The 144179-nt window shown below is 35.0% G+C and overlaps 3 protein-coding genes and 1 pseudogene across 5 annotated transcripts; all 4 read left to right on the plus strand.

The window, feature by feature from the left end:
• The first annotated feature begins 12625 nt into the window (after positions 1-12625).
• On the plus strand, positions 12626-13507 carry LOC132903503 (uncharacterized; annotated as a pseudogene).
• A 32605-nt stretch (positions 13508-46112) lies between these two features.
• Positions 46113-110126, plus strand: LOC106140743 (irregular chiasm C-roughest protein). Of its 3 annotated transcripts, none has more exons than XM_060952071.1 (20): positions 46113-46383; positions 87311-87587; positions 89884-90034; positions 94977-95057; positions 95159-95313; positions 96418-96509; positions 97397-97505; positions 98206-98388; positions 101516-101618; positions 102726-102859; positions 103511-103634; positions 103959-104104; positions 104469-104625; positions 105008-105237; positions 105962-106117; positions 106237-106337; positions 107074-107225; positions 107933-108034; positions 108317-108409; positions 108777-110126. In XM_060952071.1, the coding sequence occupies exons 2-20, from the start codon at positions 87387-87389 to the stop codon at positions 108812-108814; spliced, it is 2508 nt and encodes an 835-aa protein (XP_060808054.1). In that variant the 5' UTR covers positions 46113-46383; positions 87311-87386; the 3' UTR covers positions 108815-110126. The 3 variants fall into 3 exon arrangements, with proteins under 3 accessions (XP_060808054.1, XP_060808056.1, XP_060808055.1); XM_060952073.1 differs by having other exon boundaries at positions 103514-103634; XM_060952072.1 differs by lacking the exon at positions 46113-46383 and adding an exon at positions 79511-79644.
• LOC106140450 (uncharacterized) lies at positions 61068-62237 on the plus strand. The gene has a single exon (XM_013342046.2). It carries the CDS (start codon positions 61068-61070, stop codon positions 62235-62237), a length of 1170 nt encoding a protein of 389 aa, XP_013197500.2.
• LOC106140753 (uncharacterized) lies at positions 70039-74852 on the plus strand. Its single transcript, XM_013342388.2, has 2 exons — positions 70039-71430; positions 74747-74852. Exon 1 carries the CDS (start codon positions 70462-70464, stop codon positions 71356-71358), a length of 897 nt encoding a protein of 298 aa, XP_013197842.1. The 5' UTR covers positions 70039-70461; the 3' UTR covers positions 71359-71430; positions 74747-74852.
• Positions 110127-144179: the final 34053 nt, after the last annotated feature.

The following is a 144179-nucleotide window of genomic DNA, read 5'->3' on the forward strand; positions in this document are numbered from 1 at the left end:
CTTGAATGAAGAGAGTTATGAATGTGGATGAAGCGAAAGAAGTATGCAGGGATTTCGGGAAATGAGGTAATGTAGTCTCAGCTCTCCGGAAAAGACGCATTATTAATGTACCTAGAGAGGGAAAACAAAAAGAAATAAATGTGAGAATAACTTTGGCGTGCGTTCTTTCTCAACCCATACACGCAATGTCATAATTTTGTATGGAATAATTCCATACTAACCACCGGATAGGCTAAACACGAAGCCATCATTTCATACGTTTTTTTGGGCCCCTGTTTTCGATCTTTGTGATTTAGACAATATAGATTACATAGTGTGGAGAAGGCTTTTCGGTAAATTTGTGAATTTTGCTATTACGACAGCACCGATTACCTCTTCTTCTCTTAAGTAAGAGGTGTTTGTCGGTAGAGATTGTGGAGTGATTGTGTTTTTTTTTAAATTGTGGCATTTATAATAAGGATCGGGCTTTTGTTACATACTAATATTATGAATGCGAAAGACTACCTGCCACACTGTCACGACTGGACCGATTTTGATAAAAAAATGAATAATCATTAATTATCTGTGATAAAGATTACCTTTTTTCTATTTTTTTTAATAAGAACGGGATAACGGTAATTTACGTTTAACGCGGCGAGCAAGGGCAGAAACTATGTTATACATAAAGTATCTCATTCCACACTATCTTAGCTGGTTAGCGCAGCATCTTACGGAGATTCGGCATCCGGTGATTATCCAGATAACTGGCCTAAAAACCAACAGTCACTCCCAGTCACTCTCAGAAGCCTGCTAATTGAAAACTCTTGGGGTCCCCCAGGGTAATAATCAAAACGAAATTCCCAGTTTAGATCATAGAAATTGGAATAATATTATTTTAATACTTGCGTATATATCTTATCTATGTCCTCGTATAAGATTAGCTTTCGTAAAAGAATTTCCAGAAAAAAGTAAAAGTATTTGTCTGTATCTGTGCCAAATAGCATCACATTAGGTCTAGTAGTTTTTGATTTTATTCATTCTCTTAAAAATATTAGTACGAACAGAGCCAATAGCCTCGAAAAAAATTAGAATTTAGATCCAGATAATTACAGGTTACAGCTAGCCCATCGTCTAAAAGAAGAATCTCAAGTCTATGAAGCTTTTTGATAACCAGTTTTTTCAATTTCTGGGCTAATAAATTCATTAATTCATTGAGGTACAGCGGTGGCAACGGCGAAGTGGCGCTTTTCTCAAGCGCCATTTCGCCTTTGGGAAATTTGTCATAAATCATTTTATCCGTGCCGTGTGGTTCCCGGCACCAGTAAGAGAAAGAATGGGCCCACTCCATCTCGTTCCCATGGATGTCGTAAAAGGCGACTAAGGGATAGGCTTATGAACTCGGGATTCTTCTTTTGGGCGATGGGTTAGCAACCTGTCACTATTCGAATCTCAATTCCACCATAAAGCCAAACAGCTGAACGAGGCCTATCAGTCTTTTCAAGACTGTTGGCTCTGTCTACCCCGCAAGGGATATAGACGTGATTATATGTATGTTTGTATCATTTTATCAAAAACAAAGGGCAATAATTAGATATAAAGGTACCTATTATTTAAATCCAAGATTTCGACGGTACCTTAATTTTTAAATGCGACTCAAACTTGACGTAATATTGACTTCAAGTAAAGATACAATTGATTACCTGTAGCACGTATTGATTTTTATCCGACTACTTCATAAAAGGCGGGTTGTGTTGTTCAATCTTAAATTTGTTAAAAAGAAGAAGCCGTTGGCACTAGTTCTCGCGATTGTCGTAAAAAGCGACTAAAAGATTGAGCTTATATTAGTCTAAGGCAAGCTTTCATACTAATCTAACGAAGAATATACCAATTGTTTTTTCCCTCTCGCAGATCGCAAAAGTCGATTAAGGGCAAAGCTAATCTTCTACTTTGACGATTGGCTGCGGCAACCTGTGTATCTCTAAATCTCAATTCTTCCTTTTTTTTCTTTTACCTTCTTTCTTATTCTTCATCTTTTACATGTATATCGTAAAAGGCGTCTAAGGGAATCAGCACGTTTGGAAGCAAAGAACATATTGTGCAGGTGGTAAAAGTCTATCAAGGGAAAGGCTAATAAACTTGTGATTCTTTTTCAGGCGCAGGGCTAGCAAGCTTCTACTACCTGAATTTCAATTCCATCATCTGAACTTGCTTTCAGGCCCTTTGAGACTGATGGCCCATCATCCAGACTTGGCTACCCGGTAAGTAATTAATACGTTATTATATGTATTTCCGTCTACCCCGCAAGGGATATAGACGTGATTATATGTATATATATGTAGGTATGTATCTTACGTAATTTTTAGAATTAACATGAGCCACGCGCAAAAGCTAATTATAGGTAACTTTCTTTTTAACTTTCAGTAACATGGCTTGTTATAATACTTTCACCAATTGCTTTGTTTTAAATCAAAAAAACATTTAAAGTTTCATCGAAATCCGTTCATTAAAAACTAGTTATCGTCATTTGAATGAACTCAAGGCATGAGTTTACTTGCAAATAAGTTTACGCGGAAAAAATCGAAATTTACGAAGTCGCGGGCATCAGCTAGTTTATAAAAATACAATGATCCGTGGTCACCGAGTAACTCGTTTTATAACTGTATAATCTATAATTATTATACCTAGCTTGTTATATTGTAATGCTAAATCTAACAAATCCGATTAACATCGATTGAAACTGTTCCAGTGTTTTCACTCCTATTCGATTGATCGAATTAATCGTTTAATTCGATAGTTTCAATCGCTACCCATCGGATACTGGCTGGCGCACCGTTTTGTCATTTAAAATAGGTCAGATTATTCGATTAGTCGATTATCGTATTTAAACGATGCTCGTGACCATTGAGATGAGATTTTTCATTGTGATCGGCGTAAAAACAAGACCATTGAATTGAAATTTTCGGGGCAATACTGATAAAACATTTATTTATAATTTATTGAAAACTTTATTGAGTTCAATTGGTGGACTTAATGCTAATAGCATTCTCTACAAGTTTGCCTTTAGAAAATAGCAATAAATAAATAATCAGATGTCAATTTATGAGTGAGAAAAAAATACACAAATGTTTTATTCATCGACATACATAAAAAAGAATATAGATAAACATAAGTACATGTTGAAATCCTGCCTCGGTCATGTTCTAATAACTCTTCTTTCTGAGTTACGTACATTAGTTTGAGTGCCAACCGATGCTCTTGACGGTGAAGGAAAATCATCGTGAGGAAACCTGCACATTCAGGCAAATGGGTGTGTAACCATGATCGGGTTAGGTTCCTTTGCAAAGGTTGTGTAGGTCAGACGGAAGTCGCTTCGAGTAAAAAGCTGACCTACCCAATCCAGGATTAAGGTCAAAGGCACACGCCGCTCTCCTCTCCAGAGTACAACCGGGACTTAAGCCAGGAGGAAGAAGGTGAGGTAGTAACCGGGACTAATGCTATGAGCAAGAGAGGAATTTAGGACGGACTTTATATTATACTACCGCCCGCGACTTTGTCTGCATGGAAACCCTATCAATCCCGCGGGAACTCTGGGTAAAAAGTAGCCTATGTTTTATTCTGGGTCTTCAGCTACCCACATACCAAATTTCATCGTAATCGGTTCAGTAGTTTTTGCGTGAAAATGTAACAAACATCCATACTGACATCTCAGGATTTTTGCATTTATAATATTAAGTAGGGTAGGTACTTATATTGAATCATGGCGTACGGCTGCTGTAAAAATTTAACACTCAAATCACGTACGCTCCGTATCTGTCAAAACTATCGATAGCTATTTATTTGTCTTTATTTATCCACGGCGGTCCCAGTTTTATCCCTTATCACTAAATTGAATTGGTCTGGGACACAAAGGGATGGACGGTGAAAAAGTTAGGGATGCCTATTTCGAGGGACGCATAGTTTTCAATGGTTTTGAGTGGGTGTCTGAGGAAAACATGTTTGGGAAAGAAATATAGTTTAGTTTTAGGTGGTGGTGTAGGGTTCTAAAGTGCCGTGTCGTTTCCGAAACTTTAGAATAGGAGCTCTTTCCGATGGATGCCGTAAAAGGCGACTAAGGAAACGACTAATAAACTTGGGATTGTTTGTTATATAACTCTTTATTGCACGTAAAAAGAAATATAACTAATATAAAACAGTCATCATTATTTAGAAAAATATGTATGTACAATGGCGGACTTATCCCAATCGAGATCTCTTCCAGATAATCAAAATAAAAAGGAAAATCCAGAATGAAACTGGCAGGCCAGACGGAGTCTTTTTTAAGGGTAGCAACATGTCACGATTTCAATCTCAATTATATCATTAAGCCTTACAGCTGAACGTGACCTTTTAGTCTTTTTGCTGCTGTAGGCTCTGTCCTCTAAAGTCTACCCAGTATAACGTGATATTAAGTCTTGAGTACCTCCTCCTCTTTCAACATTAACATCATTTAACACGTAGGTTAAAAAGGTGTCAGCCCTATAGGGCCGGTTATCTTGCGCATGATTAAACTCTCAAGAAAGTCTCGCGGAAAATATAGGGAAAGCTCCCACTTTTCTTTCTTTGTGCTACTTTTTTTTCCTATAATTACCGTGAGTACGGTGGGCAGAGAAATGTATGACAGAAAATTGTTACCTTTATTTATTTATTAAGTAATTTATGTACACAGAAAACATCGAGACTGATAATCACAAGAAAAAAATTACAAAGGTTCTGCTTATTTCGAAAGAAATCTCTTCCAGCAGACCCGAGATAGGAGACATGATGAAGGCGTTTACTCCTATCACACAACTAAGTGCCGTGTGGTTCCCGGCACCAATACAAAAAAGAATAGGGCCACTCCATCTCTTTCCCATGAATGTTGTAAAAGGCGACTAAGGGGTAGGATTACAAACTTGGGATTCTTTTTTAGGCGATGGGCTAACAACCTGTCACTATTTGAATCTCAATTCTATCATTACGCCAAACAGCTGAACGTGGCCTTTCAGTCTTATTGAGTTCTGGCTTTGTCTACCCCTCAATGGATTAAGACGTAACTATATGTCTGTGCTATTTATTGCCCAGAAATATAAGAAATTAGGTTAAATATTACTGCTGTCGACTATACATTCATGGCCGACCAAGATAGGCAAATGGGTTTAACAATAGCGTCCATTTGCATGTAGCTCAACAATTATTCGGTCGTTAAGTCTCTTCTCTTTATTTTACCTTTTACTATAGATATTACTGATTTTAAACTTTTGTGATGCAGTTTACTATTTATAAATTACCCAGGTATTAAACCAACAGTCTTGAAATTACTTGCTAGCCCATCGCCTATAAGAAGAATCCCAAGTTTACAAGCCTATCTCTCATAAATAAATAGTTTTGCATAAAAATAATGATGAATGTGGATGAAGCCACTAAGGGATACCTTAGTCGCTTTTTATAACATCCATGGGAAAGAGATTGAGTGGTCCTATTCACGGCACAGACCTCAGAAATCATCTCCAATATCGATAGTTATTATCGCTATCGATAGTATCGCCAGTATAGTTCGGTATCAATAGTATTGATGGTCACTGAGCTATCGATAATGACGATAGTTCTATTGATACTATTACTTTTACTCAACAATCGATAGCCTATCGATATTGGAATATCGATTGGCAACACTATTAAATATGTTAAAAAAAAACAAGCATTAAGTAGTATGTTTGTATCAAATTAATGATAACAAACAAACTGTTGATATTTTCCTAAATTTAAAGTGAAACGAAACTCGAATCGGGCAAATTTTGTTGATGAATAATTTCCTTGTTCACTTTATAAAAGTTGAAATTTCCTTTACAGAGAACAACGATGACTTTTCCCCGCAGATTTGCAAAAAGGGTCTTTAAAATATGACAATAATATAACAGGAACGTGGCTTCAAGTTTACATTCATCCATCTCTTTCAGTTCTTCAGGAATATGAGACAGCATCAAAAAGCTTCCCTTAGGGTTTGACCTTAGATAATGGAATCAAGAAGATTCATTTTCTTCAGAGCCAGGTTATGTGACTAAATTTTGATGCTTGACCATAGGAATAGGTCCCTTTATTTTTGTCCCTTTGAGAATTTAGTAAGGTATTAGTTAAAATATTTAATTCCAAAGTATTTTTTGGTAGCACAACTTTTTGGCCACGATTTTTATTTTTAACTCGGTGTGTGTGAAGGTAGAGCAAGAGCAAGAGCTGAAATTCTGAAAATCTCTTTTACCACATCCAACATTGGGCTAAGTGATCGTCTTTTTACCGTTTACCGTAAAGTAAGTAAAGTCATCTGGCAATAACGAAGAAATGTTGCCGAAACATGTCCATTACTTGCTGGTACCTACGTCGTTAGTCGATTGTCAAGTCTATTTGATTATACTGAAGTTGTAATGACTTTAAAATTGGTACCATGAACCCAGGCTTTACTTATGACCATGAGCCAGGATTGGGTAAGACAGATTTTAGACACCCATCTGATATCCGCAACCTTTGCAGGGAAACTTCAGAATATTGTAAATCAAATATGATCACGCTTTATTTATATATCCCACAGCAGTCTACTGTTTACATATAACATCAATATCAACTCAACAGTTACTTCTGCGTGCGGTCCTACGCAAAACCGTGTCTCCTCCATTCCCTGATCCGCGTCAAACCATAAAGTTTCTCCCAAACTCTAAACAAGCGTCAAAAAGCCCAATTACACCCAGTCCTCCAATTAAACAGTTGGAAAGTTGACGGGTCATAAAATTCCCTTCCTGAGTTTCAACCCTTTTGGTGCAAAAATATCTGTTTGTTTTTATGTGCCGTTGGTTTCTAAACGAAATTCACACCAATTCTGAGATTTGACAAGCTTTTGCCCGCAGTTTCGCACACGTAAAACTGAAAAAAGTAGCCCAAAATTACGGCAAAATCGGTCCAAGTAGTATAGCAAGAGAAATGCAACAGACGATTAGAATTATCCGATATTTATTATTCCTTAAATTTCTATTTTCTGTTGCTGTGGGAATTTTCAGAACAAAAGAAGCATATGACTTATCTTTGAAATTAATAATATTCATCAAATTACATCAGAATCGGCTTAGCTTAGCCGTCAAAGGGTAATATGAAAATAAAGTACATATGAAAATATATTAAAAATAAGAATCTAAAGTCATGTGTGTAAGGTCAATGTTACACTGAATTTTACAGTTTATTTATTTTCGGCTCCTGAGGGTAACCTTTGGTCAGCCATTGTCAATAGATTATCCCTTAGCTCTTTAGGGTTGAAAAGGTTAATTATTAAAATATTAGCTACTGAAAGAGCTTATATTTTAATTATTTACCCTTTAAATTTTAACCTTTAACTTTTAAAAATTCATGATTTTAAGAGAGAATAGAAATAGTAAATAGTTAAGTAGAATATTTAGTTAATAGGTACAATTAAAAGAATTTATTTATAACTGTAATAACAATACGCAAAATTTACTTACCCCTTACTGTTTTTTCTTAAAAATATGCTCAAACATAAACGAGGTTTTCTTTAAACTTTTGCGTTGCAATAAAATATTGACTAAATTATATAAAAGAAGAAAGTGAATGACTGACTGACATATCAACGCACAGTCCTTACAAGTCAAGAGACTTGAAATTTGGCGTGTAGCATTTTTATGTGGTCTAGGGGAACACTTAGAGAGGATTTCCCACAATTCCAGCAAATCTGTAGGTAAAATAAAACGTATGCATTTGAGAAAACTATAACACCTCTCCTTTTCGACAGAGGTCAAAAATGAAGCAAATATAATTCAGTTTACTTCCCATAAAGCGTGATGAAAACCTGTTTAAACTGTGGTCTAACTATTTTAACGCCCGAATAAACATTGCTTTAATTGATTTCTGAACAAAAACATTGTCATGCTCATTTCCTCTTGAAATGGAAACATACGAGGATGAATTCGGGGAAAAAAATGCTCGTTTTTTTTTCTAGTAACTTGCCAGTCTCTGGAAATACATACAAAATATATCAAGTTAAATAAATCATAAAATTTTAAAGTTGTGTTTTGATCATGATTGTTTCAATTCGGAATAAGAAGTGATAAAAACAAGAGAAAACTCTACTTTTGTCAACTAGCCTTTAAACGCTACACCTATATATGCAAAAATTCCATGCCGATCGGTTCAGTAATTTTGTTGTGAAAAATATAGAAACAAATACACTTTGACATTTATTATAAGTATAAATAAATCAGATACATTTGATTAGGTAGTTAGACTTGTGATATTAAATGAATGGGAGAGAGAGAGGGAGAGTGTATTAATATTATTAAACGAATCATGCTCTTCTCCAGGGAATTGAGGATGTAACCATGACAGTAGTAGAGAAAAAAGAGTAATAGAAGGAAGAAAAGTACACTTTTATCTTGAAATAATTAAATCCGTGTAGGTATCACACTGATAATTTTTTAATATTAATAGGCGTTATTGTTGCAAATTCACATTTGTATGTTTACACAATGCCGTTAAACAGACATGGCAGTAACATCGCACTTTTTTTAAGTAATGATTTCATGAATTAAGTCACAATTTCATAGAAATTAAAACATTGTCACTTATGTAATAGAGACTATATTTTAAAGTGAGAATCATTGATTTTTTTTGTTAGTTTTCGGATCTCAAAGTGTTAATCCGCATCTTAATTAGGTGTTTTCTTTTTTTATGTAAATGTTTTACATGATTTTGTACTAGTATTTAAAAGATGAACGGATAGACTTACACGCAATCCACCCCTCGCAGTACGGCACGCGCGACGCCGTCTTAATCGCGCAAAAAATATCGCTGTTTCACTTTTTATCACGACGCGAAATGGGACATAGTTTTTCGTGCTATGAAAACGGTTTCGCGGGATACATGGTCAAAGGCGTACCCCGGGCTCCTCTCCAGGGGAAAGGTTAACGGAAACTTACTACTGGGAGAAAATAATGACTCATTATTCTCTTCTGCTTCGGATTCTAGATCTGCCAAGACCACAGGAGTTAGATGGTCAATTAACCTCTCAGATTATGTAACATCCATCTTTTTTACATGCATATAATTACCACTTTTATGAATAATTAAAAAAAATAGCAGTTATATAAGTAGTAAAGGACATGTTGAGCTGTATGGCTTATATTATAGTTAACTTTACTGTAAATATTTTGATTTAAGTTTGTGTTGAGAAAAATAAAGAAATTTTAATTTGATTTGATTTGATGGCTCGATGTTGGATTTGGAATTCTAGTAGGGACATAGCCAATCCTCTTAAAAAAGGAATCCTATTTTTTAGTCTTTCCCTTGATTGACGGCGCCCACTAAGTTCTTTCTTCTCTACCAGGCAAGCGTGGACCGTCTTTTACTTCCCGTAAATTTCTCCGAAACTATTACAATTTAAAAGTCAAACTGAAGGGTCAGGCAAGTCACCTAGAGGGTCATTTTCCCTTAATACTGAAGTGCTAAAAATAAACAGGCAGTTTGTACTAACTGTTGTACACTTGAGGCCCAAAATAAGGGCAGAATTATAAATATTAGAAACGAATTTTACTTTTTACTATTTAGATTCTCAAATATATCATTAAGTCATACAGCTAAATAGCCTTTCAGTCTTTTCAAGACTGTTAGCTCTGTCGACCCCGGAAAGGATATAGATATGATTACATTTATATATGTAACATAACATAATAATCAAGTCTATATCTTCTGCGGGGTAGACAGAGCCAACAGTCATCAAAAAACTGAAAGGCCACGTTCAGCTGCTTAGCTTAATTATAGAATTGAGATCCAAATAATGTCAGGTTGCTAGCCCATCGCCTAAAAGAGGAATCCCAAGTATGTCATCTTATCCCTTAGTCGCCTTTTTGCGACATCCATGGGAAAGTGATGAAGTGGTCCTATTCTCTTTTCTACTATTGCCGGGAACCACACGGCACGGCATGTATGTATAAAAAAGAATATTGTCATTCAACAAGAGAATTTGCCCGCAAGTGTACAACAGCGCATAGTGTTATTGTTATAGGGTTCACTATTGTAGGTAATAAAACTGTATGACATCCACGTTTGACCTGATGTCTTTGTAGATTCACTGTTATGGTCCTGACTTCTAAGAATATGTCGCAACTATGGTCCTGATATAGCTGCGAGATATTTTAATTTGAATCCTAATTCATCACTTCTCGTGCTAATGCTTAATGATGGAATCGAGATTCGAATTGTAAAAGTTTGAAGCCCATCGCCTACAAGAAGAATCCCAAGTTTATAACCCTTACCCTTAGTCGCCTTTTACGACATTAGTAAGTTAGATATCAAGTGGTCCTATCCAAAAGTGTCGGGAACCACACGGCACTATCATTATCACTCTGAATTACATTGTTACTAGAGGCCGCCCGCGACTTTGTCCGCGTGGTATCATTTCCGCGGGGACTCCGGGATAAAAAGTAGCCTATATGTTATTCTGGGTCTTCAGCTACCTACAAACCAAATTTCATCGTAATCGGTTCAGTAGTTTTTGCGTGAAAGAGCAACAAACATCCATACTGACATACCGACATACTCACAAACTTTCGTATTTATAATATTAGTAGGATTATTATGTGTGGTATGTCATATTTGCTCCTATTCTTGAAAGACTCCCGTAGAAGTGACAACAGATGTACTAATGGAACTTCAGTACTGATAGCGGTCGTTCAACGGTCAATGACCCTATAGGTTTTTGTCAGTACACAATTATTAATTAATTAACTAGCTTTTATACCCGCAGCTTCGCGCGAATTTAGCGCCACCCATTAAAGAATTTTGCAAATCAAAATATAGGTTTTACCGTTATGAAGTGTCCTATATGAAATCATGCCTTCTTCCTAGAGAGGTAGACAGAGACTACAGCCTTCCATTTGCCACGATCCCGGCAACTGCTTCATGCAACCTGACCCTTAGTCGCCTATTGCGACACCCATGTGAAGAAAATCTCTAGTCTATATATTCCAAATTCCAAGGTGATAGCTACAACTAGAAAAATAAACATAACATATTATCACGTCTATATCCCTTGCGGGGTGTACAGAGCCAGCAGTTTTCGAAGCACTGAAAAACCATGTTCATCTGTTTGGCTTTATGATAGAATTGAGATCCAAATAGTGACAGGTTCTAGCCCATCGCCCAAAAAAAGATTCCCAAGTTTATAAGCATATTCCTTAGTCGCCTTTTCCGACATCCATGGTAAAGAGATGGAATGGTACTATTCTTTTTTGTATTGGTGCCGGGAACTACACGGCAATTAAATAATTGAAAAGATAAAGTAAAATCGGAATTTCAACAAAGAGCTTTGACAAACATAATATGGTGTTAGAAGATACTTGATCCACGTAGAATTGTGTTAAATGGAAGTGAATTCGTTTTAAAACAAATTGGAAATTTTGGGATGGCAAATAAAAAGTCGATATAAAAATTTATGTATTTATTTATTTAACGTTACACAGAGTTAACCTTGAGTTAAGAGAGTAAAAATAAATTTAAAAATAAATCATTACAAAATTTATCACTTCATAATTTAAATCGAGTCGCAAAGTCATAAGTGTTAAGTTTTAGGCACAGTTAATTCAGTTAAGAATAATTCTCTCTCACGAAATGTTCTTGTGGTTCTCTGAAAGAGATTTACATACATATGTACATATATAAATCACGCCTCTTTCCCGGAGGGGTAGGCAGAGTCTGCATCTTTCCATTTGCCAGGATCCCTGCACATTTAAATGGAAGAGATTTGTTTTAAAAAATTAAAGAGTTACCATTGACTTAGTTTCATATACTGAAATAACAGAGGAATGCCTCAAATAAATATATATTAATTTTACCAGATGATCTGTTTAGATTTGTACAAGAATATCCCATATCCCATTCCAGACAAAGAAGCCATCACCGTAGCTAAAACTCTTTTTACCTTCTGTCAACACTTTGGCCGTCCAAAACGCTTGCATTCAAATTTGGGCACAGTCAACAGTGTTACAAAACAGCTCATGAAATTTTATGCCTTCTTCACTAAGAAGTTGCACTCAGTCAATTGCAATATAACAGTGTCATAAAATAGTAGTGTATACCTAAGTGCTCACTAATATAACTCTAAGTAAGTGCTGTTTAAGTCAAAGTGTAATTCTTGAATATATTTATAGTGATAAACATTCAGTGTCTATTCATTGCAAGCACTTTCCCACACACCAAACCATCGCCAAACCGCTCAGGCCATTACAAATTGGTGTCAGAAGTGGGATTGCTTCGAAAATAGTTCTGCTGAATAATCTTCGAGTGCCGGTATCCAAAGTGATCCTGCGAGCTTCATACCAATCACTACGCGTAAAGAAGATTTCCATTCAAGACACTATGATTACAGTCAGCTGTGTAAAGGTGTTATTCACGTGAGTACTTTGCCTTCTGTTAAAAACCCCGTAAAAAGAATCCTGTACACGGAATATTGCCAGCAAAAGAAAAACCAAAATTGCCAAAATAAAGTGAAATGAAAAAGTGTTCAATCTAGCCAAAAAATAGTGTTCAATCCTACAAAATACTTAATAAGAACTATAAAATATATTAAGCTGTAACCATGTCACATTCCGAAAGCGTATCTACTTCGAAAAATAGCTGTTATATTTCTTTGGAAATGGCAGAAAGAATGTTAACCAAATTTGATGGCAATAAGGCGCGTATACACGAATTTCTTGCCAACTGTGACACTGTTAATAATTTCATTAATCCAAATTTAAAAGGAGTTCTTTTAAAAATAATAATAACTTAAATTACCGATAACGCCCGGTCCATGATTAGAAATAGAGAATTTTTAATTTTCGAAGATCTAAAATCTTATTTATTAGACACTTATACGGAAAAACGAACTATAGGACAATGGCAGCTCGAATTGAGTAGTTGTAGACAAGAGCATAATGAAAATGTCCTAGGTTATGAAAATAAAGTCGAATTGTTATATAAAATAAATAAACTTTTTAGATTCGACCAACCAAACAATTGAAGCCCGTAAAGCATGTATCGAATTGCTCAAATCACAAGTGTATTCATCACAGGTCCTAATAAAGATTTAAACTTAATACTTAAAGCCTTACAACCCAAAACTTTAGAGGACGCCATTTCCATGGCAGTCTTAGAAGAACAACAATTAAAAAGCAAAGCCGAAATAGCTAAGTTCCAAAATTAAAACATTTCTAATACGAAATATTGCTACCGATGTAACAAACCTGTTCATACCGTTATTAATTGTAAAATTAGAAGTTTCTCTGGACCACCAAACCAAAAAATTTGCAATTATTGCAAAAAGAAAGGTCATATCAAATATGAATGTTATCATCTAAAGAATAAAAATAAATTAAAAAAAAACAAACCAACGTATATAATCAAAGCAACTCAAGCACGTGTTATAAAACTAAAAATCAAGCAAAGGAAGCAGGTTCGTCTCAACAAAAAAACGAATTAACTCCAATGGTGTGACCCAACCAGAGGGAAGCTAGAACGGAAAGTGTAATTTCGATAAATATTGAATGAAGTAGAAATTAATCATGGGATTGTTCCACGTCTAGAGATAACTCCGGGAGTACTCTTATGTCCGAGTTTAATCAATGTTAAAGATAACAAGGGCATTACGACCGTGTGAAATTCTAATGATTGCGATGTAACTTTCCCTATCCCTAATATAAAATTAGAAGACACAAACATTGATCTATCTAATGAAACTATCCTACAATTAAAAGCTCATAAAGGTAGTATTTTTAAAAATGAAAATTATGGTAGCGAAAGGCTCGAAAAACTTGAAAAATCTTTAAGAGTGAATCATTTAAATAAAGAGTAAAAAGAATCATTGATTCAATTATGTAAGGAATATAACCAATTATTTTATTTGGAAGGCGATATATTGAGCTGTACTGATGTAGTGTTGCATAAAATTCATACAAAGTCTGAAGCTCCTATTAATACGAAAAGTTATAGGTATCCAGAAGCTTTAAAGGGGGGAGAAGATAAACAAATAAATAAAATGGTTAAAGAAGACGTTATCAAACCATCAAATAGTCCATGGAATTCACCTATTTGGGTAGTACCCAAAAAGGTAGATGCGTCAGGACAAAAGAAATGGAGAGTAGTTGTTGATTATAGGAAATTAAATGTGGTCAGCATTGGTGACTCTTATCCTTTGCCTCAAATAAACAAAATATTAGATCAACTAAGTCATTCAAAATAATTCACGACTTTAAATTTGGCTTCAGGTTTCCATCAAATCAAAATGCATCCTAGAGATTCTCCAAAAACAGCATTCACTGTCCCTCAGGGTCATTATGAATATAATCGAATACCATTTGGTTATAAAAATGCACTAGCAACATTCCAACGTTTGAAGAATACAGTTCTAACTGGATTACAAGGAAATCGTTGCTTTGTTTATCTCGATGACGTAGTTATTCATTCAAACAGTCTTGAAAGTCATAATAGATAATTAAAAGTAGTGTTTGAAAGACTTAACCAAAATAATTTAAAATTACAGCCTGATAAATGTGAATTCCTTAAACGAGAGGTTATGTACCTAGGTCACTTAATAACTGAAAATGGAGTAAAACCAGATCCAAATAAAATTACAGCAGTTGAAAAATTTCGAATACCAAGAAATAATAAAGAAATAAAAGGATTCTTAGGACTAGCTGGATATTATAGGAGATTTATACCTAATCTTAGTAGTTTATCACAACCACTAACTAAATTATTAAAAAAGGATGTTCCATTTAACTGGACAAGCCTACAACAACACTAATTTGAAACTTTAAAGAAAAAACTTCGCGAATCACCAATCCTAATTTATCCAGATTTTAATCAAACTTTCAATTTAACTACAGACGCTAGTAATTACGCAATAGGAGGAGTATTATGTCAAGGACCAATTGGAAACGATTTGCCTATAGCATATGCTAGTAGGACAGAAGCAAGCATAGAAGATAAGATAGAATTTATACCTATAAATAAAGAAGATTGGCGAAACTGGACCGCATTTATTTACAAAAGCGTGCGCGAACGAAAATGTATTAAATAAAAAGAGTTTAATTCGTATTATTTATTACCACAAAATCGTGATTTAAAAAGTAGGGATTATTAAGATAAATTAGTTCATAATTTTATTAAAACCAATTAAAACAAAACGTATTGAAGTGCAAAAATCATGCACAACTAAACGTTTTTTCTTTTCAATAATGTATGCTCCAATCAGCGTAAAGCAATAATTGTCATGTCATTACATACATTCACGTCAAACGTCAAATCGCTATTCAAATCTACTTTCGTGACTTTCTGTGATCGTTCATGCTCGAGTTTTATTAGTGGTTTTTAAATTATTTGACGATTTAACGCGTGTTTTTGGACTTCAACGACTCTTGATTTAATATTAACATTTAGCATTGCCTTCTGGATTTCGATTTGCAAGTGATTGGTTTAGTAATTTATGTAAAATGCCACTTAGATGTTGTTAACAACACTTAAATAATAACCTCACTTGTTACATTCAAGTGTAAATATTTTTGAAATCCCAACTTTAATATAATTAACACCATTAACTTTTTTGTTTGTCTAGATTAGTTCTATAAGTATCAATAGATTTCTTTCGTGAACGGGACTCCTAAGTCCAGGTCTGAAATTGTATAGAAGTTCGCCATTCTTCTTTAATTTAAATCTTGACGATTTCAATGTCGCAAGTCATAAAGTCGATAAAATAAATGAAATCCTAGATGAAATGGAAAACAATAATGTTTTTCACAAAGTTGTTAATAATGCTAACTTTATATATATATATATATATATATATATATATATATATATATATTTCTATCATTGTTAAAAATTGTAGCTATTTACGTAATCTACAAAATAGAAAAATATCTGAAACAAAGAAATTTCTTTTGTACTCGTTGTAATAGAGTATTGGCTATCGAAGACTCTCGATCATGTTGTGATAGGATAACAAATTGTATCATATTTAATATAAATCGCAATAACGACATTGCTAATGAAAGTTGTGATATTGAACTAAGTGACATTCAAATTCCAGAAGCAGAATGCTCTACACCTTTAAGACGATCAGCTAGAATTGCTCTAATAAAATCTAAATTAGGAAAATAAATATACATTTTGCATTATATTCTGTTAAAAATAAAATAAGACAAATGTATTAATTTTAAGAAATTGTGTGAGTTTATGTAAGTTTATTGTGTGAATAATTTTTCAAATTATTCCCATTTTAAGGGGGGAGGTGTAAGGGATTCATGGTATTTCCTAAGTCCATTGTTGCGGACGTGATTTGTTCATTGATCTATCAACTAATTAGTGTATCTCATATTTGTATATCTCATTGAGTAATAGTGTTTATTCACTAATGAATATTTGTACCTTAAAATGAAAGATATCTTATGAATTGTTTATATCCTGATAGTTGGAAAACATGTATAACTAAATGTAATGATCCCACGAATATTAGATAATGACTAGAATATAATGTCACCCCTCAGAAGTCAGTTGTATAAAATCAGTTGTATTAAGCAGTTGCATACAGTCAATTGTAATATAACAGTGTCATAAAATAGTAGTGTATATAACTCCAAGTAAATACTGTTTAAGTCAAAGTGTAATTCTTGAATATATTTATAGTGATAAACATTAAGTGTCTATTCATTGCAAGCACTTCCCCACACACCAAACCATCGCCAACTCGGGCCATTACATAACTATAGTAGACTTCCATTGTGCCAAAAATATTTGTTTATTCTTGAACAACTATATCCACGTTTTAAAAACCGAGGAATAGTACTCAAGGAAATGATTGGTATTTCAAAGGTTAATTACCATACCAAACGTTATGTTATAGATGGTGTACGAACAGTATTCAAAATATAATTCGGTTCATTAAATGCAAAATATGGTAAGACTTATGATAATGCCATATATAAATTTGATAAAAATGAACACGAATTAATAAAACTTTTAAAATCGCAATCTCAAGTAGTTAAAACTTCTATTATTGATCTTAATAATACTTCAACCAACTTTTAGAAAAACGAAGATATATTTAATAAAAATTTGGAAACTTTAACTGATTATACTAAAAATACCAGTAATCAGATTTTTAATAAAGAAATGAAAGAAGAATTATATCAACACAATGTCTTTCATGATCTCAGTAAACACCGCGGTAAAAAGCGAAATTTCAATGATCATACATGCTATTTTATTTGCTAGGGACAATAATCTTCATCCAATAATAGTTACACTAGAATAATATATTTATGAACTAAAAAAAATTCGTGGTTAATATCCACCACCAAAAACCCATACTTAATATCCACTAGACTAGAAAGTTGATAACGCAGCCAACCAAATTACTATAAAAAGTTAACATTGTTTCGTACGATATAAATGAAAAAATGTATTTGTATTTAAAACACCATTAATTATCCAACAGTCATATGATATGTTTAACCTTGTCTCTATCCATTTTGAACTTAAAAAACCTACATATTTGTTATGCCATCCGAAATATATTTATTAATCTCACAGAATAAAATACATACACAACGTTAGACAATAATTAAGATTCACTAATGTTGAAAAAAAAATTAAGCATTAATTAATTCTTAGCTGTAGAAGCTCAAAAATAACGATTATCAATTGTTATTTCAAAACCAATATTTCAATTGGTAATCTTTGACTTTTCGAATAAAAAATTACACAACACTGATCTGAATCTAAACACATGCATTCAATATTTGTATAATAAAAGCAATATATATTTAATGGTCAAAAACAATCTCTTCCATATTTCTATGTCTCTAAGTTAAATAACCCTTATCAAAGACTTGATGCGGGTAACGTGGCCAAGCGTGAACTTGCCACAGATTTATAAAGTTATTCCCCCCTTATTTATCTGTCCGTTTATTTCGCTTAGGGTTGCAACGATTTATCCAAAATCCGATACTATCGATAATATTTATAGCTACATAGATATTTCCAAAATCTCGATATGATAATATCGATATCATTTGCAGAAATAATATTGTCGATAAGTTTACAAGGGAGGTTCATAAAATTTTTGGTAATTTCCAGATCAATTTCGAATATCGATACAAACGGTCGATTTTATTAAAAACTGATATTTTCATTTAATTGATAAAATTATCAATATATTTATCGATATTGCAACCACTCCCTAGCTCGGATGTGTACCTTTGAATCGCGGGGTTTGGAGGGATAATGATTTGTTATGATTTTATTAACGACCGGTTTGGTTGTTATTTAGTCAGGATTATCAGTGGAACCAATTCAGTCCAAAATGTCATTTGGAATCGGTAGGTGTTTTGTCTTAAGTTCATCCAATTTAAATTGATTTAAAGTTACGAGTCAAAATAGTAAAAAATTGGGGCTTTCTTATTTTGGATATTTTTAGCAAGAAAAAATTAAAATATTTTGATTTTTTACCAAATCAAACATCCACTTTTCCCCTAAAACTTTGATTTGTACGTATAATATAAATAAATAAATATAAATATATACGGGACAAATTACACTGATTGAGTTAGCCTCGAAGTAAGTTCGAAACTTGTGTTACGAGATACTAACTCAACGATACTATATTTTATAATAAATACTTATATAGATAAACATCCAAGACCCAGGCCAATCAGAAAAAGTTCTTTTCTCATCATGCCCTGACCGGGATTCGAACCCGGGACCTCCGGTGTCACAGACAAGCGTACTACCGCTGAGCCACAGAGGCCGTCGGATATAACGGATTGTAAGTTATTTGTTGTGCTAATCTGATACACACGATGACACATGAATCAATAGACCAATGACATCACAGATTCAATCTGGATTAACGTTACTCCATTATATAATATCAGGTATTATAGGTAATAATGTTAATTCATCGTCGTCACATTAATTTAGAGTACTGACATAGGGAGATACTTATAATTTTGGTCAAGAAATTAATACTCGACAGCGGGAAATAAATATATTATAAGTAAAGAAACAAAAAGGTTACACACGTTACCTAAAATGCCAAGTTTCGTAAATCTTTTTTTAGCCATTTCCTATTAAAAGCTAAAAGGCTGAAACAATAGAGATAGGAAAAACAATACTATTAAGACGCTACACTTAGTATACACTTGGAATGGAAATATTGGTTGGATTATTTGTATAAAATTGAAGAATAATTTGTGAAAAAGATATAAAAATCTTGAAACAACAGGAAATATTTAAAAACATATTTTTGACTATCATTGCAAAGCAACACTCATCGGAAAAAAGTAAATATTTCATATAAAGGCAGAGCCGGAAGAAACAATTACAATAAAACACAAAATAACTATTTCACTAGAAAAACTCTCGATTACACTTAAAAAACTGTATCCAGAGAAAGAACGAGAAAATAGGCTTAGTTTTAAGTAATTTATTCGACGTCAGCCAATGTTGTTAAACCAAAAGATATGAAAATTATTTAGTGATGTTTGAAATGCCCCATAATATTGAATAATGTATAAAAAATCAAGCGTCAATCCAATCAATATTTGAGTAACGCAACACACAAATGAACAAAGCAAAACCATTTGTACATTTCCCTGCTTCTTTAATCCAAGACCTGTACGGCTAATTGACATTATGTGTGCAGTTCATACACCATATGACTTCAGGTATTATTGACAAGCTGAGGAGTGAGTAATCTGGATAGATTGAGTGTATTGTGCTATAGAGCAGGGTAAATGAGACATTGAAACTTGCATTTATTTTTGATGATCAAAATAAACGTATCAACAAACAAACAAATGCATAAATTTGCAGAGAAAAAAGATGAATAGAGGATGCTCTACTTAACTCCACCGACAAGAGTCAGCTCTTAAATTTAAGACGAAGATTTGAGGATATCAAGCAGTAATGCTACTTTATGATGGTGATACGTGAGGATTAGATTAAGATAACTGTAATACAGTTAATCATTTTTAAAATATTGAAATGTAATAGAAAAAAGAAAACTATTATCACTAAAAATACAATCGACTCCAGGTATACCTAAGCTAAGGTCTCGAGATAAAATCCAATAACAGCAACTCCAAAAATTAAATTTTGATTTAATTTTAAAATTACTTTCTTAGACTATACGTCCATTTCAAAGCTCGCTATAGTTCAGTTAGAGAGAGAAATCTAGGATTTTGAGCCCCAGCGCAGCCTGAATCAAACTAAATGAATATGAATGATTCAGGGGCTGAATTGTACCCAAATTACTAGAAATCTCAATTTCCCTAATCTAATATCTATAACGGAGAATTATTTCTCAATTATTTATTTTGATACTATTATAAAAAAAACCAAATCGTAAGGAAAAATTTCGGGATCCAATAATAAAAATAGTAGCTACTATAGCATATGGTAAAGAAGAATTCACTGTCGATTAATCTCAACTTGAACTTTAACTATAACATATAAAGGATTAAATATAATAAGCGAAAAATCTAATATGGAACAAGTCAAACATAAGCCGAAAGGCTTGAAGATGCAACAATTAGTTCCCTGTGCATTTCTGCAGCAAAATGAGACGAAGATAGACAGGGCAACACTTTTTATAGGTTCATTTTTTGGTCACAAATGAACCTAAAAAAAGTAAAACAAAAAAGATTCCAACAAAAATTTTCAAAAAAAAAAAATTTAGTTTTATTTTGAATTTTTTTGTTGGAATCTTTTTTGTGTAATTTTTTTAGTTTAATATATTTTAATTAATTTTTTACTTTAATATATTTTAAAAATTACTTGTAGATAAACATTTGTACAAAATCAAAAATGTTTACTTACAAGTAACTTCATGTAGATATGTAGATTTGCCAATCGACAATTTTGGTAATTAACGAAATTGCTGTGAAAAACGAAACCAGATATCTATTCGATCAAGATAAATACATGCAATTACTTTTTCTAGAAAAAATAAATCCCTACAATGTGTAATTTTTATTGAACTCCAAGATTCAATAAAAATCACACACTCAGTTTTATGCCAAAATATACTACTAACAAATAGGTCATACAACGTTAACGAATAGTTTGTGGCGACATCACTAATGTCACACACAAACTGTCAATCATAGCGAAGCAATTGTCGCGTTCATCCAATAGCAGCGAAGAATCTGAATCGCGCAAACAAAGATTTCATTCTGACTCAAAATCGTCGGAGCCGCGGTTCCCCAGGCATAACATCTAGTTAAGTTTTGTCATAAAAAATTCAAAGTATTGCAATTCAAGGATTTAAAATTTTTGTTGGGGTATTTTGATATTTTGTGAAAAAAATAAATTACACTTGACACAACCTCGTTAAGCTCAACGAAAACAATGTTGAAAACTCAAGAACTCCATTAAAACTCCAATCCGGTGTTTTAACATCAACCAAATACAAGATGGTCAAAAATTTTACAAATCCCAAAGCGATAAACAAAAATAGGCTATATGCAATCTTAAAATAAGTCACAAGACACAAAGGCAGAAGGGTACAAGTTTCTTACCACCACAAAACAGCATTTGAAAGAAAAAGATGGTCTTTTTTATATTTATGAAAAAAAATAAATTTGGTAGTTTATCAGAAAGAATTGAACCAATTGACACATATAGATTTACCATCAAAACTAAGGCACGCTTTAAAATATCATGATCGTTTAATACCAGATGACATGGCGAAACCTGATGATTTTGTAATAAAATTACAAAAAAATACAAACTATACTATTTCAGCTCACATTTTGATATGATGCAATAACTATACTTTTACCAGACTTAAAAGCCTGACATTGCTCACTGAATCACTAGTCACTTTACATTTATTATAGCAAAATTACACTGGTTTAAAGAAACACTTACTTTTACAAAATTACACTGATAAACTTTTGCAAATTACAACAGTTTTATACGTATCTTAAAATTTCTATTGATTGTGGACTGTTTAGTCGAATGACCGTTATTGACTGCGTTTTCCTTTAGAACAGACTGCTACTTATCGACGCGTAAATCACAAACAATATCTAAATGATATTTACTATCATTAACTTGCTAATGGTTGTGTTTCCATTCGTTACTATCATTGAGAATAGTAAACAAAATCATTACTTAATTATATACACAAAGTAATGATAAAACATCGTTACTTAATTTGCACACAAACAAAATGTTATCTTACCAAAAAGGTTTTCACTCTAAACATACAAACTAATATCTGCCAGTTTGTAAATAACGAAGAAATATTTTTAAAACGCCATTACTGTTTTAATTTTTCATTATATATAATAATTTTTATCCCAATTTCTTTGCCTTGAAGTGTAATCTATAAACAAGCCGTTGTTCTATCGGGCCATCAATTAATTAATAAGGGATTTGTTATAATTAGTCACTTGGATTAATTCGGTTTATTGAGTTTGATGGGAAAGAAATCAGAAGTCAGAAATGACCTGTTTAGGATTCGGGTTAATGGCGTAAAACGGAACCCTTATTACGTGTTATGTCTGTCTGTCTGCTCGTCCGTCTACTTTATTTCGGAACGAGAACGAGAACGAGATAAAATCCTCTTATAAAAATACAATCCCCATATAAATTCCAATTAAAATAAAAATAAAATATTATTATTATGGGACATTTTAAAAATCACTTAATAATATCTTCGGTTTCACAACATTGGTTTACGTCGAATCAATTACTTAAAACCAAGTTTACTGCCGCTTCCAAAGCGTCAGCGTAGAAGAAGCGATAACAAACTGCACTGCAGCATTATCTTCAATAACGTCATCTTTACAATTATTCACCAAACCTAGGATTAAAAAGGAAACTGGACGAGAGAATACAATTGATTGATTTAGTTGAAATTTAAATTATTATTATTGTATCAATTTTTTTCCATCAATACTTTACGTATGGGGTGTTTAAAAATGGCATTAGGGTGTCTAAAATTATTGTGAAACAAAGGCTAGTTTATCATAAAATATAATAGTATCATTGGGCATAATCTCATAACACAAGTTTCTGACTTACTTTGAGACTAAATTATTATGGGTAATTTATCGCGTACTTATATGTATATATACGGCACCAATACAAAAAAGAATAGGACCACTCCATCTCTTTCCCATGGATGTCGTAAAAGGCGACTAAGGGATAGGCTTACAAACTTGGGATTCTTTTTTAAGAGATGGGCTAGCAACCTGTCACTAGTTATTAGTTAGTCACTAGAACGTGGTCATTCAGTCTTTTCAAGACTTTTGGCTCTGTCTACCCCGCAAGGGATATAGACGTGACCATATGTATGTATGTATGTATGTATGTATGTGTGTATATATCAAGAAGACAGATTCAAGCAACGTTCAGCTGTTTGGTTATAATAATAAATTTGACATTAAAATTGTGGCAGGTTGCTAGCCCGTCGCGTCGACTTAAATAAAATATTATGTATAATTATTTTTTATATATTCCAAAATCAATAATTTATTTAGAAAATGGACATTATTTTGCGTCATTTAACATTTTATTAAGTTAAATTTAAGTTATCTATACTAATGTTATAAAGCTGAAGATTTTGTTTGTTTGAACGATCTAATCTCAGGTACTACTCTGGTTCTAATTGAAAAATTCTTTTTGCATTGAATATACAAATGAATATAGAAAATTATTTATCCTTGAGGGCTTCAATGATGCCCAAAATAAATATTCCACGCGGACGAAGTCGCTGGCACAGCTATTATGTAATATTTTCATATTTTAAAGCCACGGGGCGCAGCCAGCTATATTATATAACTTATTTCCTTATTAGAAATAAACTGAGCGCCTGTGTATTGTGATATTATGGCCGTAATTAGCAGGAGCAAGTTGCAGACTTTGGGAATTATTGCTCCCTTAGCGAGAAACCTATGCAGTATACGGTGCTAAGGGCGCATTCACATGTTAAAATTATCCGATTTTTTCCTAAATCTTCTTTAGGAGCTTCGTCCACGTGATTTAGCGTCATCTTTAAAAAGCGACGAATATAAAGCTATTTGAAAAAAGTGAATTAGCATCACCTTCAGAAAGCATCGAATTTAATGCCATCTACAAAAAGCGACGAATTTAGCGCCACCTACTAAATTACAGGTTTTTCGCACATTCCACGGAAACTTTAGTTTTATACCTGGACGAAAGGTACCCTATGTCCTTCTTCTTCTTCTTCAGACTCTTAATTGAATATATATGATATTTCAAGAAAATTAATTCAGCATATAATTCGTGAAGGAGTAACAAACAAACAAATTAACTCACTGTCGCCTAGTCTGTGATATTAGTTGACAAGTTCTAAATATACTTTTTTTACCTGGAAGTTAGTTTGAAGGTAGTCGTGTGTTAAAACTTAGAGTCGATATATGAAAAAGTATGCTTATATCATGAAAAGCAAATACATAAATAGTGATAAAGAACAAAATGATGTCGATCCGATAAAATTATATAGGTACGACTTAAGTCGGTATTTATCTATTTTTTGTCAACTTTTGTCATTCAGATTATCTGGGCTCTGTCCAACCCACAGGGGATATAGACTTGCTATATCTCTTGCAGGGTAAACAGAGCCAGCAGTCTTGAGAGACTAACAGGCCACGTTCAGCTGTTAGGCTTGATGTTAGAATTGAGATTCAAATAGTGACAGGTTGCTAGCCCCATCGCCCATAAGAAGAATACCAAGTTTACAAGCCTATCCCTTAGTCGCTTTAACAACATCCGTAAGAAAGAGATGGAGTGGGCATTTTTTTATTGGGTACCGGGAACTATACGGCACTTTTGTTAACTTATCTAATGGTAAATGTTTTTTCTATGCACTTACAAAATTTTGTTGAACTTTATAAAGCTGTGTGAGCGCACCCTAAGAGCCCGGTAGCTCGACACTTTACCCCACCTGCAGCTAATTAAAGTGCATCCAACCTGCTGGATTATACTCTATAGGAGAAATCTGTTTATAATGGCTTTGAAGCCAAAAATTATAGTTAACTAGAGGCCGCCCGCGACTTCGTCCGCATGGAAACCCTATCAATCCCGCGGGAACTCTGGGATAAAAAGTAGCCTATGTGTTATTCTGGGTCTTCAGCTACCTACATACCAAATTTCATGGTAATCGGTTCAGTAGTTTTTGCGTGAAAGAGTAACAAACATCCATACATCCATACAAACTTTCGCCTTTATAATAGTAGTAGGATAGGACTAGCTGTCCCGGTAAACTCTCATCTCATGAATAAGCATGTAACATCTTCGTCTTCAGCGTCATTTACCATCGGGTGAGATGGAAAACAAATACATACATACATACATATGGTCACGTCTATGTCCCTTGCGGGGTAGACAGAGCCAACAGTCTTGAAAAGACTGAATGACCACGTTCAGCTATTCGGCTTAATGATAGAATTGAGATTCAAATAGTGACAGGTTGCTAGCCCATCGCCTAAAAAAGAATCCAAAGTTTGTAAGCCTATCCCTTAGTCGCCTTTTACGGCATCCATGGGAAAGATATGGAGTGGTCCGATTATTTTTTTGTATTGGTGCCGGGAACCACACGGCACTGGAAAACAAATGCCTCATCCAATATTGAATAAGAATAAACAAATACTTTAAAAAGTCACTTTGGAATCTAAGGATAAGGAGTAAAGTCTTACACATCGTATGTAACGATCCGATCCGCCATTATTCGTCGCAGATTCCAGCAATTTGAAATTTAAATTGGGACGTTTGGCAAATGGATGGATAGCTGATACTCACTCCGCCACTTGGGGTAATGTGCTAGAAGAATTTGGAAACGCCTGGCATAATGATTGTAAGGCATAAAAGTTACTGAAATATCATTCAAATATCAAGTTTATGCCATAAAAGTAGTCCATTATGACACTTAAGATTAGGACCACTCCATATCTTGTGCCGTGTTGATTCAGCACCAATAAAAAAAAGAAAAAGTAAAAGGAGACTAAAGGATATGCCTATTAACTTGGGATTCTTCTTTTAGGCGATGTGCTAGCAACCTGTCACTATTTGAATTTCAATTTGATCATTAAACCAAACAGCTGAGCGTGACCTAATAGTCTTTTCAAGATTGTTGGCTCTGTCTACTCCGCAAGGTATATAGACGTTATTATTTGTATGTATGCATGTAAGTGTAAGGGATACCATACAGCTGAACGTGGTCTTTCAGTTTTTTCAGGCCTGCTGGCTCTGTCTACTATGTAAGGAATACCGACATAATCATAAGTATATAAGTAAACCTAAATAGTGTCAACATCCTTAACCCTTCGTAACCTAACCCTTGACTTATGTAACAAGTCTGCAAGGGGTCTGGGTTTAATCTAAGATACATTTGTATGGTTTCGAAAATACCTAGGCTAAGATTAGTCTTTACTGCTTTAGGGCGAAGCTTTATATTATACTAGCGACCCGCCCCGGCTTTGCACGACGGGTGCAAAATTATAAATGTTATTATACATAAAAACCTTCCTCTTGAATCACTCTACCTGTTACAAAAAACCGCATCAAAATCCGTTGCGTAATTTTAAAGATTTAAGCATACAAACAAACAGACTAAAATAGCGACTTTGTTTTATACTATGTAGTGATAATACTAACTTTTACCCGCAATTTACGCTACGAGTTTAGCGCCACCTACAATAAGCAATGAATTAAACGCCATCTACAAAAAGTGACAAAATTAACACTACCTACAAAAAGCAACTAATTAAACGCCACCTACAAATAGCGACAAATTTAGCGCCACCTACAAAAGAATACAGTATCGTTTTTACCGGAATAAAAGGTACCTTATGTCCAGACTCTGTAGGTGATAATTTCGAGAACGAACAAATAAAATCACTTTCGAATTTATAATATTAGTTGCGGTTTGGATTTACAGGCAAAATGCACTGACACGAAAGTCGTTCGAGACTTGTGGTGAAGAATGTCAAGATACGACATCTCTTTCACACATACATATCACATTTTTATCATTCACAAACTTTAAGAATAAATATTTCATTAGTCTTAATTTTACAATTAAAAATAACAATAGTTATGTCTTATACATTGAATAATGGTATAAATTACCTACAAGCCTACAACTCACCCTTTAGAGTTTGAAGTGTAAAGGTGCCGAGAACACTTGCTGAGAACATTACCACGCTGAATGGCCAATAGCTATTGGCCATTCTTTGCACCAAAAACAAGGCAGAGTGGGAGTGTCAAGTTTTTTTCAGGCAGAAACAATAAGCATAAGAAATTGCAAGATATGTTTAGCTGGATAGCTTAAAAAGGAATGATTATGGTTCAAAGATAGCGATAGTTTGTTAGCCCGTCGCGTAAATAAAGAAGCCTTTTTATGAAAGTGACTCCACCATGTTTTTTTTCTTTGTGTTCCCAGACCATCATGGAAGCATATTATACCTATGTGTAACAAATACAAAACCATTAACTTTCAATCAGTAAAAGTTAATTTTTCATCATGACCTGACCGTAGTTCAAACGTAGAGCCTTGTGACTGATAAATAAGCACATTACTTATCTAACTGTGAAATCTTTTATTTGTGAAGTAATGTCAAACTTTGGTACCCATCTTTTCCTTCGCGAGTTAAACTGCACCCATCAAAATCTATATTTTGATCACGATCCAAACGCGAGCTAGCTAGAAATATTTCAGTACATTTTAAAGCGGTAGACATTTTCCTCAGAACATTTCCTATGGACATATTTTTCGGAACGATGACGTCGCAAAAATGTATTTTAAATGTTCGACTCTTTATTATTGTAATTTCTCCTGGATTTATCCCGGTTGAGTCCTGGGGAAGGGTCATGGACCGCCTATGATTACGATCCTATATTGGTTTCGACGGCCTTTGTGGCGCAGCGGTAGTACGCTTGTCTGTGACGCCGGAGGTCCCGGGTTCGAATCTTGGCCAGGGCATGATGAGAAAAGAACTTTTTCTGATTGGCCCGGGTCTTGGATGTTTATCTATAATAAGTATTTATTATAAAATATAGTATCGTTGAGTTAGTATCTCGTGACACAAGTCTCGAACTTACCGAAAGCGAGGCTAACTCAATCTGTGTAATTTGTCCCGTATATATTTATTTATTATTATTATATGTATAGATTATTTATTTTTTATGCGAAACGACTCACGTCTGACCTCCGCAATCTTTGCACATACCATACTCAAATACGATCATCGTTATACAAATCCAGTTGTATGAATGTGCAGGTTTCCTCACTTGAGTATAGTTCCCCTGTAAACTTGTTTTATTTTTGGTGTCATATATTCTTTCCCATAAAAACTAGAAGTCCTGTTCACACCTACGCTTTTGAGTTAAAAACAGACGTTTTCAACTTCATCCACACGGTCGCTTTGTACCAAACCTTAAGGCTATGTTTAGAGTAATGTCTTTAATAAATGTATTTTTATTTTGCTTCACATTTCTTTTATAAACAAGCCTAAATTTCAAAAATATTTTCCAGTATTTAGTGATATACTTCAATTTAATATTAGACTATAAACAAGAAACTTAAATGCTACTTGAAAATTTCAAGACCCAGCGGTTGGTGTTGTGTTCGGTAGATGACTGGTTAAATTGTTCTTTCAAAAATAACTCATTGTAAGCTATCCGAAGTTAGAATCCCAACCCGGGCCATATCCTAACTACTTTTCACAGAGTTACGGACTTACATTAGTTTGAATGCTAACCGGTGCTGATAATTGAGGGACGTATCGCTAGAAAACCTGCATATTCAGACAACTGAACGCGTAACTATTATCAGAGATAGGTATGATCATTTTGAGAGGAGCCTAATGGACTTTCCTGTCTTCAGCACAATTCTTCACAATACTTCTATAACTGACGTCGTCCAAGAATAAGGTAGTTTGACACTCTGGCAAGAACCGAGAGAGACTATAGAGGAGTGACTTTGGGGCAGATCGGTGGCAAATAGAAGGGAGGCCTTTGGACCAGTATAGACTAACAAAAGATTTCTATAAATATAACAAAATTTGTGAAGTGACGAAACCGCTTATCGCTCCGCCATGTAATGTATCCTATGTCTTAAATTTGGAACAGAAGCGATTTCACAAAGTTAATGTTTGAAGTTAAGGAAGCATAGTTCAGACATTTTGTCAACCATAATTTTAGTGGAAGGTGTATGAGGTACCATACTAGAAGATATATATATATGTATGTAGTTAATTTACAACGACTAAGTGTGAATGAGTACTTAACAATAAAGGTATCCTGAGTTTCCCGGCTGTCGTAAAAGACAACTGAGGGAATAGGCACATTCATCTATTGCAGCTTTTGCCATGATCATATATAAGTTATAGTCATCAGCAAAGGTAGTGAAGGTCTGACGGATATCGATACGCGTGAAAACCTGACTTTAATCCAGTCATGATCAAAATGAGAATGTAACGAAACAAACAAAAAAAAAGAAGAAGTGACAATAATTAATGTATGAAAATAAGTGTAGCTGAGAAAAATATAAACATAGTGAATAAATTACATTGTAATATTTCTTTCAGGATGATCTAACAACCTGTCACTATCTGAATCTCAATTCCATCGCTAAGCTGGTCTTTCATTGAATGCTGTATTTAAAATAAAATAAAAATATTGGTTTTACTCATTAATGCCTGGCATGGCACACACGAGGCCGTATTTATCGCTCCAAAATAAATAAATAAATATATACAGGATAAATTACACATATTTAATTAGCCTCGAAGTAAGTTGGAGACTTGTGTTACGAGATACTAACTCAACGATACTATATTTTATAATAAATACTTATATAGATAAACATCCAAGACCCAGGCCAATCAGAAAAAGTTCGTTTCCCATCATGCGCTGGCCGGGTGTCGCAGACAAGCGTACTACCGCTGCGTCACAGAGGCCGTCAAAAACTATCGCTGTTTCGCTTTTTACTTTGCTGTGAAGCGGGACAGCGATAGGTTTCCGCGTGTATCAATATGTCCCACCATACAGAGTGGAATTTCCTTAGTTTTTCTACTTCAGGAGCGTTTTATGTTAGAGGTTCCTGATATCAGACTCGAAATAATGCTGATCCTATTTTTTAAAGGAGATAAAATCGAAGTACCGATAGCAAAATTATATTGAAAGTTAAAAGTTATTTTCTAAGAAGTTCCGTTCTAGTGATTTGGTTATGGATCTCTAAAAAATAGATTATTAACTTCTACGTCCCTAAAACGACCTAAATACACTCGGTACCAGGTACTTCATGTCTTCATTTAATAGATATAGTTAAGACAAGTTCAATTTTTATTGTAAGTTCTGTCATTAAGTCAAACACCTGAACGTGGATTGGACGTGAACCACACTGAATCACTCATTTCAAGACTGTTGGCTCTTTCTATCCCGCAAGGGATTTAGACGTGATTACATGTATGTATGTAAAATTTAATTTTATATTATGACTACTACAATACGCCCGGCTCCGCCCGCGTGTAATGGAAAATTCCGTGAGTTTTCCGTTCCCGTGGAATTTTCGGGAAATTCTATATATTTTTCCACAAAAACAATAGTTTTTACCGGGACGACAGTACTTTTTTTCCTTCTCCTTCTTAATTATAATTCTCTCTCTTAATTATAATTACGTTTTCAAGAAGATTGGTTCAGTATGACTTGTGGTTCCCGGCACCAATACAAAAAAGAATAGGACCACTCCATCTCTTTCCCATGGTCGTAAAAGGCGACTAAGGGATAGGCTTACAAACTTGGGATTCTTTTTTAGGCGACTGTCACTATTTGAATCTCAATTCTATCATTAAGCCAAATAGCTGAACGTGGCCATTCAGTTTTTTTAAGACTGTTGGCTCTGTCTACCCCGCAAGAGATATAGACGTGACCATATGTATGTATGAGGTTCAGTATTATATCCCATGTTACTTAAAGGGGTCAGTAGATAACGCGTTAAGAGCCAACAAACAAACAGACTTACTTTCACATTTCTATTATTAAGTATTTGGGATTGGAATATAGAAAAGGAAGACGATAGCAAAAAAAAAGATTGTGTTGTGTGCATAAATGTCATTCCAATTAATAATGACACAAGTTTTATAACTTTTTTGCGAACCTTATTCCGGTATGAGCCACCTTTAATATGCTAATGGGAAAAAATAAATTCAGCATAGGCATTTTATGGAGAACGAAGAATAAATTCAATTTACTACGCCGCCCTCGTCGCAAGGTTATAATCTGGGATATATAAGTAGTTCATTGATACACACATGTACATATACACGTTTTTATCCCTTGCGAGGTAGACGGAGCCAACAGTCTTGAAAGGATTGATAGGCCACGTTCAGCAGCTATTTGGCTAAATAAATAGAATTGAGATTCATATAGTGACGGGTTGCTAGAGCGTTGCCAATTAGAAGAATCCCAAGTTTATAAGCCTAAATACATACATACATAAAATCACGCCTCTTTCCCGGAGGGGTAGGCAGAGACTACCTCTTTCCACTTGCCACGATCTCTGAAAAGCCTAAATATAAGTGATATTTCAAGAAGAATAATTCAGTAGATAAGACGTGAAGATATACCTGGCAAACAAACAAATAAACTTACCTACTTCCGCATTTAAAATATTAGTTGGGATTAAAATATTAGTACATAGACGAGATACGATAGAAAAAGAAATACGACCACTCCATATCTTTCCAATAGATATCGTAAAAGGCGACTAAGAGTTAGGCTTATAAACTTGAGATTCCGCTTGTGGCTTGTGATAGGCTACCTGTCAGTATTTGAATCTCAGTTCCATAATGAAGCTATGTAGCCAAGCGTGGCCTTTCAGTCTTTTCGAGACTGTTGGTTCTGTCTACCCTGCCCTACCCTGTGTATTTCTAACAGTAAATTTTCTTCTCGGCTTAACCCCGAGTAGGTAAGTTCACAGTGTATCCTGCATAAGTGGAACCACTAATAACTTATTATACATCGCATTAAACTAGTTGGGAGCTCTTTGTCTAAACAGAGCACAGAATTTCGACGTAATCGGTTAACGCAAACTAACTCGTGATAGTTAGCAAAAGCAGGTTTACGACTTGACACTACTTTACCTAACTTTAGTATAGTGTGGTTGTAGACTTGCTACTTTTAAGTTGGACGGAAAATTTATTGTAACTTTATAAGTGCTTTGTAATACAAAACATATTTAATACTTATCTATTTGTAACAATAAATGTGAATTTAATAATTCTTATCATTTTCATACTAGGAATCTATCTATTATATAAAAAATATGTTCAAAGTTATCGCGTCACAAGCATTTAAAAATAAAACATCTTAATTAACTCAAAAAAATGACTTTATTTTTATCTTGTCTAACAAATAAAGCTGGTGGCGATTAAAAGTGTGGCGACTAAAAGTCGCCCGTCTGCCGCCACGGAACTCCTTCTTGCCGATTCACGTCAGCATAATTTCCGCAAGGGAATAGCGGATGCCGCGGGAACGATTTTTCATATGACATATTTATGCTGTTAGTCTAATGTTTCCTTTGTCGTAATTTTATTGTCATGCGTGCGTGGAGGTATGCCGCATTCTGCGTAGGAATGTGTGTAAATCTGAATTATACGCTGTGTCTAAGTCATATGTAAATGTAAGTGTAAAGCTGTGTAATATATTTCTTTTGGTGCCTTTTTAGGTGACAAAAAGACTATTTTTAAACTTGTTACCTAAACGAGGCTAAAAAGGTCCTTCTGTTTTTATTTTTGAACTATTAACTAAATTAATATCTTCGTACTCATTAATGATATTACTTTTCTTTTTCAATTTTATTGTTTGACGTCAGTTTAGAGAAAAACATATGTTTCATTCGACTAGGACATAACAACAGAAATATTAACAAAATTAATTCCATGCGTACGAAGCTAGTTCGAACATGTTTTTACTCTTCCTCATTCGACTAATTAAACGTAGGCACTTTAAGTTTTACCTCCACAAATTTAACTCGTTCATAAAATTTAATGGACAAGTTGATATAAAGCATAGACACAGGCGCAAGCGTCTATAAAATAAATCAGAAAATCTTTTTGTCCTGTAAGTCTTGTTAACACCTCACCGACACGCGGTTTTTATCACCGAGCATACATTTATTCATGTAAGTGAGGAATAGAGTAAGCATTTATGTTTTGCATTCTAGATAAACATTCTCTGCTGACATGCTTGGGGCTAAACTTTGCTAAATCAAAATCTAGCTAAACTTGTGACGAGACACAAATTGCTATTTGTTTATTACATTATACTTACTTATTTCAATGCAGCGTTGGTTACGCGAAAGCAAAAAGCTTCGTGTGATTTATATAAAAGCTTGGAGTGGTTTATATAAAAAAACGTATGGTAGGGAAAAGTTCTTGTTTGTTTTTTTAGCGCACTGGCAGCTTATAAAAAAAGTTAATTTTTAAGAGATGAGAGTCAATTGCTTTTTTTCTCACATTACCTACAAAAAAGTTAACGACAGGTTAGAATTAACGTTTAATTTATGTTAATTTCAATGTTTTATGTTTTATTGTACAATACATTAACTTTACAAATTTTAGTGAGTGTTTAATAAACCAGTACTAATTGTATTATGTAATGCTGTTGTTACTGTGATTGTAATAAAAAGCTTTCAATGAAATGAATGAACTTTGGAAATATCTGTATCAAGTCCATAGCAGCTTTTAATATGAGTATAATTTTGTATTTTGTTACATAGCTTAAATGATTAGAATTCTTTTTTTTTAAACTTTTCGACAAATACGCGCTCTAGAGCCAAACTTACCTACCCTTTAACAATAGTAGTTTCCCATACTTTTAAAGTAAATAAAAACCTTAGGCGAGCTTAAGTTGGAAGTTTATTTTAGTAAAAACTTAATAACTTCGCTTGCTGAATGCGAAATATAACATGATTTAATGGATTCTCAGAGTTATATATATATACAGGAATCATTATTTTAAAAGTATTATTAATATTTAAAATGTAGAATAAAATTAAAAGTTAAATACCTCATTTAGTGACTTTTGTTTGTTTATAAAATAATATATATACATATAAATTACATAAGTATACTATAATAATTTATTATTATTTGTAATGATATAAATAAAATACTACATATATAGTATTTTATTTATATCATTACAAACTAAACTAAATTAAACTAAATACTATTAAACCCAATCTAAAAAAAAGTAATAAATAAAATACAGCTGCACATGGTTTTCCATTTAGTTTTTTCCAAACTGTTGGCCCTGTTTACCCCGCAAGGGATATAGACTTGACTATTATGTATGTCTGTATGTATGAATTAATAAATAATATTGATTTCATGTCACAATGTGTGCAGTGTGGTTCCCGGCACCAATAAGAAAATGAATAGGACCACACCTCTTTCCCATAGATGTCGTAAAAGGCGACTAAGGAATTGGCTTATTAACTTGGGATTCTTCTTTAAGGCAATGGGCTAGCAACTGTCACTATTTGAATCTCAATTCCATCATCGAGCTAAAAAGCAGAACGTGGCCTATCAGTCTTTTCAACACTGTAAGCTCTGTCTACCCCGCAAGGGATATAGACGTGACTATATGTATGTATGTCACAATTCGATCAGAAGAAGTTCGATTAGAAAAGTTTTAAAATTAGTGTAGAAATAATGCTTACAGAAGATGATACACTAAAACGGTAACTAAGTATACACATTTTTGCTCAATATTTTAAATATGGGAACCGGTATATATAACTTTGCTGACCAAAGGCACTTGAATTTAATTCGGCTTGCAGGAAAGTATCCTAGTGCATGTGGTATTCAGTTATCTAATTCGGAAGCATCGATATAGACCGACCGAGTATTGGGTGTAGGGTGACCATGGCGTTTCGTTACGAGGGAATTTAATTTAACATCTCTCAAAAGGCAGTGTTTGTAACAAACGTAAAACGAAAAATCCCACTCATTTCCGTTCCCTTGGGAATTCCAGAAATTTAATGTCTTTGAAAATTCTTCGAGGAATTGCGTACAGATTTTGTATATTAGTTTTAATACAAACCGATGCTCTTACGGCCAGGCAAAACATCTCGCGGGAATCTGCACATTCAGACAACTGGATGTTTAACCATGATCTATCCAATACGGGTTAGGTTAATCTGCAAAGGTTGCGGAAGTCAGATGGGAGTTGCTTCGTGTAAAAATCTGACTCACCCAATCTAGTAACCTTGGTCAAAGACATACTCCAGGCTTCTCTTCAGAGTGGTGAGGATGCAACCGGGTCTAAACCCAGATGGGAAAAGATAATTGTCGCAAAAAACTGATGGTCATACAAATTAAATTTTAAAACCCGTAAAATTTTACGATCATGGTCACCCTATGCATTAGTAGAGGCGCACTAAAGCAAGTGGCGGGATTGCAACCGACGGGTTAACGCATTTACCGCTCTAGGGATGGGCCGAATTGGGTATTTTATCGATAATATCCACCAACCTGTGAATTTGTATTCAGCATTGCGGTTTAATAAAAAGTATCGATTATGCCGTGTGGTTGCCGGTACCAATGCAAAAGAGAATAGGACCACTCCATCTCTTTCCCATGGATGTGGTAAAAGGCGACTAAGGGATAGGTTTACAAACTTGGGATTCTTCTTTAAGGCGATGAGCTAGCAACCTGTCACTATTTGAATATCAATTCTATCATTAAGCCTAAAAGCTGAACGTGGCCATTCAGTCTTTTCAAGACTGGTGGTTCGTCTACCCCGCGAGGGATATAGACGTGACCATATGTATGTATGTAAAAAAGATCTGTTCTAAGAAAAAAAGGCCATTCGAATATAAATCTTGTTTCCCATTGACCCCCAACACTACAGAAGATTTACGGCTTGTTCCGGCACCCTTTGCCCGTATTAAAGAGATAAGGATCTTAGTCTATCTGCTTAGCACTAAACAGTATCTAATTAATTGGTTACTAATGAGATTTGATTACAAATCCCAACTAATATAATAAGTGCGAAGGTGAGTTTGTTTGTTTGGTGTCTCTTGACGCTTTATCTACTGAACAAATCTTCTTCAAAGGCGTTTATATAGGTACATATACTAGCTGTTGCCCGCGACTTCGTCCGCGTAACCCTCACTAAAAATGACGAAGTTTCATACAAACTTGCAACCCCTATTTCACCCCCTTAGGAATAGAATTTCCAAAAATCCTTTCTTAGTGGATCCCTCCTAATTAAAGTCTACCTTCCTGCCAAATTTCATCTTTATTGGCTCAGTAGATTTCGAGATTTCGTGATTCCTAAGTGAGTGTTTTTCGCTTTTATATATATAGATTTAAGAATATATGTACCGTGTGGTTCCCGGCACCATTAGAAAAAGAATAGGAACACTCCATCTCTTTCTCATGGGCATCGTAAAAGGCGACTAAGGGATTGGCTTATAAATTGGGATTCTTCATTTAGGCAACGGGCTAGCAACCTGTCACTAAATGAATCTCAATTCTATCATTAACCCAAACAGCTGAACGTGACCTATCAGTCTTTTCAAGACTTCTGGCTCTGTCTACCCTGCATGAGATATATTCGTGACTGTATGAATGTATGTATATTATCCTCACCTTACTGAGGAAGAGCCTGGGTTCGCATTTACGGTCATGATCTTGAAAAACTCAACAAATTTAGGTACGAAGGCAATCAAATGAAATTTGGTAAAGAAAAGGTTTAAACTTCAGGAATAACGTTAGCTTTTTTCTTTTATTTCTGGTAATTCCCACAAGAGTGAAAAACAGTGTCGTATGGTTCCCGGCACCAATACAAAAAAGAATAGGACCACTCCATTTCTTTCCCATGGATGTCGTAAAAGGTGACTAAGGGATAGGCTTACATACTTCTGATTCTTTTTTTAGGCGATGGGCTAGCAACCTGTCACTATTTGGATCTCAATTCCATCATTAAGCCGAGAAGCTGAATGTGGCCATTCAATCTTTTCGGGACTATTGGCTCCGTCTACCCCGTAAAGGATATAGACGTGACTTTATGTATGTATGTATGTGAAACACAGGGCAAGAGCTAGTTAATCAAGCATAATATCCACTATGATCCACTACATGTGACATGAAAGTAATTAAGAAAATTAACTTTTTCCTGTTATAACTTGCATTATTATTAAACATTGCTCCCGTCTGAATATCAACCTTACGACTTGCGCATTAAGTGTAAAATTTATTGATATACGAACATGCTTAATACCTTCAACTTACAGCCATGTTTCTCATTAATGATGGATTACTTGAAAGTATTGTGTGATAACAATAAAAGCACTATTAATAAAGTTAAGTGAAAATGTATGAGATGCATTATATGTACATACATAATATGATAACGTCTACACTCGTAACTACTCTGCGGGGTGGTCAGGGCCAACATTCTTGAAGAGACTGAAAGGGGTGATAGCTTGCTAGCTCATTTGGAAACATCCCAAGTTTATGAGCCTTCCCCCTTAGTCGCCTTTTACGACATCTATGCGAAAGATATGGGTCATTTTCTAAAGTGCCGGTAACCATACGGATTCTTCCTTTAGGCGACAGGCTAGTAACCTGTCACTATTTGAATCTCAAGTCTATCATAAAGCTAAGCAGCCGAACATGGCCTATTAGTCTTTTTAAGACTATCGGCTCTGTCTTCCCCGCAAGGGATATAGACGTGATTATATGTATCTATGTATGTAAGTAGTATAATTAAATTCCAAGCATTTTATATCTAACATAAGGCTCTTCTTTTATGCGATGTTATGTATGACATACATACATACATGTAATCACGTTTTTATCTCTCACAGAGCTATAGTTCCGAAGAGACTGAAAGGCCAAGTTAAGCTAAGGTTGCTAGCCCATCGCCTAAAAGAAGAATTTCGAGTATATAAGCCCTCATATAATCATCTAAATAAATCTTTAGTTTATAGTTTAATTTATAGAGAAACACAGTCTATATTTACATTATAGAATTTTGCAATTTTTCCCTTGCTTTCCTTTTACCAACTGCACAGAAGAGAGGCGCCCATTATGTTATTCTTCCTACCAAGCAAGTATGTAAATGTACTTACTTTGGTTAATTTTTAATTGCTTGTAAACGCTTAGATACCGCAATTTAATTAACTTCTTCTGAACGGCGTTAAATCCACGTGTTTCCTAATACAGATTCCCTTTGACCCGTGCTCTCATACAAAATAAACAATGTTAGTGCTTTGTGAAAATAACGAACGATACTCTGTATAACATGCAAGTATGTTGGGAACTAATGGCAGATTTACACTTGCGATTTTTTGTTTACAGAAAACATGTCGTGTACCACGTTCTTGGTAAGTTTTATTTGTTTGTTTGTTTATAAATACTTTATTGTACATATCAAATGTTTAGTAGTAGGTACATAAAAATACATTTAAATAAACGATGTACATCGATGTACATGATACAGTACAAGGGCGGACTTATCCCTGTGAGGATTTATGATTATTATTATTAGGATTTATTTTTGTTACATTTTTATTTATCTATACTAATATCAGTCTGGAGAGTATGCAACTGGGATTAAGAAGTCAGGAGGAAGGACTTGCCGTGTGGATCCAGGTTGCCGTGTGGTTCCCGGCATCAATAAAAAAAAGAATAGGACCACTCCATCTGTATCTCATGGATGTCATAAAAGGCGATTAAGAGATAGGCTTATAAACTTGGTATTCTTCATTTAGGCGATGGGCTAGCAAATTGTCACTATTTGAATCTCAATTCTATCATAACGCCAAACAGCTTCACGTGGCCTATCAGTCTCTTCAACACTTTTGACTCTGTCTACCCTGCTAGGAATATAGACGTGATAACATGTATGTATTGTACCCGAAGGAATTATGCAGAGAACGTGGCAAGTGGAAAGAGGTAGTCTCTGCTTACCCCTCCGGGAAAGAGGCGTGATTTTATGTATGTATGTATTGACAAGAAGTCTTGCGATTTTTACATGCGACAAATTTTAATCGCACCACGTAAAGCTAGCTTTGCCCGCTGATAGCCATGACGCCGTGGGAAGCGGCGCCTGCCCCTGACGTTAGTAATTACCTCCTTTCTTTTTATATATATATACAGTGTTTTAGCTGTAAGAATAGGTATCAATATAGTAGGTTTAACGAAGTGGTTTAGTAAAAGAGTTAGGTGAAACGTTTTTTAGTTTATTTATTTTGTCTCTTATTTTTGTACTAGCTGTGCCCGCGACTTCATTTGCTCCAGAGAACTAAGTAAGTTAAAGATCAGTCTTTTTAAGACTGTTGGCTCTGTCTACCTCGCAAGGGATATAGACGTGACCATATGTATGTATACACTAAGTACACGAAACCGCCGAGCTAGCATGAAGAAAGTTATGAATGTGGATGTAGCGAAGGAAGTATGCAGAGATCGTGGCAAGTGGAAAGAGGTAGTCTCTGCCTACCCCTCCGGGAAAGAGGCGTGATTTTATGTATGTATGTATGTATACACTATTGTGCTTTTCAGAGAAAAAGTGATGTAACCGAAATTAAGGAGTAAAAAGAAAATCCTAATATGTATTACAAAAATAAAATTAATACATGCGTGATAAATCACACAAATTGAGCTAGCCTCGAAGTAAGTTGAGACATGTGTTACGAGATTCTAACTTAACGATAGGTACTATATTTTATAATAAATTCTTTTATAAATAAACATCCAAACCCCTGACCAATCAGAGAAAGTTCTTGTCTCATCATACCCTGATTGGCATTCGAACCCGGGATCTCCGATGTCACAGACAAGCGTATTACCGCTGCGCCACAGAGGCCGTCAAAACTGAAATTATTAATCGGAATATATCTTTAAAATAATGTTTCTGCGTTGTATTTTTCATTTTGTAACATAGAGTAAGATATCATGCTGATAAAGCTTTATTAAGGCGTCTAGTTAAAAAACATGACTATTGCATAAAAATAATCACTATTTCAAGAGATATCCATGTCAATTTATATCTCTTTAAATGTAATAATGATTATTTTTGCAATAGTCATACGTATCACCGCTAGAATTATAAATAGTTCCTAAAAAAGTTTTTACCCTAAGTACATTTCGTTGTAAGGATTAATCTGACTTTATGAAGGAATTAAATCAGTACCCAAAAGTTTGCATGACTTCACATTATAGAATGGTAGTTTTTGGTAGTTTCGGGTCAAACTTCCTCTGTCTGTTAAGTGTGAACTACTAAACTTTAAAATTGAGTTTTGTTAATTTGCTATGTGATTGACCCTTCACTAAAGGGTCTTTCGTGCAAATGATCCGATTCAACTATTTTTGTAAGGTTCCGCACTTAACAAGTTTAATACATAACTTTTGTAAAAAGAGAACCGCCTCCAATCGATATCCTCAATTTTTTAAAGTCGGTTAAATTTTTTAAACATTCTCCTAAGTCGGTTCTCGAATCGGTTCAGCGAAACGCGAGATAATTGCGGACAAACAAATATACATACATTTCCATACAAACATACATACAGGTCAAACTGAGACCCACCTCTTTTATAAGGCGGCTAATAATCCGTATAGGATAGCTTCCATGCTAGTGTAGTAGCAGAAATGGACTGACAATGAGGTACAAAAAAAAGTAATTAACTTAAAAACTCAGTCCAATATGAAGTCGGTCAAAAATTTCGAAAATTGTGATTCGTATCTGGGCTAATTGTAAATAACAATGAAAAGACATACCTAAAATAAGGTTTTATTAAAATTGTTCCGAGAACGCACCAACATCTGGCAGGCTCAGTATGAGGTATGAGCCGTTCTTGGCTGCTGAAACTAAGGGTCTTAATCCACTTGAGAAAGGCTGACAAATGTTTTCAAAACTTTTTTGAGATTTTTTTTTTTTTTTTACCCTTTGAAGTGTTACATTGATGTCAATAAAGCTTTCGTTATTTTATGATTCCATTTTCGTTGCACCCAATTTGTAAATCACAATGGTCTTTAAATATTTCGCAGAGTATTTTGTACCTATTATATGTAGCTATATGGGTAACAGAAGTACGAATAAGGTGGTACCTTGCCACGGTATTTTTTACGGTGCCAAATTTAATTAACATGACTTTTCGATTCCCGCCAAAAAGTTTTACGCAGAGAGGTTATTTTTAATTTAAAAATAGAATCAAATCAACAAACACCTTTAACCCAACCGGCCAGTCAGGAATGTACTTGGGCCTTCGTGTTTTTGCACCTGTCATCTGCGGGACCAGTCTCAGCGGATGTTTCGAACGTTCACCCATGGCGACAAGGACGGAGATATAAGTGTGTCTGGAGAGCGAGACGGATATATGTTGGAAGTTGAAGAGGAAAGATGACGGGCGTAGCGTCGCGTGGCGCGAGAAAGGGATGGAGGGTTAAGATGTGATAGGATCCTGCACTGCTTGTTTTGTTAGGGGTTTTTTGCTTGATGGAAGAACCATTGAGTGGGTGGTTTTATATTTTCAATTGTTGATTTAATTATGTTGTGAAATTTGACAATGGTCACGACGTTGAATGTAACTTAAACCTAAATGCAATATATCATAATAAGTTTATAAATTCGATGAATCACTATCATTCTTCGGGTTGCATCCTCACCTCTTTAGAAAGTGATCATAGATTGACGACAGGTTTTACAAGAAGCTACTCTTGTCTGATCACCTCTGACTTTACAGGAGAACCATACCCATATCGTGTCATGGTGACACTTTTGAAAAAAGAGTAATTGGTATTTACATGTTCGCAGTAGAATTTTAACCAGTGTGTCTACTTGTATCAATTTATTCAATTTTGCTTATTATAAGTAAGTAACTAGATACTCAGCGGGAAATTCTAGAAAAAATATATGTCACTCCAGAAGGTTTAATCTATATCTGTGTCAAAATTCGTGAAATTAAGTCTTGCGAATGTGGATTTAAGGGAGCAAAACAAAACCTGTATTAGCATTTTCTACGGAACCTTAGTCAATATCTCACGGCACACTGCTTGGCGGGTTTTTATTTAATAATCCAGTTATATTGAGGTACAATTCGACCAGAAATGGTGGTAATTTGGTTGCTTCCACTGGTTATTTTGTATGACGATACTTTATTTTTCAGATATGAGTACGATCATACTCACATCTGATTTATCAGTTCGCTATTTTTCGAAGGCTTACTAGTAAGTACGAGTCGTATGTTTATTTAATAGCTCATCTTGTGTGGTATAAAGACTCAATTAAATTTACAAATATGTACATACATATATAATACATACATAAAATCACGCCTCTTTCCCGGAGAGGGGAGGGGTAGGCAGAGACTACCTCTTTCCACATAATAATACATATAATAACGACTTTATTCCTTACGGGATAGAAAGAGTAAGTTTTGAGAAGATTAAAAGGACACGTTTAGCTGTATATTTTAATAGCTGTATGGGTTAATCTATCGCCAAAAATAATGTTAAGCATACATACATAAATTCACGCCTTTTTTCCGGACGCCACTTGCCACGATCTCTGCATACTTCTTTCGCTTCATCCACATTTATAACTCTCTTCATGCAAGCACGGCGGTTTAGGGTTCACTTGACCTGACCCTTTACCAGGACATCCTTAAGAATGTAAAGGTTATAAATAATAGCAAATAAATAATTTAAAGTACGTACAATATTATTTCACGTTTGATTTGTGGATAGCGGCTTTTGACCCCGCGAAGATTGTCAAATTCAATCAGGAAAAGGCCAAAAGTAGACGATGAGTAAGCCATCTGTCACTTCTTCCTCCCGGCTTAAGTTCAAGTTGCATCCTCACCACTCTGGAGAGGAGTCTGGGGTATGCTTTTGACCATATATCCTGGATTGGTAGAGTCAGATTTTTACACGAAGCGACTCCCGTCTGACCTCCGCAACTTTTGCAATGGATCCCAACTCGTAAGTATTGGATCGATCATGGTTACGTATCCAGTTGCCTGAAATGCAGGTTTCCCTTTAATAAATACGTATAGGAGCAATTTTAATGTAGCTTACATATATTATTCGATATTCCCATGAGAGCGAAGCTATAGACTGTATCTAGTCTGCATATAAAAAAACACTGTGATAATTTGAAATCCATAAAACGAAGTTCCCAAGGAACTGGAATATGATAATTATAATTTAACGCGAGAAAAATCTAGTACAGAATAAAAATAAAGTTTACTTCGTTACAAGTTAAAAAAAAAACAAATTTTTATTCAATTAAATTGAATATCACATAATAATTAATTGTCATATCTTTTGGTCTCACAGCATTACTTGACCACGAATAAATTATTTAAAACTTAGTGCCGCTGCGAAAGCATTAATGCAGAAGCTGTAGAATAGAATAGAATAGAATAGATTTATTTTCAAAATTGGATACAAGGTATCACTTATTGACGTCACATCACTTAAATCTAATTATAACTGCCACCGCTTCCAAAGCGCATGTGTAGAAGAAGCGGCGGAACAAACTACACTGCAGCATTTTCATCGGACGTCAATGTAACAAACTGCACTGCATCATTTTCTCGAATAATCAATTCTAACTTTCAACAAAAACTAACCTTGTCAAAAATCTACTGTAACAAAGATCTATACAATTTTTTCGTTTCTAAAAACTACCACAAAACAATACATTCAACTCTGTCTTATCTAAAAATATACCCGTCTCTATCTTATTATCTATTCGTCTTTTTTCCCAGCATCCCATTTTGTAACACCTGTTGTGGTTTTCACGGGAAATTAGTCTTTATTGTTATAATCAAAATGGTCAAAATTGTTTGAATTTTTCTTATATCAACTGGTTTATAGCATTGAAATATCTGAGGACCGACTACGTTTAAAGGCTAATTAATTTGTGAAGAAAAAAAATAGATAATTGGACTAGATGTTGGATTTAGAGACTAACAAGTATGCAGTTTTAATGTAAGTAATGTATGTAAGTACATAGTCAAGACGATCATTTTTCATGAGCCAATATATCTAAGGTTCTAGGTCGATAATTTTTTATCACAGAAGTATTTTTTTAAATGCTTGGATCGAATATCTGTTCCCTTTGACAGCAATTAATATGCAGTTGACGGCAAAAACTAAATGTTCACGAAACGCCAAGTGTGACTCTCGAAAATACGGTCAAGTGTGAGTTCTGTTTGACGCGAATTTTTTTGAGTAAGTTAAATATTATAAGTGGATAACTTTGCACATAATAATTATGGGTGTAAATGTATTTTTTTTATTGGGAATTTGAGTGTTTATGACCTCGATCATCCTGATGGTAAGCAAGATGGAGTCTAAAGTGACACAAGCTCAATAATGCTTATTCACTGTTACTGGGGAACTGAATAATTAATAAATGAGACAATGCTGTGATGTTATAACTAACTGAAGTACCAAAGCAGTAACAATTATAAAAGTATAACAAAGTAAGCACAACAATACGTAAGTAAGTATAACTAATAGTTAGCACACCAAAAATATTTCTATAAAATTATGTACTACTAAAATATTACAAACAAACAAATAAACAAAAATTCTTCTCATCACCAAGAATTGCTCATTTCCAAAGTATATCCATACTGACAATAAAAAAAATTACTGTATTCCAGAATGAGACCACTCCAGTCGTATTCTAGAAAACAGTTTTTTTTTTAAACCAAGTAGTACCTATGCAGTGTGAAATATAACAAAGATAATGAGATCCTTAAACTGTTAAGATAAAAATACCATTAATCTTTTTTTTTTGCTATTCCAATCTCAAGTGGTTTCACATTTTGCGTCTAAAAATTATGCACGTTTGGAGGGGCGCACAGAGAAAAAAACATATTGGGGTGGGCTTTACTTTATGTGTATTTCGTTTAATTTTTATTATTTCTCGTTTTACTTAAATTAAAGATTGTTATATTAGTATCATATTTTGCAAAGTATCTTATATAGACAGAGCCAGCAGTCTTGAAAGACTGATAGGCCACGTTCAGCTGTTAGGCTTAATGATAGAATTGAGATCCAAATAATGACAGGTTGCTAGCCTATCGCCTTAAAGAATAATATCAAGTTTATTAGCCTATCCCTTGTCGCCTTTACGACATCGACTCAAGAGATGGAGTTGTCCTATTCTTTTTTATATTGGTGATTGAGTAGTTCTAAATCTTAGGTATTATGTGTGCTGTGTAGTTCTAGTTCTAGTTATAATATTACAAATTAGAAAAAATATCTCATTTTTAATTCGGAAAATTATTTTTTTGCTTTGTTTTTTTTTTTTAAAATTAAGACAAAACAAAATAATTATAATTGATTTAAGTTAAATTTTTCATGCAAGTTCGTCGTCGGTACTAACCCTGACCTGGCAACCAGATTATCCCCGATTAGTTCCAAGATAAACGACTTACGATGCTCTTTATCCCCATTTTATGATGGCGAATAGGTCACACACATACTCACTTTTGCATTTATTTATAATATAAGTTGATTGAAAAAAAAAACAAATGCATTTCCAACGCTATAAAAATAAACATTGTTTCATCTCTTCAAAACCATATTCCCGCTAATATTACCACAGACAATGTCCCACAGCCTATTTAGCCAACGAGCACTCATAAAAGGCTTTCATCAAAATGCAGTGAGTGAATGCATGCGCGACATTTACGCACACAAACTCTATACTCTATGCATCAAGGTAACAGTTCGGTCGAAACGTAGTCGGCGCTCGGACGCTTGGCTGTCGATTTCTGAACGTTCGCGCGTCAAAATTCGAACGCCGAATTCGAATTTTTGAAATAATATACTTTTTTGTGAATTGAACGGTGATGTTTTGTGAGGTGTAAGGCCGGGACTCCACCAAAGCGGAGACGAGACGAGCGGAGAGGAGATGTTTTTTAAACAACCAATAGAATTGAGTTATTGACACGTCTCCTCTCCGCTCAGCTTCAGTGGAGATCGCTGTGCGGAGATGTGTAGTATTTGTATGTCGCGATGGAAGCGGAGATGTGAGCTGTGCGCGGACGACGCGCAGTGGAGACGAGAGATGTGCGTACTGAGCACTCAACGCCCCGCACCCGAGCTGAAAAACATGTCTTCTCGCACAGCACACAGCACACCGCACACATCTCCGCTTTGGTGGAGTCCCGCGAGCTGAAAAACATCTCTTCTCGCACAGCACACAGCACACCGCACACATCTCTGCTTTGGTGGAGTCCCGGCCTAATTGTTTCGTATTTTGGATTTGAATGTGAAATGAGTTTGTGAGGTGAGTTCTTCATGTTTTTTTTTGTAGTTACATTTTAATTATTTTGTTTAAAACATACTTGGTAGGTAACTAGGTACATTAAATTGTTGTTTTATTAATAGTTTGTGTCAAAAAATGTAATTTTATAATTATGGAATTATTCTATCATTATATTACTGATATTTTGTTTTTTATTTCATTTATCATAATCTTTTTTATATTTTCAAAGTACTAAGTTATACACTACATACATAGATATACACATTTTACGAAGCCTTTTCGCAATTATTTACAAATTAAATATTTTAAGCATGTACTCAAATATCACGTAGTTTGATTTTATTTTTACTTTAAGAAGAAATTGGCAAGTTTTCGCTAGCATTATTAAATTCTAAGTACTAGTTTCGTATACATGAACAGAAAACATTATTACTGCGGTACTCTTATGAATAATAACGCGTGCATTTTGTACATTTTCACCTAAGCTTGGTTCGTGGAAATTCCACAAGATGGCGCTAGTATTCAGTTTTTAACTTTCAAACAGCACCTCTTACGATCTAAGCTCGTGAAAATTAGTATTTGTTTGAGTTTCGTCATATATTTTTCATTTCCTCTAATTGAAAAACTGTTCTAAGTAGGTACTACCTTTTATAATTTTATTTTAACATCACTTCTGTGGAATAATTTCAATTATACCTAACACTAAGTCGTAAAAATAAACATTCTAAGTTTCAATTCCTTATTTTAAGTTTTCAGCATAATACAAACATACAGTCAAGGCTTTATATTCCTTGCCGGATAGACAGAGTCTTTGAAAGACTGAAATGTATCGTTTAGCAAAATAGTTAGAAGAATATCAATAAACATAATATCAATTTATCTTTAGGTAGGTATGATTTGAACTTTGATATTCTTATTACTATTTTGCTGAACTTTGCCTTTCAGTCTCCTTAGCCCTAATGGGGTAGAAGGAGCCGAGACAAGGTCCAAATGCCACGTTTATCTACTTGGCCTTATGTCATAATTAAATGAAAATTCTAAGAACAGTGTCAGAGTGTCAGGTTCAGATCAGAACTTCAAAGAAAAGAATCTCAAGTTTATTACACAAAATCATGCCTCATTCTCAGAAGAGTGGGCAGAGATAATATCCTTTCACTTGTCACGATCCCTGCATACTTCTTTTGCCTCATCCACGTTCATTACCTAACGTTCATGCAATCTCGACAGTTTAGGGTTAATATGTTATCATAAGTCATTTATCTTTTTTATGCAAAACCTAGAAATTAGTAGACAATTCCAAACACTTCTAATTAAATCCCACTCGAACACTTCGTATTAAAATAAATACTCATTGCATCAAAGCCACAACAAACTTTCAATAAAAAAGACATTATAAGGTAGTCGTATCAAAAAAGAAAACGATCAAGTTGCCGGCAGGTCCAAGATGTGTACGCCATTACCATCTTACACATACTGTTTTTCATCTAATACGCTATTCGATTTTCAACTTTATTAGCATGTTTTAAGAGTGGCGCGTCTAGTTTGACAGGTCGTGCAATATGTTTGTACAATTTTTTGTGGACCAACAGGTTTTGATCTTAGGGATTATAATTGGAGCAGGTGTTCAATGGGTGTTGTTTTTAGTGGAATCGGTTTATTTTTGGGATGCATCGGCTCGGGAGACGGTGGTGATAGGATCTTTTCGAATAACCGTGGGATTCTGGGTACAGTTAGTATGCTCAATGATTTCTTGCGAATAACGGTAGAGTTATAGCTCTTAATATCAAAATTTTTAATTAAATTATTGAATCGCAAAACTGTAATACGCTTCGACCAATACGATTCGTGTGTTGCATGAAATTATGACTGAATAGAGATTTAATAAATTAATTAGCATAAATTCAGACTGTACATATGTAAATTTGATAAGTGTTTAATCATCTTTTCTTTATTCTTTTATGGTTTTATTATTAAATAAAATAAATTTATTTAAAGGTTTATTAATAAAAAAATAAAAAAACGATACAGAAGTAAAGATAAAATAAGTTTATTTTTATTTTATAATAGAAAACAATATCTAGAGCATTATTACTCGGGACTTCATACGGACCAGCTTTTCTGTCAATCACTGGCAAACACTGGAAAAATGAAACTTTTTATTTGTAAAAATTTCTGCATAGATATGTAGGTATACTTGTGTAGGAAAAAAACACGACTCAAACATAAGTACTTAAAAAAACTAGATCCTATTCATAATTAATTTTATTACTTTTATAAAAATATAATCTTCAAAAATTTTATTACCGTTTATGCACAAATAACTTCCAATTATCCATAACCACCTTAATTTATTTGCATAATAGTCGAAACAAAAGAATTTATGTTACGTTATTAATTCACACATCCTTGAGATAAAACCTGTGTGAGGACTTGAAACTACTTATTTGGCAAACAAAGATACTATGACCATCATTACTTGATCCACAGATTTTTAGATCGACTTTAAATATCTGTATTGTAAGTAGCTCAGGTTAATCTGGTGGATGTAAGAGTTTATGTTTTGTTACGTTATTTAAGGTTATAGTCCATTTGTATTTTTAAAATAAAAAAGAAATCTTGATGTAAAGTCAAGTTTTAGAAAAATAATAAGACCTGATTAAACATGTCTTAAGTTCGATCAAAAATCTATCAACATCTAGATATTTATTAATTTATTTTTGCTGCCTTTAAGAAGAAATTACGCTATAATGAGATGAGAAAAAAACTGTAATTACCTATTAGTATTGTAAAAAAAATCTTATTTGAAGAACAGGTGGTGAATTCATTATTTTCCAATGAAATGACTTTATTATAATTTATGTTTTTATATCAATATTTAAAACATGTCTTGTCTTACAGGAGGAAATGAAAAAATGTTTTCTTTTCGCAAAAAAAATATATGAAAGAGACTTTGCTTCCAAATTTGAATCTGGTTTTCACCAATGGAACATCGCCTTTAGTAACCTTGTGTGGCAATAAAATTCGCGTGGGTGTAAGCTATTGAAAATAAATTAAAATAATAATAACCTTTAACACAAGTGAATAAGATACGAAACGATTTAACACACTTCTTTCTTTTACGAAAAAAAAACACGCAATGATGTTTAAAAAAAGAGTTCTACATTTGTGATTTATGTTTATTATATGAACTGTTTATATAATTTGTAATCATATAATCTGATTGGTTCATTAAACAGGCTAATCTTATCATAATTTCCATTTTATTGATCGCAATATTGATTTATTTTACACTTTAGAAATTTCAATTCTGTCATTAAAAACCAATCATATAATGTGGCCTTAGAGTTTTGTGATTATTGTCTATGTCTGCTTCATAAGGGAAAAGACGTGACATAATTATGTGTTTTGAATAGAACAGCTGTTAACGAACCTTTATTGGTGTCCAAATTAATTTTTGAAAGTCTTTTCTTCAATAAAGCGGGTTGGTTTCAGTTTAGATAGTAAATGTAATATTCATACATATCACCTCTATATCCCTTGCGGGGTAGACAGAGGTCGTGAAAAGACTGATAGACTACGTTAAGCTGTTTGGCTTAATGATAGAATTGAGATTTTGATGAATTGGGAAATGAGAATTGAGAGAAAGAATTATCTTTCCCATGGATCCGAAATTATTTTTCGATTGGTGCCGGGAACCACACGGAAAAAAGTCACATATTTGAATTTATATTTGATTGTCATATCAATCATGATACATTAAAGCATTTCTTTTACTTCTATAAAAGTATTCGAATCCTATATGCTTTTAAAACACTGAAAACTCCGTCAAAATTGTTACGATTTCTTCAGACAACATTTTTTAATAATATCTAAAATACACAGGTGTAAAATTTTACCTGTAAAAGAATAAAATATTCCATGCAATCAGATTAAAATTTGAACACCAATACGATAATATTTTCATTATTAAACTCATGAAAAAAAAACCGCAGTGAACAAAACGGAAAATTTAATTAAACATCGCAATACACCTTCGTTACAAAAACAAACGAAAACAACAAACAAAATTGAATAAGAATAATTTCGAAAATGGAACGCCGCGTATGAAAGCGAATAAAAATAATTTGAAAAAAAAAAAGAAACAAAATGGAACATTTTTCGCGAAAACTAAAAACGCATACTGTTTTAACTGCGAAATTGTTAGCGTGGATGGAACTTCATTAAAATGAAAGCTTTTAAAAACATATGTTTGTTGGATCGATATTGTTAGTTTTTGTTTGTGTTTGTAATAAAATTTTACATAAGTGGACCTTGTATTTACATAGCATATGTACTGTTGGAGAGTAAAAGTTTAAGCTGATCAGTTTTAAGCATCTTAGAATAGGATTCTTACCCCCGGCGTTAGTCCCAGTTACATCCTTATTTTTCTGAAGAGGATTTGCTGTGACCAAAAGCTTGGATTGGGTAAGTTAGGTTTTTACACGAAGTGACTTCCATCTTACCTCCGGAACCTTTTTCTGGAACCTTATTCATATTAGATCATGGTTTTACATCCAGTTGCCTGAGTGTGCAGTTTACCTCAATATCTTTAACCGTAGGAGCATTGGTTAGCCATCAAACTAATGTACATAACTTAGAAAAGGGTCATTGGTACTGAGGTGGGATTTGAACCAAAACAAGGACATAGTAAAGAACTATAGTAATTAAAATGCAGACCATCAATTAGTGAAATGAGTGTGGCAATAAAGTCATCCGTTTATTAAAATTTTGGCCGGACATTCCTCTGTTAATGGCGGGTTAATTGACTGACTCAGGACCAGAGGACACCATTATAATTGCAGCAATTTTGAGATATTTCATTATAAAAACTTCTAGAATATTTTTTGTAGATCATTTTTAAAAGAAACATTGAAAAGATTCCATCGTTATACGGATAATTTTTTTTTTGAAAAAAAAAATGTATTGTACAATTTTTAATTAATTTTTTTTATATACTTATTAACGAGCAATATTTGTATGTACCTATATGTAATCGAAAAAGGCTCTAACGATTACGTTAAAATTTGAAATACGTATAGGTGCATATTATTTACTGTTTCATATTGTTTCAATAAATTTGTTTTATAATTTCGGATGAAACTTCCTATATAAGTTAATTAAATGCATATTTGCTATTATTCATGAATAAAATTTAATAAATTTACATCATCATTATAATGATTCATTGTTCAGATTTGCTGTTTGCCCGATAAGCAGAATCCCTACATCTTATATTTACATAATTTGTGTACATACATATAATCACGTCCATATCCTTTGCGGGGTAGACAGAGCCAACAGTCTCGATAAGATTGAAAAGGCTACGTTCAGCTGTATGACTTAATGACGGAATTTGAATATAAATTGTGACAGGTTGCTAGCCTAGCCGACAAGAATAATTCCAAGTTTATTAGCCTTTACCTTATTTGCCTTGTATAAGATCCATGGGAAAATATGGAGTAATCCTTCTATACAAAATGCTTGGAGCCACACGGCAAGACTTTTGAAATACCTATGTACCTTCAGGCTTCTGCCTTTGAATTTAGACTTTATTTTAAACTAGTTGTGCCCGCGACTTCGTCCGCGAGGAATAGTTATTTTGGCTATCATTGAAGCCAATCCGATCAAGAATGAATAAGTTACCATGTTTTTTTTTCACATTTTCCATTATTTCTTCGCTTGTAATAGTTGCAGCGTAATGTTCTATAGCCTCAAGCCTTCCTCGATAAATGGTCTATTCAACACAAAAATAATTTCTCAATTCGAACCAGTAGTTCCTGAGATTAGTTCAAATAAACAAACAAACTTTTCAGCTTTATAATATTAGATTAGACATTAACAATAACAATAGTTTTTTATAGGTAGGTTAGGTATAGATAGGTTTTATTCGCAATGTTAGTGAATTTTCTCTAGCCTGCTGGTTCTTTTGCTATTAGATACAAAATGGACCAGTCCCTGAAGCATGGCATGCGCGATGCCGTTTTTATCGCGCGAAAAACTATCGCTGTTTCGCTTTTTATTACGTGAAACGGGACACCAACGGCTGGAGGTCAGACTTCTGTAATTGGTTACGATATATATAGACATTCAAGACACAAGCCAATCAGAAAACGTTCTTTTTCTAAAGTGACCTACCAGGGAAATCTGGCACTTTTAGTTCAGAAAATACTCCTTCTTTTAACGAGGTCAAATGGGAGTCGCTAAGTGGAAATCTCAAGATCGTGTTTTTAGGCGCCCGTGCGCCGCTCTACATACCTATGCCTAAGTCCACCACGTAAACCTTAAAAAAGCCTAGACGGGGATGGTCAAGCAAGGAAGGTAGCGGTCAGGTCAAGAGTACCTTAAGCCGATGATCTTGCATGAAGTTATTAAAGTGGATGAAGCGAAAGAAGTTTGCAGTGATCGTGGTAAGTGCCTTGCCTTTCGGAAATGAGGCACAATTGTATTTATTTAAACGGCAGATTTGATTAAAATTATCCGAAAACATGATCTCTTTTGTCGATAACGGATAAAAAACATCGTTCACGGATCAAAAAACAGATTATTCGCATCGGAGGATTTGTTATCCGCTCCTACAATTTAATTTATATCCAACCACTTCCCTACGCCGTTTACGATTTATTAATTAAAGCTCTTTGCACAATTCTGTGGCGACATCTCTACGCCACTCGTCAACAACATCAAATCGCACAACAACTGTCAATCATCTCGAAGAAATCGACGCGCTCAGCCAATAGCAGCGAAGAATCTAAGACGCGATTTCAGAGATTTCACGGATTGGAGCGATATATACAACCTCCGACACAACATCGTCAGAGCCGCGGTTCCCCAGGCACAACACCTAGCCTGGCGGAAGATCTTCCCTTTGGTGGCGGTCGAGCCGAATCATCGCTCCCGCTACATTGGTGACCCCGACGTGATTGGAAGCAACCTTCTCCATCATCATCAACTCCAATCCTCAGCATCACTCCTCACTCTGCAAGCAGTCTCACAGCAAGCCAGCAACTGGGTATCGCAGCAGGTCCATCGCAGCCAACGCAACGAGCTTCCTGGTCCTGTCTCCACCCGCACTCACTCTCATCGACTTCGGCGACCGACGCGTCTACGCAGCCCACGTCTGGATCTCATCGGCGGCGTCTCTTCTCCAGCGTGGCAGCTCTGCATGACTCCTACCGACGCCGACAGTCGACTTCGCTCTCTACTGTCTCGACTCACCGCAGACTACGAGCAACGCAACGGCTCACTCCTGACTCACTAGGACCTCGAGCAACTTCCGACTCACTGGAAGACAACTGGCACTTGCAAGCTACTGAAGCACAGATTGCACAGCAAGATCAAGACTTCAGACCTCCGGTCTTGGGGGGGAGTACTGTGGCGACATCTCTACGCCACTCGTCAACAACATCAAATCGCACAACAACTGTCAATCATCTCGAAGAAATCGACGCGCTCAGCCAATAGCAGCGAAGAATCTAAGACGCGATTTCAGAGATTTCACGGATTGGAGCGATATATACAACCTCCGACACAACATCGTCGGAGCCGCGGTTCCCCAGGCACAACACCTAGCCTGGCGGAAGATCTTCCCTTTGGTGGCGGTCGAGCCGAATCATCGCTCCCGCTACAATTCTAAAGAAATTTTACAAAATGAGATCAATCGAGGAAAAAGGTTCGCTCAGATTTAAACAGTTCTTTTTTAAGGCAAAGATAGTTCTTATTTTTACTGGAAATAATACCAGTTACATCCTCAGCTGTTGGAGTGGAGAACGGGGTGCGTGTTTGACCTGCCTCCTGGATTGGGTGAGTCAGGTTTTTAAATGAAGCGACTCCCGTCTGATCTTTTTTCTTTGCGAGGGAATCCCATATTGGATCATGGTAAAAGCTGCTTTAGATAAATGTGCAATAGGCACATTCATCGCCTTACGACGTCTGGGAACCACACGGCACGTGAGTCAATCAATTAGCATGTTCTTATCAAAACTGGTTGTTCGCCGCGAATTTAAAACTTCGTGAACACTTACAGTTTTTACAAAATTGTGAATATCTTTAAAACTACTTAACCGATACTGTTGCATCCCCAATCAGAAATCTATTAACATACGTTTACATTTAAAATTTCATCAAAATCTAATCAAAGGTTCGAAAGATATCGCGATGCAAACATACATAAATACAAAAATGTATTTTTACTCTTATTGGTAGTGTTACAATAATTATCTCGTTCCAGTTTTTCGGCAATAAGTAATTCTTCATTAAATCTAAGCTTGTCGAATAAAAACGAACAAACCGTAAGACTAGAAACACAATCGGCCGCCGATTAGCGACACCATGAAGTTTATCGAGTGAATCGATTAGAGCCCGTGGGAAAGAATCGGTAATCTGGCGATTAATCGATCAAGTTTGCAGCACGATAGTGCAATTATCGCTATTAGGTGCGGCGGTTACAGAGGCGTGCCGTGACATCCCAATACATATGTACATTCAATCACGCCTTTATAGTAATAGCTGAACGTGGCCATTCAGTCTTTTCAAGCCTGTTGGCTCTGTCTACCCCGCAAGGGACATAGACGTGACATATCTTGAGTGGTAGATAGAGCTAATAGTCTTGATAAGACTAAAATGCCACGTTCAGCTGTGTGGCTGTGGTGGAGTTTGAAATGATGACAGGATAGCCCATCGCATCCATTCATCCCAAGTATATAATCCCTTAATCGACTCTTACAATCTGTACTAAAAGAGAAGCAGCTGGGACACACTATAGTATATCACAATCTCAATAACGGGATTTTTTATATACACAGAAAAAATATAGAAATGATAAACACAAGACACAATAGCAAATAGGTTCTGCTTATTTCTAAATAAAAACTTAAGTTTTAAACTGAAACAAAATAAATTAAAAAAAAAATAACGTAGCTTCTTACGACACCTTATTTTACATACCTATTATGATATCTAGTTTAGAAGTTACGAGGGAACAGTTGAACATCCATACCCATATTACCCATACAGGTCGAAATCATAACCCTTCTTTTTGCTTAGCCGTATTCGGGAAAAAATCATCCACCTGACCCTTTGCCAGGACGTCCTTAATTTGATCAAGATACGTTCGTCTAGTCTAGGCCTTCCCACTCCGACCTTTCCCTCCACACTCACCTCGCTCGCTTCTATTTTTACCTCAACGTAATACCAAACAAAATCAATTCGCGAAGACTTATAAAGTTATTATTGAAAAAACAAAACTTGAAAACTTGTTCATAACGACGCCAAACCAAATAACGGCTGCATTCGTAAGGCCTCATTTCTTGCTTAATAAGATATGACATTGCAGTGTAAGGCTTCTCATGTAAGGGAACGGTTTGTTTACTCGACTTACCGAAAAGGAGGTTAATGTTGCTTAACTTATTTATTTTGTACATATTTGGCTAATGTTCAGTTTAAATGCTTAAATATGAATTACATAATTTTATTTGTTACCACGTTTCTCCGAAACCTTTGCAGAATCTAATCATAGTTATATACCCATTTGCCTAGATGAGTTCTCACCTCTAGCCTAAATAGTAAAAATAAAGTAACCTCTTTAGGATATTTATGACATAACAAAATCTGAACCTTCGTATAAAATTTGAGCAGATAAATCTGAATACTCGATATAAAAAAAAAACACGTCAAAACCCTACGCCAATCACGGTGAATCGCTTATTTTTCCGTAGAGGCTTGTTAGCCGCAAATTTTATGTTGTTGTAAAAACAAAATGGCGGAGGCAACATTTGTAATGCAATTTGCATAGATACGCGTGGCACACGGGCTTCAAGAAAAACACGGTGCTGGCGACACACGGGAGGGTTTTGTGTCAAGCATGTAATTGTATAAATTGATTTTTTTTTTTAATTTGGAAATTAACCAGATTAAAATCGAACTTTTATAAGAAAGTCCATTTAATTCTAGTAGGTCGGTATCAAACTTGATATTATTTTAAATCTAATATGTTTATTTTAGTGAAATTAAATTAGGTTTCCCTTTAATATATTATAATTTTTTGACCAGCCGCCGTTTTAGTCTACTGCTATTCTGTTTTTCTATAGAATAGGTTAGTAATTATGCAGTAATTAGCTTCTTTTCACTACCAGAATCTGAGTTCTATTATTAAACCATTCATCTTAACATGCCTTTCAGTTCAAGACTTTTCAGACTGTTAGGCCCTATTTACCTCGATAAGCTGGGATAAGTATTTAGTAATTACACGAATGATCTTACAAGTTTGGTGTTATTTAGTGTCGTATGTTTACAAAGCAGTGGCACGACATGTTATTTGCTACTCCTATTCTTGTACGACGTGTAAAATGCAACACGTCTTATAGATATCTAAGGAATAGCTTTTCATACGAACTTTCTAGAAATTTCACACAATTTGTTGAGGAAAAAACATGCTCGTTAGAATCTGAACAGTTTCCACGCGTGTTTTCTTGTTATAATAAGTTTTGCTTTTGATATTATTTTTTTAAAGAAGGTAATTTACTGAAAGTAATATTTTGGAATGAAAAGAAAAATTGATGTGAAAGAGTTTGTATATCGAGGATCAAAGTTTACAGCAGATGGAAAGTGTGATAGTGATATTTAAAAAATAAGAGGGTGCAAGCGAAGAAGATGGGGAATGGAGCGTTTCATGGCTTTGTGAGCAGTCAGAGGGTGTCCAATAAAGCTTGCCAAAAATACATACATACAATCACGGTTTTATCCCTTACCGGTTAGACAAAGCTAACAATCTCGAAACGACTGGACGTATAGCTACAGTTGAACTGAGCTATACATATCTAAATGATGGAATTGTGATTCAAATTGTAACACGTTACTAGCATATTGCTAATAAAAAAATATCTTTAGTTTGTAAAAAATATAAAGTATTCTTTTTCTAAACGATTCCTTTTCATCTTTTGTAGCACAGAGCCCTTAAAACCGCATATCCAAAATAAACTTCATTATTATACTTCTTTGGTTAAGAAGGAATGTGGTCTCAATATTATTTCAAACCAGCTGAATGTCCAGTTACTAATGACTTACTCGATACTTTTCCCAAAGAAAAATAGTGGATAATAAGCAGTTATAAACGCAAACTATTGATTATATTACTTCACGCAAATTATATGCCAGTAATACTATGTAGCATCGTGCCCAGTTTACACTGACTTAGTGACTGGATGTTTAGTAGTGATAGTTTAGTAAGAAGTTCATTTTACAATTTTTTTATTTTTCATTTCCCTTGAAAATACCTTTCTGGAGAGAAGCCCCAGTGCCTTGATCCAGGTTTAGGTCAGGTTTTTACACGAAGCGACTCCCATCTGACCTTTGCAGGGGAACCTTACCCGAATTGAATCATTGTTGCACATCCAGTTGCCTGCACGTGCCTCGAGCACGTTATCTTACCAAATTATTCCATACATACATACATACATAAAATCACGCCTCTTTCCCGGAGGGGTATGCAGAGACTACATCTATCCACTTGCCACGATCTCTGCATACTTCCTTCGCTTCATCCACATTCATAACTCTCTTCATGCAAGCTCGGCGGTTTCGGGTACTTTTGACCTGACCCTTTACCAGGACGTCCTTAATTTGACCAAGATGCGTTCGTCTAGGTCTTCCCACTTCGACATTTCCCTCCACACTCTCCTTGTATATCTGCTTAGACAACCTGCTTTCTTTCATCCTCTCCACATGACCAAACCATCTTAACAACCCTTTTCTATTCCTGTAACTACATCTTCTTGCACATCACAACATTCCCTTATCACGCTGTTCCTTATCCGGTCACTCAATTTCACACCCATCATACTCCTTCCAAATTATTACGATTATTGTTAGACAAAATGATAAATTTACGTAACTTACAAGTACAGCGGTAGTATTTGAAGCAATACATCACGCTTTTATACCGACTCTTACTGAACAACCTTGAATATAATTTGAAATAAATTAATTTCTATATATGGCTGCCTCAGTATAATAATTATCAATTATGTTTAATCTTCCTGTCATTTCAATGGAGGTCGACTGGGCATATTTCGTGCAAACGTAATTGGCATTCGCGAAATATTGATTTGGAAATGAGAAATATTGTAAAGTATAATTTTATGCCGTGTGGTTCCCAGCTCCAATAAAAACAAGAATAGGACCACTCCATCTCGTTCCCGTGGACGTCGTAAAAGACAAGTAAGGGATATGCTTGTAAACTTGGGATTATTCTTTTAGGCGATGGGCTAGCTCCCTGTCACTATTTGATTTTATTGAATCTCAATTCTATCATTTATTCAAACAGCTGAACGTGGCTTATCAATCTTTTCAAGACTGTGCTCTGTCTATCTCGCAAGTGATATGGACGTGTTTATTTGTATGTATTATTTTATACTGATTTTAGAAATAGGGAAAGGCAGAAAAAGAGATGGATGGATAGCGTAAAGGAATGTATGGGAAGAAAAGGAGTGACAAGTGAGACGACGAGTGGCAGAAACAATTGTGAAAAAAAGACACTGACATTCTCTTACTATTCCGACCCCACGTAAAGAGTAGTCTCGTTTTACACATATAACCAAAAGTATAAAAATAACAGATGCACATATTTTTCATAATAGATTTGAGTGCGCTTGACCTCAATCTGCTTGATGGTAAGCAAGATGAGACTTAATGTGGGCACGCAAGCTCAGATAGTGCTTATTCACTCTTGCATTGAAAATCCCCAAGTTGTATTAATCGGGTAAGAGAGATGCAGAAAGGGAATTCCAAATCACAACGTCATTACATACACAAGTCACGGCTTTATTCCTTACTGGGTGAACAGAGCCAATAGTCTCGTAAAACATAGCTTATTGTCAAGATTTGAAGGTTACGTTTAGGTATCTAGATGTCTTGATGATGAAATTTAAATTCAAAGAATAATGGAATAGTTGCCATAGGGCGACTAAATCAAGACCTTGGATCCATTGCACAGTGGTCCAGTGATAATTGCCTTTTGTTGAATCCCCATAAAACTAAATACATAGTTTTTGGTAGTAAATATCAACTGAATTGTCTTAATCTTTCAGCTACTGTCACCTTATCTGGTGAGGTTGTAGAGCGTGTGTCTGAGGTTAGAAACTTGGGATTGATAATGGATTCCAATCTGTGTTTTGAGTCACACATTGCAAAGTCTGTAAGAGATTGCTTTTATAGGTTAAGGGTCCTTTATAAGGCTAGACCTTTTCTGAGTGAGTCCCTTAGAATCCAGCTAGTGGAGGCCCTTGTTTTGTCCAAACTGAATTATGCTGATGTGGTTGTTGGGCCAAGGTTATGTGGTAAAACAAAACGGCTTCTTCAGAGGATCCAGAATGCTTGTGCTAGATATTGTTTTAATATTCCTTTGAGAGCTCATGTAACACCTTTTTTAAACCGGAACTCGATGTTAAAAATGAAACACCGCCGGAAGTTGCACCTTGCTTGTCTCTTGTTTGGCATTTTGAATCACAAAGCCCCCTCCTATCTGTATGACAAATTGGAATGGGTGAGAAAAAATAAGAGATGTGGTGCCAGGAGCTGTGCGATCCAACTTGCAACACCCCAGCATCGCTCTGTTGCATTTAGAGGCAGCTTTAGATATGCAGCATCCAAGTGTTGGAACAATATTCCTCCACCAATTCGAAACCTGAAAACCATAAATAGTTTTAAGACTAACCTAAAAAAATTCCTCATTGAGCACCAGCTTAGTGAGGAGATGCTTAGGCAGGACACTAGTGTAATATAAAGTAATTATTAATGTATGTGCTTTTCTCGTAACTTACCTCTTTGTATCTCTCGCTTCGTTGGCTGTGGAGGCACATCTTGTTTTTCACTGGTGTTTATGTTGTTGGGGGGGTTAGGTACGCATGCTTCGATCGGTCGAGGTCACACTGTTTCACATTGCATGAAATTTTTGTTAGTTGTACTTTCTTTCTTTGAATTTTTGTTACTAAGTTTACATTTAATTATTGTTTTCCCATGAATGGACAACGGATACCTGCGTGTTTGTTTGCAAGGAAAGTGTTGTGTTCATTTGCTCACAGAATGCAGATAATAGATTGGTGATGCGTACGAGTGAGTGAAATGTACGCGGCGAATGTACGCGGCGAAGCGATTCGAGGTGACGCGTTTGTACTACGCTGTGTAAATAAATTAAGATAATCATTATAAACTTAAAAGTATTCGGTGCAAAGTGTATACGAAATAGAGCTTATTAAAAGACCTGTTTACTGGTGCAAGTAGTTACTGTGTATATACTAATATTCGTGTTCAGTGACGAAAACAGTTTAAAGCGAAGGATTGATTTCTACTAACCCACCATCATTACATTATATCGACCACTGTACTTAGATCCATTGCGCCGGCACATTGCGCATTCGCTGGAGCGATTAAAGCCGCAACTTTATGAGTGTGAGCGAGACGCAACAAAGCATACGTTCACATATAAATTGGTTAACTGCATATTGTCGGTGGTAAACAAAAATTGACTTTGGATTGGATATAGGTGTTTTTTTGGATATAAACAATATCAATTTGTTATTATGGATTGCACAGCATGTCTACAACCTGTAGCAAAAGACAGGCAACTTATATGTACAATATGCAAGCGGTTCTATCATTATGCTTGTTTAAATATGAGTAGCAACTTTTATCGTCTAAACAAAGAAGAGTTTTCCGTCTCATGGCAGTGCCCGTCCTGTAATAATGTTACTTCACGGCGACACAAAGGAGACGAAACACCTGTACGATTACTCCACGAGACTAACATGTCATGTGATGGGTCTGCCCTGGATGAGAGCATAACCTCGCTGAGCACATCTATGTTACAATCTGATCCTATAATGAACAAATTGCCATCATCATCAACGTCTTTCTCTCTGGACCAACTGGCGGCACTGCTGGACAGCAAACTTAACGGCTATAACACTCAGATATTGGCAAAGTTAGAACAAAACAAAGCTGAGATTTTGAGTCTTGTCAAAATGGAACTTCACAATTCAATCGAGATGGTGAAATCTGAATTCACTGCAACTACTGATTTTTTGTCTGACCAAATTAATCACTTGAATGGTAGCATCGATGAGATCGCCAAGAAGGTAAAAAATCTTGAACAGGAGAATGTAAGCCTAGTTTCTCAACTAGGCAAGATTGGGAATAAGTTGGGAACCATACCCGAAGTAAATGATACTATTACAAAATTGCGGAACGAGTTAAATGAACGTGAGCGTGAATTTTTATTGAACGACGTCGAGTTAACATGCATACCCGAGTTTCAGGGAGAATCTTGTGTGCATATTGTAGTAACTGTTGCCTCTAAATTGGGAATTGATATCACTGAAAAGGATATCGTAGTAGCAGCAAGAGTGGGGTCGCGCGGACAGCCTCAGGATAAGAAGCAGTCGTATGCGGGAGATAGCGTGGGGGGTGACGTGCGGCCGCGGCCCGTGGTGGTGCGATTTACCCGTCGCGCTATCCGTGATGAACTGCTGCGGCAGTCTCGCGTGCGTAGAAATGCAAGTACGAGTGATCTCGGCCTTCCTCATCATACACCAAGAAGGTTCTATATTAATGAGAGACTGACCAAACTCAACAGAATCATATTTGCCAAAACACTTCAGGCATCCCGTGGTGCTAAGCCCGATAGTTGGAAATTTGTTTGGACAAAGGGAGGAAAGGTGTTTGCTAGGCGCACGGCTTCTTCATCTGTATATAAAATAATCAGCCTCAGTGATATAGTAAGAGTTTTCGGCCTTGCCTCAGCTGTCTCTGATGCCAACGATAATTCAAGCCAGCGATTGTTATGAATTTACCGGTTTATATTGCAAGGGATAGATCTGGTTTTCCCTGTTATAGTTATTATGCTATTTAGTATTGTGTCAAGTGCTTGCTCACATATACATGTACTGTGGGGATGTAGATATAATCACCGGTACTTTTTTTATCTGTTTCTCGCTTTTAAGGTGCTATTATGCAACTATACATCTATACTATATTTTTCTTTCGTGTATTTCTCATATACTTTAATTAGTGCTTTGTTTACATTAAATGTACGGCGGATGTATAAAATTAACAATTTGTATTTTTCAAATGTATTTTTCACGAGAATGATGGTGACTACTTGTAAACATTTATACGCCTTGTTGAAACATAGAAACATATATTTTATTGCTTTTGATATATTTATTATATATAAGGTTTGTATAACTTGGCTATCCTTACATACACTGTTTAAACTATGCGAAGGTTATTTTTATATTTCCTACTCAGTTTCTTCATATGGGAAGCCTAGTGCTCGGTCCTTTTTTACTCGTATATTATATACTATAAGTGCTTGCGATTATTATATGTACGATGGACTTGGTATTTGGTTGACCAGGTGGCTACTGTTTAAACGTAAAATTAAACTCTTTTGCATTCCCCATTTAGTAGTTATTGCACAAAAGATTGTATACAGTGCTCAGTTATTTGAATTAGAAATGTGTATGTGTAAAGCTAATAGCTTCTATATTGTTTATGTTAAGATGAGAAGGAATTGCTTTAGACTCAAAAGTACATTGGTTTTGAATGTGCAATGTGTATGTGTTTTGCGGCGCACTGAAGGGGCACTGATGGGGCACGTTTTTCGGTTTATTTATACAAAAAATGCTTTACCTCAAAGTGGCTTTTATATACATATATATTTCATTGAGTTACATCTCTTACACACATTATATTTTTTTGTAAATAACTTTGACAATCATCTGTTTTGTTTTGAAACTGAGATTCATATTTATAGAACCCCACACACATATGAGAAAATGTTTGTCTCTTTTAAGATATTGACTTTTAAAAGTGATATCACTTATACGTTATTTTTAATTATCTCACTCATAATTCACGCGTCTTATACTAAATAAATATGCAAACAAAAATGATTAAATCAAAAAACATGAAAATTAGTCTCTTTAACAAAGGGTCGCTAGGGTCGAGACATGATGAGTTTTTAATGGCAGTGGCTCGCGTTTCTCCAGATATTCTGGCAATAAATGAAACCTGGCTTTCTGATGAGGGGGATAGGCGTGCCCCAACGGTTCCAGGTTACAGACTCCGACATATACCTAGGCCGCCAAATCACCAACGTAGTCGTGGTGGAGGAGTAGGATTTTACATAAGGAAGGGGCTAGAGGCACGCACCTGTCCACAGCCCACATCGGCCTCACATATTGATCAGATGTGGATATCTCTTAAGGTAAATTCCGTTCGTTTGCTCATTGGCACTGCGTATCGGCCTCCATGGCTTAACCCGGGAACCTTTTTTGATGCTATAACCGAATCGCTTGCGTCATTTTATGACTATGATAAGGTTTACCTTGTAGGTGACTTTAATGTTGACTTAATTGAAAAAGACCCATACAAGTACCCACAGCTTGAACAGTTTTTGAAATGTTTTAATCTCACGAACTTCGTTAACCAACCCACCCATTTTACTTCCCATAGTGAGACAATTATTGATCTGATCTGTTCGAATAGTGTAGTTTGCGACTTAAATGTTGATCATATACCCCAGCTTGGAGCTCATGCTTTTATTACAGCTCATTTAAACATAAGAAGACCTAGATTGCCTCTGAAGAAGGTCAGTAGCAGGAAATTAAAAAAAATATGTTTGAGTGGTTTTGACAGTGATATTTTAGATTTGAACCTATATGAAATAAATGATTTGGATGACGTTAATGACTTAATCTCTGTTTTCACCAATCGAGTAATGGCATTGTTTGATCGTCATGCGCCGATCACCTCATCTGTTGTACGACCTAAAAACACTCCGTGGATTACAAGTAATATTCGTTACCAAATGAAACTGCGCGATGAGGCTCACAGGAGATACAAAATTTCAGGACTGGAGGAGGATCATAGGCATTATAAAGATTTAAAGAAAATGGTACACGTGTGTCTTTTCACTGAGCGTAAAGCTTATTTTGATCAATATATTAATAATAATATTAAGAATCCCAAATTGCTTTGGAAAAATATTAAAAATTCAGTTCTGCCTGATTCAAATAATGCTTGCGATCTTCCTCAACATCTTTTGGAACCCGAAAAAATCAATGCTCACTTTTTGAATGTCCCTGGGCTAAATTCTATTTCTATATCAGATTTGTCATACTTTGAATGTCATCGTAAGTTTTCCTGTGAGTTTCGCCTAGAGCCGGTGACTGATGAAGTTGTTGCCAATATCATATTAAGTATTAAGTCGAACGCGCAGGGTAGTGATGGTCTCAGTAGGGACATGATACTTTTAACAATGCCGTATACATTGTCAATAATCACTCAAATTATTAATAAGTCTATCACATCCTGTACATTTCCTGATAAATGGAAAATAGCCATTGTGTGTCCAATACCAAAAGTAGACAGTCCCCAGGACTTTAAGGACTTACGTCCTGTCAGCCTCCTTCCATATGTATCTAAGATAATGGAAAAAATAGTATACCTACAGTTATACAAATATTGTGAGGCTTGTGGCCTTCTTCCAGACAAACAATCGGGTTTCAGAAAGGGTCGCAGCACAGCGACAGCATTGATCGATGTTGTTGATAATATTCTTTACAGTCAGGATAGGGGCGAGGCCTCTCTTCTCGTTCTGTTGGACTACTCGCGTGCCTTTGATTGCATAAATATTCCCCTTCTTCTTTCGAAGATGTCTTACTATGGGTTCCATCCATCAACAATAAAATGGTTCAACTCTTACCTCAGTGGCCGGTCGCAGCGGATCCAAATACGAGCCTCCAATGGTGAGGTACTTAAATCGAAGAATAGTCCTGTTAGCAGAGGTGTACCACAGGGCTCTATTTTGGGGCCGCTGTTGTTTATTATATATACTGCGGATATAATTGACGTTATTAAAATTTGCAAATACCAATTGTATGCTGACGATTTGCAGATTTACGTATCTTTTGGAGACAAAGACTTTGATAGTGCCATTGCCGATCTTAATGCGGATCTTGACAGAATCGCTGCTTGGTCTGAAAGGAATTGCTTAGTTCTAAATCCAACCAAAACAAAATTTATGATTTTTGGATCTAAAAGTCAAATAGCTAAAACTAAATCGAGAAGATTATGCGTTAAAATCAGGGACACCAGTGTTGATATGGTAGAAGAGGCTAGAAATTTGGGAGTACTGATGGACGGCAGACTTAGGTTTGAGGATTATGTGGCGGGGGTGGTGAAGAGTTGTTTTTATAGACTGAAAGTCTTATACCGTATTAGAGATTTCATATGCGTAGATTTACGTATCTCTCTGTGTGAGGCACTGGTTTTATCTAAGCTTAATTATTGCATTACTGTATACGGACCTTGTCTCTTAGCTAAATCACAGAAACTTATACAGCGGGTACAAAATGCCTGTGCACGATATTGCTTTAAAATTCCACCTCGCACAAGTGTTAGTCCGTTCATTTACTCCTCAAATCTCTTAAAAATGCGAGATCGACAGAAACTGTACATGGCAACCCTTATGTTTGGTGTGATCAACAAGAAGTCGCCTATGTATTTGTATGACAAAATAAAATTGAGATATCCGAGAGGATCGGAGGGGTTGAGAACATGTGTCCCTCCTCTCGTCGTGCCTCGACACAGAACAGCTGCGTTCTGTTGTAGTTTTAGGTATAATGCCACTAAAATATGGAATAATATCCCCCCTCCTATTCGAAATTTAAAATCACTCTTTTCATTTAAACTTAAATTTAAGGAATTTATTCTGTCAAATGCAATTGGAATGGCAAACGTTTGACCCAATCACAAAGTTAAATATACAAATATATACACAAACATTACTCGCATGTTTTCCTAGTGTGGCTACAGTCATTAATTATTGAACCATTTGATTGTTAAAGTGACGTGCGTGCGCTTTTTTAACACTTAAGTAATAAGCAACAGTAAATGAAAATATTTATTACATTCGCACTTATTTATTTCTTTTTTGCTGAGCCATTAACAAACTTTACTGGACACTCGCCCTATAACTAGTAGGTACATTTATCTCCTCTTCGTGTGGCTTCGCTGAGCTCATCTAAGGTTCTGGCAGAATCATCAGCGTCGCGGTGCCTACACCTGCGACATTATGCTGAGTCAGGACCTTTTCACTGTCCATCATTGTTTGTGGTACATTCATGCACATTGCACATTCACATTGTTTATTACTGTTAATTATGTATGTGTCCAACTAATGTATTGTGATGGTGAATAAAGCTTTTATCTATCTATCTATCTATCTATCTATGCAGGATCGAGTTGACAGTGACTTTGACAGTTGTGTTATTGTTTTAATTTTATTTTTATTTGTTATTTTTTTTCTTCCTTTTTATTTAGTTATTAATGTTAATTATGTATTTATGTACGGGAAAAATATATATATACATATATATGAATAAATATGGGTGCAGTGATGCAGGAGCAATATAAAAATATATAGGTATTGTTCTTGTATTATTTGTATGTTGAACATATATATGTATATATATTTCTTTTCTTTTTTTTTTTTGTTTGTTTTTTGTTTTGTTTTCATTGTACGTATGTCCGTGATGCCTACCCGGGCACCCCCGGAAGATCAGCGCTAGCCGTGTAGCATATTGTTTACGGCCAGCATTATGCTGAGGGGGTACCCTTTCGGGAGCACTATACTACATGTTTGTTTTTGTACATATTCTTGTTTCCTTTGTTTGTTATGGTGTTCTTTGAATAAATTCTTTTTACTTTTACTTTACTTTACTTTTAATAGTTACAGCCCAAGCTTATGAAATTGTAATACGAAAAGTATTCAGCCCCGTAATATGGCACGCGCGATGCCGTTTTTATCGCGCGAAAACTATCGCTTTCCCGTTTCACGTCATAAATGATCGCTGTGTACTATAAAAACAGCGTCGCGCTTGCAATGCTACGGACGTAGCAATACCAACTGCTTAAAATATATACAATAAAAGCGCTTAAAGATCGGAGTAATTTATTATTATTCGGATATCTACAGGTAAGACCGCTGTTAGTAGGCAGATAAATCTGATTCTTTACCATAATTTTCCTGTTATTTTTTTATGTTCCAAGTATATCTTCTTCTCTAAAGAAGAGTCCGGGGTCCGCCTATGACCGTACTCCATACTAAAAGTACAATTATTAATTCTGTGATTGTACTTCTCAAAAAACTCGTTTTATTATCGCCTGTGCGTATTCCGCTCGCAAACATATGGTAACGATAAAAGGTGGTATTATTGAAGTCAACGACTTACAGAAAACCAACGAGGCGAGTATGACAGTCGTTCGACTTCCAATTTTGTGAGTTTAGTTTACTTATTCTATGAAAGAGGTAGTCTCTGCCTACCCCACCGGGAAAGAGGCGTGATTTTATGTATGTATGTATTCTACGAAACGGAGTAAAACATATATTTTTTGTTTTGTTTTTTATAAATAATAATACCTGCAATAATATATATATTATTCCCTAGAATGTATATGTATAACATTTAATAAGAGACTCGGTTATCAATTTGATTAATAATTTTAGACATATATCTCTTCCATTTAATATTATATTAATGTATCTATTTATGTATACAAATCACGTTTTTATCCCATACGAGGTATATAAAGCCAATAGTTATAAGAATCTTTAGTTTTAACAGAGCTTAATAATAGAATAAAGATCCTAAAATAGTGACAGATTGCTAACCCTTTCCAAAAATCTAAATTGTGATATGAAAAAAAAAAACAACTCATTTCTTTATATTCATAATTTTGAATACGATCGATATAAAAGCTCGTTTTTAGTGAGTCACTTGCATCGAGATAGTTCTCCTCACAGCACAGAGCGTTACCGGCGGCGTCTTTGCTCTGTGTACTCAATACTAGTTGGACAAGTCACTGCTTATTACTGTTAATAAGCAAACGAAAGGAACACGTCAATAAACTTTTGAGTACATTTCGTATCATCCGCTGTACGGTATTTTCTTTGTTGAAATATGTCCTCAATAAAGATATTGTTATTATTGTTATTTTAAAAATTAACAGTCTTATAAACTAGGCCTTTCTTCTTATACGTAAGGAATTAGGTAGATTATTTTAATGATTTTTGGAAGATTTCTATTTATGTTCAAGTATTTATTTTTTGGTTGTGGTTTTTTGTGCCGTAAGGTTTCCGGCACCACGCATTATTTATTATTACGTATAAAAGAAATAGGATCACTCCATCTTTTTCCCATGGATGTCGTAAAAGGCGACTAAGGGATAGGCTTATAATCTTGAGATTCTTTTTTAGGCGATGGGCTAGCAAACTGTCACAATCTCAATTCTATCATTAAGCCAAACAGTTGAATGTGACCTATCAGACTTTTCAAGACTTTTGGCTCTGTCTACCCCGTAAGAGGTGCAGACGTGACTTTATGTATGTATGATTTTTGGATACAGCACAGTTTTAGAAATACCTCCCCCCCAAATAATTAAGTAGGGATTATAATACTTGCATAGCTAAGTTACTCGTAGGGCAAGTCATGTTATAACCTCAAAATAAACGGAACTGGCTACATCCGGTGACATCCGTCATCAGGACATCCGAGTGTCTGTCTGTCTGTAATGACCCCCGTTCCGGTGTTTATTATTAGATCGAGTTTCGGAGATGGTAACGATCGGAATTCTAGATGCTGTGAGATCCTTTTATGATTAAATTCAAATTTTAACAAATATGAATTTAAATTTTTTGTTTATGTCCACGACTTCGTCCGCGTGACTGATCATAGCTCTCTAAAAAGTGTTCCAGTTTTCCAAGTATTTAAAGAATATATATTGCGAAACTACTTATTCCAGAGATAATCGTGTACAAACAAATAGAAAAGAAATAGATTATTATGTTTCTCCTCCTGGATTTCACGGGTCTATACACCCCGGATTTTTGAGAGGCTTGCGTGGGGATATAAATCCAACACGTAGAGGCCCTTTGGAGAAGTTGATGTTATGTTGTTCTCCTGCCAAAACCCGTTCCCGGGCATATCAATAGATGATATGTCCATGAACAGGTCTCGGCAGGAGGTGGAGCTACAAATTAAGGAAAAGGATGATGGGTTATGGAGTTGACGTTTGGATGGACCTAAACTGGGCTATTGCTGGAGAACACCTGCCATAATCATGAATACGTGACTACTATGTGGCAGGTGGTGACTCGCCACTCACTAAATGGGCCCCTCAAATCAGTCACCATGATTGGCAACAAAGGGGCAACATCGGCGTGGGTGGCTAAGGATGTCGAGAGGTGAGACTGCGGGGCGTGAAATCGTGGTGATTATTATTACTATCGCGATTTAGACTCTTCGCTGCTATTGACTGAGCGCGTCATTTTCTTCGCTATGGTTTGACAGTTGTGTGATTTTCTGTTGTGACGTATGGCGTATAGATGTTTCCACAAGGCGATGGGCTAGCAACCTATTTGAATCTCAATTCTATCATCAGAAGAGCGCCACCCAGTCTTCTCGAGACTGTTGTCTTCGTCTACCCCGCAAGGAGTATAGACGTGACTATATGTATGTACCTAGCAACCTGTCACTACAATCATGAATCTCCTCCTCTCTCTCCTCTTTCGTCCAAGATCGTGTGCTGAGCAGACGTGTTACTCGTTAATTTCCCAATAATTGAACTTGATTTATACTAAACTCGCGTTTAAATCAACGTGTACAAGTGCGAAAATACAAATAGCAATATTTATTGCACCTGCGACGTTCTACGGCAAGTTTCGTGGCACGGCAAGTTGAAGCGAGCGCGGGGACTGCATCTTCACCTCCGCGAAAGGGTCAAATATATTATTCTTCTCACTCCGTTGTGTGCATACGCTACGACCGCAGCTACGACTAGTGCCGAGTGATACCGAATGATTCCGGCTGACGCATGAGCTTGAAGCTACGACCCAATACCTACTACGAGTCTACGACAGGGGCGCCTTTGTACTGCTACGAGAACGCTTAGCTACTTGTTACCGTTATTTTGTTTTGCTTTGACTAATAGCAGACTTAAAGTATGCCTAATTTAATGCGCTCTCCGCCACTAAATAAGTCAGTAAGTTTTTCGGAAACGGACATGGATAAGGTGGGCCAGTTTTCTGGATCTTTGGAGGATGTTATTAACATTACGCAACGAGATAACAAACGGCGCCGGATTACGGACGAGTGCATGGATAGCACCTCAACAGATTTACGGACTATAGTTAGAGAAGAGTTATGTAATATAATGAAACCCCTTCAACAAGAAATAAAAGAAATTAAAGATTTTAATAAACAAATTCAAAATTCTATGGATTTTCTGGTGGAGCAAAATAAGGAATATCAGACGAAGATAAATGAGCTTGAAGTGCAATCTAAGAAAAATAGAGATTATATTAACATCCTGGAAAGCAAACTCGAAGATATTCTTATAGCGAGTCGTAAAACAAACTTTGAAATAAAAAATGTTCCAAAGATGAACCCTGAGACTAAACAGGACCTCATAGAAAATGTCACAAACTTGTTCAAGACTGTGGACTGCTCATTACGAAATTGTGACATTAAGGACATTTATCGAGTGAGAGGAAATCATCCTGAAAAGAAGAATACTCCAATTATTGTGGAGACTAACTCTGCTATTTTAAAAGCGGAATTCCTAAAGAAGGTAAAATTTTTTAACATGAAACATCAAAATAAATTATGTGCCAAACACATGGGCTACAAAACGCAGGAGGATACTCCAATATTCGTATCAGAACACCTCACAGCAAAAGGAACACGTCTCCATTTCCTAGCCCGTGACCTCGCTAAGTCGAAGAGTTACAAATTTTGTTGGACGGCTTATGGAAAAGTATTCGTTAGAAAAGATGAAAATTCTCCAATAATAAATATTAGGACTGAAGAGCAAGTCCAAGGCTTATTCCAAGATAAATGACTATTTTTGCAGCTTAACGTGTGTATGAATAACGATGAACTATATGTACGTCTATGGTTAAACTTAATGAAGGTAATATTTTTTATCTCAATGTTCTTAACAAATTTGAAAAGACAATTATCACTCACAAAATTCAAAGTCACTCAACAACTACTTAAATATCCATACTTGATTTATAACAATAATAAATTAAAGCAATTTTGCTATTCATTTGTAATACATGCATGTTTACTATTTAATATTAAAAATGTCTATGTGTACACTGCCTTACTTTTGCCTAGTCTGTTGTTGTTAATTGCTAACTCTAGGGGTAACATACATATCACTTATGATAATTTCAGTCTCTTATTCTCACTTATATGGAAAACTTTTATTAGATATCAAAATAAGCTGATACAATCATATAATAATAATTCATTTATAAAAAAAATTCATTTTATTACATACCATCAACACGGCTTTTGGACTATATATGCATATGTATATAACGGTTATATACATATATATATAACAGTTGTATACTTAAAATATACAATTCAAATATATATTTAATTTATTATAACGGATCTGTGCACTTTTTGAACTTTCGGATTTTTTCACATTTGGTGAAAGTATACACCTTCTGTCATTTGTCTAAACAGCCCTTATGTAACTATTTCTTAAATACATATTTACGTTTAAAACCGATTGAACATCTAAGTATGCAAATAATGATAGTAAAATCGTACAAACCACAAAACTCAGTAATTATTAAAATGAAATGCATTTACTGTATATGTCACATCGGCCTTATTTTGACGTGCAGCCTAACTTATTATCATAATGGATGAACGATTGGTAACGTTAAATGACATAGACAATATGGAGATAGCCACTTCCACTATTTGTAGCCCTAGTGAATTTAATTCAACTATTAAAGTAGACAAAAGGGACCTTACTGTAATAACGCAAAATATAAGAAGTATTGATCACAACTTTGACGATTTTACCCTTACTTTGGCTACTTTAAAGACTGATATAGATGTTGTTATATTGACAGAATGTAGATTAAATGATAATAAAAACATACCTCAAATGATAGGCTATTGCATGTATCATAGTACTCGTCACTTAAACCAAAATGATGGTGTTGTTCTCTATATTAAAAATACACTTAGGCACGAAGTGAAGGAAATCATACTTACCCATGCTTCCTGTATTCAAGTCGATGTACTGGGCACTGTCATTTTAGGTATATATAGGTCTCCATCACAACAAAATGCCGAACCGTTCATAAATTCCCTAGAGTCCCATCTAATATCTTTAAATTCTAGAAATAATATAGTTGTCGCGGGTGACTTAAACATAAACATTAAGTTTAAAACTAAAGAAGAATCTCATGAACGCAAAAACAGAATACTATACCAGAATATGTTATCTAACTATGGGATACTTGCAGGACATACTTTTAAAACGAATGATAAAAATTGCATAGATCATATAATGCTCAAATTAAATAAAGTAAAACATACCGCACGTATAGTTATTTTAGAAACTAGTATAACAGACCATAAAACTGTTTTTCTCTCCATCTCCTCAGTACCGCGTTGTTCACAGGTGAATAAATCTAGAACCAAAACTGATTTCGGAAGTGCCGTAGTTGCGTTGGAAAAAAGCAATGTTAATGACTTACTGTTCTGTGATGACCCCACAATAATAATAGAGAAGTTAACTAAATGTATAAAAAATTGCTTGGATCAAAATTCTGTTACCACTAATATACCTAAATCTAAAAGAATAATAAAACCCTGGATCACCCCAGGAATATTGCGTTGTATAAAAAATCGGAACAAATTACAGAAAGAATGTAAAAATAATCCTGGGAATGAAGTTACTAAAGTCATTTATAAAAGATATAGGAACTATTGTAATAATCTGATTAAAAAATTAAAACGAAATTATGAAAAAGAACTTTTATCAAAATCTTTAAATAATAATAAACAACTTTGGAAAAATATTAGAAGCATTACTTATACTAACAAAAATAATAGTCAAAACTCTGAATTGTTGCATATTAAACCCTCAAATCAGGAATCTGTTAACTATATAAATAAAGTGTTTGCAAATGTTGGTAAACAATTAGCTACGCAGATTCAGACAAGTTCTGAAGCTGAACTTAATACAATGTTACATAATATTCCACAACAACCTAATACATTTGTGCTACTGCCAACGGATTGTGATGAAGTGAGCGGTGTACTGATGGGTCTCAAATCGGACAGTGCTCCTGGATGGGACAACATATCCACAAAATTCCTGAAACTAGGTAAAAATGTAATTGTTCCGATTCTGACTCACCTAGTAAATCTTTGTTTTTTGAAGGGAATATTTCCGTTGCCACTAAAAAAATCCATTATCACACCTATACATAAGAGAGGTAATAGAAACGATGTCAGCAACTATCGGCCAATATCTATTCTACCAGCTATATCGAAAGTTTTGGAAAAATTAATTAACATTAGATTAATAAATTTTCTTGACAAATACCAAATACTTTCGTCAAAACAATTTGGCTTCCGACGAGGAAAATCGGCGGAAGATGCAGTAATTGAGCTGACAACTCTGGTTGCACGTAATTTAGATCTAGGCGTCAAATGCTCTGCTGTATTCCTGGACCTGAAAAGTGCTTTCGACACCGTTTCTATCCCCATTCTTATACGGAAGTTAGAACGAATAGGTATCAGAGATGTGGCACTCGCTCTGTTTAAAGACTATCTGAGTAACAGACAGCAAACGGTTAAAATTGAAAACTGTGTGAGTGAGGTAGAAAATGTTACATATGGTGTTCCTCAAGGGAGTGTACTGGGTCCCACCCTGTTTCTTTTGTATATAAATGATCTCTGTGAAATGAATATTCCAAATGCGAAAATCTTTTCATATGCGGACGATACTGCCATTGTCTTCAGTGGCACTACATGGGATAGTACACGTACACACATTGAGACAGGGCTAGCCCAGGTAGCACGCTGGCTCAAAAGTAATTTGCTCACTCTTAACACTGCAAAAACTAATTACATCTGTTTTGGTATTGACTCACGAAATCAACCTAATCAAGGTTACCGTATAAAAATCCATTCTTGTAACCAAAATACTGATCTTCCTGACTGCTGCTGTCCTATCATCGACAGAGTAGATAAGGTTAAGTACTTGGGTGTACTGGTTGATCAAAGATTATCATGGTACCCGCATGTAGATCACGTAATAAATAGAGTGAGAAAGTTGTCCTGGATATTTAAATCATTACGTTATGTGGTACCCAGAGGTTTAGACGTACAGTGCTCATCCAAAAACCTTCTGAACAATATTTATATATCACTTGTGCAGTGCATTCTTATTTATTGTATTTCAGTTTGGGGAAATGCTGCAAAGACTCATTTTATAGGATTAGAAAGAGCACAGAGATTCCTGATCAAAATTATGTATTTTAAGAAAAAGCGATATTCAACTGAACTCTTATACAATGAGTGTAATCTGCTTACGGTTAGACAGTTGTATATTTTGCATTGTGTACTGTATAAGCATAAAACTACAGAATATGATCCTAAAGTTGAAACAAGAAGAAGGAGATACATAGTAGCTAAAATACCACAAACTAGAACATATTTTGCACGAAGACAATTCTATGTAATATCAGCCCAATTATATAACAAAATTAACAGAGTAAATAATATATATAGAAAATTGTATAAGGAATGTAAGTTTGTGATTACTGGATGGCTTAAAACGAAAAGTTATGAACAGACTGAGGCTTTACTATAGTATAAGGATAAATGTATATTAACATAAATATAAAATATAGTTTACCTTAGTATACGAATCTAACACTTTTTCAAATGCACATTATATATTTATTTAATTACCTTACTCGTACTTTACAAGGTTAATTTGCTTTTATGAAAGAGCGGAGTCTCCTGGCACAGGCTTGCACGCTTAAAAGGAGACTCCAATCATATTTCTTGTGTCATGTGCTTTAAGAAATAAACGATTTTGTATTTTTTTTTGTATTTTTTTTTTTTTCCTAACTATTGGCTTAGTCTACCCCTTAAGGAAAATAATAGCGTACATTATAGATATATCTATACTAATATTATAAAGCTGAAAAGTTTGTTTGTTTGAACGCGCTAATCTCAGAAACTACTGGTTCGAATTGTAAAATTCTTTTTGTGTTCAATAAACGATTTATCGAGGAAGGCTTTTGGCTATATATCACGCTGCAACTATCAGGAGCGAAGAAATAATGGAAAATGTGAAAAAAAAAAACGGGGATGATGATGCCCAAAATAACTATTTCACGCGGACGAAGTCGCGGGCACAGCGAGTGTATTATGTTTTACTCTAAAAGATAATATTTAATATGCTTTAATTAAATATAATAACAAAAAAATGGTCGGAAACCATAAACAAACGTTATCAATGAAATCTGAACCAACACATTACGGGTATAATTCCGTATCAATGAACAGATATAAACGATTCGACAGCCGACAAATTCGGCTCCAATGTAGTTAATTTGTTGAATTTTAAAAGGTTGTTTTATTTAGTTATAGTAACGGGACTTAGTGGTCGAGCGGTTAGGGTGTGAGACAGGAAAAAGCGTGAGGCAAATGGTTTGATTTCAAACCCTATGGTGTGAAACAAAGGTTTGAATCCTACCAAGTTTAAATTACGATAACTACACAACATATAATCACCTCTATAGACAGAGCCAACATAACTACATACGTATAATCACGTCGTTATCCCTTGCGGGGTAGACAGAGCCAACAGTCTTGAGAAGACCGATAGGCCACAAGCTCAATGATATAATTGAGATTCAAAAAGTGACAGGTTGCTAGCCCATCACCTTAAAGAAGAATCCCAATTTATAAGCCTACCCCTGACTCGCCTTTTACGATATTCATAGGAAAGATATAGAGTGGTCGTATTCAAAATTGCTAAAAACCACACGATTATGGCAACACTAAAAATTTTAAACTTTAAACAACTTAGAAAAACATTTAACAAAGTACAAAAACAACTTAATACAATATAACAATAACCGCTTTTACTTGATGCACAAGACTCGCTTGTGTCTATTTTTACCTACAGCAGACTGTACCTAACAAACTGTGAATAGCTCAAACGTTCTCTATAAATATGCAAGTAGGAGTTTCGACTGTCGCTAAAAGCATTTGCTTAATTGTGGCAGATTTGTCTGGTTCGTGGTGTACCACGGAAGACGAAAACTAGGAGACGGCGTATCTATACTAATATTATAAAGCTGAAGAGTTTGTTTGTTTGTTTGAACGCGCTAATCTCAGGAACTACTAGTTCGAATTGAAAAATTGTGTTGAATAGTCCACTTATTGAGGAAGGCTTTGGGCTATTTAACATCACGCTTCATCCTTGAGGGCTTCAATGATGCCCAAAATACCTATTCCACGCGGACAAAGTCGCGGGCACAGCTAGTGTTAACATAAAATGCATGTAAAAAGCTGCTTCCTTCGAAATAACCTAAAAAATTGCTCATAGACAGTCAACATACATAAATACAAATAGTCACGTATATATCCCTTGCAGGGTAGATATGCTGAATAGTTCAACTATTCAGCTGGATGATAGAATTGAGATTCAGATAGTGACTGTTGTAAGCCCATTGCCTTAAAGAAGAATCCCAAGTTTATAAGCCTGTAGACAGTCAACAATTTTGAAGACTGGTGTGAATTCAGTCCTGATGGTAATATGAGGTCAAATTTCCCATGAAAAATATGCCATTTTTCTCATGATGTTTTTCACTCTACGGTCATTAATATTAAAAATAAAAATCAGGAAAGAGTCATTGATACATGGCCACTGATCACAGTAAGATTATCAGAAATATATTAATCAAATTAATACAGCCTTAAAATAATTGGAAGTCGGCAAAAGATAATAGTGTAATAATGTCAATATGATATCTTATCTTTCAAGTGTGGTATTTCTTAAGACTACTGTTGATTTTTTAATCAAGTAGTCTAATGGTGTGACCAGAGTGGTTGAAAGAGCGTGAGCGGTTTTTAAAGCGGACGTGGGCGGCGTATTTTGGCATAAATTGGTGCAGTAATTGAACTAGCCCTTGTTTACAAACATTCATAAAATAAAGCTTCTTTCCCAGAGGGGTAGGTAGAGACTACATCTTTCCACTTGCCAAGATCCTGGCGCTTAATCCAAGTTCATAACTCTTTTCATGTCATCTCGTCGGTGTCGGTTACTCTTGACCTGACTTTTTACCAGGACGTCCCTGATCAAGGTATGATTATATTTTTTATAAAGAAGTTTTTTATGTGGATGCAACAAAACAGGTACATAATTCGTGACAAAACTAAACCTCTGTCTACCTATTTGCCCCCGGGAAAGTACCTAGTATTGTGTTCAGGATGGTGAATTCGAATCAATTCAAAAGCGTTTTACAACATAACCTCAGCCTTATTCGTCTTTAAAAAAAACTGGCATAAATTATAACCAGTTCAAGACCAATTAGTTTTAATTACTTTGACGGTGTTGTCGTATTATCGGAACCGAATCTTGGACTATCAGTTTACATGACTCACTTATCCTATGGAGATATTGATTTCTTTTGACGCTTCGATATTTTCGGCTGTACTGTCTGCATGTTTCTACCATCTTAGCCCTTTTATTCCCGTTTGTATTTTAACGCCTTGAAAAAAGGTGGTTCTCGATATGACCTGTATGTTTTTCCGCGAAATGCGGTTTTCTGAAAAGTGTTTGCATGGAGAATCCTAGATTACTTACATTTAGTCACGTTTACGTCCCTTGCGGGGTAGACAGAGCCAACAGTCTTTAAAAGACTGAAAGATCACGTTAAGCTGTATGGCTTTAATGGAATCGAAATTCTATTAGTGACGGTTGCTACCCGATTGCCTACAAGAAGAATACCAAGTTTATTGGAAGAATATTAACACGAAATAACATACCCAAGCCGTAAAACAGTTTAGTTAGTCTAATTTCATCTATGAAAACTGTTGAGATCGTAAACAAATAGCCTAACTGAATTACACGGATTGCAAAAAAACACACAAACAAAATGTTTATCCGTGTCTACAACAAATTTAAACCGACAGATGATTTTCCGCTTTATAATTTCCACCTCAAAGCACATTTTCCTACGCACTTCAGCTGTTGTTCCGATTTCGCAGTTAAGTTGTTTGCAATAGGGTGTAATTTTGTCTGTGGTGTAAGGTAATTCCTTCTTTTTGCCTCTCCGTGGACAAATTTAGCGGGAGATGTCGAAAAGGGGTAAAAAGTAAGAACCAGACGGTTTTTTTTAGATTGAGACTTGAATGTGACTACAGACTATGTCATGTCGAAGAAGGTTGATAAGTTATTTATTTATTTAAACTTCATTGCACAACATACAAATGTATAACACAATTGGTGGACTTAATGCTCGAAGCATTCATACGAGTAGTAATAGGTTGCCAGGTCCTTAAGAAGTATCTCAAGTCTTTAATCAACTTCTACAATTTACGCGAGAAGAAAAACATAAAAGAACACACATCTATCTATTTAAATATATAAAAGAAGAAAGTGAATCAGTGACTGAAATATCACGCACAGCCCAGACCGCTGGGTCTGGAGATTTAAATTTAGCGTGTAGGTTCCTTATGTGGCCTAGGGGTGCTAGTGCTAAGAGGGCTGCAGAGTAGTTGGTTCCGCCGCTTATTCTACACATGCGCTTTGGTAGTGGTAGTAGTTATAATTAGATTTGAGTGATGTGACGTCAAAAACTGATACCTTGTATCCAATTTTGAAAATATCAATATTTTTTATTCATGTAATAAGCATAACTTCTCTTGAGGGGTAGAAAAGCCAATAAGTATTGCACGTACTTGACAAGTTTTATCGGTCAAATTATAATTGAATTAGATAGATAATTATTATGACAACCCTTTAATAGTACTTAGATATTATGACTCATGGACCATGAGAACTCAAGTCCATATGGTTAGAATTTGTATCCGAAGTTCTTTGAACCATAGTACCGGATGCCACCACGTGTATTATTCTGACTACCATTTTCAAGGGGGCGTATTCTAAAAATAAGAACGAATTCTGAAACGCACCAGTACGCGTCCATCACGCAACGCGCCCGCCGCGATTTCAAATTTCGAAACCCGAATTTTCTTTTGTTCGAAAATGTGCCAGTGTACTAACGAAGTTTTTTGAAATATCCAACCTTCTGGATTTCTCACTGGCCAGTATACAACGGTGAGTTTTTCGCTCGATAAAGTTCGAATGCAACCAAACTTTTCCGAAGTTTTTATTGTTTTTACGAGTAGAAAACAACTTGCTTTTTAAACTTGAAGGTTTTTTTTTAAAACTCCGTACTAATTTCGCAATGAGGTAATGTTTTTTTTTCACAATGTTTGATTATCAGCAACAAATGGATATAGGTATGTAACATAGATCTCAATCTCTTTTTAGCTTGAAATTTAGTTCATGAGTTTAGGCATTCATCTGTCAACAGAACTAAAAGTATTGCTTCACCATTAACAAGCCATTATGACTCATATCGTCCAATATTATGAAATACTTTCGTCTGGCAAAAATCCCTCAAATTTGGATAACCACGTGGTCAAAACTAAAAATTCAATACGAATATGATTTAATGTACATAACCTATTTCTCATTTAATGTTTAGTTTCAAAAGTTGCTATTTATATATTTGTTTTTTCAAAGTATGATATTGCATGACATTTGCTTATAAAATTTTCTTTGTTAATAAATGTAGCTGTAGAGTAACACCTTATAATTTTTCATAGAAGGAAAATAACGATCAACTGATCATGTCCAATTTTAAGAATAAATTAACATGTTCCGACGTGTCGACATGAAACGTCTCGATTTTGAAGAATTTCAGGAAAACACGTGATTACAAAGTCATGTCATGTGTATTTGTGTGATAATTCAAATCTCTTTTGTGTTCTGAAAATTCTTCAACTTCTTTTCAATTGTATCTATGTATGTATATAAATAAATCTCAACTAATATTATAAATGCAAAGAATGTTTGTTTGTTTTCTCTTCACGCGTTATCTACTAAACTAATCTTGTTAAAATGCCTATATATAATTAGGAGTCTGGAGAAGGACATAGGGTACTTTTCATGCCGGTTAAAATTATGATACCCATGGAATGCGAAATCTTGTATTCTTTTGTAAGTGGCGCTAAATTCGCGCATGTTGGTGGCGCTAAATTCTCGCATGTAGGTAGGTGGTGCTTAATCGGCGAGGGTGTAACTGCGGGTAAAAGCTAGAAGGAGGACAAATCACACAGATTGAGGTAGTTCCAAAATATATCCTCGACCTAATGTAATATCGACATAGGGTAATACATTACGTATACATTATACATTACGTATACATTACGTATGTATGTCTGTCTTCCCGGACAGACATACATACGTAATGTATGTCTGTCCGGGAAGAGAAGCAGCTATGACACATTACTTCTTCACTGTCATATTAACATGGAAGCTGTTGATATGTATGTACATATCAACAGCTTCCATGTTAAGTGATTATATGTATGTACATATAATCACTGAAAGTCTACGTTCAGCTGTCAGGCTTGATGATGGAATTGAAATTAAAAAAGTGACAGCTTGCTCCCATCGCCTGCAAGAAGAATCCCAATTTTTAGCCAATTAGTCGCCCTTTATGACATCCATGAAAAGAGATATAGTGGTCACATTTTAAAGTTCCGGAAACCATACGGCAAAGCTGTCGATTCAATCTGTAAATTATCTTAAACTTTAGCTTTGTAAATCAAGTTACAATCTCGTTTTTACGGAACCGTAAATAGAGGGAAGCAATCAGCACAGCAGGAGTTAAATATTCAACACTAGCCCGCGTTCAGGTGTTTTACTACTTTTGTTTCAATCTAGTCTATATTCGTACGAGTATACAGCATCTAGAGTACAGATAGATAGATACTGCCCAAAAGAAGTGTAAAGGGCGAACAATTGAAGCGAGTAAAATATTTCTTAGTATGATGTTGTGTGCCACTCTAAGCAAAGATCTCTTTTTCTTTCATATTCTTGGACTCTTACCAGAAGTAAAATGTCTGAGAGATGATGACCTGATTCATGAATGATTTTCCTGTACAATTAGGGGTCATAATAATTTTCTTAGGAGGATCAAGGTGTCCGCCTATTATCAAGATTCAGATAATCCAGAACTTTCGTCTGACATTCCTCACTCTAAAGATCTTCTATGATATACACAGGAAGGATTTTTAAATTTGAATCATGGTAAAACCGTAGTCAAATAGCAAAAACGGGACCCTTACAATTGGTCCTTTTATATGTCACAGCCATTTTATTCGGAGACTATGGTTACTAAAAGCTTATTTAGAAGGTATGTTTAACTTTGCATGTTATCAGTTGCCCCCTCTGCCACTCTTCTTCGGAGCCTAAAGGCTGATCGTTGTCATTAAAATATCAACCAAAAAAATCAAATCAAAAAAATTATGTAATTATCTGGGTTGAATACAGTTGTATCATGAGGCATATCTATTCCAATTTTAATTTGCACAACGATCGTTGAACTCCGATATTTGTTCCTCTGAAGTGCTGTGTACTTTTAGCTCTATCTTTGTACTGCAGATTTATTTATTACATACAACAGCGCCTACCTGATGGAAAGCGTTAACCAGGTCTTATGGAAAGAGTGTAGTGTATACAATGATAATTATTAAATTAGGAAAGGGCCGTAAGACTTCCCCAATTACCGGTCTTCACCATAATATCGGTCCATCTTGACGGCCTCTGTGGCTCAGCGGTAGTACGCTTGTCTGTGACACCGGAGGTCCCGGGTTCGAATCCCGGCCAGGGCATGATGAAAAAAGAACTTTTTCTGATTGTCCTGGGTCTGGATGTTTATCTATATAAGTACATATTTATTATACATACATACATACATACATATAGTCACGTCTATATCCCTTGCGGGGTAGACAGAGCCAATAGTCTTGAAAAGACTGAATGGCCACGTTCAGCTATTTGGCTTAATGATAGAATTGAGATTCAAATAGTGACAGGTTGCTAGCCCATCGCCTAAAAAGAATCCCAAGTTTGTAAGCCTATTCCTTAGTCGCCTTTTACGACATCCATGGGAAAGAGATGGAGTGGTCCTATTCTTTTTTGTATTGGTGCTGGGAACCACACGGCACTATAAAATATAGTATCGTTGAGTTGGTATCTCGTAACACAAGTTTCGAACTTACTTCGAGGCTAACTCAATCTGTCTAATTTGTCCCGTATATATTTATATTTATTTATATTTATAGTGTGGTTCCCGGCACCAATAAAAAAAAAAAAAGAATAGGACCACTCCATCTCTTTCCCATGGATGTCGTAAAAGGCGACTAAGTGATAGGCTTACAAACAAGGGATTCTTTTTTAGGCGACAGGCTAGCAACCTGTCACTATTTGAATCTCAATTCTATCATTAAGCCAAATAGCTGAACGTGGCCTTTCAGTCTTTTCAAGACTGTTGGCTCTGTCTACCCCGTAAGGGATATAGACGTGATGATATGTATGTATGTATGTATGTATTATATTTATCATGCGGGATGCCGTCCTGTGCTGCGCTTTCCAGTACGTGGTTTTCACCTGAGAAATTTCTTCTTTTTTTTTTCTTTCAGATCGTCCCAGAATAAATATCTGTATTGCATAATAGGACCACTACATCTCATTTCCCGCGGTTGTCGTAAGAGGCGACAAAGGGATAAGCTTTTAAACTTGGGATTCTTATTTTAGGCAATGGGCTAGCATTTGAATCTCAATTCTATCATAAAGCCGAACAACTGAACGTGGTCAGTCTCTTCAGGACTGTTGGCCCTGTCTATCCCGCAAAGGATATAGACGTGACTATATGTATGTATGTATAAGAGTTGAAAGAACCTTACTTAATCCAACCCCCGTAGAATGACACGCGCGACACTGTCTTTATCGCGCGAAAAACTTACGCTGGTGCGCTTTTTATTATCACGCGAAACGGGATTGTTATAATTTTGCGCGCGATGCCATGCTACGGAGACAGGATGATGGCCCAAGACTCACCCAACAGGGTGAGTCACAATTCTTTTTTAACTTGAAGTTGGCCGCCTATACGTTTGCGTTAAAGTTTTTTTTTTTGCACTTTTCGCTCGACATTTGGAGATTTCGACTTCGGTCATATCATACATATATTCAGATAATCACGTCTATATCCCTTACGGGGTAGACAGAGCCAACAGTCTTTGACCTGTTCTAGCAAAACTTGTGCTATTTTGTCATTGCCGTTTAGTAACCGAAGATCACTTAAACTGTACTTCCTTGGAGGTCAGGATCCCTATCCCTCACTGCTGCTTAGCGAGGGGTGAAAATTAAAAATAGAACATTATCACGTGGCGCCATAGTTGTTTTAAAAGCATTTGTTGAAAATCAATAGGATTTGCCTATAAATAACAATCTTAATTGGGAACTTTGAAAGGGGAGGACTTATTGGTCGTATCTTGGGCAAATTGGGAACATATTGACAAAAGGACAGGTCAAAAGTGCCTGATGACCGACGAGTTTCAAAGATTAGTTATTAAAGAAGAAGTGAAATGCAGTGATAATAGAAAAAAATATCAAATCGGGGACGTCCTAGCTAAAGATAGGTTTAGACTATGCCGAAACCGACAATATAGTGATTTTATGTATGTGTACATACATACATATCATCAGGCCTGCCTTTCATTAAATAAATAAATATATACGGGACAAATTCACGGATTGAGTTAGCCTTGAAGTAAGCTCGATACTTGTGTTACGAGATACTGACTCAACGATACTATATTTTATATAAATAATACTTATACATAGATGTACATCCAAGACCCAGGACAATCAGAGAAAGTTAGTTTCTCAACATACCCATGCCGGGATTCAAACCCGGGACCTCCGGTGTCACTACCGGTGCGCCACAGAGCCCGTCAAATGGATTTTGATCTTAATTTTATCTGAACCTAGGACTCCTCTCCAGAAAGTTGAGGATGCAATTGGGACTCAAGCCAAAAGGATGATGACGAGAGTGTAAAATCATAAAATATTTGATGGAAAACTTTTTCGTAAGTGGCTATGAAAATAATTGCGTAGAAAATTCATCGGTGACTGGACTAGCAATAACATAGTATTATTTTATGCGTATGAGTAAGCTTGTATACGAACGATCATGACTGTTCGGCCGGCTAAAAATATTAATGAATTCTAGACCTGATTCAAGAAGTTATATATGTATAATATTTTTTTGTAATTTTTATTTCAAATATTTTTTATTAATTATTAATTTTGGAATAAATATGTACCAACCAAACTCACTCTAACTATTAACGTATGTGTTCTTCTAATTATAACTAAATTATGCCACAGATTACCCCCAAAATCTGTGAATTAGGCTAAAAGACTACTAAAGTACCTACTTGTTATTCAAAATATCGCAAGAATTGGTTAAGTACACTATGTGCACTGTGATATCATTCAGGATAACAGAGAAGGCCATAATGATATATATCTATATAAATATATATATATATATATAAATACCGTGTGGTTACCGGCACCAATAGAAAAAAGAAAAGGCAACCCTGAGCGCAGCTAGTAAAAAGATAAAGGCATAAGCATAACATGGTTCATTATTAAACCATAATAAACAAACCACAACCTAATAAACTTCGTGGGAATCCTGTCACCAGACCAAAGTAATTAAGCAAAGTACATATTATTAAGAAAGAAGGCGTTAAAATAATATTTGTATGGCCATATGGCGTAATATCAGTAAAGGGCACAAACATAAAAATCATAGATGTGGCATGACATAAAAATCGATGTCTAAAGAGAAATTTGTCTAAAAAAAAGAAAGACATCGACCTGTTTGTTGACGAGTGGTTTATTTTCCGACATATTTGGACTACCATTATAAATGTGAAAAATGATTACTATTTCTAAAGACAAAGCATATTTTAAACCCAACCGGAGCCTTGAGCGAAAGTTAGTTTCATAATTTTCAAAAAGTATTATTACGTTGTAGAAATTTTTACAAGTAGACTTAAATATGTATTATACGACCTTAAAGAAAATATTGAATAACAAAATGAATAATTGTAAAACTCTACCGTTACTGAATGTAACGTGCAGCTATAATTAAATAATTAATAATGATAGACTAATAAAAATTAGTTTGAAGAATTTCCTTGCTAAGTGTAGAACATAACGTCATGAAATTCCAACGATTTTTTCTTGTAGATATATATCTTGTCTATCTATCTATTCTTGTATCGGCGGACATGCATGATCTTTTCAATAATCTATATCATAGTTTCGATATTACATCACAATAAATATGTCACATCTAGCGTTTATATTTCCGCAACGAACTGATACCCAAACACACATGGCCGGGGTGTGTGTTATTGTCACAGACTAAAAAAGTTTATTTTTTCTGTATTTTTTTTTTTGCGTGAGCTTTGAATTCTGTTTGTTTGAACAAACGGCTATATCGTATCCTGTTTGGAAACAATGTTATGATTAAACAAGTTTTTGCGAAAGTTGGCTTTGTACTATACCTCTAAAAAAAAGACTGTTTCCTCTAGCGGTTTTGAGAATCGATCCCTTTTGTTTTAGCAAAAGGATATGGTCTATTTTTGTGTTTATGAATTTCATCCCGTATGTACGGTGAGGGGAAGATTGGCATTGGTATATACGTATAGTGTTGGATATTTTTACTTTAGTATAGCATGCATAACAGCCTTCAATAGTCATAGTTCATTTGTTGCCATATTTTTTATTAGCAACGCATAAAGATATATTTAAAAAAAAGTCTTTATCGAAATTATTGTTTTTTTAAACGAGAATTCTTGTTAATTTGCGTAACATTTGGTTTCATTTTTGGGAAAGCCAAATGTGATGCCAAATTTCAAGACCCAGCGGCTGTGCAATGATTGGTTAGTCAATTAGTTAACGACAGTGTTGTCTTTTAATTCTAATACTTATAAAATTAAAAGTCAACGACTATATGTCAGGTGAAATCTGCATCCGAGTCTATATAATTTATAAGGCAGGCTAAAATTATAACTTAAATGCTTATGAAATTATCTTTATTATCCTTTTTTTTCTCCACTCCGATCAATCTTCATTATACTAAAATACGGCATTTAAACCGTAAAACTATGTCAGATTCAAAGAAATCTGTATGTTATTAGTCTAGTTACTCTAATGAGATTATTTTTCTAATACCAAATGTAAAATTAACATTTTGTGTTCATGATAATCCAATCAATTTAATAACCCCAGGCGCCACGTTGGAGATATTTCAATAGTATATGAATAAAATAACATTTAGTCTATGCTAATCGCATATGTATGCAAATTATGATACCTTTGGTCTAAAACAGGACAAAGTGTATCATAAGAACAGCAGGGAACAATTTGCCATAAATAAGGATTTATTGTTTTTAAAATAGGATTTTTTGTATTACCGTTTTTGGTTGCCATTTTAGGGTCATTCAACTGAGTGAGAAGTGGCTTGAATTAATGTTTTATAGCACATTTTCCCTCGTTGTCAGATGTTCATATCCTTTACTCGTCTTCTATGATGTCGAGGTGATTTAAGAAATGTGTGGATTGGACTTTACTTCGACAAAAAGGAAACCAAATGGTTGAAATATGAAGTGAAAGTTTACATCCTCACTGTACCAATAATTTTAATTATTTTAATTGGTATACACTATGATATACAAAAACTATTTCAAAAATTGAAAGCAAAATTATAAAAACAAAATCCAAATATTGTTGGTAAACCGCAATTACTTTGATGAAAACCGTTTTTTTAATTTCTTTTCTTCTTTTTCAGATAATGACACATTTATGAAGAGCGACCTGGCCACATCAAGTCTCCATTCCACCAATATGCACCAAAATTATAAAATATGGCGTCGAAATTCAAAATCTTTTTTGAAAAAGGAACGCCGTTTATAAGTCTGCGAATGCGTAGGGGTGCGTTAGAAAATAGAACAGTGAGATTTAGAAAATGTGCGACGGACGCGTTGGTTTTATTCTTGGCGGCCATCTTGGTTACCGGTTGCTATGGTGAAGAGAAACAGAGATTTGCTATGGAGCCTACTGATCAGGTATTATAAAATTTCATAAATTTAATATTTATTTTACATTTCTTATGTGTTTTCAGGTAGTGTTAACTTTTCCTAATGTACATACATATAATCACGTCTATTTCCCTTGCGGGGTAGACAGAGCCAACAGACTTGAAAATACTGATAGGCCGCGATTAGCTGTTTGGCTTATACTGATAGAATTGAGATTCATATAAAGTGCCAGGTTGCAAGCCCGTCGCCTAAAAGAAGAATCCCAAGTTTATAAGCTTGTGCTTTAGTTTTTTTTCTAATGTTCTGAATCATAAAATGAAAGAAAGTACTAAATGATAGACAAAACTCACAAGAAGATTCCCAAGTTTATCATCCGCCTTTTAAGACAACTATGATGGAAAACGTGGAACGAGGAAAAATATGGAGTAGTCCTATTCTGAAGTGCCGGGAACCACACGGCACTTTTTTTATTTCATGTTTATATTAATAAGAAATACCTAATTATTTTACTAAGCAGACGAGATTACGACAGTAGAAAATGATAAGTTGATTTTTTAACTTTATAAATTATTTTTATAATGCTCATTAAATGTACTGAATAATTAATACTTATTGCGATAAACGATCTTTCTTACGGCTTATGAGCATATAATTTTTTTTCGATTCTGTAATTATCGTGAAAGGAAAAGATTTTAAACTTTTGTGTAACGACTTCGTTGAAAATGTAGACTTATTTTTGTTAGGCTAATGTATAACTCTCCTAGAATTCATTAAATATAAGTGTCCCTTTTTAGTTATGTCAATAGGTATACTTCACTATAGTGCCTACTTACAGGGTTCTAGATCTTTAATAGCTTTCTCATGGAAACCGTTAGAAAGATCTTTAAAAAAAAAACATTTTTTTCTTCGAAAAAAAAAAACGATAAATTTAAGGTAACAATAAAACATTGAAAGCAAGAAATCAATTATGTTTAGATTATCATCGGCGACACCGTTTAAAATTAATACCTTCTACTATGAATATTTATAGCGAAATCAGGATATCTTAAGATCACCTCATTTACGAGTTGACACAAAAAAAGGTTAGTTTGTCGTTCGGTTTGTTGTAATGACTTCGTTTTGGTGCAAGTTACAAGAAATAAGCGGAATCTTATATATAAAATTCTCGTGTCACAATGTTCGTTCCCGTACTCCTCCGAAACGGCTTGACCGATTCTCAAGAAATTTTGTGAGTGAAAATTGAGTAGATCTGAGAATCGGCCAACATCTATTTATTATATCCCTTAGTAATAAGGGTTCTCCACCCATAACATTTTTCTTTGTGGCCAGTATTAATAGTTTTTTTTTCATTTATATTATCTTAATTCTTCATAACACAAGTGTCGAGCTAACGTTGAGACCTCAATCTGCGTAATGCGTATATATTTATACTAGCTGTCCCGGCAAACGTTGTTTTGCCATATAAATGTTATGTAATTTTCTATGTAATTCCTAGTTAATGTTAAGGGTGGACAACCCTTAACACTTAGGGGTATGAAAAAGAAAAATAGATGTTAGCCGATTCTAAGACCTACTGAATATGCATGCAAAATTTGGTTAAAATCGGTAAAGCCGTTTCGGAGGAGTACGGAGACAAACATTGTGGCACGAGAATTTTATATATAAGATTTATTTATCGTGGAACATAGCAATTTCAAAAACATCTCTTATAACTTGAGGCATGGCGTCAACGGCCAAGAATTTAAATGTATAATTATTATATTTGCATATGTATTCTGTTAGGTTGTCACCAGTCTTATCCGAATTACAATCGACTAATAAAACCCGCTATCTTTAAACTCGTATATTAAATCAGCTGTTTTAATTGTTTTTCAAAGCAGGTTTTCGACCTTATAATGTGAGATACTGAGAAATGAATTTTGGATACGAATAACAAAAGCTCTTGATTTTTTGCCAAGCTTTTTATGGAATTTGTCATTAAAGCATTTTATTATGCAACTATAGCATTCGCTCCCGTTGGAATTTTTAAATAAAAATGTAGTCTTGTGATTTCCGGCACCAATAGAAAAAAGAATAGGACCACTCTATCTCCTTCCTATGGTAGTCGTAAAAGGCGAGTAAGGGTTAGGCTTATAAACTTGAGATTCTTCTTTTAGGCGACGGACTGGCCACCTGTGGTTTACCTCACGAACTCTGAATCTCACTTCTTCCATGTCGTCTAGGTAAACGTGGCCTTTGAGTCCTGTAACAATACTTTGTCTTACCCCGTAAGCTATAAAGTCCTAATTTGTGTATGTAAAACTTAACTAACCTTTTTTTTCAGAGTGCAATCGTCGGGTCCCGCGTGACTCTGCCCTGCCGTGTTGTGGGAAAAGTGGGAACGCTCCAGTGGACTAAAGATGACTTTGGTCTGGGAACTCACAGGAATCTGAGCGGTTACGAAAGATACTCCATGATCGGAAGTGACGAAGAAGGTCAGTATTTATTAATTTTGAGAAACGCAAGCCAAGTAAATAATAGACCAAAATTTAAAAGCTTAATAAATATAAAGCTTAATAGTAAGTTTAATTAATGTGCCGTGTGGTTCCCGGCACCAATACAAAAGAGAATAGGACCATTCCATCTCTTTCCCATGGATGTCGTAAAAGCCGACTAAGGGATAGGCTTACTAACTTGGGATTCTTTTTTAGGCGATGGGCTAGCAACCTGTCACTATTTGAATCTCAATTTTATCATTAAGCCAAAAAGCTGAACGTGGCCATTCAGTCTTTTCAAGCCTGCTGGCTTTGTCTACCCCGCAAGGGATATAGACGAGACCATATGTATGTATGTATGTAAGTTTACGAAATACATACACACATCCTTATCATGTCTTTATCCCTTACGGAGTAGACAGAGCCAGCAGTCTCGAAAATACTGTATGGCCACGTTCAGCTGTAGCTACTGCTTATGAAATTGTAGGTAACTGTGCGAAATGAGTATAATATACAATACGAGTATTTCTTCACAATTTTCCGTCTAACTAGGACAGATAAGTGTCGCCGTGAAATATTTAGGTAAATAGTAAATTGGCAAACATTTTTGTTCTCTCCCGTGGGCGTCGTCTAGCTACTATTTCTATAATTAGTGGAATTGTTTTGGATACAAAGTATCGTTTACTACGAATAATAACATTTTGTCTCTTTTGTTAGCGCTATCAGATGTTGGCTTTTAAAAAAACGCAAAAATATAATTGAAAAAGTAGATAAGAAAAAAAAAATTATAGAATATTTAAAATTGGAAAGGGAAGGCTAGATTAAAATACATATACATACATACATACACAATCACGTCTGTATACATAACGAAGGAGCAAACAGTTTTGAAAAGACGGAAAGACCTCTGCAACTGTATGAACTAAAAAGTGGCAGGTTGCTAGCTGATTAGCTAAAAGAATTCCAAGTTAATCAGCCCTTCCCTTGATTGACTTCTACAATCTGCACGAGAAAAGAACTAAGCACACACTATGTTAGTTCGTCACTACCACACCTATGGAAGTGATAATTTTCATTTTACAGAATTTCAACCTGACTGAACAAAAGCACACAAAAGTTAATCGTATCCTATTATTAGAAATGGCGAACTCTCCAAAAGTATCCACGATTTAAGATTTACGACTTAAACCCGTTTATTACTATCGAATTGTTTATTTTAAAAGCCATCAATCAAGTTAGTTGAAAGTTTAATTTAAATCTGTTACCAGTTTAATTAAAATATTGGCGGGCTGGCTTATAAATAAATATTTAATTGGAAAATACGTAAAGTAAGTTTACAATAATTATACAAGCTAGTAAACCAAATAACAGGAAAGAGATGAATGGAGCAAGCTCTACTTAACTCCACCGAAAAGAGTTTGCTCTTAAATTTAAGAAGAAGAAGAAAATATATGGAACGGAATTAAGGCCAAAGTAAGAATAGAATAGATTTATTTTCAAAATTGGATACAAGGTACCACTTATTGACGTCACAACAATTAAATCTAATTATAACTAGTAACACATCCTAATTTTGCTCATTCTCTGCTTTTGTACCGGTTGCTCTCTTACCGTGTATAGGAGCCCAGGGCGCGCCTTCGTCCATGATTCTGGTGTGGGTCAATCAGGAACCCAGGGCGCGCCTTCAGTGGTGTGGGTCAGTCAGTTTTTCACACGAAGCGACTCTCGTCTGACCTCCGCAACCCTTGCAGAGGAACATAATTGGGCTTAGACATACATACAAACATATGATCACGTCTATAACCCTTACTAGTGGTAGAGAGAACCAACAGTCTTGAAAAGACCAAAATACCACGTTCAGCTGTATGGCTTTCTAATGGAATTGAAATTCAAATAGTGACAGGTTGCTAGCTAAGCTTATTTGCCTATCTGTTAGTCGTATATTTTACGACATCCATGGGGAAGATGGAGTGGTCCTATTTTTTGTGTCAGGAACCCGGCTTTGACAATGATGACGCATACAATTGACAAAATGAGCACTTTTAGTTTTAACGGTCGATACATATACATACATATATGTAGTCACGTGTACATCCCTTGCGGGGTAGACCGCTTTTTTTTTACCCTTGATGATAGAATTTAGATTCATGCGCTTGCATTCTGTCACTATCCGATTCTCAATTGTATTAATGAAATATCAAGCTGAACGCGGCTTTCGAGACTTTTAAAAACTGTTGACTCCGCCTAAGTAAGTGATGGAGACGTTATATTAAGAAGTATGCAAACATTCAATTATTCATCAACTTTTCTTACACATCCGTCAGAACAGCCAAATGTTATTCTATTCCAACCTTGGGACCACATGTGCGCGAAACCACTATGCAGATTGTCAGGTCATTGACTTCAGACGTCTAAAAATATTTTCCTGTAAGCCCAAGAATGATGGGTGCTTGTTATATGGCTGCTGAGTGGAAAAAAGAATTGTCTGCGCATTCAATGTGACCAATGCAAGCATAATATACAATATCTTCTCTATAAAAAACCACACGACTACAATTTATATGAAACATGATTAATCAAGTCCTTAGTCCTAACTTTATTGCAGTGTAGTTCCGGGAATCAATAAAAAAATGATAGTATCACTTAATCTCTTTCCCATGGATGACGTAAATGGTGATTAAATACTAAACGTAATAAAACCGTAGTGCCGTGTGGTTCCCGGCAGTTAAGAATATATATAATACCACTCCACGTCGTTCCCATGGATTTCGTAAAAGGCGCCAAAAGTTAAGGTTTATTAACTTGGGATTCTTCTTTTAGGCAATAGGCTAGCAACTTGTGTGACTGACTTTTACGATCTGCGGGAGGAGACAAGCAGTTTGCACACACTATGTTTTTTTTTTTTCGCTAAAAGACTAGCATGTGTGTGTGAATGCATAGAAATCATAGTACCTAGATCTTTAATCATAATTATTGCGACCATTAAATTAAAAGGTCGGATCATAGTAAAAAGAGTGTGATCCTTTTACACATATGTTTAGCCTATATTCTTTACGGGGTACACAGAGTCAAGAGTCTCAGGACTGAAATACTGTTTAGATGTTAGTGTGTTAGTTAGTTAGTTTGTTTGAACGCACTAATCTCAGGAACTACTAGTTCGAATTGAATAATTCTGTTTTCGTTGAATAGACCATTTATCGAGGAAGGCTTTAGGCTATATAACATCACGCTGCAACTATTAAGGGCGAAGAAATAATGGAAAATGTGAATACTACTAGTTCATAGCATGAGTTTCGTGTTAAACTAAAAAATAACTTGAGGTATTTCCTCTAAATTGTAATTCAGCAAACACATTTTTTGTAGCACAATCACAAAGTGGCATCTTACAATATCTGAACGAATTTCCGCATCAACATCCCATCAGACATTGTATGTAGCGAAGCTTCGAAAAAGCTCCTACATTTTGATCGCGACGAAAGCTCCCAACCGAATGTGGAACAATTTGTATGTAAATTAGGATAGTCGGTGGTAAACAATGATAACTTATAGAAATAGACTTGATTAAGTGAAGTTGAATTTGACGTTATTGGAGAAAATGCTGCAGTGCAGTTTGTTACCGCTTCTTCTGTACTGATGCTTTGAAAGCGGCAGTCAAAGTTTTTATTGATTTATTTGGCGTCAACCAATGTTGTGAATCGAAAAAAAATGACAATTATTATGTGATGTTTGAAATGTCCCATAAATGTGAATATTTTTTTTAAATTTTAATTTGAATTGTCCAAGCAACTACGTCTGAAATGACAAAAGTTCTTGGTTTTGCAGGAATTTCTTAGAAATCCTCCCTTAGAGCAGCATTCAAAAATCATATGCTAAAAATATCTAACGCGGGATTTCGATCACTTCGAGACTTCGCTCTGTCTACCCCGTAAAGGATAAACACTTGATTGTATTAAAATCAAAATAATTTTTATATTTAATATAACAAAATAAAAAATAAATTACATGTGAATTAAAAATTGCGCCAGTGTCAAAGAATAATATACACTACACCTGTGTAGTATCTTACCTCCACTTTTTACAGTTTTGGAAAGACTATCAGGCCACGCCCAGCTTTCAAACTCTATTTTATCAGCAGCAACAAGAATCACAAGGTTATCAGCAAATTTCTTGATGTACTTTTACAAAAAAAAGAAGCACCAAAACTATACGTGAATGAATGAACAAAAAACGAAAGTAATTTAAAAAAATTCATTGTCTAATTGTATTTAGGTCATCGTCAAAAAAGTTTATAGAATGTTTCGATGGCATTTTAATTGGTACTCTACTCTGTGTATTTGCACAGAGCAAAGACTATGGCATTTCTGCAAGTGAACTTTGATAGATCATGCCCAATTTTTTGTTTTTATTTTGTTCTCTGAATCGTTTACGCAAAGGACGGTATGTAACGTATCGTTTAAAACAAAACTGGACTGTTTCAAGTGATATTACTAAACAGATTTTATTAGTAAATAAAATAGTGAAGCTGTATTTTGTTTTAATAATATAGGAACATTTTGTCATTCTCACTCAGACAGTGAAAGTAAAATTTCATAATATTTTCCATATAATTATGTATGCTCACATTTGTTTGCGTTAAACTAATAAGAAAGATTTTGATAATTTATGAAAATAATCTATGTAAGTAAGAATCTTCTTCTTTGCCATATAATCAGATTGAACGTATACAACTTTCTTTTATTATATTTTAATAGTCGTGTGGTTTGCGGAACTTATGAATAGAACTATTCCACATTTTCTCCACGGATGTCGTAAAATAAATTCTCCATGAGAGTGATAGGTTAGTAACCTGTCACAATTTGAATCTCAATTTCATCATTAAGCTCTATACCTGAAAGTGAAAAAAACTTTCTCTTAGAAAAAACTTAATTTTTGTTTGTTTCAGGCGATTACTCATTAGATATAAGGAACGTATCATTGGAAGATGACGGAAGATATCAGTGCCAAGTCAGCTCGGGGTTAGGGGGTAAGTCCTTTTTTTAGTTTAAATTTTTTACTTACAATATTTTACGTGGGTTTTGCACATTGCTTGCTCAGATATGTCATATATATATTCTTTGTTGACAGCGTCACAAGAGGCGATCAGATCTCGCTACGCCCATTTGACAGTGCTTGTTGCGCCCGACCCGCCTCGCATTATACAGGGTGCGTTCATAGACGCCACCGAGGGGCAAACTGTTAACATTGAATGTGTGTCCGTTGGAGGAAAACCGCCGGCTGAGGTAAGTTAAATTAATGATAATTACTATCTTCATATTGGTGCCGTCTTATCTTTTCTATTGGTGTCGGGAACCACACGGCACTTAAATAAAAAAGGCACGAAAAGAAGAATAGGACGACTCTATCTTTTTCCCATGGATGCCGTAAAATGCGACTAAGGCTCATATAAACCTGGGATTCTTCTTTTAGGCGATGGGCTAGCAACACTATCACTATTTGAATCTCAATTCTAGCTTAAAGCCAAATAGCTGAACGTAGGACACGTTCAGCTATTTGGCTTTGGCTAGTCTTTTCAAGACTGTTAGCCCTGTCTACCCCGCAAGGGATATAGACGTGATTATATGTATGTGTACTATCTTTGAAAAAGTCGGTTCTCGTAAATTCTATTTTGTTGGTAGTCGGTTTAAAGCAGGTTTTCTGAATGTATCTAGGTACATACGAGTATTATCATGTTTTTATCCATTACGGGGTAAACAGTGCTAACATTGTTAAAAAGATTCAAAAGCCACGTTTATATGTATGGCTTAATGATGGAATAGAGATTCAAATAGTGACAGGTTGTCAGTTGTCGGGTCTGTGTGTTAATAAAAAGTCATTAAACTTTACTTTTTACTTAAAGACAAATGTACATATAATTGTACTCTCAACTCGGGCATTTATGACGAAATATACACATAGTAATAACGAACGACTCACGATGTATAGCGCTAATAAATGTCGTGTTTCCTGACATTTAGAATGCAATTGTCAAAACTATGCGTTATTGTCACTGTTTTAGAGAAATTACAGTTTCAAATTACGGAAGGTACTTCTTAGAACTGTACATTAGTTTGAATACTAACCGATGCTCTTACGGTTTGGGAAAACATCGTGGGGAAACCTACACGTTCATATCTACATGTGTAACCATAACATATCCAAACATATAAAAGTAGTTTATGACCTACGAAATAGTACAAAACCACTAATTTAACAAATTTAAGTAAAATAAAAAAAAAAGCCGTCCAGTTATCAGCAACATTTTTCGTCAAATGTGTAAAGACTCTTCTTATAAGCAAAATGTTTCACGATTTGTAGAATTTTTATGTAATTTATTTTTCCTTCAGATCATATGGGTGAACGGTAACCAAGATGTCATCAAGACGAAAGGAGAAAATAAAATAGAATTATTACCTGATGGCCTCAGATCTCAGACTAGGTGAGTAAAGAAACATACATACACATTCGTTTTACATACATACGTGTAGTCACGTCTTTACACTTTGCGGGGTCGACAGAGCCAACAATCTCGAAAAGACTGAAAGGACACGTTCAGCAGCTGTATGGATTCAAGATGAGATTCAAATAGTGACAGCTTTCTAGCCCATCGCCTACCAGAAGAATCCTAAGTTTGAAAACATTTCCCTTACTCGCCTTTTACGACCTCCATGGAGAGATATAGTTATAAATATGTGGCGACATCTCTAAGCCACACATCACAACAGCCAATGACACAATAACTGTCAATCATCGCGCAGAAATTGACGCGCTCAACCAATAGCAGCGGAGAATCTAAATCGCGCAAACAAAGATTTCACGAATTGGAGCATAAATACGACCTCCGACACAATATCGTCGGAGCCTCGGTTCCCCAAGCATAACATCTAGCCTCGTGGAAGATCTTCCCTTTGATGGCGGTCGAGCCGGAATCATCGCTTTCGCTACAAATTTATATAGGAAAGACTATTTTTTTTTAATTTGTAAAGTCACGTCTTTAGCCCTAGCGGGGAACACAGGGCCAAGGGTCTTAAAGACACTGATAGGCCACATTCAGTTGTTTGGCTTTATGATAGAATTGAGATTCAAATAGTGACAGGTTGCTTACCCATCGCTTAAAACAAGAATCCCAAGTTATACGCCTCTCCCTTAGTCGCCTCTTACGACGTCCATGGGAAATGAAATGGAGTGGTCCTATTCTTTATTTATAAGAAAAACTAGTTCTATGTTAAAGTACCACACGTACATTATGAACTGGTTTAATCATTAACGGAAATACAGTAGGTACATTCCCAATGATAGCTAAACATCTCACTATCTAATTGGCAGGTCGATTCTGCGGCTGAAACCGACAAAGGAATACCACAACCAGACCATCACATGTCAAGCGCAGAATAACGCCGACCGCGCGTTTAGGGTCGCCACTGTACAGATAGAGGTGAGTGGTTTGACTGCAGGTCACTGTACAAAAACATAGTGAGCGCCGATTTCTTTTTACATACATACATAAAATCACGTATATATCCTTGCGGGGTAGACAGAGCCAACAGTCTGGAAAAGACTGAATGGCCACGTTCAGCTATTTGACTTAATGATAGAATTGAGATTCAAATAGTGACAGGTTGCTATTTCTCCTTATAGCGTTTGATTTCGCTGTTATTCAGAATCAGGATGTAATTTGATATTTGATAAAGTGATATTATAGTTTTTGACAAAACATACTAAGTTTCGCAGTTATTTAGACATTTTCTAAGGGGGATTTAAATGCAACTACTTTTTTTAAAGTGCATAATATAATTAATGACACTGAACATTTATTTTATTAACATAAATTGAATTATCGAATAAAAGGCTAAGAATGGAAAAGTATTAAGAAATTTATAAACAACCCAAAATAAAGTTATATTGTTGATTTTGGTTATAAATTAATACATATGTATAATTTGTAAATATAACATGTTTTTAGTTAAGTATATTTTCAAGTGTAAAAAGATTTTTTTATATTTCTTTGGGTGTGTCAATTTTGCTAAACGTGACATTAACCATGGTTTCGATTTTTATCAAAAATCCTACTTCCTCACCGTCGTAGAACGGCAATCTTGTTTTAACTATTTTCATCATTTTTTTTTTCTCATCAGGTCAAATACGCGCCAAAACTGAAGTTGTCAATAAAATCTGGATTAGTCCACGGGAAGCTTCCAGAAGGTTCGGAGGCCAGGTTTCTGTGTGAGGTGGATTCGAATCCCCCTCCTCTAGCGGACGGCGGTTACAAATGGTACATAAATAACAACTTAGTCGTCGGGGACTACACGGAGGAGATGGTAAGTTACGAATGTGTTAAGTTTATATTTGGAATTTATTTTCCAAATGTGCCGTGTGGTTTACGGGATTATAAAATAGAATTGCTAACTTGGCTTGGAGGGTGGCTAGAAAAGATTCGTTCAGCGTTCAGCTATTTATCTTAATGATAGAATTGAGATTCAAATAGTGACAGGTTGCTAGCCCATCGCCTAAAGAAGAGTCCCAAGTTTGTAAGCCTATCCCTTAGTCGCCTTTTACGACATCCATGGTATGGAGTGGTCCCATTCTTTTTTGTATTGGTGCCGGGAACCACATGTATGTTTCTACTACATAATATGTAATCTTTTATTGGCAATAAAGATAATTTGAATTGTTTTGTAACTTTCCATTGAATATCATACAAGGCGACTGTACATAATAAAATTAACTCGTAATGCGGACTACTAAGATTTGTAGTTCTCAGTTATTTTTCTCTATAACATAGACTACTTTTTAAGGCAAGAGAGAATAGGTATTATTTGAGCCACTGTGTACCACTTTTGACCTCATTTTACAATAATCACGTCTATATATCTTGCAGTGTAGACAGAGGCAAATAGTCTTTAAAAGACTAATAGGTCACGTTCAGCTGTTTGGCTTATTGATAGAATTGAGATTCAAATAGTGACTAACCCATCGCCTTAAAAGAAGAATTCCAGGTTTATAAGCATATCCCTTAGTCTACTTTTACGACATCCATGGGAAAAAGTTAGAGTGGTCCTATTCTATTTTCTATTGGTGCCGGGAACCACACGACAATTTCACATTGAAAAGTAAAAACTATTGCTTAAAACATGCATAAGTATGAAAATATAATTAACTAGCTGACCCGCGCAACTTCGTTTGCGTGTATCCCGCTACTTCGACAAATACAGTCAACGCACCAACACATATTGGATACTAATTTTCAATTCACAATAACTTCTCTTTCCCTTAACCGCGTTTAAAATATTAAAATGTTTTTTGGTTTCTGTGACTCTTCTTTGATCGCCCCCCCTATCAGTTTTTGGAAAATATATTTAAGTAATGTTTTTTTTTTGTCTTATATGTATAGATCAAAGTCGTAGTACCTACTTTTTAATATTATTTATTTTTTATGTACCGTTTTTATAGGGACGCTGCCCCCGCCGCCGCGGCCGGCCCGTACCGTGCCGCAATACTAATATCGTGATATCTCCTAAACTATATGTCTAAATAACACACTGTAAACTGCAAAAATAATCTAAATTAAATGCTCGTGATGATGAACTTACTTATTTTGATAAGGATATATGTATTATTGGTTATATCACCAGCTAAACATCACCCAACGAATTAAATGTTTTTTTAATACAGAAAAGTAGTTTTTGTGACTTAAATAAAAAAGCTGGATATATGTCATCGCGGACTTTTTTGTAGAACTAATAAAGACCAATGTTTTTGCTATACATTGTTCTTACTTGTATCCAACGGTATAAGCGGCGCACGCACAAATGCAATCTTCAATTAGATTTTTTTTCTGACTTCTTGGACATAAATCGCTATAACTCAGCTAATATAGTTTCAATGTATTTCAATTATATATAAAAACCTGTCGGAGAAAATACTCTTTCTATTAGTGAAAACCGCATCAAAATCCGTTGCGTAGTTTTAAAGTTTTATGCATACGAAGGGACTACAGACAAAATGGGCGACTTTGTTTTATACTATGTAGTGATAGTGATTCTCTTTAAAGTTAACATGCATTGCTGGTGACTCGTCCATGCATGCACAATGATCGGGTTGAAATCCGAATGCGTTATACATACATGCTGATATTATTTTCATTATTCAACGTTCGACGAATATGTCAATTCATTGTTCAAACAGCGTGTGAAAAGTTCATATGAAAATTTCGTAAACAAAGTTATTCATTGAGAGTAGTTTTTTTTTCGAAACATTTATTTTTTTGTCAATTGTTGGTCTGTAAAGGTCTGTAATAGAATGTAAAAAAGAGCCAATTGATTCGTTTTATTCCTTATATTTGGAGTTTATGTTTATTGTCGTAAAAGGCGACTAAGGGATAAACTTGGGATTTTTCTTTAAGGCGATGGACTACCAACCTGTCACTATTTGAATGTCAATTCTATCAAAAAGCCAAACAGCTGAACGTGGCCTTTCAGTCTTTTCAAGACTGTTGGTTCTGTCTACCCCGTAAAGCATATAGACGTGATGATATGTATGTAGGTATGTATTTAGAGTTTCTGTTGATCATCATTTTTAATAAACATAAAATCAACTGTTTTCAGTTATATTTAATAACTTTGAATTGGAAGAGTACAGAATAATCTGTCATTTATAACGAAATTCTTTGATGTTCACTTGGATTCCTTAATAAATAATTTTCCGAAGGAGTATCATGAAAAATATCAGATGGGATATTCAAACAAAGTAATTTTATTTAATTTCAAAATTTAATTTTTCTCGAAATGCAAAAGATTATGCCCGTTCGTTTGTTTATTAATCAAAAGTTACCAAAATAATCCGCTTGCAAGTTGAAAAGTGCAACACATTTCAGAATGTTCGCATTATATATTAATTTAGCATGCAGTTGCACCGGCGCATAAGCAATCAAGTGCGTTCTACTGAAAAATTCACCTGCATCTGGCGGTTCATTACTTTTTATGCGATTTTAACAACAGAATAAATCTACTTGAAAAAGAAAAAAAAACCACAGTTACTAGTAAATATTTTATTTGGTGAAAATTTTGTGAATGTAAAACTGTCTGCATTGTAAATACTATAATTTAAGAGACAAATGTGTTGAAAAATTAAAGCTGAGATAAACATGTCATATACTGTGAAAGATCGAGTATTAAATGACGGGCTGGGATGAAAGAATTGATGAAATAACACAAATATCTATGCAAGCTTTGTGGCAAGTGGAACGATGTTGTCTCTGCCTATCCCCTCTGGAGAAGAGGCGACAATCGTATTGTTTTAACCATAACGACAATTTATTTATTAACTATCGTATTTTTTTATTTTATTTTACAATTAAATTTAAATATCAAATGTTGATGGCCTTCTTTAAAAAAAAAACTGTAGAAAAATATTATTTTTAAAGTATCTTTTTCTTTATTCGTACAGATAATCTTCAATGTATCAAGGAAACATCACAAGGCTGAGGTCAAATGTGAGGTCAGCAATTCAGTGGGCACTTCTGAGAAGACTATCAAATTGGATGTCACATGTAAGTTGACCATTGTCAGACGATACTTTAAAGTTTAGTAAGTTCTAGTTAGTTCAGTCGGGTCAAGATCTAAAATTATCATTTCCTTTTCCAAAATAATACTTACATACTTTTTAATTAGTAAAACGTTACTAAAGAAACTTGGTATCAATTCAGAATCATTTCTGAGATTTGCAGCTTTTATAATTTTGTCACCACTTCTATCTATAGTGAAGTAATTAGAAGTCTTTCATAATTCCATATTCCTAATCCGTCATAGATAGACATATATTTGTGTGTTCAGAGAACCCTTGAGAATTATACACTAAACACAAATAAAGGAGCTTCACAGATGAGACTCAGAATACACTAAATGGATACATAAAAGGTTCTCTTTTTTGATTAATTATTGTGACATGATCATCGTTTCGCTAACTTACATATTTATGATTTGATTATTTTAAACAAATTTACCAAAAGGGTACAGCTAACTTTTACAATAGTAGACATGTAGGTGACATGTCAAATTTCAAGTTGATATGGCAGTCAGCCATTCACTTTCTTCTTTTATATAATTTAGATTTAGTACGAGCGCGAATATCTTTCCATGATCTAGTTAATTTGTGCCACTATGATGGTCTGTAGATAATGGATTGAATACTAACTCTGATTGATACTCGTGCGCTGTTCACTTTTGCCAGGCAGACAAATATGATTAGTTCGCATTTGTTGGATCCATAACTCGGGTTTTAGTCCGTCCAATGGTACTTACGCAACTACACAAAAAAGCGGAAACATGTTATTTCAATGTTTTCTATTTGTTTTATTTATTTTTCGGAGTAGTAACTAATTATCATCCTACCGTTAGTGTTGTTACATCCTCATCTCTCTGGCGAGGAGCTCGTGGTTCGTTCTTTGAAGTTTATTTCAGCCCTCTTGGAACGTTACGTCCTATTACCGGAATGTCCAGTCGGTTTCCAACATCCATTTCCTGAACATCCATTCCCTGAATCCCCATTTCCTCGAATGCCCCTATCCCCGAGTATCTTCTTCCCCGAATGTCTACTTCTCAGAAAGCATACGTGTTTGAGTACCTTGGAGTTTAATATACTAGTATTCTCTCATCAGATCCTCCATGCTTCAAGACAAGACCACAGAGTGTAGAAGCAAAAGAAGGAGCGACAGTAACGCTACATTGCGAGGTGGACGGTCAACCCAAACCTGAGCTGAGGTGGCTGTACTCGGAGCCCGGGAGGGTAGCTGTAAGTCAATACCATGCTTTTGATACATACATATGGTCACGTCTATATCCCATGCGAGGTAGACAGAGCCAACAGTCTTGAAGACTAGGTAAATGGCCACGTTCAGCTATTTGGCTTAATGATAGAATTGAGATTCAAATAGTGACAGGTTGCTAGCCCATCGCCTAAAAGAAGAATCCCAATTTTATAAGCCTATCCCTTAGTCGCCTTTTACGACATCCATGGGAAAGAGATGGAGTGGTCCTATTCTTTTTTGTAATGGTGCCGGGAACCACACGGCATGCTTTTGATCATCATCATTTTAGCCGTAAAACGTCCACTGCTCAACATAGGTCTCCAATGACTTCCACCTCGCTCTATTGGAGGCGATCTTATTTAATTCTCATATTTTTGATCGATATAAAATGACTAAAAATTTTAAATTCTTTCAAATTTAATTCAATCTGCAGCACTCGGAACATAAGTTGACCTACGCTCAGCGCTTCTTCTTCTTCCTGGCTTAAATAAAGGTTACAATCTTAACCTCTTTGCGTGCGCTTTTTGTCCTATACTCAGAACATACAGAAGTAGCTCTAGGTAAATTGTAATCACTATGGGTCAACTTATATTTCCTGTATTGTGACTGATATTTGAACGCACTGTACAATTCAGCAGAACAGAGGGAGCGACACCACCTTAACTGTTAAGGTGACGCCCGACACTGCCGGCCGATACATTTGCAAAGCTGTGAGGGATAGCGAAAAGGCAGAGAGTGAAGCTACTATTTATATCAAAGGTAAGTCTATATTATATGACATAAAAAGTAAGTGTTTAAAGATACTGAATGAATAAGATACTGTACTTGTTTGTACGAGATCATTTATCTCATTAGATCTAAAAAAATATTTTTATTAGACATCGATGTCGTATTGTAAGTTTATTCTTGCAAAATCTGTTTCGTAAGTTCGGGTTGTGTATTGATAAATATACTTATCTCATCAGTCTGATTTTCTTTCATTTATATTCAGAAAAAATGTTTCATTTTCACAATAATTAAATTTAAAGAAACCACCTTGACCATTTTGATAAATATCATCAATGAAAAATTTGTTTCCTGTAGCTGCGCCGACAATATTCTCAAACCGGACACAGTTCGGCTCAGAAGGGGAAACCGTTGGAATTGAATGTTTGGCGAAGGCTGTCCCGAAGCCCTTTGACATCAGATGGTACTTCGAAGGCAAAGAAATTAGCGCTATCAATGATTCAGTAAGTGAATTTAATACTCATAATACTGATGATTTTAATGAATATGAAACCTTATTTACCTACATTGTTTTTAGTGTCGATAAGTTTAATATAATTATTGGTGGCCCTGTGTATGATCATTCAAATTGCTCTTTTTTTTTGTAATTCAGATAACTCTAAAGAACCATCAAAACATAACACAGAAAAAGGGATTAAAAACATAATATAACTTCATTAGCATAATTATGATCATTTCGCCTCTTTCCCAAATCATACAATACCCAAACAGACTCAAATTTATCGTATAAATTAATCACGCATAATATCTGCTGTGTATCAAATCTCAAATGTAAATTACGACAAATTTAATAAACATACTTTCCAGGATATCGCAATAACCCAAGAACTGGATTTAGCAGATGGTATGGTGAAATCGGCTTTAGTGATCAGGAACAGCAAGTCTAAACATTATGGAACTTACAACTGCAGTATCACCAACGACTTTGGCAATGCCAACGCTGCAATTGTTCTAAAGCCAATTAGTGAGTAATAATAGTACTTAATTTTTACTAGGAAGACCAACAATCACTTTTACCAAAATGTACATAAAGGTCGTATTGATTTTCATAAAGTTTCCGATTATCTTCAAACTTTGATGGTGTCATCCTAGCCATATACATTAATTGAGCAAATTCCTTAAGAACATTCCAGTGTTTGTGAATTTCTAGTTATAGTAGGTATGAGGTTTCAAAAAACGTCTACCAGGGATGCTAGTCTACCACTGAATAGTTAATGCAAGACACTTTGTTTTATATCTCTTTACCTATTTTCCATTGTTATACTTTGTAAAGACTTCTTATTCTTTAGGTTTTTTTTGGGAGTTACCTATATTTATTTGGATCTAACATTGCAATTTATTTTCAGAAACTCTTCCTCTCTTCATAATTCTGATCGGAGTCACCTCTGGCATCATTATCTTCTCTGCTTTCATCATCCTTGTCGTAATCTGTCATAGAAAGAGACGGAAGACACAAATGAGTGAGAAACCAGATGTAACAGTGACTACTGGAGATATGTACAAGGGAAGTGATAGGAGCTCTAATATTAGTGATTTGAAGATGCAGTTACCTCAGAGCGATGGGAGCTATGATTTGGTAAGTTTATTGTTCATTTTAATGTGTTTATATTTTGATGTTTTTCATATTGATTCTAATATTATTGTTCATACCAAAGGGCTATTCTCAAATCTGTTCATAATGATTCATAGTATTTTAATAAAAGCTAAAATTTTTTTTGGGCTTACAGTTTTGAGAGTAATCCCTAATCCGGAGTATTTTCTTATCCGTTGCCAAAGTTATTATAATCATCATTTTTACGTTAGTTGATAATCACCCAGTAAATTATCTCTTTCCCAAAATTGCTATGATGAGTGTTTTTAAAACAATACTGCCTTCTCGGTTCCTTGTATCTTGAAAAAAAGAGTGGAACTTATTCATACGTTTGAACCTATATCAAAAGTAATTTATCCCAAGTAGTGCGGGTTCATCACTGACTAAATATAAATATATACGGAACACATTATACAGATTGTTAGCTTGGCAGTAAGTTCGACACTTGCGTTACGAGATACAAACTTGACGATACAATATATAGCTAGGTGGTAATAAATACTTATTTTAGATGAACAACCAAGACCCAGGAATCGAACTTTCTCTGATTTACAGAGAAAGTTCGATTCCGATTCGGGATTCGAACTGGGAATTCCCCGGGACAGGAGGTCCTGCCTCCTGTCTACTGACTTACTCTATTAAGGTGACCGCGAAAGACTTACTCTTTTTTTTGAAGTCCACGTTTATTACCAGTTTATCTTCCCCCTAGGAATACCCAAGTTCAGAGCGCTCTGACACGAAGATGCCCGCGGGGCTACCGTTAGCAGGACCGGTACATCTGCCCACCATACGCGATGACGCGCTCCTCAAGTACCGATACAGCAATGATTACTCTGATCCTTCGTACACTGACCCCTATTTTAAGGTGAGTAGAGTTCAGTTTAGATGTTCTTTTTTATTGCCTGCCTTGGTACAGTTTAATAAAAAACAACAACGCATTTTCAATTATTCAATACGCCGCAACTAATTATATCCATTATGCAGGGTCCTGTGGGATACGTGTACGACTATCCCCAGGGATACCCGCCCCCGCCACATCTGAGGGTACAGTCGCCTACGCAATTGGATGTGCCACAATCGAATAGGTAAGTGCAATTTATTTCATTGTTACTTTTTTTTGGGAATTTCGCGAATTTTCAGGTTGAGGTTTTTACCACCCCGAATTCATTTTTAGGTTTCAACTTTTAGGTTATATTCTACCCGCGTATCAAATTTTAGAAGCCTTTTGAATGACGATTTCTAGGAACATACTAATTATTGGATGGTTTGATGAATCAAGTCAAAGAGAAATAGGTATGGAATTAAATTTTTTTGGTAAGGAGAACTTAAATAGAGTAACATTTATTGATTTGGTTTCATTAAATTAATTATTATTGTCGTAGTATAGAATAAATAAAAGCCGTCTTTATAAGCAGTTGAGTTAATTTCTCATAAGCATCGAACCTATTTAGACGCTAACTTAATCCGTATTACTAGTTCAGAAATTTTTTTTTTCAAAAAAAGGTTTCCTGAAATGACACCAAAGCAATCTCGCGATCTTTCTCTCCTGAACGTTTAAAGTCTTGTATAATAATATCAAGAAGAAGAAGTTAAACTAATTTTTGTCTAAAAATATCGGGTCAAGATATCACGGATTTCGGTAGCATTTTCTCGTATCATAATTCTGATACAATATAGAAGAAGCTGCCAGCTGAAGGTATACCTGTGAACTCGACCATGCAATTGGTAAAATCACGGGGTATTAAAAGTTATTTCTTGATAATATTTTTCCAAATTTTCAGATTTAAGATTTAATGACAGTAGAAATAATTGTCCAAACAGATCTCTTCAAGGCTCGCTAACGCGCAGTATCGACACAGCGTCGACGCTACCGCTCTCGGGCGCCGGGTCCCAAAACAACTCCTTGCAGAGAGCCAAGAGTATAGACGAAAACGACGCTATCAACAGTTTGGGCCTGCCTGTTGGTAGCGAAAGTAAGTACTCTTTATTATATTGTACCGTTGAATTTCGAGTCAGGACAAGATAAGTTTGTGCTATATGTTAGTAAAATATTTGTCGTATTATTGTTAAATTTATCATTTTCATTTATCATTCTTTGTTACCTTCTTCTATTCACGTGGGATTGGCATAGTAAATTAGTTTCTTCAAAGGCCTGTCGGCCACCTCACAAGACATACTTTTCCCAATAACGCTTCGTAACGTTATCCATTTTTCTTTTATTACACTATTAATACACTTAATTTTGCTATTTGGATGAGAGTATTTTTTTACTATACATATTGTGTATAGTGTTCAGTTAAATTCCTTATCACTAATTCTTCATTCATTTCTATTTTCTCGTCTACTATTTAGTTTTAAAGAATTCCTGTATATATTTCTTTTTTTAATGACAGTATGATAAACTTGGGATTGTTATGCTAGCAATCTAGTCACTATTTGAATCCCAATTCTATCATTTAGTACTGCAGCTGAGCGTGGCCTTAGTCTTTGCAAAACTGTTGACTCTGTTTACCCAGTAAGGGACAAAAACGTGTTTGTATTATATGTATATATGGATAGATAGATAGATAAAATTCTTTATAGCACCATAAGAATAAAACATACAAAACAACATAAAATAGATAGAGATGGTACAAATGCGAACTTACTTATGGTAATGAATTACTGGTGTTTTTTGCAGCCCCTCCGACACCAGTTTACGCCCAGCCTAATACGAAAACTGGCGTAGATTTAAGATATGCCGCGACGTACGGCAACCCTTATTTAAGAAATAGTTCATTAGGTAAGTTTTACTTCATATTCTGACACTTTACGTAATGCAATAAAAAAGACGCCGAATATGTTATTTATGATAAATAAAATAAAAATAGAAATTATTTGATTTACCCAAAAAATCTTCATTCTTTAACAACATCTAAAGATATAAAGTAGTCTGTTTAACAGTAGCAGTTTCAAAGTATAATAAATTTCTTCAGCTCCATGTAGTGTTTATTCTAAATCTAATTAAGAGCGTGAATTCCAAACATGAAATCACTATTTAAGGTTTTTATAAATATTTTTTTAGGCTATGGCAGTCAAGTCCATACAGCCAAGCCGGCGGCGACACCAGCGCCCCCACCGTACTCCGCAGTTAGGAGTTCGGTTGTTTTGCCATCTGGTAAGTTACCTAGAAAAAATTTTATTTTTTATTTTTTAAGTCTTTTCGTGAGTTTTAGATGATGTGTTTTTGTGCCTTCATAATTTTCTTGCAGAAAAAATTGTGGTCTTTATTCGTTTTTGATGAACGTCGTATTCTTGGATCAGTTTTGGATTTACATGGTGTGGGTTCGATGACCAGTCAGGTTAATAAGGAAATTATTTTGTACTTGTAAATGTTACTTTTATCGGGGTGAAAAGTACCCTATGCTCTTAATTATTAATTACGCAAAATTTAAAGAAAAGAAGAGGAAAAGGCAACAGGCAAACAAACTTACTTTATAATATTAGTTGGGATGAAATAGATATAGATATTTATTTTTTTCCAGGTAATGGCAGCCAACCATCGCAGGCGACTCACGTATAGCATAAACTAAGATTAGTGTGAGTGTTCGTACACTAAGTGTCTAAAAAGCCAAATAAAAATATACGTGTACATAAAATACGAAAAATTTGCTGGTTTTTATACTGTGTGAAAGTACCCTTACAGAACTGCTTATATAAAAGCCAAAGTGTTAATGTACAGGTGTCATAATAATGTATAAAGTAATTATGTTCCTAAATAGATTAAATCGACTGATTTGTAAATATTCGATTATAAGTTGAGATATTTCGTACCCTCGTAGTGCTAGTGTTGCAATTAATTTGAACTTTATCGATGTTTTTTTCCGAAAATTAATTAAAAAAGTTTTAATGAGAACACTTTTCATAATGGAATTTGATTAAATGGCAAATTAAATGTGTGGTTGATTATTTTGAAAGAGTTGGATTATGAATTTCGATGTTTATTTTATGTATTACCTATAGCAATCCATTTTTGATAAAATGCTTAATTCGTATAATCTTGTTCTTTATCTTTATGAGCATGTCTCAGCTTTTGAAGTAAACTTTTTTAATTTTAAGCACATGGGCATTTTAAATATATCATTTTATGATAGACCCGTATATATTAGTTAATTTAAAAAATATTATATGTATTTTTTCCATGTATGTAAAGTGTGATATTTGTCTTATTCAACTTTAGTTTGAGAAAAATTACAAAATGGCTTTCATAACAGTTTTTAAAGAATAAATAGAAATGCGAAGGTTTTGTAGTACGAATAATAGGCATTTTGATGCCAATGCTCAAAAAATCGATACGCGATGATTTATAATTCCATTTTCTTATAGGATTATATCAGATAATGTAGAAATAAACAGACTGAAAATAATATTTTGTAAATTATATTATTAATTACGAATTCATGGATTATATATTGACATCTCTTTTCATTTCACAAATAGTTTTAAAATCATATTTTATATGATTTCAATTAATAAAAAAAAACTTAGGTCGACTTGAAAGATAATAAATTCATAGTTAGTATAATTCTTAGATAAAAATATGGACATTGAATGAGAAAATAATTTCTGTGATATGAGTATTGAAAATTTAGGCCTTCATTTCAACAAAAGTTACAATATTTAGATAGTGCATGTATTCCTATTCCTGAAATGAATATGAAAATTTTGTCGTGACATTTATTATTTAAAAAAAGAAAAGAAATTGTTAAAATATAAAAAAAAATCTGGACGAAATAATGTAAATGAAAAAAAAAATTGCATGATGTTTTTGTTATTTGCATGAGATCATTTAATCATTATACTGTTTCTCTGAATAAAATGTCTTCATTTCATTACCCTTTACTATTTTTTATACACCCTTAATTATCACAAAACTGAATATAATAATTTACTTAAAACTTTACACGTGTGCAGACTATTCGGCACTTTAGAATAGGACCACTCGATATCTTTCCCACGTATTTCGTAATGGCGGACTCAGGGAATGGCTAAGAAACTTGGAATTCGTCTTGCAGTCGATGATCTGTCACTATTTGAATCTCAATTCCATCATTAAGCCATACGGCTGAACGTGGCTTTTCAGTCTTTTCTAGACTTAAGTGATTATAATTATGTACATTTTTACATACAAAATTATTGAAAAAACGACAAAAACATAATGAAGATATAAAAAAGAGTATGTTTTTCATTCAATGGAGATAAAGAATATCGTTTAACACACAAAGGCTTACTGTTGGCGATAGACGTACGGCCGATCATTAGCGAGAATGGTCATCAAAAGCTCATTTTGTAGTGTTTTTTGTCGGCGGAATAAAGTCGGGTGAAACTTTACCAGTTGACTAGTGATGGGATGAGTGTCGTAGCGAAATATCGATATAGATTATCTAATGATAATTTATCGATATTTACATTACACTTACATTAATGTTGATACACTTGATATTAATGTTTGGTTTTGGCGTCTCAATCTGGAACATCATATAGTCATATACATATGTCATAGCATATGGCATAGTTGTCCTATTGGAGCAGAATCGTGGTTATAGGCGCGCTTCGGGCTCATTCCAGAGAGGTGAGTATCTAACACCATCACAATGATATACATACATACATATGGTCACGTCTATATCCCTTGCGGGGTAGACAGAGCCAACAATCTTGAAAAGACTAAATGGCCACGTTCAGCTATTTTGCTTAATGATAGAACTGAGATTCAAATAGTGACAGGTTGCTAGCGCATCGCCTAAAAGTAGAACCCCAAGATTATAAGCCTATCCCTTAGTCACCATTTACTACATCCATGCGAACGAGATGGCGTGGCCCTATTTTTTTTTATTAATTCCGGGAACCACAAGGTTTAAATAAAATTAATTAAATCAAAAACTTATTTCGGAATTAAGGTGTAATTTGACGTAACAAAGGTATCGATGAGAGAGAACAAGGATATAAGAGACACGTTTGAAACTCAATTATAGCATTAAGCTAAACAGCTGAACGTGGCCTATTAGTCTCTTTAGGATTGTTGGCTCTGTCGACCCCGCAAGGGATATAGACGTGATTATATGTATGTATGTATTTGGAGATACAGCGACCAGATCTATACAGTCCACTCAAGCATCTTACGTTATTTCAATTGCTTTTATTATCAAACATGATCCATAAAGCAAATGCGTTTTATGACTATTTTGAATGACAAATTAGTTCTCACAAATTTCGTGTGACTAATAAAGAAAGGTCACTTTTAGGATGACAATGAACTTGAAATTAATTGGGGAATGAATTGCTTAAGTGGAAAATTTAAATCAATGGATATCGGATTACAAATAAAAAGTGCCCAAGAGAGACGAATCATATTTCATCTTTCTAAGAAACTGTATCAAAATTGTTATTCAGTTGAGTTAGTGTTGAAAATCTGTGATTTTCATTATTATGTACGAGTATCATGCTATTTTTATATAAAGAAAATTAAATAATTAGCCCTGTGTATACTTTGTAGATAAGCTTTCATAGAAATTTTTTTGTTATTTCTTTTTGAAAAATTAGCAGTTCCTTATGGCTGATGTATCCTTAAAAGGAATTTATTACATTCTATCAAAACATAAGAATCCAGGTATGAATAATGAAATTATAAATTTCATGGTTATTTTTGGTCAACGTAAGATTAACAAAATTATAAGTCATTTATGCCATAAAATAAGAAGAAATTAGCTTTTGTATTGCTTAGTAATTCAAAGAATTAAAAATTTAAAAATATCGATATAATGGCCATCACTACACTTATAAAGGTAGGATGGGAGAATGGTGACAAAACGTTTTGTGTTAATGACACATACACTCCAAGCATTAACTAGGCTCTATGGCCTATTAAAATTCTACTTATATATTGATTGGTTCACATAGATTTTAATTTTTCAGTAATATTTAATGACTATGTTCACGAGGTCATGGAGGTCACAATTTGCAAACAAATAAACTGAATAACACAGCGACTTGCCGCTTTTTTTTACTTAATTACCTATCTAGTTCTTTTGTTGTTTGCCGGTTACCGAAGAGATAATTTCATGGGATAAATCCGCCATTGCAAGTGATTTATTTCTTTTATAACTATATCACTATTTGTTGTAACTATGTAAATTTCCGTGCAATAAAAAGAGAAAACAGCGCCGTGCGGTTCCAGGCACCAATAAAAAAAGAAAAGGACCAGTCCATCTCGTTACCATGGATGTTGTAAAAGGCGACTAAGGGGTAGGCTTATAAAATTGGGATTCTTCTTTTAGGCGACGGGCTAGCAACCTGTAACTATTTGAATCTCAATTCTATCATTAAGCCAAACAGCTTAACGTCGCCTATCAGTCTCTTCAAGACTATTGGCTCTGTCTATCCCGCAAGGGATATAGACGTGATTATATGTACGTATGTATATAAAGATATAACAAACAAACAAACTTACTAGATAGATGGGATTGACGCTTTAACTAGCTTCATGAATATATATACAAAAAATATATATATACATATATATAATTGTATCTATTATTAAATAATATTAGATATAATAATACTTAAGTTTTGTTTTAGTTCGGCCTATAGTTTTAGTTTACCAATACATCTTTTATGTATATAAAATTCTCGTATCACAATGTTCGTTCCCGTACTCCTCCGAAACGGCTTGACTGATTTTCATGAAAATTTGTGAGCACATTGAGTAAGTCTGAGAATCGGCCAACATCTATTTTTCATACCCTTTATTGATAAGGGTTGTCCACCTATAACATTTTTTTTTAACTATAAATTACCTACTTAAAAATTATTTATATCGCAAAACAACGTAAGCCGGGGCAGCTAGTGTTATATACCTATATGTTATTCAAAAGTTTTAGTATTCAGCTTAGCGTCTAGATTCCTTTTGTGGTCAAGCACCGCGGGTTGCCTACATTTTAATATTGTAATTTGAAACCCAGCTATTTCATTTGTCTAACCGGTCCGTCTACATTTCTTTGGTGACCGCAAAAGCAGGAAAGATGATATGGGAGTCATTCGTCTATGTAAAATTGTAAGTCAATACTTAGGATTGTGTTGTGAATGGACATTGTGATTTGACTGACAAGTCAGTGACTTCCTTTCTAATATTTATAACATACATACATACATATGATCACGTCTATGTCCCTTGCGGGATAGACAGAGCCAACAGTCTTGAAAAGACTGAATAGCCACGTTTAGCTATTTGGCTTAACGATAGAATTGAGATTCAAATAGTGACAGGTTGCTAGCCCATCGCCTAAAAGAGAATCCCAAGTTTGTAAGCCTATCCCTTAGTCACCTTTTACGAACGCCATGGGAAAGAGATGGAGTGGTACTATTCTTTTTGTATTGGTGCCGGGAACCACACGGCTCTGCCGGTAACCACACGGCACAATAATATTATAATGCGAAAATACCTAACTGTCTGTTACGTATTTGGTAAAGAGTTCATCGTGAGAAAGAACAAAGGCTTCTTTTTATTGCGAAATAAGAAGGAGATTAGAAGTAGCATTAAAGATTGTCAGATAAATTTCACAGCAAACGAAGTCGTGAGCAACAGCTGGTATAAAATAATTTCGTAAAAGACTGGTTTTTTCACGAAGCTTGGCTCTCTCGAGTATTTCCAATAAAATATGGTTTACGGCAAGTTTTGTCTGTCAATGTGCCACATAGCAAAATATCATCAAAATTGTCCTAGTTGTTTTTGAGTTTGTTCGTTGAGATTTATTAAAGCAAAAATTAAAATTTTGAATTTCTCTGTTTAAAATCCAAGTATGTATAAAGATAAAGCACGGATTGGCATTTGATTAAATATATGACGTTCTGCTAAAATATCGTAAAAATATAAATTTTAATGTGAAATAAGCGTGCGAGTTCGTGGCAAGAAAGATGTAGTCTCTGCCTATCCCTCCGGGAGAGGGGCGTGACTTTAAGTATGTAGACTTTCACAATTCCACACTTTATTTGTGACATTCATTCGCTCCAATAAACCATAATTGCTACATCTGAAAAGCTTAGTTTTTATTGTGCATAAGCCTTCTTATATTCCCAACCATATGTGCTGGGTATTGCTAGGGTTGTCAGCTGAATATAAAGCCGGTAACACATTATATTACGACGGTTTTACAATTGTATTACGAGAAAGATGGAGTTGATGGTCATAAGGTTTAAAGGACCACGTCATACATACATACATATGTTCACGTCTATATCCCTAGCGGGGTAGACAGAGCCACCAGTCCTGAAAAGACTGATAGGCCACGCTCAGCTGTTTGGCTTTGTGATAGAATTGAGATTCAAATTGTGACAGGTTGCTAGCCCATCGCCTAAAAGAGGAATCCCAAGTTTATAAGCCACTGACCACGTTATGCTGATAATAAAATTGAGATTAAAAAATAGTGCCCAGTTGCTATGCGACTAAAATTTAAGAAGAATTTTATTTTACTCTTATATGAAGTAGAATGGCATTTTAATAATCCTTTATATTGTCGTTGGATCTGTCGTCAACTAAAAACCTCTTTCGTAATGTGACGTCATATTATGAGGCAACTATATTATGAACTTTTTTAACAACCAAGTTATAGATTGAGACGTTGTTTATTGGTGTATTAAACATTCTTGTACTTTATGAAGGTACTAGCTGGGCCCGCGACTTCGTCCGCGTTTGGGCATCATTGAAGCCCTGAAGGATGAACAATTTCCCCCATTTTTTTAACATATTCCATTATTTCTTTGCTCCTTATACTTGCAACGTGATGATATATAGCTTAAAACCTTTCTCGATAAATGATTTATTGAACGCAAAAAGAATTTTTCAATTCGAACCAGTAGTTCCTTAGAAAAGCGCGTTCAAACAAACAAACCAACAAACTCTTCAGCTTTATAATATTATATTAGTATATATACAGATTACACAGATTGAGTCAGCCTCGAAGTAGTTCTAGACTTATGTAACGAGATACTAACTCTAAACTAGTATAGATGTATATAAATCCTATTAAAAAATTATTTAATTTAGAAAATTATTATTTTATAAATTTAGTTGCCAACCCTACCTACCTTTTTGGTGTCTGCTACAAATGCGGCCGACACTTTTGATATTACAACTTTATCTGGCATTATTTGTTAACAATTATGTTTTAACAACAATTACGGTTGAACTCAGTTCAACATTACTGAAACGTGTTCCTAGTTTATACGGTTTGAATTAACATTTGAACGAATTCTGACTGTTTGTTTCAAAGGTTTAACAATTAATTTATATGAGAATGTGTAACATTTGATTTTCACGCTTTATGAGTGCGTTAGGTTTTGAAATGAAAGATATAATTTGTAGACTTATTGTTTACTAGTTGTTGCCCGCGATATTGTTTGCAATTAAAGTGTATTGTCAATCTATACTAATATTATAAAGCTGAAGAGTTTGTTTGTTTGGTGAATGCACTTATCTAATTAACTACTGGTTTCATTTGATAATTTTTTTTTGCGATGAATAGACCATTTATCGAGAGAGGCTTTAGGGTATATAACATCACGCTGCAACTATAAGGAGCAAAGAAATAATGGAAAATGTGAAAAAAACGGGGAACATTATTCATCCTTGAGCGCTTCAATGATGCCCAAAAAATTATTCCACGCGGACGAAGTTGCGGGCACAGCAAGTCATTAGAGGGATATTGGAGGTTTCGTATTGTAACACGGAAGAAGAAAAGGAAGAATAGGACCACTCCATCTTTTTCCAATGGATGTCGTAAAGTATCAACACAGGGAATGGGCTAGCAACCTGTCAATATTTGAATCTCATTCCATCGTAAATGACATACAGCTGAACATGGCCTTTCAGACTTTTCGATTCGGTCGGCACTATCTACCCCGCAAGGGATATAGACGTCACTATATATGTTTACATGCATACATACATATGATCACGTCTTCATCCCTTACGGGGTAGACAGAGCCAACAGTCTTGAAAAGACTGTTAGGCCACATTCAGCTGTTTGGCTTAATGATAGAATTGAGATTCAAATAGTGACGGGTTGCTAGCCCATCGCCTAAAAGAAGAATCCCAAGTTAATATAAGCCTATCCCATAGTCGCCTTTTACGACATCCATGGGAACGAGACGGAGTGGTACTATTCTTTTTTTTTATTGGTGCCGGGAACCACACGGCACCTATATTATATTATAAAATATTATATATATTATAAAATAAGATATCCTCGGTGAGAGAGAGAGAATCCAACTCGCACTTGACCAATTTTTCTGTTTCTAGTACTCTGTGCAGTCAAGCATTAGATCCATTTGTCTGACAATAAAACAATCGGTTATAAGACTGTGAGCGTCTGGCAACGGGCCAGACGAGAAATTCGCTAAGAATTTCGAAAATTGTGACAATTTGTTTTTTTTTTTACATGAAATTCTTATTGAATTTCCATGGTCGAGTATGATTCCTGTTGCGGCCAGTTTCTGAGAGACTTATTCATTTATTTATTCATGTAATGACGTCTTTATCTCTTGCGGGGTAGACAGAGCCAACAGTCTTGAAAATACTGAATGGCCACGTTCAGCTATTTGGCTTAATGATAGAATTGAGATTCAAATAGTGACAGGTTGCTAACCCATCGCCTAAAAAAGTATCCCAAGCCTGTTAGCCTATCCCTTAGTCGCCTTTTACGACATCCATGGGAAAGAGATGGAGGGGTCCTATTCTTTTTGTATTGGTGCCTGGAACCACACGGCACCACACATTTTTATAGAACATAGTACCTAATATAAGTTAATACAAGTCAAGAGTACCCGAAACCGCCGAGCTTGCATGTAGAAACTCATGAATGTGGATGAAGCAAAAGAAGTATGCAGAGATCGTGGCAAGGGGAAAGAAGCGCTCTCTTAATCTCTGCCTATCTCTCCGGGAAGGCGTGATATAATATAGGTAAAGACTATTTGTTTATATGGAAATTTTATAAGGAAAGTATGATCTCATGCTCAAGTAGTGTTTCCCAAACTTTAAAACTAACCAGCCATCATCATTCTCCTTGCGCGTGTTACCACAAGCTAAGAAAGGTCTGACCTTTGTGACTTTGTATCTGTGTTTCCTACAGATAATTATAAAAATACAGTCGCTTAAGTAATAATGGATTTTAGTAAAATAAATAACGTGCGTAATCTTGCCTAAAATATCCGTTAAATTTGTGCTTTGTTATTAGAATAGGTATCACCTCTATCGTATAAGGCAACTAAGGGAAAAACTAATAAACTTGGAATTCTGGTTATAGGCGATGGATTAGCAACCTGTCACAATTTGTGACTCAATTCTAGCATTAAGCCAAACACCTGAACGTCACGTTCAGCTGTTTGGCTTAATGCTAGACCATCATCTATCAGTATTTTCAAGACTGTTGGCTCTATCTACCCCGCAAGAGATATACACGCGATTATACGTATGTATGTATGAAAGAGCAATAAAGTAATTAAAAATTAAGTGTCACAAACTACACCGCAGTTTGGGAACCACTTGCTAGCTATAACATCTCGCTAGCCACTTGGACTATGGCCAACATAGCTCAGATTAATTTGTAGGATTTATGTTGACCATTGTTTAGCGAACTGCTAGGATTACCATTGAGTGTCAGAGGTTGCTGAGACGGCAATGTTTCAAATGGTATTGCAATAAGATGGCTTTGTTTTGTGGTAGCGGCAAATGGTACATGACCAATCTTATAATTGTTCCTACTGTACTAATCACGTCTTTTTCCTTAACGCGATAGACAGAGCTAACAGTCTCGAAAAGACTCAGACCTCGTTTAGCTATGTATCTATACTAATATTATAAAGCTGAAGAGTTTATTTGTTTGTTTGAACGCGCTAATCTCAGAAACTACTTGTAACCGATGCTCTTACGATGTTTTCCCACATCGTAAGAGCATCGGTTAGTATTTAAACTAATGTACATATGTTCGAAAATAGTCATTGGCACACGCCCAAAGTGGGATTCGAACCTGTGCCTTCGCGAAATGAAAAAGCCTAGACTAATGTACCTTGAACAAATCGGGGAGGTCAAGGCCGGTCAGGTCAAGAGTACCCGAAACCGATGACCTTAATCGTAGAGAATGACATATCACACATATATAATCACGTCTATATCCCTTGCGGGGTAGACAGAGCCAACAGTCTTGAAAAGACTGATAGGCCACGTTCAGCTATTTGGGTTAATGATAGAATTTAGGTTCAAATAGTGACAGGTTGCTTCGCCTAAAAGAAGAATCCCAAGTTTATAAGCCTACCCCTTAGTCGCCTTTTACGACATCCATGGGAGAGAGATGGAGTGGTCCTATTCTTTTTTCTGTTGGTACCGGGAACCACACGGCACAGAGAATGACAAATGTATATGTAGCTAAAGTAGCATGCAGGAATCGCGCTAAATGGAAAGATTTAGCCTCTGCCTAACCCTCCGGGAAAGAGGCGTGATTTAATTAATGTATGCAATCACACCCCACTCACGTTAAACGTAATCAGCTAAAAATTAACCCTCCGAATGAGCGCGAAATACCGTAAATGAAAAATTCATAGCCGTGTTAGGGTTACGAACAATGGAGGGTCGTAAGTGCCCTTATGAGGTACACACCTCCAAGGGCTGCTCTCAATGCTTAACCGTAAGAAACGCACGTTCATTTTAACCTACAGAAAGTTTAATTCGCTGTTATATTGTAATTTATTTTGATGACATGCTGATTTGAGGTGTCATGGTGCCTTGTTTTTTGTGGTTACTATAAATTAGCTTTTTTGCCACGGATAGCACCTTTGGTAGTTTTAGCTGTTACTCGTGACTTCTAACGCGCTGTAGAATCAACTGTATTATATGTGTAATATAGGATTTTTACCGTTTTTGCATCATAATGTGGTCGTTGTCTTCTGAGACTCACTCCGTAGCGCTATTGTATTCCTCTGTCTTTTTATTTGAATTTTTCTGTTGTTTAGACAACCAAAGTACAATAATAGTAACTCATATCCTCATTCATTCATATAATCACGTATATAGGGTAACTTAAATCCCTCCTATTTTCAAATGCGAAAGTTTTTAAGAATGTGTGTTTGTAACTTTCACTACACTGATTTTGATGAAATTTAGGTACTAACATAATAAGTTCCTTTTATGGAAAATTCCACTCGAGCGAAGCCCCGGGTCACAGCTAGTTTTCTATAATTTAGACATCCAAGTTACTTATAAGATATATATTTCAAATACAAACTAAAAAAAAACATAACAAAAAATAACACACACACACAAAAAAGAAACTTCTTTCGCCGCCGTTTCGCATCAGAATGTGGTCTGTTTCTTCGGAACCCAACTCCGCGGCATAACCCATGATTTATTAACCTCACGCCCGAAACATTTCAATTAGGAGTTTGACGGCTTGTTCCTTATACGTCACGGTTCCGATTCTCCACGAAAAAGGTATCAGAAAGACCTCTCCTCATAAATACTCACTTGAGTTCTCAAAAATTACAGCGTGAAAGTTGATGGTTATATTCTTTTAGCACAGTACAGTTTAAATAAAAGATTTAATTATTATTATTTTCATTCACCTTATTTTTTATGTATTACGGATAGATAATATTACATACTTTTATTTATTTATTTAAACTTAATTGTACAAAATACAAGTGTATAGCACAATTGGCGGAATGATTGACTGGTAATAATGCTACAAGTATTACCTAACAGTAAATCATTGGGTCTGACAGAGAACTTTACTTTTACAAACTAAATAAATATATTAATGCCTCCACAAAATACAAAATAAAATAATTATAATAAACAAACATAAAAACAACAATAAATAAACAATATACATAAATAATTAGGTGCAACGATTACTGAAATGAGTTGAAAGGGTTATAGGTATTAAATACCCTCGCGGCTCAAGAGAAACCTATATACCTACGATTTGAACAACTTGGGGATGTCCTGATGGACTCGGGGAGTTAATTCGAGAGCCTAACAGTCATCACGGCGAAAAAAATTGGAGGAAAACCCTGCAAAGTGAAAAGGGGTAGCAAGAGTTAACTTATTTGAAGAACGTAGGATACTTTTGTCCGTGGAACCTAATCGTTGGAAGTCTATTTTAAGATAGTCTGGGACAAGCTTTTTAATAAGAATATCATAGAGCTGACTTCTACGGTTACGGATGGGTTACTTTTCATAGTTATATTATAAATCCGTCCGTTTGTTTATTCCTTACTTTTACGGCTAAACTCTTGAACTATTCTTTGCACGAATACAGTTACCTTCGATCGAAGGTCAAACATCTCTCTTCATCATCCGGCTTCTCCTTTCGAAAAATATCCACAGTATCGAAGTCCTGGGTAAAGGCTAATTCTATCAAATCAAAAATTCGGACAATCGAAACTGTAGCGAATAAGGAACGCTAGTTTGAAGTTTGACAACTCATTCGATGTATTGATTTATTTCCTTTCACCGAGCCCTTATTTACTTGATATTTATTCCGGGAAGGACTTTGAAATCAAGTTATTCGGATCTGCTTTCACTGGTATCGATATAAATCATTTTATTTGTTTGACTTGGCGGTTTTCAATATGTATAGGTAGCTAGGTTTACGGTCACGTAAAATGAAACATGGTCCCGCTAATTTCCCTTCCCGAAGGATTTTCTGGAAATCCTCTAGACCGTATAAGGAAGATACATGACAAAATTTGGGATTGAAAGATGTAAAAATGACATACGCACTAAGCGAGGAATTCCCAAGAAAATTCACGGGAAGGAAGTTAACGGGATTTTTAGTATAGCTCGTCTGGTAAAGTATGAGAAAAAAAAATAGAAATAAATAATCGTGACATAAATAGAAATGAGATTAAAAAAAGAAAAGTAAGCACAACACACATCGCTCTTTTACACCGCTTTTTTTATAAGCGGTGTGTGCGTGGTTCCCGGCACCAATATAAAAAGAGAATAGAACCACTACATCTCAATTCCCATAGATGTCATAAGAGGTGACTAAGGGATAGGCTATTAAATTTCAGATTCTTATTTTAGGCGATGGGCTAGCAACCTGTCACTATTTGAATCTCAATTCTATCATAAAACCAAACAGCTGAACGTGGCCTATCAGTCTTTTCAAGACTGTTGGCTCTGACTGACCCGCAAGGGGTATAGACGTGACTATATGAATGAATGAACACATCGCTCTTTTACAACAGGGGTTAACAAACAGTTTTACCTTGTTATTGTATGGATATTGTTTGCTAATGATGTCACCATGAGCGTTAGTTCGCCGCGCCTTGGCCACACTGACCACTGCCATATCGCTAATTGGGGATGGGATTATGCAATATGAAAACAATAACAATTGGGTTGAATGAATGAATGAATGTATGAATAAAAGTTTATTAGCATTACACAAATATATCTTACACTAAAGTACTTAGTTAAAGTAAAAACAAACAGTTTCCTAAATTGTAATACCAATCAGCTTGTGTTGTCTTGAGAACCCGCTTATTATGTGGTAAGTAGTAATATAAAAAAAACGCTTGACATATAAATAATAAGTTATACAAAATAATAAACTTCTTTAAAGTTTGAAGGAAAGATGAGAGAGATGACAATTTCATAGCTTTTTTCGAGAAGATAAGTAAGAATAAGCATTTAGATCTTTTTATAATGATAAATCCGTGTAAAAACATATCACGTTTTAGTGTGAATTTACGAAAAACCTCTTTAAATGCTGCAGTGTAAGAAACACTTCCTAGCTTTTACCTGCGAGTTAATATAAAATTTGTTTATTTATTTTCTTGACTGATTGTTACATAGAGCCATCTATTTTGCCTATATGCTAATTAATGGTAGGTATATTCATTGTGAGTCTAGTATTAAACTATTCGTAATAGTGCCAAATTTATAATATTATATTTTTAAATAATTGGTTATATAAAAGAAGAATCTTACTGTTAAATAAACGTTAATTTCTTGAAAAAGGGTTTCTTTTTGGATTTACGCGGGTGCGTGATGCCATTCTATACAAGGCCAGAATGCAACCATAGACAACTGCTCGAGTATATATTGCAATGCTGTTTTTAGGTCTGTGATTACAATACACACACCCACGAAATTTGCCGTGTGGTTTCCGGACTTTACACTACCACTACTTTATATCTTTCCCATGAATGTCGTAAAAATTTGGGATACCTCTTTAAGGCGATGTGCCAGCAATTTTCCGCCATCTGATCCATCATTAAGCTATAAAGGCTGAACGTGGCCTTTCAGGCTTTTCGAGTTGTCTTCTGTCTACCCCATAAGAACAAAAGATGACTTGATAATCGATTTCTAATACGAATTCAAAAATTTAATTCAAAATTATGTTGCATAATATAACATTATGCGTTCATCAAGGAACATTTTGTGATATTAGGATGAGGTCCCAATTTTAGCATCAAAGACGAGATGGTGTTTTCCGTGAGCTAAGAAACATTAATAGACTTATAATTTTTCAATAATACATTATTTTTATTGGCATACGTCGGGCAAAGGCGGGAATCTATTTTTAAAGAAATTTACTAATCTTTCCGATGATTTTTTTCGCCTTGAGAGCATCAATTAGCACCCAAATTAAAGAACACAAGTTAGAAAATTGTAATAAATATAAAAATAAAGAAGAATAAAAACAAACATATGTACTCGTATTACAATATATTGTAGCAAGCCTTACAGCTGAACGCGGCCTATCAGTATTTTCAAGACTGTTGGCTCTGTCTACCCCGCAAGGGATTTAGACGTGATTTTATGTATGTATGTATTGTAGCAAATAGAAAGATGCAGTGTCTGCCTGCCAGTGTCGGAAGGTGCTTTAATTTATGTAAGTACATCATGTTTTTATACTTTGCGGATTACACGGAGCCAACATTCTCCAAAAATCTGAAATGCCGCGTTCAGCTTAAATAACTCAATTATGAAGAAGAAATTGTATATGAATAATAAACTAGAAGTTCTTCATTCTATTTGCAAGAAGTCTAATTTATTTCGCAATAAAACAACATTACAGACAGCGGCTAATCCGAAAGTCCTAATAAACCCTAACAAGTTTTGCTCCTGACCTTGTTCACAAAAGAGGACACATTTTGGTCCTTGTCTAGCTCAGACTAACAAATACATGGAGCAGCGTTAAAATATTCAATACAAAGTTATGTCAAAAAGAAGCGCACGATTATCTTCAATTTTGATAGAAAATAAAATTTAAACGACTAAATTTTATCATACCTTTTCTGTTTTATTTTATATTTGACTTAAATAGTTGGTGGTCTAAAAAGCTCAAAGTGTTAAGAATATTAAAGAATATACAAAAAAAACGTAGTCATTGACGTTAAAATAATAAGATTCAACTTAATTACCCCCTTTTTTAGAATCTATCAAAAAAGTACAAAGGCAAAAACATCCATACATAATTAACTAATTTAAGAAACAAACATCCTAAAATATTTAATGATACCCGATCTATGGAATTTTTAGTCATCGCTGACAATTCATTCGCTCCGAATAAGAACTCGTTTTGCGTTCTGAGCCATGCAATATTGCTTACTCCATAAAATTGCTCTTATAAGCTCCTTGTTTCCTATCGTTTATGAATTCATAATAAGGATATTGCGTTCAAAGTACAAACTCGGTCATGTATTAAGGCGAAAATTACACAATTATAAGGCAAAACAAAATTTATTTTGCCAAGGAAATTAATACCCAGTAAGGCTTGTTTTCAAGTGTTTTAGAATGTCTTTCGATAATAAGTTTAAGAAATCGTCGTTAAGGGGTAAGCGTTAAGAAGTCCAGAAGAAGTCGTAAAGTGAATGGGCTCATCCGGCGAGAAAAAACATCGTAAGGAGAACTGCACATCTAGACGATTATGTGTAACTATAATGCAATATGGTTTAGGTTCCCCTGAAAAGGTTGCAGAGTTCAGATGGGAATCGATTTGTGTTAAATCAGGTATAATAATTGTTGTAAAAAAGGTCAGGTTCTTAGTCATAGGACCACCTCAAGCTTAAAGAGGTCATCATGTAACTGAGATAGAGGGAAGAATAAGAAGTATACTAGAAGTTCAAACGTATAATAAACATATACTAATTTTATTTCTAGAAATTATTACAGGAGCGAAGTCCCTGGCAAAAGTTAGCCAATCAATACAAATAAAGTGCTTACGTTAAGTTCTCAAAGACAGATAATTCACAGACAACACTTTAAATAAAATTTACATTCAAATGATATGATATAGGTGTGTATATGTCTATGAAAAAAAAATTTTGATATTAAAGCTATATAGGCAAAGCTTACGATTTAAGAACATGAACCGCAGTTAGACGAAGAGTAAACGGAGGAGGATATTAATTAGATAAATATGGAAGAAATAAATCAGTATTGCAATTCGTGAAACTTTGCTTGCGCGATTTAGACTATTCGCTGTTTCTGACTAATAGCGTCGCGTGATTGGTTGTTGAAGCATATGGCGAAGAGATATTATCACAATATTTATATTATGGCAACCAAAACCACAGGGTATCGCGGGTATGCAATCAATCGGAAAAACTGAAAACATGAATATATTTTACAGTTTTTTAATACAAGGCTTATTCCTGACCGAAAAATAAAATTCCGATACAAATAAAACAGGCGCCATAAAAATATATGGCTGTCGAAATTTCTGCCTTTTTAAATGGTAATTCCGTGATGGCGAGCTGAAACAAATAACTGGCCAGGCGTGAGTCGGACATGCGCACGAATGGTTCCTTATCAACCATAATAACACTTTGGAAATAACTATAAATATTAAATTTCAACAGCTGAACTAATAAACAAAATAATAACGTTTATTATACGGGACATATCAAATACATATAGAGATGTTATCATGTCTAAGTCCCTTGTGAGGAAGACAAAGCCAACGGTTTTGAAAAGACTTAAAGGCCATGTTAAGCTGCATGGCTTAATGAAGGAATCAATATTTAAATAGTGACAGGTTGCTCAAAGAAGAATTCCATCTTTCTATCCCCCCTTAATTATTTATGTAATTATAGTTTTTAGGAAGTATTTGTTTTTGAAGCGGCATATAATATCTGAAAATGACTACTGTCTAGCTATGCATGCATGGTTCATGAGATACAGCCAGTTGTCAGACAGACTGACAGCGAAGCGCTAATAGGGTCTCATTTTTACTCTTTACGTGTACGGAACCCTAAAAATGGAAAATTACTGAGTAACGATCGCATATGAATACAGTTGATGTAAATGTGACCGTTGGAAGCACTGTAGATATTCAGTGTGTGATGTAAAAGTAAAAATATCCACAGTATTAATACCGGGAACCACACGGCACCAATAGAATAGGGAACATGACTCCACACTCCATCTCCTTTCAATGGCTGTCGTAAAAGGCGTCTAAGGGATAGGGTTATAAACTTGGGATTGCTTGATTGCCGAGTCGTGAATCGTAGTGAATTTAGGTAGGTTGACATGCTGTTAACTGTACCATAATTATTTATTTCAACTGCTAACCGATGCTGTTATGGTGAAGAAAACACTTTGTGTAAAACTGCACATTCAGACAACTGCAAAGGTCGAGGAGGTCAGGTCAAGTTTTAATCCAGGTTTAAGGTCAAGAGACGTCCGGGCTTCTTTTCAGATAGGTGAAAAACTGAGGCGAGGTACAAAATATTTTTTAGCAAATTCCCTCAAGAGTGAAGTCCAAAGCTAATATACCACAAGGATCTAATCGATTCAATAGTTTATGAGCGCCTTGTCACAGTACATTACGCTTGATATAACAGAGATTTATTGTATGGTCAGTGTTCCATGAGTGAAGAAAAAAGATAAGACGCCTTACTTCACAGACATAGATTTAGCCGAGTAGGTACATGCATTTACCAAGTCTACATCCCTTGCAGGGTAGACAGAGCCAACAGTCTTAAAAAGTAGGGCTTTATAATGAAATTGCCATTCAAATAGTGACAGGTTGCTAGCCCGTCGCCTATAAGAAGAATCCCAAGTTTATTAGCCTTTTCCTTAGTCACCCCTTAAGAAGTCCATGAGAAAGCCCTTCGTTTCGTTTGTTTCGCCGCTTCTTCTACACATGCGCTTTGGAAGCGGTAGTAGTTATAATTAGATTTAAGTTATGTGACGTCAATAAGTGATACCTTGTATCCAATTTTGAAAATAAATCTATTCTATTCTATTCTATTCTATTCTAAAGAGATTGAGTACCGGGAACCACACGGCACTGTGTATAATATGCAGCAGAGTTTATAATAATAAAGGTAATGCCAAAAGAGTGGTTATCACGTGTTCCAGAGATTTCGTTTGGAAGTTTTTCATTCGTTATCTATTGGTAACGTTACTAACTTAAATATTGAGCTCTGATGAAGCTTGACATTTGAAAAAAAAGTAGCACTAATCACTCTTCAAGGTCTAGTCTAAGCAACTCCTTTAAATATGAAAGAAGTTATTTTTATTTAGTTTACTCATTACGTTACGTATTACGTTTAAAAATACAATATTTTTGTTTCATATAAGTCAAAGATGTTTGTTTCAATATTTTTAATCGAATAATGGATTTTCTACATTAGTGTGCCTTCGAAAAAGATCTTTTTTTAACCTCCGTATGTTTGTATTCACTCATGTGCCAGGATGTTCGTTTTCTTTGTGTTTTGTCCTACAAAATAATGTTTCTTTTATGTCTCGTCCTTCGGAGGTTTTTCAGTAAGTGTACGTGAGTTTTATTAAGAACGCCAGTAGACTTGTATGAAACTAGATTACGGCCATGGATTTGCTTTTGTGGGAAGTTTGTAAAATCTTTCTTAGCAAATTCCGATATTCGACTAGTTGGCAAATTAAAAAAAAAATGGTTAAGTAATTACTGATATGATTTAATAATTATCATGGTATCATTTCGTAATAAATTACGTAATCATATTTTTTTTTTACTTATTTTCATTATTATTGAGTAAGATATTATTAAGAAGTCACATAAGATGTTGGCTCTAATTTATCAACTTAACCACGTAGAAATAAACATATTTATATATATATACACAACATATACATTATATATATATATACACACAACATATACATTATATATATATATATATATATATATATATATATACACAACATATACACATGGCGTACTGTTACACAGGCTTGAGTCTTTAACAGACGCCTGTCTCCATCAATATTTTGTACATTTTTTGTAATTTTTCTGTGCCTACGGAGACGAAATAAATACTTTTTTACTTTTTTTTTATTTAAAGTTGTGGGCTTGTAACTATCTGAATCTATAAAGCTGAACGTGACCTTTGTGTGTGTTAGCTATAAGCCACAAAAACTTGATTATTATCTACGTAGATCTTTGTGTGACAAAATCACAAGTCAAATTAATTAACCCAAGAACCCAAAATCAGCCGTGTCCTTTCGAATTGATATGTTAAGTCCACCGCCTCCCGAATGCGGTTGGCTGCCCAAAGGTTAAATGAGATGGCGAAAGAGGGAAAAAATTTGCTTCCCAAATAAAGGTTTGAACCTTGTTACCGGCGACCCGCCTACGGAATTAGGCTGCACGTAAATGATATGGATCTATATGGTGATGATAATCTATACTTATATTATAAAGCTGAAGAGTTTGTTTGTTTGAACGCGCTAATCTCAGGAAGTACTTGTTCGAATTGAAAAATTATTTTTGTGTTGAATAGACTATTTATCGAGGAAAGCTTTAGGCTATATAAAATCAAGCAACTATTAGGAGTGTAGAAATAATGGAAAATGTGAAAAAAAAACGGGGTAAATTATTCATCCTTGAGAGCTTCAATGATTCCCAAAATAACTATTCCACGCGGACGAAGTCGCGGGCACAGCTCGTACATACATACAAAAAAACACGTCTCTCTCTCGGAGAGGTACGCGGAGACTACATCTTTCCAACTGCCACGAGCTCTGTGTATGTACTTCATTCGCTTCATCCACATTCGTAACTATGTTCAGAAAATCTCAGCGGTTTCGTGTACTCTTGACCTGACCGTTTTTCAAGACGTCATTAATTACAAGGTACGTGCGTAAGCTGATTATGCTTCATATATATATATATATATATATATATATATATATATATATATATATATATATATAGTACATGTCAACCGCATATCTAGCTACTCGGCCTGGAACTGAATGACTAGGTAATAGAGATGAATTTGCGGTGAACTTCGGTAGGTTGATATGACCTTTCTTTTCTATCGGTTAAAACGTATCATCATCTCCGTATAATTCCAAAGCGTCCAGGAATTTTATTTCCCCAATTACGTGTCACAGGAAGACTAACGCAAGCGCTTGAAAAGAATGGAATAATTTAATAACACCTTTTGACCCCAAACGATATTTCAATTATCAGTGCCAGAATTACGAGGGTATTATGATGAAAGCCCTTGTAACTAGATTTGGTTTATAACCGACTGAGAAAATGGGGTAGTATGTTTTTATTGATTAGAACAAACAGAACATATAATCACGTCTATATCCCTTGCGGGGTAAATAGAGCCAACAGTCTTGAAAAGACTGAAAGGCCACGTTCAGCTTATTGATTGTGAGATATTCAAATAGTGACAGGTTGCTGGCCCATCGCCTAAAAGAAGAATCTCAAGATTATAAGCCAATCCCTTAGTCGCTTTTTACTACATCCTTAGGAAAGAGATGGAGTAGTCCTATTCTTTTTTCTATTAGCGCCGGGAACCACACGGCACTGTCTTTCATGTTATAATAAAAGCGAAACAGCGATAGATTTTCGCGCGATAGACTCGCTATGCCACGGAGGAGGAGGAGGTTCAGGGTCATGGTGCATGGCGAACCCTAACTAAAATATATAATTTATTTAAAATAACAAAATTAATAGCCACACCACTATTGGACGACAGAAATATAAATGACGCTCAAGTAATATAAAAAAAAAGCACAAACAATATCACCTTCATAAACTTTTTTCGTGTAAAAAGTGAAAACGTCATGAACTTCCCTTATTAAGTCCTTGACCGACTTAACGAACAGTTAAAAGATGTTTTAGGGTACAGTTGTTACGTGTAAAAACGCTAACATACTTACATACGTATAATAACGCCTACCTCTTGCGGGGTAGACAAGGTCGACAGTCTCGAAAAGAATAAATAGGCCACGTTTAGCTGTTTGGCTTCATGATAGAATTGAGATTCGAATAGTGATAGTTAGACAGCCCATCGCCCAAAAGAAGAATCCCAAGTTTATAAGAATATCCCTTAGTCGGATTTTACGACATCAATGGAAAAGAGATGGAGTGGTCCTATTCTTTTTATATTCATGCTAAATTCATGGAAATTCCCAAGGAAACGAGATAGCCGTATGTTTCCCATACGGCTTTCTCGTTTCCTTGGGAATTTCCATAAATTTAGCTTCCTTATTCTCATTACCTTCCCTTATGTTCTTCTAATTTTTCGGGGTATACAAAAGTGGCTTTAAGAATAGGTTGATTTCAGCGTTGTTTTTTTTTTATGAAACTGACAATAATTAACAAAATAAAAATAATTAAAAAAACAGCTATATTTGTCCTAAAACATTAGGCTTGCATATTTAATGAAGAAATTAATTTGTACGGGACCTCCGCTAATGAAAACACACTGCCCTATTTTTCACCTCGACTCACGATTACTAATGGATGCGATTTTTATTCCTTTGTTACTTTTTTTTCACCTCATGAATCCAGCCAGTAATTTTTCATAATTGCTCCATAATGACAGTCATTTTGACCATGCATTGTTTAACAAAAATGCGCGGCGATATTTAAAAACAGAACTCTTTTGAATATCTAACACTGATTTGCTTTTAAAAATGGACACTCATTTTTGTTTGTTTTGTGTTATCGGCCAGTTTTTTTTTGTTATAGGATGCATTGAATGTAAAGGTTTTTCATAATATGACTTAAAAATATGTACGTACCATAACGTACCTTTTAATTTTAATTTTATTTGAGAAAAATGGGAAAGAGACTGATTTAGAGCGGGAAAGACTAGATGAAATATGAAAAATTTCATTATAGTCCACCACCAACTTCATTTAATTTTTTTTCTGTTCCTTTTCATTATTTATCTACACACACATTCTTTGCCATAAGGAATTAAGTCTAGCTATTCCACTCTGTCAATTTATTCATCGTTATCACGATATAATATAATATCGGGCTCTGTCTACCCTGCAAGGGATATAGACGTGATTATATGTATGTATGTATCACGATATAGGTAAAGTAAAGCAATTGCGTTTGATAGAAATGCTTAGAAATATTTTTAAGTTAAAAATAGTGCTGCTGCCAAATGAGTGAACATGTTTCAAAAAGTCTGAATAAAACATAAAACAACATTAACATTAAAAATATTATTAACACAACCCCAATTTGTTATTTAGTGTGCAACACCTCCCCCCTACTAAGTAATAGGAACTCATTTTAATATGCAAATGTGAAAATTCCGAGCTTATACCAAGTTGATGGCTTACAAATTGAATTTCAGCTGGCAAAGAACTCGAAGGTTATTCGCACGAAACTGTCAAGTGAGTTTATTACACATGGTAATGGATTTTTGTAGATTATTGCCAGAATAGGGTAACGTAGTTTGATTTAGTGGTAAACAAAGATGTTTGATCACAATTTTTTTATGTCCATTTAAATGTAAGATGAGCATTTATATCTCGGTCGGTCTTTAATATGTCTTAACAATTAGATATCTTAACTAAGGCTCGATTTCTACCGCGATCACCAATGACTCTTCTGTGAGTTACTGACATTAGTTTAATACCAAACTGAAGCTCTGACTTAAAGATGGTTTAAGAAACTGGATGCCTATACATGTATTTTATAAAGGTAAGGTTCCCCTGAATAAGTTACGGAGGTAAGACCAGATCCATGGTCAAAATGCACACCCAGGCTCCTCTAGATCCTCTAGAAAGGTAAAAAATTAATTTACCAACGCCAGCCTCCAGATCATGGAACGCGCGATGTCGTTTTTATCGCGCGAAAAGCTATCGCTGTTTCGCTTCCAGAATTCATTCTTTTTTTTCTGTGTACACAGAAAAAAACGAATGTTTAAGGAAAATTACGATTTTCTCCGATTAATATATTAATTAACTAGCTGTGCCCGCGACTTCGTCCGCGTGGAATAGTTATTTTGGACATTATCATTGAAGTCCACAAGGATGAATAATTTCCCCGTTCTTTTCACATTTTCCATTATTTCTTTGCTCCTTATAGTTGCAGCGTAATGTTGTATAGCTTAAAGCCTTCCTCGATAAATGCTCTATTCAACGCAAAAAGAATTTTTCAATTCAAACTACTAGTTCCTGAGATTAGCGCGTTCAAATAAACAAACTGTTGAGCTTTACAATATATGTATAGATAGTACGAGAGACTTAAAATGTCATAATTAATTAAAATTTAATTTTTGTAAAAAAACGGAGTAATTCGGTTTGCCAATTAAGATGTCGATATATTTATTTCCTACGCGGGCGGAGTCCTATTGCACAACTAGTGCAGAGACACGCAGTCACCATACATTTCCCTACAATGATTGAATATGGGCCAGGAAAGTTTTTAATTTCCGCCATAGTGTGTTAGTTTAGACCAGTTCAATAAAGGTCGTTTTCTATTGGTCATATCGTGTCCATCAGTTTTCATCTTGCTATCGATCAACTTCAAAAAAGAAGGCGGTTCTTTATCGTATTTTAAGGGGAAAACATACATTCATCATAATCACGTCTTTATCTTTTAAGTGCCGTGCCGTATGGTTCCCGGCACCAATACAAAAATGAATAGAACCACTCCATCTCTTTCCCATGGATGTCGTAAAATGCGACTAAGGGATAGGCTTACAAACTTGGTATTCTTTTTTAGGCGATGGGCTAGCAACCTGTAACTATTTGAATATCAATTCTATCATTAAGCCAAATAGCCGAACGTGGCCATTCAGTCTTTTCAAGAATGTTGGCTCTGTCTACCCTGCAAGGGATATAGACGTGACCATATGTAATGTATGTATGTATCTTTTAAGGGGTAGATAGAGCCAATAGTCTTGGAAAGACTTAACCGCGGCCGGTTGCATGGCATAATTTTGATTCAGATAGTGACAAGTTGCGAGCCTATTGCCTAAAAGAAGAACGAAAGAGATGTGTTATAATTTTGACATGTCTGTCTGTGTGTGTCATTATACCTCACAAACGGATGGAGCGATTTCAAATTTGTTCTTTTTTTTTATTAATGGTGACTTACGTGCGAGTACTCATAACCATGTTTAATGAATATCGGTTAAGTCGTTTAAGGAGTTGGAATTGAGGAAGAATAACGCGTGTGCGTATGCACATGTGTCTATGTAAAGTGCATATTGCATCCGGCATTTAGCGTGTGGAAGAGAACCTTTATTTCGAGTGGTAGAAATAGCCAGGCCGATAAGTTTGTTTAGCAATGCCGAGAACTGGTCGGCAAAGTCTGTTTCAGTTTGATTAAACCTGGATTGATAACGCTAACTGCTGAAACAAACATTAATATATATACAAATTAATCTTTACTTCTTTTTTATATACATACGTACATATGGTCACGTCTATATCCCTTGCGGGAAGACAGAGCCAACAGTCTTGAAAAGACTGAATGGCCACGTTCAGCTATTTGGCTTAATGATAGAATTGAGATTCAAATAGCGACAGGTTGCTAGCCCAACGCCTAAAAAATAATCCCAAGTTTGTAAGCCTATCCCTTAGTCGCCTTTTACGGCATCCATGGCAAAGAGATAGAGTGGTCCTATTCTTTTATGTATTGGTGCCGGGAACCACACGGCACTTTTTTGTAAACAGGACAAGTTACGAAGATTGAATTAGTCTCGAAGTGAGTTCGAAACCTGTGTTCGTAACTTCTATACTAACTGGCTTTATATGATAGATTTGCGTACGTACTTTCTTCGCTTCATCCACATTTATAACTCTCTTCATGCAAGCTCGGCGGTTTCGGGTACTTTTGACCTGACCCTTTACCAGGACGTCCTTAATTTGATCAAGATACATTCGTCTAGGCCTTCCCACTCCGACCTTTCCCTCCAGACTCTCCTTGTATATCTGCGTAGTCAACCTGCTTTCATTCATCCTCTCCACATGACCGAACCATCTCAACATACCCTTTTCTATTTCTGTAACTACATCTTCTTTCACATCACAACATTCCCTTATCACGCTGTTCTTTATCCGGTCACTCAATTTCACACCCAACATACTCCTTAACGCTCTCATTTCCACTGCATGTATTCTGCTTTCGTGCTTCTTTTGCCACGCCCAACTTTCACTCCCATACATTAATGTCGGGACCAACACGCCCTTATGCACAGCCAGTATTAATTAGTATTCAAACTTAAGGATTCGAACCTGTGCCCTTTAGCGCCATACGCATTTTAACCGGTCACCTTACCGATTTGACCACCGAAACTGTGTCTGTAAATATATCTTACATACATACATATAGTCACGTCTATATCCTTTACGGGGTAGACAGAGCCAATAGTCCCAAAAAGACTGAATGGCCACGTTCAGCTATTTGGCTAATTGATAGTATTGAGATCCAAATAGTGACAGGTTGCTAGCCCATCGCCTAAAAAAAGAATCCCAAGTTTGTAAGCCTATTAGCCCTTAGTCGCCTTTTACGACATCCATGGAAAAGAGATGGAGTGGTCCTATTCTTTTTTGTAGTGCCGGGAACCACACGGCAAATATATCTTATTAAAACGGTAAATATATCTTATTGAATTAAATGGAGTGCACCTGTCGTTCGTCATACATAAATGAGCCATTAATTCTGCCCTTAATCTTGGTTTTAGCGGCGGCACTCTTATCTCGACAAATGAATAAGGTTAGCACTAAATTGAGGCTGAACACGCAATTCTGATAAGTATGAAATAACGGTAGTTATATGGGAAGTTGACTTTATAGGTTTGAATTTTACAATTGTAATCGTAAATTGATATAATTGAATTAATGTAATTGTTTTATAACCGTGTGGTTCCCGGTACCAATATAAAAAAGGATAGGACCACTCTTCTTCTTCTTCCGTGGATGTCGTAAAAGGCGACTATGGGACAGGCTTATAAATTGGGGGTTCTTCTTTTAGGCGATAGGCTAGCAACCTGTCACTATTTGAATCTCAATTCTATCATTAGGCCAAAAAGCTGAACGTGGCCATTCAGTCTTTTCAAGACTGTTGGCTCTGTCTATCCTGCAAGGGATATAGACGTGATCATATGAATGAATGAAATAACGACAGTTTAGTGGGAAGTTACATTTCTGTATAAATTTGAATTTAACAATTATAATCGTTAATTGATATAATTGAATTAATGAAATTGTTTTATTAAGTTTAGGTTTTTTGTTTTCTTTGACATAGTATTTGACATAGCTTTTAATACCAACTAATTAACCCTGACTAAACATTATCAAACCACAGGAGCGAACCCGTACAATACATTAGTTACGTTCCATTCCGCACATACTGTACAAATGCTATGTTTTATTGTTATCGGCTCAATAACACTATGTTCTGGCACGGCGCTGGCAGTAACTACCTGTCTAATTGTGGTTCGTTCTAAAACAGAGCGAATGCTGCACTAGGTTCTGTGCTCTGTGTTCTTTGCTTGTATGAAGCGGTTTGATACAATGCGTGTCTATAGCTTAACCCACGCCCTCTTTTTACGTTTCAGTTATATTCTAAGGATCTTTAAATTATCTCTCATCTCTCGTGCCCGTGATGTTTGTTTGTTTGTATGTTTGTAAATACTCTATTACACGTAAAAAAATTTTAGTAGTAAAAATAACAATGCACAAGGGCAGACTTATCCCGGTGGGGAATTTTTTCCAGATAACCAGGTAATTCAAAGATACATATTAAGTAAAAGGATAGTATCTACAGCTAGGTATAATGGCTAAAACACTATATAAAAAAAATACCTAAACGTTTCACCTTAACGTCACAAAGTGTGTATAAAGTTGTGGGGCATTTATTACATCACTTTTAAAATAATCCTTTTTCTTACTTTTAAATAAAAAAGAAAACTTAAAAAGTAGAACATTTTAAGCTTTTCAGGCTAACTTGGAATTCTTCTTTAAGGCGATGCGCTAGCAACCTGTCACTATTTGAATGTCAATTCTATCGTTGTTGCTTTTCAAGACTGTCGTCTCTGTCTGCATCGTAAGGGTTGAAGACGTGATCATAAGTATGAATGTTCTTTTCCACGTGCAGAATAAAGTCAATTAAGTGAAAGGCTTTTTAACTTGAGATTATTCTTTTAGGTGATAGGCTAGTGACCTGTCACTATCTATAAATTCTATTTTAAGCTATCATCAGCTGAACTGACAAGACTTTCCGACACTGTTAACTCTGTCTACCTCATGTTTAGAAAAATGCCTAAGTAACATTGCTTAATTGGGATTTGAATCGGAACCTCGAATTCTCCTTTTTTAGTCGGCTGCATTGACCACTCGACCGTTAAGGTCCCGGCACAGTAATTAGAACTAAATATAAGCAAAACCGCCCAATAATTTGCTACCATTTTGCGTTTCAAAGCTGGTTTTAATCAATATGGATCCATTAATTATAGCGGCCGTCCAGCTTAAAATAACTGATCGTGTATTCGTGCTATAAATTGACGAAAATTTATTCTGTTTGTGCAAGTATCTCCCTGAAACAATGAGATTTCTAAAACACAATGACTAATATCAACTAATTAATAATTCTGCCGTGTGGTTCCCGGTACCAATAGAAAAAAAAGAATAGCACCACTCCATCTCTTTCCCATGGATGTCGTGTCCCATGTGTCGACTAAGGGATAGGCATATAAACTTGGGACTCTTCTTTTAGGCGATGGGCTAGCAACCTGTCTCTATTTAAATCTCAATTCCATCATCAAGTCATTCAGCTGAACGTGGCCCTTCAGCATTTTCAAGACTGATGCCTCTACCCCGCAAGGGATACAGACGTGACGTATGTCAACATTTGCATTTTCAATGCGAGAGAAAATTATACCAAATTTTAATAAAACTTCCATCCGATTAATTAAATAAAAAATGAAAATAAAATTTAAACATAGTTTGTACCTCGAAACAGTTAAACTACTTAACCTATTTTGATGAAACTAGATGTAGCCAATAATAAATAAAAATTATATACCTACTGAAAAAAAAGGCTACAACCTGGCCTGGCAAAATGACATGGACTTTTTTCTATCAATCAACTTGGGTTGGAAATACATTTTTTTAATGTATGTATGTATGTATGTTTGCATATTTGTGATGCGATAACTATCAAACCGTAATACTGATTTTAGGTACATGTTGTCAATATTTTATCTCAGGGCAAAGCGTTGGTAGTCGAATCGGTAAGGTGACTGGTCAAAAACATGGTTGCGCAAAAAGGGCACCGGTTCGAATCCCACCGCGGCCGTGAACCAATTACTTTTTTTGATGTTATGTAGGTACATTAGTTTGATAACTAACCGATGGTCTTATAGTGCCGTGTGGTTCCCGGTACTAATACAAAAAAGAATAGGACCACTCCATCTCTTTCCCATGGATATTGTAAAAGGTGACTAAGGGATAGGCTTACAAACTTGGGATTCTTTTTTTAGGCGATGGGCTAGCAACCTGTGACTAGTTGGATCTCAATTTTATCATTAAGCCAAATAGCTGAACGTGGCTGATCAGTCTTTCCAAGACTGTTGGCTCTTTCTACCCCACAAGGGATATAGACGTGACGATATGTATGTATGTATGTATGCTCTTATAGTGAGGAAAAACAACATCAGGAAACCTGCACCATTTGATACAATACGGGTTAGGTTCCCCTTCATAGATAACAGAGATCAGATGGGAGTCGCTTCGTGTAATAACTTGACTCACCCAATCCAGATTCCATGGTCAAGAGCTTACTCCGGGCTCCTTTTCAGAGTGGTGAGGATGCAACCGGGACTACAGTAAGGAAGAACAAGAATATTTTACATACAGCATTGAAAACATTGATACTATGATTTTAAAAAGTTTGTTGTGTTAAAAAAAAAAATAGAAACAATGTTTCTTAAAAACATTTAAATGTTGGTCAAAATATATTATTTTTCATTCCGCCCTTAATTGAGAGCCCACTGAAATTCTTCTGATACTTAGGTCGCTGTACATTGAGCCAATCACTGGCCTTAGTTCTAAGCCAGTACAGTATAAACTTTACACAATCCTGACATTTGGCAACCTTATTGTATACTCGTATCGAGAAGGCTCCTTGGTGTCCAAAATGTAATTTGAAAATTTATTATTTGATTATTTTACATGATATGAACGAGAATGAATACTGTTCACACTTCAAAACACGCTTGCTATTCAATGATTTCACAAACTTCCTGGTGAAATGGTTTCTGTTCTTCAATAGTTCATATCAAAGTGCTATTAACTATTTTTGGTTTCATACTACTTTGCCGCCCCTTACCCCTTACTTCTAGTTAATTTGCTAAAGGTTTCGGAAATACAAAAATTGGCGAGAAGCTTTAATATTTTTCCTTAAGTGGGTACTAATTTTAGATGTAATAAGAATTTTGTTAGCCTTTTACGGTGGGCTAAAAGGGTATTAATTTTCGGAAATATCGTCACACAAAAACGTGTTAAGTTTTCATTATTATGTTACGCAATTAACCCTTACTTTTTTCGTGTTGGTGATTAATTTACTTATTTAATTAAGGACGTAACGTTTGAAGGTCATTAATTAAGTTTTAATTATTTTGCACAATTTATAAATAATTTGTTGCTTTTTATTAATAATCTTTGGAAAAGCGCAACTGACGAAATTTTAATTACAACAGAAGAATAAAAAAATCCTCACAATATTTTCGCTAACCGTAAAATATCTTCCATATACAGAATCATAAAGGAACACACATTGAATTTCAAGAAGAGGTCAGGAAAGAAATAACGGCTCGAACCCCATAAACCTGGGTAAAGAGAGCCGCGTATATAACGCTAATAAACACCTAACTGCAAAATATTTTAGCCCCAAATAAAAGGCATTTAGGAGGAAATACGTTCGATTTCCTTTATTGCTCCCATAAAGGTGTTAGAGGTAGTGTATATAATAATAAATGGGGAGTTACAATTCTGTCGCCACTACCATTTACAAATTAAATCTCGAACGCGATTCGAAAGACGAAAAGATGAGTTTTTATGCTAAAAAAATTTTAGCCGAGTGCATATGGCCACTTAAAAGTGCAATAGTTGTACATACATATATAAACAAATAAAATATATTGTACCCAGGTCTCAAATTAATTTAATCTAAATAGATGGTGCACTCTTTACTCTTTACTTAATACAACTTCAAGAATGTAGCTAAAGACAAAGAATTTTGCCGATCTTTGGCAAACATAGTTTAAGAGAACACAAGACATCCTCAAAAGATTATTTTTTCGAAAATTTGCAATGATAGAAAAATTAATCGATTTCGCTTCTATCGTTCGATTTCTTTTTATATTTTATCGATGGGCCAGCATTCTGTTTGAATCTCAATTCTATCATCAAGCCAAAAAGCTGAACATGGTCTATCAGTCTTTTAAAAGCGTAGTGTTTTAGTTTTTTTTTTAATTTTCAAGTCAGTTAGCTCTCCTTACCGCGCAAAGGGATATATGTGTAACTAAATCGATTTGAAGCTTTGTTACGTCACAATAAAAAAAATAATAATATTCGATCTTGATCTAACTCAATGGTAGGGGCCGCCAACAATTTGTGAAAATAATGAATGGCAATAAAAGTATGTATTAAATCCTATTATAAATCACTAAGCCGATTATTATCATAACGTTATCACGGGTGTAAGAGGGTTAATATCATGTTTCTGTGTTTTTCTATTAAGAAGTTTTATAATACTAACATTCGACCGCGGCTCCACCCGCGTGAAAACGCCCAATAACGTATTCCCTACTCTTGGTCTTTCAGACTACTCAAGACTGTTAGCTCTGTACTCTGTACCTTAAGAGAAAAAACGTGATTTTATGTATATTGTATAGATACATACTTATAATCACGTGTATATCCCTTTCGGGGTAGACAGAGCCAACAGTCTTAAAAAAACTGAAAGGCCATGTTGATCTGTTCGGCTTAAGGTGGACTTGAGATTCAATAGATTTCTAGCTCATCGAATACAATAAGGGTTACAAGTTTATTAATCTTTCCCTTAGTCGACTTTAAAAGGTAGTTCTCAAATTGTTTATTGTTAAAAGCTTTTGCTTGTGCCGTGTGGTTCCCGGCACCAATACCAAAAAGAATAGGACCACTCCATTTCTTTCCCATGGATGTCGTAAAAGGCGACTAAGGGATAGGCTTACATACTTGTGATTCTTTTTTTAGGCGATGGGCTAGCAACCTGTCACTATTTGGATCTCAATTCCATCACTAAGCCGAGCAGCTGAATGCGGCCATTCAGTCTTTTCGGGACTATTGGCTTTGTCTACCCCGTAAGGGATATAGACGTGACTATATGTATGTATAAAAGCTTTTGTTTGTTTGTTTGTAATATCTTTACTATACTTAGGCCATTTCTTATATCTTATATACACCATCGTCTTTCCTTGTTGGCCTGGTAACGAAGAAAAAATTATCTTTCTGTGCAGATTGTAAAAGACAAATAAGGGAAAAGGCAAAGAAACATATGTTATTTTGTATCTACTTGGTATCGACAATATCACTTACATCTACCATAGTCTATGGTATGGTATGGTCATACTATGTGTGTATTAGCATTCAAATAAAGTTCAGTTCTTGTCTGTAACTCAAGCGTTTAATTTATATTACAATATCTGTCTACAATTTGGTTACTAACTCAGTCTACTATAAAATAAATGTTTTTTAAACTCACTTTCTATGAGGCTACAAAAATTACTTGATGCTTATTTTTATGGGAATAAGCCTTAAACTTTAGCGAGAACTATAAGTGAATTTAGTGAAATGACTGTATAATTACTCCAACCTTTTATCATCCCATAAATTTATCTAATGTGTTGCTATTATTAAAGAGCACGTTTTAAATAGCTATTATGATCGTAATACCCATTATGTAAGAGGAACATTGATATTCACGATCACCTAACGGGTAATCGTCGGTTAGTCTAAGAGCTTAGTTCTTGAAATAATTTTTTGTTTGTTAAGCACAAAATAGTTACAAACATGAAAATATTGCTACGTTAAAGAAATACAATAGAGAATCTATTTCTACAAGCGATTTAAAACTTCTATTGAAAATTACGCCGTCTCCGCCGGGCTTAGGTAGAGAAGATAGCTCTAAGGAATTCTTGTTGGGCGTCGCAGAAGATGATGCGAGCCAATGGATTGAAAATTAAAGACGTTGAAAATCGAACCAAGTGGAAAAAGAAGTCGTTAGGCCAACCAGGGCCTGTAACTTTACTATGGAGGGAAAATTGGACCATGTTAAGATTAGAGAGAGATACATAAAAACCTGTTTGATATACACTTGTATGTTTTAATATCTCGTGTTACGATGTCACGGAAAATCTTCAAAATTGCCAAAACGATTTCAATCAAAATTTCACATGTTTTTGTAATTTGGTGTTATTTATTTAAATTTTTTTCATTAACTAGTTGAACTACACACATTTTACACAATTACACAGATTTAAATATATTTATTTTTAAATTCTTTGATTAACGGTTATGAAATGAAAAATAAAATGCTTAAATTGTTTGATTTAATTGTAATCCGATAGATTAATATTATCCTGATTGCACTAGATTATGCACAAAAATCAATTCTAATATTATAATGACACAAATTGTTTAAAAAAAAAATATGAAATAAAAATCAAGTCTTCTTTTCTGTTATGATGTAAAAAATTGCGATAAAAAGCCTCATTCGAGTGTTCATAAAGTTTTAATGTAACAAAACGTAAAGCAAATGTACTCCTCGAAAAATTTTATTACCCGTGATACCTATAAAACTTTGGTCATAACACAAACTTTAACAAATGATTACCCGAAAAAACTGACCGGCCTCCCCGGCTATATGGCACGTAAAAGTACCGGTAATAATTGGTCTAAATTACCTTTACATAAATCATCTGAGTATATTTTAATGATTCATTAAACTCTTATAAACAAAATAGATTGTTCTAATTTAACAATGGCGTATGTTGGGCGTGTGTGAAACGTAATTTTTGTGGAATTCGAGTCCCGCTTTTGGTTTGATGAAAAAAGTGGCTTACGTTTAATTGAAATTATAATTACTTATTACAGATTATGAACTGGTGAATTCTTTTTATATTTTATCTCTTATTTTTGGTTACCTACTATATTTTTTGGATATTTTTTTTTATAAAATAAAGATAATTTCTAAAGAGATCTTACCGCAAAAATTGTTTAGCTGTAGTTAATTTTTGATTTTAAAAAATAATCCTTTAGTTTATAAGCTTATGCCTTAGTCGCCTTTTACGACATCAATGGGAAAGAGATGGAGTGCTCCTTCTTCTTTCTATTGGTGCCGGAAACGCAGCACGAAAAAAAAATTGTGATAAACAAAATTATATAAAATTATAACGGGTGATGTGATACTTTTTCAAACCAAACTGTTCTCTGAAACTTTTTTAGCTACGCATAGCTAAGTACATCCGGAAACCAATTTACAAAGGCAATCTTTTCAAAACAAATACAATTACTTATCCAAAGAACAATTTCGCCCTCATAAGATTATCCATATAAAGGAACCTCACTTTTTAATATGGCATACTCAATTTACTACATAACAAAGTTAAATTGAGGAAAATGGGGGAAAATATGTCGCTATATGACATTGACTTCAAATAAAAATGCGCTGGATAAATGACAAATTGTTCTTCTCGCGTCGAATTAAGTTGCAATCCCGTTGGGACGAAACCAGCGTTCTAATGTAAATTCGGTTAATACTTAATACATTTTTCTATTTTCATATACATACATACACAATAGTCACGTCTACATATCCCTTGCGATGTAGACAGAGCCAATAGTCTCGAAAAGCCTTCATGATGGAATTGAGATTCAAATAGGGATGTGTTGCTGGAAAAGGTTGCTAGACGGTCGTCTACAATAGGAATTTAAAATTTATAAGCCTTAGTCGCCTTTTACCACTTTTATCCATGGGAAATATTTGGAGTGGTTCTATTCTAAAGTTCCGAAAACCAGACTAAAAAGTGCGAAAGACTTTTTGTGTGTATGTTTGTCCGTCTTTCACATCAAAACCAGTGAACCGATTTGCATTAAATTTTTCAAACATAATGTACTGATACGGAGAAGGACATGGAATACTTTTATTGAAGGTAACTTTATTTAGCCTTAAAGCACTGCAGGAGGCCTAAATGCTAGAATTATTCTCTAAATCAAATCAAATCAAATCTTGTCAACCTCTAGAAATGTACGTGCATACAGTCATAAATGTATGTGCATACAGTCATAAGTAACGCCTTTTTGTTTTTTAGTACATTAATGGCGGTTAAGATACAAGTGCAAGGCTGAAGTCACAGTTCCGAAATCGGTAAGGCCTCGTACGGGTAATGGCCATTTATACAATTGATTATTCAAAAGATACAAGTGATTTATTTTCCAACATGAAATAGGGCATTTCATGTTGGAAAATAAATCACTTAATTATTTACATTTACTTTCAATACGATGTCAAAGATCCAACCTCTCTAAGAAACACATTTGTATGTCTATAAAGGGTATTTCAAAAAAAAAATTTGTATCTTTAGTCCAGGATACCAAATTCATACAGGTCAGTGCTTTACACGTACGAAAAGATTCCTGCCAAGTCGAAAGATTACAACTTGGGGATCTTGATTCGGTAATTTTTATACCGCATACCTTTTGGCCGTGGCTGGAATAAAATTTATTCTGTTAGATTAAACATCACCTCCCGAACCACTTTGCGTAAACGATGGGTGTTATAATGTTTAAGTGGACATCTTAATAAAGACGCCGTGTGGTTTCCGGCATTAAGAATAGAACCACTCCATATCTAAAATTGGATGTCTAAGAAAACTTGGTATTCTTCTTGTAAGCGAAGCAAACATTTAATCACGTCTATATCCCTTGCGGGTTAGACAGAGCAAACAGTTTCAAAAAACCCGAAAGGCCACTATCAGGTTTATGGCTTTCTGATAAAATTTAGATTACAGGTACAAATAGTTACAGGTTGCTAGCTCATCACCTAAAAGAAAAATCCCAAGTTTATCAGCCTATCACTTAGTCGCTTTTAACGACATCCATGGGAAAGATATAGAAAGAGGGCGAGAGAAAACCACTGCGGTCTTATTTTTTTTTTTGGTTATTTATTTTTATTCTATTGGTGTCGGGAACCACACGGCACTCGAAATATATCAAAATTAAATGTTACGATCGTTACTCTCAGCTGGTAATGTCATTAAAAAGAGACATCAAATATGGCGCGTATCGCCTAAATAACGAGGAATAAGTTGGAATGAGGGTAGCTTAACCCTACGGGGTGCTTTAGGGCAATCATTAAAACAGCCAAGTGCGAGTTGTGTTTTCATCTGAGGGTTCTAAATAGTGGTTTAACCAAGTTTTTTGAATTTACAAACAGTAAAGTATATTAAGTCTTGTATGTATTTATGCATTTTTTTTTGTAATGTATGTATTTTTTCAGTATGCATGTGCACTTTATCGCACCACCAACTTAAAGTTTTTTTCTGTTTGGTCAGCTGGTTGACTGGTGGAGAATGCCAAACGG

Source organism: Amyelois transitella, chromosome 27 (assembly GCF_032362555.1).
Source record: "Amyelois transitella isolate CPQ chromosome 27, ilAmyTran1.1, whole genome shotgun sequence".
NCBI lineage: Eukaryota > Metazoa > Arthropoda > Insecta > Lepidoptera > Pyralidae > Amyelois > Amyelois transitella.

What these genes read in the sequence shown, in the direction of transcription:
- LOC106140450 (XM_013342046.2), top strand. Translation starts at nt 61,068, where the DNA reads ATGAGTAGCAACTTTTATCGTCTAAACAAAGAAGAGTTTTCCGTCTCA.
- LOC106140753 (XM_013342388.2), top strand. Translation starts at nt 70,462, where the DNA reads ATGCCTAATTTAATGCGCTCTCCGCCACTAAATAAGTCAGTAAGTTTT.
- LOC106140743 (XM_060952071.1), top strand. Translation starts at nt 87,387, where the DNA reads ATGGCGTCGAAATTCAAAATCTTTTTTGAAAAAGGAACGCCGTTTATA. An exon ending in TCGCCACTGTACAGATAGAG is followed by an intron (nt 97,506 to 98,205) that starts GTGAGTGGTTTG and finishes TTTTCTCATCAG; the next exon opens with GTCAAATACGCGCCAAAACT. An exon ending in GCGATGGGAGCTATGATTTG is followed by an intron (nt 105,238 to 105,961) that starts GTAAGTTTATTG and finishes TCTTCCCCCTAG; the next exon opens with GAATACCCAAGTTCAGAGCG.